Raw genomic sequence first — 122,512 nt, forward strand, 5'->3', positions numbered from 1 at the left:
TAATAGAAAAAAATGAATTTGGTAGATTTGATTTCCTGTATTCTGGTGCATTTTGGAGATGGCCACTACCTATTACCTACTATTCATTCAGATTCATAGCCTACATCCTGACTTGCAGGGCCTAAGCTTACAAGCTTACCCATTGTTGTTATTATGATATTTAAGCAAATCATGATCACTGTCCTATAGTGTCCATTTTTGTGTCTCAATGGCTATTTCAAATGCAGTTAGAAATATGGGACAGTTGCTTTATATTGTTTATATGCTACAGGCCGAAAAACTAAATTAATATGGAACTTACTTGCTCCTTTTAAGTATAACATTGCTTGGGGAGTCCAATTCCTCCACTGAAATGGGTGGAAAGTGCTTTTACAACTCTCTCCTAGTTAGCGATCCATCTCTGCTGTAGTTGTGTTGCGCGAGTGTTGCTGAGGGAGGTAGCCTATTTGATTGATTTGCTGAATTGTCCAATCGTGTGGTGATAAAAAAAACAGAAAAGCCATACCATTGGCCAGGGGCGCACACTGGTTGGTGCGCCCCGATGACGATTTTTTTTGCGGCAATGAAAAGCCGTCTCTGCTTGATAGACAGCAAAAAGTTTGCGAGCTTACGTTGACTTCAACTTGGCCGGCGCCCCTGACCTGAAGGAGGGCTTTATTTCGAATGACCAATAACTAGCATAGCCCAAGACGTTCAGACGCATTTAAATCGTTGCTGGCAGTTGCAACTACGGTCTATCACATAATTAAACGAGGATAAACGCTATGTATTTTTGTTGATTTATTTTGTATGTATAATAGTTTATTCAAAGTTGGCAGATATATTCAAGTGAATATTTCACGGAGGGGCGGCGCCCTAGCGCCCTCTATTGACCAGCTGCCACTGTGGATAACCGTTCTGCTGTTGGTGTTATGGCGCATAACACGCAACACAATAAGGCAAGCTTGCGTAAAGCTTGCATTTGGTGAAAAGACTGCGTCTGACGTTTCTGGTATTTCCACAACGAGACTCGTAGTGAGGGTTATCTCGGCCATGGTTATGAAGGAATTGGGGGGAAAGGAACTTTGGCTTTGACTCCCTGAAGTACATGAACCACGACATGGAAAGGGATTGTTCCCCGCGATTCTCTCCCGCCAGTCCCGCTGCCCACTGCCGCGAGGCACCACTGGCGCTGCCCACTGCCGCAAGGCACCACCGGCTCTGCCCGCTGCCACGAGGCACCACCGACGCTGCCCGCTGCTGAGGCACCACCTCGGCACTGCCCGCTGCCGAGGCGGTGGTGCCTGGGCAGCGGGGCTCCGGCCAGAGACAATCGTGGTCAACAATTGCGGGCAACAATCCCTTTCTCCTCCATGTCGCGGTTCAGTCTACTTAGATTGATGTGGAAGTGGAAGAACCAGAGACGACAGTCTCCGACGCAGTCGTTTGAGATTCATAATATCGTCTGGAGGCGCTTGTAAAACTTACGTAACTTACAACTTGTAACTTACAATTGTAACTTACAACTTGTAAAACTTACGTAACTTACAACTTGTAAAACTTATGTAACTTACATAACTTACAACGTGTAGCTTACGTAACTTACATAACTTACAATTGTAACTTACAACTTGTAAAACGTACGTAACTTACAACTTGTAACTTACGTAACTTACAACATGTAACTTATGTAACTTACGTGTAGCTTACGTAACTTACAATTGTAACTTACAACTTGTAACTTACAACTTGTAAAACGTACGTAACTTACAACTTGTAACTTACGTAACTTACAACATGTAACTTACGTAACTTACAACTTGTAACTTGCAACTTACGTAACATATGTAACTTGCGTAACATACGTAATTTACGCAACTTACTACTTGTAGCTTACGTAACTTACAACTTGTAGGTAACTTACGTAAGTTACGTAAATGATGTAAGTTACATAAATGATGTAAGTTACGTAAGTTACAAGTTGTAATTTACGTAAGTTACGTAAGTTACAAGTTGTAAGTAAGTGACTTACGTAAATTATTAAGTTACATTTGTAACCTACGTAAGTTACAATGTGTAACTAATATAACTTACGTGTAACTTACAACTTGTAACTTACAACTTATGTTACTTACAACTTGTAACTTACGTGTAACTTATATAACTTACGTAACTTACGTGTAACTTACAAAACATGTAACTTACATAACTTACTTGTAGCTTACATAACTTACGTGTAGCTTACGTAACCTACAACATGTAACTTACGTAACTTACAACTTGTAAAACTTACGTAACTTACAACATGTAACTTACGTAACTTACAACTTGTAACTTACGTAACATAAAGTATATAACGTAATAACGTAAGTTGCAAGTTAGCTTACTTAAGTTACTTTGTAAGTTACGTAAGTTGTAAGTTACAAGTTGTATGTTACGTAAGTTACAAGTTGTAAGTTACGTAAGTTACATAAGTTGTAAGTTACAACTTGTAACTTATATAAATAAATTACGTAACTTTTGTAACTTACAACTTGTTACAAGTTACGTCAATTAATAAATCAGTTAGTTTAGTTATGTAAATTGTTACGTAAATTGCGTAAGTTAAAGTTACGTAAATTGCGTAAGTAAAAGTTACGTAAATTGCGTAAATGTAACCGAGCGTTTTATTGTTGTTTATACTGAGGTAATATATAAAGAAAGAAACGACTGACTCCATTCACTGAACGGGGGGGCGATCCACTTTATTTTCAGCGCTCTTCACACCCGTCAAAACCGCGACCCCCACGCAGACACCACCGTTCTGCCCTTCAGAATAAGAGTCCCTAACAGGAACTGGGTTACATAACTCCCCTCCTTCAAAATAAAACGTCCCAGTTTTCACACAGCAATAAGCGCACTCAAGAAAAAAAAGAAAAGAAAACGGAGCTACCTGCAATAACATGTCGCAGTACCAAGGGAATTTCACTTTTTCTTCTTCAAATAACAATCAAACACTATACCTTAATACCAAAATATTTGTTATTTTGCAAAAAAATAATAATAATAATAACAAACTAAAATAATCACCACAATTAAACCAATTAAAACAGTTGCGGTACAACCTTTAAGTTCAGCTCCTCAGAAATAATAATAAACCAACATTCAAACAGCATGTCAACACGCATTTGCAGCTCAGATATAATACCACACATTGCTAGACACCCTGCTTGCATTGAAATGAACTGGCTAACCATAACTAATAAAGTCCTTGAAATGAACCGGCTGTCTCACAGCCCTCCCCGAACGGGATACAGTCTGTTGTGGCACCCCTGTGCCCACAGCAACGAGGGGCTCCTTAGCCGTCCAGCCCCCATAGGAGGGTCCCTCGTCCTGCTGTGGTCGGGCATGAAGAGGGGAAGTAGGAGGGCAACTCGACAAACCAGAGAGCAGTGGCAGTGTATAACGCTTCAGCCGGTCGTAATGGACTACCTGCGTCCGTCCATCAGAGTCCAAAGGACAGGCAATCCGATAGGTGAGCCCAAGCTCTCCTTGAGAGCCCAACACAGCCAGGACCCGGTATGGTCCCTTCCAGTGGGGAGCAAGTTTCATCCGGTCCTCTGTTGGATTATGAAGCCACACCAAATCTCCCACTGTATATGGTGTGTGACGGACGGCTCCATCGTAGTACAGCTTCTGTTTCTCATGTGCTTGGACACCGCTCTGTCTGGCACCACCAAACGCCGTCTCCAGCTTCCCCGCCATAGAGGCCACAAAGTCTGTATGAGAAGAAGGTAAGTCCAATGATACCTGTGATGGCACCAGCACGTCCACCGGGACCCGAGCTTCCCGTCCATGAACCAAATAGTAGGGAGAGTAGCTGGTGCTGGAATGAACAGACGTGTTATAGGCGAAAGCCACATGTTTCAGATAATCGTCCCGTTCACCACCACAAGCAAGCAGCGATTTGGCAAGCTGGTCAATGAGGGTCAGATTAAAGCGTTCAACCATGCCATCCGATTTGGGATTATACAGGGTGGTGCGTGTCTTGTTAATCCCTAAGAATTTACAGAGTCTTTGCACAATCTCGGCTTCAAACTGCCGACCTTGATCACTGTGAATAGCTTCTGGAATACCATGCACTAAAACATAATCCTCGAACAAACACTGTGTTACCGACTGGGCTGTTAGGAAGGTTAGGAAGAGCATACAGATTTACAAATTTGGTAAAGTAGTCTTCTACCACCAATACATATCTGTTAACCTTAGAAGTCATAGGCAGTTCAAGAATGTCAGTCGCCACTCTGAAATGGTAGGGTAGCTTGAGAACCCCCCATCGGCGCCCTATGCTTAGGCGCTGGGGCTCTGCGGGTTTGGCATGGGATGCACTGCTTGCACCACTGTTGAATATCAACAGTGAATATCAACAGTCCGATAGGTGAGCTTGGGCTCACCTATCGGATTGCCTGTCCTTTGGACTCTGATGGACGGACGCAGGTAGTCCATTACGACCGGCTGAAGCGTTATACACTGTGTGACATTTTTTAATTGTAATATTCCCTAGCGATACATTTTTACTGTAATACTCTCACTTAGCCATATCCAGTAGCACCAAGCTTAGTTTAGAGGTAATTTCCCCTCCTAATCGCCTGAGGGCAGCACTGAACACAATTGATAAAGTTATAAAACATTTACACTAGGGGCAGCAACGGACACACACAGGAAGTGAGAAAACCCAAAGAAGAACACCTGGGATACATAAACTCAGACTCCGCCTTTGGAAGACAGAATCTCTCAGCAGCGTATCCTGGATGCTAAGCTCTGAGACGCTCCGCGCGTGTTATTTACCATTCCTCTCCTTTTGTTTCATAGACGATAGACAATAGACCAATAACCTCAACCAAATAAAGTGAGTTAAAAGCGATCCTGTCTCGGCGGCCTTTCCTGGACCAAAATCCACAACAACTGCCACTGCTCTCTGGTTTGTCGAGTTGCCCTCCTACTTCCCCTCTTCATGCCCGACCACAGCAGGACGAGGGACCCTCCTATGGGGGCTGGACGGCTAAGGAGCCCCTCGTTGCTGTGGGCACAGGGGTGCCACAACAGACTGTATCCCGTTCGGGGAGGGCTGTGAGACAGCCGGTTCATTTCAAGGACTTTATTAGTTATGGTTAGCCAGTTCATTTCAATGCAAGCAGGGTATCTTTAAACATAGAGGGCCAATAACAAGTTTGCCTTGCCCTTTCCCATACTTGCTCCGCAGAAAAGTGTGCCGAGGCAGGACCCCCGTGCAGGTGCTGCAGCACATCAGGGACCAGCGAGGAGGGCACGACCACCAGACACATGTCACCTCCCATGCGGGAAGCTTTCACTGTCCGGCAGAGCAGTCCATTTTTTACAGCAAGGCGGGGATATTCAGTCCATAATTTCCAACATCGCCGAGAGCTACCTGTCATGTGCCCCCGCGGCGGTCGAGAACCACTCCCCTCAATCCATTGTAACACTGCACTTGTGTCAGGATTGGTCTTTTGCAGCTCTCTTATTCCAGTCCCGTCATGTGAAAGTGCATGCATGAAAGACATGTCAGACTCACTGTCTGTGTCCACTTGCTGGCCTGTGGTGAGGTCAGAGGTGCAGGGGTCCACAGCAGATGGCGGAGATGGCAAAATGTCTGACCGGGGAACCAATGGCTCTGTGTCTGAGCCCACAGAATTCACCTGAGCAGCTGCCTCCGGATGGGTGTTATTCACCACACCAGCCCCTGGGTTTTGAGGCCACCTTGAGAGAGCATCAGCATTGACATGCTGCTGACCCTCTTTGTGCTGCATGACCCAGTTAAAAGGGTCGAGTTCTAACACCCATCTTGCTCTCCTTCCTGTGGGGTCCTTGTCAATCGATATGCTGCGAAGACCCAGCAGAGGCTTATGGTCAGTTATAATGGTGAAGGCGGCAGATCCAATGTAGTGTCTGAACTGGCGTACAGCCCACACCACAGCCCACAACTCTCTGTCGAATGTGGACCAGCGTTTTTCGGTGGGAGCTAGCGACTGACTAGCATACACCACCACTCTCTCCAGCCCTTCCCTGTCCTGAGCCAACACAGCCCCCACAGCATCCATGGAGGCATCTGTATACACTTTAAAGGGAACCTGAAAGTCTGGCATTGTGACAATTGGGGCAGATGAAAGTACTCCCTTCAAATATTCAAAGGCTTCCTCACATTCCGGTGTCCACTGGAATGGTATGTGTAGCAGCCCTTAGATCCAATGTATAGAGAGTCTCGACTGATGCATAAAGTGTCTTTTATTGTTGTCCAAACTTTAATCCTTGCGTCGTCACCATGCACCGTGAAAACTGCGTTGAAACGAATACAATACAATACTAGTTCACACGGTACTAATTTACATACATACATATCATTTATACGAATCAAACGAATTACATAGCCATAAAATCTTGATACAAATCTTCATCAACAAAGGAAAGGAAACAACAATCATACCTCGCTGCGCTCTCCAAGGAATGCAAGATTACAATCCGATTCCGACAGTGATTTCTTCATTAACTAACAAAGTGCAAATGTGCAATACTGGTCACATAGATCGCATATTAAAACCCCATCATAATGCAAGCACCCGCCATCTATGTTCAAACTCCTTTCCCTTGTACAGAAACAAACTACGGGGCTACCGCTAGAACAAATATCATACAGGTGAAGGCATTTCCGGTCATATCGCGCACCCACACGTACGCACGTCATATCAAATAAGAAGTCAGAACATTAATGAATATATGATGAATATGAAGACAATAAAATCACAGAAATTATTGCATAAATAATTGCACTTTGCCCAATCCGTATTATTGTTTAACAGTGGTCATTTACAGTATGTCTTTGCATGTTAAGCGGTGCAGAGGAGCTGCACGCCGGGAAAAGCCCTCGATAAAACGTCTATAGTATGAGCAAAGGCCCACAAATGCTCTCACCTTGGTCGGAGTCGTTGGTGTGGGCCATGTCCTGACTTTGTCTGTGTTTCGAGGGTCTGGCTGCAGGCCATGGCGGGACACAACATGCCCGAGGAACACCACATGATCTTGGGCAAGATGACATTTCTTTGGGTTTAACCTGAGGCCTGCTGATTGAATCCTGGAAAACACTTCACGCAGAGAGGAAAGATGTCCCTCAAAGGTGGGGCTATAGATCAGCACATCATCGAGATAGACCATACACACCTGCCAGGGAAGCCCTCTTAGCACCAGCTCCATCATACGTTGAAATGTTGCAGGTGAGTTAGTGAGGCCCATTGGCATCGACTGCCACTGATAGAGACCCCTGCCGATGGTGAAGGCAGTTTTCTCCCTGTCGTCCTCAGCAATCTCCACCTGCCAGTAACCGTTTGTGAAATCCAGGGTGGTGAACCACCGAGAGCCAGCTAGCGCATCCAATGTGTCATCCACCCTGGGAAGAGGATGAGAGTCTTTGACGGTTATACCATTCAAGCGACGATAATCAATGCAAAACCTCCATTGACCATTCTTTTTCTTCACCAGGACGACAGGCGAGGCCCAGGGGCTACAGCTTTCCTCAATCACCCCATCAGCTAGCAGGGCCGCCACCTGCCTGTCTAGCTCTTCTCGCTTGTCTGGTGAGGTCCGATAGGCACGCTGTCGCATGGGACTATGGAGGCCGGTTTCGATGTGGTGTTTTATAAGTGTACATTTGCCTGTCAACCTTTTTGATGTGCTGAATATCTCCCTGTGTTCTACTAGCAGAGCACCCAATCGCACTTTCTGTTGTTGACTGGCGGGCGAATCCTCTAATGACACAGGGAGCGGCTCATCTGGTGAAACATCAGAGACTGTCTCGACAGCAACCTGCGGGAGTGATACAAGCTCGGACTCATCCACTGAGAAAAACTCCCCTAGGTGCATACCCTCTCTGAGTACAATGTCCTGATCTGTAGGGTTTAACACACGGGCTGTAGTAACCCCATCTCTCACTGACATCACTGTGTGAGCCACAACACACCCACATTTGTTTTGGATGTTGGGTGCCAAGTAGCCCACAAAGTCCGGGAGCTGGTCAACGAGGCCAGCTGGGGACACATTTACTGGAACCAGCATCTCACTGAGGGGGGGTATCGTTGTGTCAGTGGTAATGGAAACATTGCAACACTCTGGAATCAAGTCTTTGGCACTCAAAAGGGGAATTACAGTGTCCCATAACTGTAGTTTACCACGAGCATAGTCCAGTAGTGCATGGTTGACATTAAGAAAGTCAAGTCCCAACAGTGCTGCTTGTGTGGACCCCCTAAGCACATGGAAAACATGCTGCCAGGAGTCTTCCCCTAGACGTAGAGTCGCAGTAACGGTGCCCAATGTATCTAGCATCTGGCCATTCACAGCACGTGCGACAATGAAGTCTGCGTTTAAGGGACGTTTACGTAGCGCCGGAATTGACATGCGGAAATCAGCACTGATAAATCACTCTGTGGCTCCTGAGTCCACTAATATATTGACTTCTGTCCCTTCAATGCTGCCCCTTACATATGAGGTATGCTGCTGGTCTGTTGTGTCATGTGATTGGATGTTACCTGCTGAGGAGAGAAGCATTTCTCGCTCTAAAGGGCCCCAAAGTTCAGTAGCTGACGTTTGGGCTGCAACATCAGCTACATCTCTTTTCCCGAACGGTTCGCTGGATCCTCCCGCTTGGGTGAGAGAAAACGCACCCCTCTTCTTCTCTGTGAATCATCCTGGAAGGAGCCTCTGGTAGGTCTAGGGTCCCGCCAAGTTGGAGAGGGGGTTCGGTTACCAAAGGACTCCTTGTAATCCTGTTTTCTGCCGGGACCTCCTTCCGCTTCTCGTTCACGCCAGCCACGGTCGGGTGAGTGCCACCTGTGGTCACTCTGCGGGCGACGCGACTGGCAGCCCTGCTCACCACACATCCACTGGCACTGGCCTCCACGCACTGGGTGAGCGATTCTTCCTTCATCTCCCCAGCCGCTGAATTTCAGTTTCTTGTTTTCCTCTGCCATTCGTCTCATTTCCACTCTCATTTCTCTCATATATTCAATCAGTCTGTCCATGTTTCTGTACAAGCCACCTCCATCAGATATGGAGTGCACCATTGCTGCTGCGCCGCCGCCTCCAGTCGGAGTCTGGCGCATCGGAGTGTTGCCATAGTCAATCTGTAAAGCCTCTCGAGCCATCTTACAATGGCCGGCGATGATAAGGGCCTCATCCAGATCAGTAGCCCCCTGCTCGTGACATTTAGCTCTCAGGGCCGGGTCGAGCCCCGCCAGAAACCTGCGAAACTTCTCTTCTTTCTGAGCTATGTCGCCATAGCCTGGGAATGCTTCCAGGACTAGTTTACTTATTTCCGCTGCATACACATCCAAGCTCTCGCCCGGAGCACAGAGGCGGGCAGTGATGTTCGCTCTGAAACAGTCCAGAAAATGTTTTTGTCCAAATGCCTCCTGCAATCTCTCCTTTACTGCATTATAGTCGGCCTGAACGGCTGCGGGTAGGCTATCCCATAACAGAAAAGCAGCTTTGGTCAGACGCGTTGGTAAAATCCTGACCACTTCAAAGTCATAGTCACGTTCGGCTCCCACTAGTGCCTTCACAGCAACCTCATACTGCCTGGCCCAGCATGGGAAACTTTGCTTTTCCTCTCCCGCAAAGGGCGGTGGAAGTTCAATCTTTACGTTGCTGGAGAACTGTCTTTCCCTGCAGCGCTGCCTGTAGTCCAACAGGTCCTCGTTAAACTTCCACATTTTGCTTCTTTTATTTCATTTATGTAGTTCTCTCGTGTACTAGCTAAACTGTGTACAGCTAAACTAAACGCGCTAGAAGTGATTTATTACTTAACTCAACTTTTCACCACTTTTTCCCAACAGTTTCATCCATTTGTTATTTTCGATGGGCGTCCGAACAGAACTAATCACACCGCTGCCACCAATGTAACTGAGCGTTTTATTGTTATTTATACTGAGGTAATATATAAAGAAAGAAACGACTAACTCCATTTACTGAACGGGGGGGCGATCCACTTTATTTTCAGCGCTCTTCACACCCGTCAAAACCGCGATTATTCTGCCCTTCAGAATAAGAGTCCCTAACAGGAACTGGGTTACACTTATGTAAATTGCGTAAGTTACAAGTTATGTAAATTGCGTAAGTTACGTAAGTTAAATTTACGTAAATTACGTTTACGTAATTTATTTAAATTTAACTTACATAAATTGCGCAAGTTACGTAAATTACGCAAGTTACAAGTTACGTAAATTGCATAAGTTACATAAATTCCGTAAGTTAAAATTCCGTAAGTTACGTAAGTTAAATTTACGTAAATTACGTAAGTTACGCAATTTACGTAACTTGTATCTTACGTAAATTGTGTAAGTTACGTAAATTACGTAAGTTAAATTTACGTAAATTGCATAAGTTACACAATTTACGTAGGTTAAATTTACGTAAATTGCGTAAGTTACGTAAATTACGTAAGTTAAATTTACGTAAATTGCGTAAGTGGGCCTCACAGGGCCGAGGAGAGACAGCACAGGAGGCTGCAGCACCAGCAGTCTACTGCTTCTATGGTATGGCTTGTTGAGACAATGGTCACCGACATGGAGGAAGCCAGTAATCCCAATTAGGAACCTGTAGTTACTTTAATTTGCATGTGGGCTGACATTTGGACGTTTATTTATTTTTGTTTGTCAAGTTTGTTATCTTGACCTTTCTTTGTTTAAATTGTTGTATATACTTTATAGTTGCTTCACAAGGACTATGTAAACATAGTGTGAAAGCAAAGCAAACTATATTTTTCCCACAGACATCGGTCTATTTTTATTTCCGTTTGTGACAAGCATACCGTAGCAATGTTGGTGGCCACACTCCACCTAGGTGACTTTTACCAGGCTCCTCCATAACCAGGACACAGGATGATGAGGTTGAAAAACTGGTTTATTGTATTTTGAAGGACAATGGTACATGAAGCAGGTCAGGTAACCTGAGCTGATTATAGGTAAACAGAAATGTACAACGGCCGAGAGATACAATGTTTATATATGTTTATTCAAAGCATGTGAGGCAATAAAACAATACATGTGTTTGGATAAACATTGCAAGAGAAACCTGATACAATTGCTGGTGATAAACGAGAAACGGGTTTATCATTTACAAATAAGTTATTTCATTCCCCGACATAAATTGTTTTATCTTGTAAAATCAAAGTGAACACATTATTTGGACATTTCAAATATAATTTGAAATAAAATAATTTCAAAGTTTCAAATATGGTGAAGTTAAGGTCTTTTCGATAATGATTTGCAAGTCAGGACTACTGCCTTCCATGAGTGCTGATACAAGAATAACAGCGCTAGGACTTCTACTGAGTTGTATCACTCCGCTTTACAGGTGTTTCTAACAACCATTAATAACATGAAAAATCATACCGTCTGATCAAGCTGTTCACTCATCAAGATCACAACAGATTACCATTTCACAGGTTTCACCATAAATGGAACCATACAGACAAATGTAGATGATACAAAAAAGCTGGTATGCGGGTATGACCTACACAAAGTAGCAAGCTAGTGTGCAGGAAAACATTAACAATAGCCTATTCCCAGTCCAGGTTCTGAAGATTTTGAGTTGGCAGATATATCTTTAAATATCCCATTTGTGCTGTTATACTGAATATCAGCACTCCCTCTCCTGTGACATTGCTTAAAAGTAAAATACACGGCTTATAAAAGACAGAGATTGCAAGAGCATTAAAGCAGCATGCTGGTCTTTTTTTTTTTTAGATTACAAAAATCTATGGTATCTAGAAGTCGTATCTTTAAATGGCGTTCAGGATTTCATAAATGTCATCGATTTTCTGAACTGCCATTAGACCAATGATGGAAAGGTGTAGTACTGCGATCCTTTACTGATCACAACGAGAGCTGCGCCATCTTTGGTTTCATCCAACAGCAGCTGTAGGAAGCCTTCGCTCACCTGAGACACACTGGAACATCAAAACATATTTGTAAATGTAATGACATTCAAAAGCTATTTACAATTGAAGAGGATTAGACTTTAGACTCATAATAGGCAATAACTCACTCCAAAACTCCATGCTGTTCCATTAATTTTTTGGTCGGATCTACTAGGTGGGAGAATTGTCCAAGTGTTTCCGGGGAAGTGAGGGAATTGATGATGTCCGTTTGGACGAAGGTAGGGCAAATCATGTTAAAACGTACACCATAGCCTGACATCTTGGAGGTTTCCTGGAACATCGAAGAGAACAACACAAACATGGCCAGGTTGTTCAGTAATTAAATCTGTTAAATTCAACAAACCAAAGTTTGAGAGGCAGGAGAGAGGACATATAAGTAAAGTAATAAGTTAGGTCAATAAACCAGCCAGGGGATTAACGCTTAGCTTGCAATATCACCAATGTTGGAAAAGCTCTTGTTCAAACCCCAGCTCCCTATCCATTAGACATTGCTTACCGCCATGGCTCTTGTGAAACCGACCACCCCATGTTTGGTTGCTGTATACACGGGTGCACCTGGAAATGGACCAAGTCCTGTAACACACACAGACACACACACACACACACACACACACACACACACACACACACACACACACACACACACACACACACACACACACACACACACACACACACACACACACACGTAGGGATTCAATAGAGCAATTGTCATGGCAGAGTGAATACAATTTAAGGGACATGTGCATGGTACACAAAAAAAACACATATTAGGATTGAATATCTCTCCTTCTCTGACGAACCATGCATCTAGATATGCATCTAGTTCAGCTCACGGCACCCCTAAACATATTTCTCTCCATCCACTGCACCCCTATTTTTTTATTTTTACTCTCAACCTCCTTTGTGCCATATTTGTACTTCATGCCATTTAATTTAACCTTTGTGATATGATGGACAGTTCATAACTGCTTTTATTATAGCCACTACTATGAGAAGGTGAGGTTTATCTCATTTTCGTTTTATTCTAATGAACCGCTCTCTTTAATTCAACTTCTTTTTAACTCAATTCAACAAATTTAATAGAACTTTTGAGAAAATAGTGAACAGAATATGAACAGAAATATCAGGAATAGGCCTTCAACTAAAGTGCATAAAACATCTGGTCCCTCTCACAACTGTATCACAGCCAAAATACGTATTTAGGCCTCCCACAATGGTAATAATTGAGAAATTGGCTGGCAGTAACAAAAAATATCATAAACAAACCTTCAACATAAAGTTCACAAAAATATAGTTATACTTGTTGTCTCCACAGACAATTTATCAATTTAATGGGACACATGTGCCTGTCTCTGACTGCAGAGTTTGTTAATGCGAGGAGGGATTGTGGACAGTGCAACACGGAGGTCCTGCTCAACTGACAGCCTTTGCCTCAGTTTATTCCTAGGTTGAAAAATCGTTAATGCAAGTGAATGAGCGAAAATAATTATTTTCTGGTCCCGTTTGTATTGTGCCATGAATGTCAACATATGTTGTCTGTGAATTTTTTATATAATTTTTCATGTTAAGAGTTTGACAGTATATTGTATGATTCTTCGGCTAGCAGTTGTGGAAAAGACATAATGAGAAAGACATACATGTCGCCGTGTTATGGGGTGACGTCGACATGTATGTCTTTCTCATTGTCTTTTCCACAACTGCTAGCCGAAGAATTATACAATATACAGTTTTCACTTCAAAGCAATTTAATATTATTGAAATTAATTTTTTTATTTATATTATGATATATATATATTTTTTATGTCATTCAATTATCAAGCCTTGTACCATTCCACGGCACCCCTGAGCATGCGTCACGGCACCCTAGTTGCATCAGACGTGTTCACACATGTTGGAGATACTTTAGGTGACTGCTGGCTCCTGGTTGGAGCGTGTAGGAGGAGGACGGGATGCAGAAAGTATGCAGCGGTAGTCACAGTGTTTGGATAACAACACATTGTAGATCGCAGGTGAGGTTTCCAACTCTGCTGACTCTTTTTGTGGGGATATCAACACTGCATTTATTTAGACGTATCCGCGATATCAACAGAAAAGCAGACAGAATGTGGAAATTAAAATAGAGGAGAGGAGAGAAAAGTAGGAAGTGGGAAGCATGATACAAACGTCAACAACACTCGCTCGCCATTTTCCTGACTTTACACTAGGGTCCTGGAGCGGTGAACTCCTGAGGGGCGGATTCTGATATTTGTGTTGGCACATACAGCAGCCCCTCCGGGTATAATCCGGAAAATGTCTGTCTTACAGTGCATGTGTGATAGGTTGGTTCAAATGGTCAAACCAACCCAATGTTGATGGTTAAATATCATATGAATAGCCAATCAATTATGAAACTAACTTTAGCTCGATAGCAAGGGGTGGGTCACATTATCTCACTAACACATGCCGGAGCCAGCTAAGAGGTCAATTTTGTTTAGAGCAAAAAATAGAATCGGAAACCAAATACAACATAGTCCTATAAAAAAATCAGCAGTTGAGAACATCTCCAACATGAGTGCATCAAGATGTTAATGCGCTCTTGGTGCATGAAGACTTTGTGAGCAGAGCTACGGCCCTGCACACACAGGCCATTGGGGGAACACTTTAATTCAAGGGATTTTACCATAGTGTGAGTGCCTATACATGCGTAGTCAGAAACATTCAACTAGTTTAAATAGATTTGTGATTTGGTTCTCTCTTGAGAACCAATGGAAAAGCCATTGGAAGTTATCAGATGGGTGGGTGGGCTGTCCTGTAATGTCCCTGAACTCGAACTCACACTAGGCAAAGTTGCCCTGTAGCGTACTCCAGTACGATTGTCTATGCTCACACTAGGCAATCTCAACTGAGCCTGAGTACGGTTGCCTCACTAGGTTGCGTATCCGTGCGTGTGCGCGTGTCGGCTCATTAGCATCTGTACCATGGTGTACAAAGTGTACTGAGGCCACGGAATTTAACTGTACTTGAGAACGGATGGCGTGCTCACACTAGCCAAACGATCCAGACTTTAGGGGGCAAACGTATTCGGGCACGGTACAGATGGCCTAGTGTGAGTGTGCCCTAAGAGCAGTGTTCAGACAATCAGGGTGGGGTGTGGCCGACATGGGAATGATTGGTAATGTTTACATTCAGAATGAATAAATATATGAATGTTTACAGAGTAAACCCTTAACCTAAACGCCACACACACACACACACACCTGGGGGAAAAAAACAGTCTTGTTTCTACTGGTATTAGTGATCACTTTACAGTGGCGTTTGTGGGCCTATACCTGCTAGGGACGCGATGTTGATGATTACTCCTCCCTGGCCTCCGCTCAGTTTGTTCATGTGTTCCAGAGCCAGGTAAGATCCTCTCACAACGCCCATCTAGGGATAGGGGTAGGCCTACATGAAACGTACCACAGGAAGACACGCATCTCTTTCAAATGTATAGATACGTATTTAAAATTAGATATCAGGTTCCTTGGGTTTACCAGATTAATGGAGACTGCCTTCTCCCAGTCATTTTCATTGGCGATGCCCGCGTTGTTGCAGAGAATATCTAGATGTCCAAATGTATCTACAGCTTTCTGTAGGGCAGCTGTTTGAAACCAAACAAAATAAAATTACCATATCCAGTCATGACCTTTGATGTTTTACTTTGAATCACACACGTAGCCGAAATATATGTAGGTTTCTATAATCTGACCTTTAAACTGCTGCTGTGATTGAACGTCACAGGGGATGAACAGTGTGCGCTCCGGTCCATATTGCCCATCCAGGGACTTCTTCAAGGTGTTCCCAGTAGCTTCAGCAACATCCAACAGTGCAACCTGAGATAATAAATCAATAATCTCCTTTTATCACTTTTTTGGTAAAAAGCCTTCTCGAATTTACCTGACCAACATGCAGAATGTCACATTCGCAATTAAATTCGCCTGGCAAGTAGAACAAGTAGAACTTTACCTTGGCACCGTTTTTGAGAAGTATCTCAGAAATACTTCTTCCTATCCCCTGCGCTGCACCAGTCACCACCGCCGTTTTGCCCTCTAACGCCATTGGATGACAAACTGGGTCTTCACTTCACTACAGACAGTTGGAGAAGAAATGCAACGCAGAAAGGTTTGGCTAAAAAACGAATTCCAAAGCATTGCTCAACATACCTACACGACTCCGCCCACAGTCACACACACGCACACGCGCGCGCACACACACACACACACACACACACACACACACACACACACACACTATGCGATTGGGGTTTATTGAATATTGAGAAGTAGGCCTACCAAAGAAACCGAACTCGCAAAATACTCAGAACCAAACCGAAACCAACCAGGTATTATTGGCGAGCCTGATCTACCCCCTGGCGTCAAATATTAACCTTAACATGTGTTAAAAACACAGAGAGCTCTGTAGTAGATTAGGATCTCCACCAGTGGCAGCGTAACTTCAAGCTCAACTCAAGTTCTTTATTTTGTCTAATGCGCAACAAACATGTAGCAGCTCTCATTGCTTGTAATGAAAATCCAGTAGAAAATATAAATAAATACAAAAAAATAAAGAGAGAGATAATCTAACATTGGAAATAGTTACAAATACTGTATGTATTTACCTCAGTATGAGTTAAGTTGTTATTAGTTATGCTGTGTGTTAATATATTGTTGATATATGTATGATTGTATGTAACTGTAGTTACCTGTTCAGAACCAAGAGGAGGCGCTGTTGCGCCATGTCTGTGACTCTGTATAAGAGAATACTCCCACCAACTTTCTCTCTCTGCACTCGGCTCTTGAAGAGCGTGTGTCTGTTCTATAATAAACTACGCCAGTTGACGGCTAAAGAGAAGCCATGTATTAGAATAATTATTCCGCTGTGAGAGTGTAATACTGCTAACACTGCTTAAAGCGGACATCTGACATCTCCTCAACAGGCGTGTATGAAGATGGGAGCAAATCGCTTCCGATATGTTGTAAACGGGGCGGGGTGCTCCCTCACCCCCGGAGTGGGGGTGTGAAATGTCATTGCAACAGACAGCGTAGATAGAAGAAACAATGCTCATGTAAGGCAATGTGCATAACTAACGCCTATCAAACTAGCGTGTGGAATCGTGACATCTCTAGATCATGATGTCACGATTCCACCAGCTAGTTTAATAGGCGTTAGTTATGCACAGGGTTAGGGAATTCACGTAAGGTATTCACATTTCTCCTTACATTACATTACATGCAAGGAGAAACTTGAATTCCTCTTTAAAAACACAGTTTATAGGATTTGTATATTACATTATAATGATATAAAATAAAATGTAATACAGTATGTAGACCGTTTTAATTAGCGAGCGGTATCGTGACAGCAGACACAGAGGTCTGCTGAGAATAGATAGGCCTATTTCATAGCTGTTGTGGTAGACCTGATTCAGGAGTACAGCACAGTACTGCTATCTTAGTGAAAAGATGGTAAACTGTTGAACTCCAGACAGGAGAGGGGGAGAGCCAGAGATGAAGTAGGGAGGGCGGGGGATGGACAGAGGGAGTGGGGAAGATAGGGAGAGATGGGAGAGAGAGGTGAGAGAGTGAAAGAAAGGGGGGAGGAGTGAGAGGGAGAGAGTGGGAGGAAGGGGATGGGAGAGGGTAGACGGGATGGAGGGAGGGGAGAGTTAACTCCATTTTGGGGTATTTTGGCTCTGGATGCACTGTATTGACGTTATATTAAACAGGCCTAGTTATAGTCTGCTGGTTACGGTGTTTTGCCACCTTATGCTAATTTCGTTTGGAAGAACATTTTGCCTTGTAACCCTAAACACATTGTCCTGCATGAGACCAATACAATGAAAAGAAAGAGAATAACATTGCCTGTTAACTTCATGTAGTAATACGTTGTGCTACTTTAGGAGGGTTGTCTGAAGTACCCTGTTGTTTAAAGTGTTTTGCTTGGCCCACATACTCAAATTGATGTTCCAATCTGACCCTTTTGCAGGTGAAGTTGAATAGCCTTGGCTTAGTTGAAGCTTCACCAATAGGAGCACCTTGGTGTTCCCTTTATCACCAATGAGAACACACTAGCCATTGATAGAGCCAACCCTCAAAAGGGGAGGGGCTGGTTGCAGATGTCCTCACTCAGGGACATCTGCAAGTAAAATTTAAGTACCAGGGTTCAAACAGAGTTCAGATGGGCTCCGGATGAAATGAGGACATGTATAACAGTTACTCTTAGAGAGACACAGTGTGGACTCCCATCTGAGGCCTGATTATTGTGAGGCCTCAGATTATTGTATGTTTGTGATATGTTTGTTATATGTTTGTTGTATGTTATTGTATATTTATTGCTCAAATAATTGAGCCTAATTGTTATAAGTTCGGATGACTCTTTAGTCTTAAACAGTGTATACAGAAACTATCGTCGTGGTCCAAATTCCCACCACAGTGTGCTTCAAAGTTGATCAAAAATTGGCATATGGTATTTACATGACTTGATGCATATGTTATAGATCTAATGCACATTGGCCATCCAGTGTGAGTTATTTGGATTTACGTCCAAAGACTGCAATTACATGCAACTTTGGAGCATATTTAAAAATGTCTGCTATTGAAAAGACCACATATAGAGGTACAACAGTCGAGAGATACAAGTGTGTTTATTCAAAGCATGTGAGGCAATATAACAGAAAACATGTTTGGATAACTTTTCGGTTCGATCCCCGACCCAGTAGGAAAAATGTGGGCAAGGGAAGTGGTTGAGCACTGCTTTCCCATGCCCACATCCACGGCTGAAGTGCCCTTGAGCAAGGCGCCTAACCCTTAGCAGCTCACTGCTCCGGGTTAGTGTGTGCTTCACCTCACTGTGTGTTTTACTAATTCACGGATTGGATAAATGCAGACCAAATTCCTTGTATGTGTGAGCATACTTGGCCAAAGAAAAGTTGTCCTGTCTGTTTCTAACAAGCTTGGCAACAGTCCATTCCCAGTCCAGTTTCTGAACTAATAAAATGCTCTTGTAAGACTGTAATAAAGCAATATCACACAGTCTCACTCACAATCTAACTGTTATACTGAATATCAGCACTCCCTCTCGTGTGACATTGCTCAAAAGTAAAATATACGGCTTATAAAAGATTGCAAGACAAGGATTGCAAGAACATTAATGCAGCATACTTTAATGTTGATTTGGCAGTGGCTTCAGTACAGTACAGATTTGGCTTCAGTACAGTTTAAAATTGTTTAGCACAAGCTAACACAAATCAATGGTATCTATTAGTCATATCTTTCAATGGCGTTCTGCATTTAGTAAATGTCTTCTATTTTCTTACATATCAGACCACTCGCGGAAGCTAGACGTGTAGTACTGTGATCCTTTGAGGAGCACCATGAGAGCTGCTCCATCTTTGGTTTCATCCAAGACCAGCTTTAGGAAGGCTTCGCTCACCTGAGACACACTGGAACATCAAAACATATTTGTAAATGTAATAGCATTCAAAAGCATATATTCACAATTGAAGAGGATTTAACATTGACTTATAATAGGCAATAACTCACTCCAAAATTCCATGCTGTTCCACATATTTTCTGGTCCGATCTCCTAGGTGGGCGAATTTTCCAAGTGTTGCAGGTTTATCCAGGCAATTGAGGATGTCCGTGTTGGCGAAGTCAGGGCAAACTGTGTTAAAACGTACACCATAGCCTGAACTCTTAGAGGTTTCCTGGAACATCGAAGAGAACAACTCAAACATGGGCCAGTTGTTCAGTAATTAAATCTGTTCAACAAGCCAAAGGTGGAGAGGCAGGGGAGAGGACAATCTCTATTTGATATAAGTAAAGTAGTAAGTTAGTGATGAATTTAGCCTCGGGTCTCAGTTCAACAGCTTATGCAATGTGTTCTTTGGCACCTGCATAGCATATATTTCTGCCCTTCAGACTGATGTTGCAATTGTGCTAGTTTCCACAGAAAGGTGATACAGGGTAAACCCAGGTGCTCATCATTTTGATCATGGCTCTGAAGGGATAACATTGGTTCTTTGGTTTAGGTCGAACCAGCCAGATGATTAAGGCTTAGCTTGTAATATCACAAATGTCTGAAAAGCTCTGGTTCAAACATCAGCGCCTCATCCTTTAGGACAAAGACATGGCTTACCGCCATGGCTCTCGTGAAACCGACCACCCCATGTTTGGTTGCTGTATACACGGGTGCACCTGGAAGTGGACCAAGTCCTGTAACACACACACACACACACACACACACACACACACACACACACACACACACACACACACACACACACACACACACACACACACACACACACACACACACACACACACACACACACATTCAACAAATCAGGGACATATGCATGGTAAACAACCAATCCCTCTCAGACGATCCAATATGCATCTAGATTCATGGTCTATCAATACGATACAAAAACAGGGACAATTCCACTTTTATTGACACTTTGACAGTTTTCAATCCATCAACATCATGTACTTGCACAGTTATTAAGGGGGATTTCCTTGATTTGCATACACACATTCAAGGCCCTGGGAGCTTCTGAAGAGGACTCGTAATTGATAGATGGTAATCATGTTATAAAATAATAAAGAATTCATAATGTTGAGGCTGAGAAACACTTTTTTTTGGAAATTAAGAAGGTTCCCTAAAGAGCCGTATGCTTGCTAAATTTCATTATCAAAAGAATAGCCCATGGAATATGAAACTAACTTAACCTCTGGAGCAAGGGATGAACACACACACACACGCACTGTGTGTGTGTGTGTGTGTACCATAGCACACAGCACACACCACCATAGCACACACACATTGTGTGCTATGGTGGTTTTTGGTAGCTGTATTGATCTTTTACGAATGTCGGTTCCGATGTTTTGTTTTGAATTGACTGAGCCGTATCTGACAATTGTATAGATTGTCCGATATGTATCAGTTATTCTTTACACCACTTTCTCAACCACATTTTGAGCTTAAAGCAGTCTTTTAAAAGTTATATTTACTGGTATTACTGATCACTTTACAGTGGCGTTTGTGGGCCTATACCCAGTGCGTGGCGGTAAATGTTTTTATATGCATACATTAACAACAGTGTTCGAATTACGTGGGAGCCAGAGGGAGCTTCCCATAAAGTGAGGACTGGCTCCCATAAAGGCAACAAAGTCTGAGGGGGTCTCTTATATCTGAAGGTGTCTGCCATATGTGGCATTGTAATTTAATTTTAAACAACGCTCATTATCCATCCCCGTGTGGTCTCTTACCATTAAAGACGTTCAATTAAAATATAGGCTACTATACGGGACGTAGACCGACTCATTTTATAGATTCCTGTGAGACCAGGTTGGCTTAATTACATCTGTTGCATATGTCAGGTAAAAACTAAACATCAAGGGAAAGAGGTGGTGGTTGAAAAAAGTATTTAGATCGCTTATTAAGTTCACTCGTTACTTATAATGGTTTATTCGTTTCCCAGTATCATTTCCTTAATTTAGAAGAAAGTTTGGTTCATTTTTGAATTGTAAAATAAATTTTAAAAGAAATTGGAAGTTGCAAGTTTTTCAAATTATTGGAAGCGAGTCTAGGTGACCTTGCCTGCTGTACCCACGGTTCAAAATAAAGAAAAGCCGAGACAATATCCTTAATTCAAACATGCCCTTTCATTTGACCTCAATTGGCTACGGATGCAAACTTGGTATGAACATGCGCAACAGGGATTTCTAAAGGTTACTGTACAGTGGCGGAGACTGCAGGAGCTGAAACATCACTACGGTAGAGCTAAGAAGGTTCTACAAACACTTCAGACCAACCTTACCAACAAACGACGTACAAAAGATATTAGTAGCAAAGACTTTCAGGAAACACGCGAAATGTTAAGGTAGAACTTAAAGAAGAGATTACGAATACCGGCGCTTTTGCGTGTCACGGTCTCTCCTACCAGGTCCTAGCTGCCGCTAGTTTCGCTCCTTGTCCGTCTTGTCTGTTCCTGTTTGTTGTGTCAGTGTTTCATGTGCGGGGGCGTGGTCTGCACAGTTCCCCGAACCAGCCTCGTTGATCACCCGCACCTGACAGTCATCTCCAATCAGGATCACCTGTATATCTACCCCAGCCTTCCAACCACTCGTCGCCAGATCGTCAGTTGTACTACCATGTTGAGTAGCTTCTTGAGTCTTCACCCGGTATTCCTAGTTTACTCGTGTTCTAGTCTGCGCATTCCTGATACTGTCTTTCTACCAGCCATCACCATCACGACCACCCTTCAAGCCTGCTCTACTGCCGGAGTTACCATCACCACCGGATCGTCGGGTGTGGCTGTCGGTTCGGCTGCCAGCCGACTCATTCCACCCCGGTTCGGACCACCCGGTCCGTGGAGCCAGGATTACCATCAACGGATGCAACCACCAGCACCAACCGTTACCATCCGTGGATTAATAAACTGTTCAACTGATACCTCTCTCGTCTGTTGTTACTCGTGCTGTGCGCTTGGGTCCTTCCTGTCTTGATACCATTGCGCATGGTAAGGCTATGTGCGTGGTGCGCCAACTTCTTTTATGAGATAGAGACCCCCTTAAAGATGAAAAGATCATTCGAACCTTGCTTAACAATAATAAGTACTAGGTACTGCACACCATGCTATGCCTGAATTAATCACTAACACTGTATAACTGCTGGTCGTTGCAATAGCCTACTATAACAGAACAGACATGGGCCTATTATAAAGAGAAAATTTGTTGCACATGGCTGATGCCATTTATCTATATGTACGATATTTACATAAAGCACCCCGATGGATCAGGTTAATTTCATTTCCAAAGATTTCCCGAGCATTTATGGGCTACGTAAACTTCCATCCACATGATAATAAATAATCCACGGACCACCAAAGTTTGGTGACCAACGTTTGACTGTTTACAATTAAATCAACACAGAGCAGAACACACGCGATACGAGCAGCCAGCCTATAGCGGCAGCCTAACCATGAACAATTATAATGCCATTATTATTAATAATACAGCTATAAAACAACACACAAACATCTCAATGCCTGGAGAGACGCAACATCACATACACAACACAACGATGCACATAGCCCTTCTCATTATAAGTATCACAGCAATCCATAGGCCCACAACACAGCAAAATCCAAGTCTATAAAAGAGGGTCTTACCTAACACAGAGGCCTAGGTTCAGCTGCCTCAGCTCGACTACGTCCAGTAGCCCATGATGTGGACAGGCGAATCTCTCCAATGGAGGTCCATTAAGGTCCACAAAAAGTAGTGATGAGAGGCTGGCTTCATGCAGTCTATTGCGAGTCTTACTGTCAGTGTAATTTACAGCTGAAAAGCCCCTCTCGCACTCCAATGACGTGGGCAGGTATGTTCTGCTTGCTATGGACAGCTTCTGCAGCGTTTCGCCTGGTGCATCATCTTGTAACTTCCAGTCGCTCCTTCACTGGCAGATTCGTCAAGTGTTTTCGCAAGGGCCCGTATTTCTTTTTCTCCATAAAGGATAAGTGCGTTGTGGTCCTGTGGCCAAAAGCGCTTGTCGAGGGGTTTGAGCATATGAACGAGATCTGACTCTGGCATTCGCTTCTTAAGATTGTCGATGACAGCCTGATAGAACTGAACTCTTTTAATCTTACCGCTGCTCTCAACTAGCTCCACACCACAACAGTCCTTGCATGCGTTCCTCTGCCTTCTCTGCTGATTTACCTCCACACTCTTTCGTAGCACAAAGTACATCAATGCACTGCTGAATCTGACGACTAGCACTCACTATATCTATGTCCCTTTGCTGCAACATTAGTGACAGGGCCTGCAGCTCACGAAGCATGTCTTTCATGCAAGCCAGATCGGATACAAATTCAGCGTTTGAGAGTTGTTTGTGGAGCCCAAGGTACCTCACTTGCGGTTTTAAAGTGGCTTGCTAAAGCAGGGTAGTTGTTCCAGACGGCTTTGACAGTTCTAAAACTACTTGCCACCCACTTGATGGTAAAAATCTGCCTGATTTTCAAAACCTGCATGTTCAACTCTTCTGCTGCCTCGAGTAGTCTGGCATTCTTCACGGACTGGTGGTACAAAGCGTACAGTTTTGAAATGAAAAACTCAAAGTGGTTACATCCAGCAACATCTTTTAGAGCGTCATGGACTGCTAATTCTGCGCGATGGCAAAGGCAATGTACTGACTGGATATTTGGGAAATCCTTTTTCAGGCGAACAATGACTCGTGCCCGTGAGGACAGACGTGCCATCAGTGGCTATGCTGATGAGATTATTAGACAAAAACTCATCATCAAAACCTGCTTAACGTAGAGCCTCTCTCAGGCTGTTGTAGATGGATGTCTGTGCCCTCCATTAACTCTTTGATGTCTAGAAAGACATTATCCACAGCCCCTTTTCCTGTCACGTCACATCTCACATATAAACTCATATATGCATGTCCGTGCACTGTGCTCTCATCAATAGTGATGCTTATTTTTGACATATTTAACATTAGAAACAAACTTGTCATTCCGTGTTAAATGTGGCCAATAATCTCAGCACAGGATTTATCGGATCTGTGTACAGGGCCTACCTTTGCCCCATTGATCACTTGGAGCTGCATGTGCAGGTGGGAGTTTTTCAAAAGCCATCCTTTCCTTTGCTACCATATAGGCAGATCTGAATGCGATGGACGTTTCCTCCAACAACTTTGCGTTGATTGCGAAAATCTTGTATTGAAAATCAGTATTCTTTTTTGTCTTGTTTCTGCCAGTTCAACTGCCATGCGCCACACTATCCCGGTGCTTATATATTTTCTTACGAAAGTTGTTTTGTCTTTTACTGGTTACATCCCCGTTAATCCACTCTTCTGACAAGTGCGTTCCAACTTCATTAGTGAGGACAAGGCATTTTGCATCCCTGCAAAGAGAACATCCTACGCATCCATCCTTGGAGAATAGCCATGGTAGGCGTTTGGTCTACTCATCCCACTGTTGGCTGGTCCAGCCGACCGGGACCACCCCAGCAAATTTGCACCCCCTATCTCCAGCAGCAGGCAGGAAAGAAGAGGAAGAGCCATTGGGGTGGTCAGTCTAACCCTATCAGCATCATCATCCTCTTCCTCATCTCCTTCGACCTCTACTATGGTTATCTTCTTGGCTCTTGGCTCGTCTTGTTGTGTCTATTTAGCCCCCACAATAACGTTAACGTTAGTGGTCAAGTTAATATTAGAACTAACGTTAGCTGCCTCTTCTCTCGGTTTTTGTTCTAGCAGCATAAGTCCCAATGTCCAATGTGCTACTGTAACGGATGCCAACTAGCCTGGGCTAGCTGGCGGTAGTACGTTGTAAATCCTCACACCCCTAGTCTTAAGAACGCTTCTAGCCACTGAGTTAGAAGCCTGGGCTTTTAGCTCAGTGGTTAGAGCGTTCGACTCCCATGCCAGTAGTGTCGTAGTTCGAGAGGTGGTAGGTTCGAGAACCGCGAGCGGTCGAACTGGCCTCTGCTACACTACCACCAGCTACAGACGGCTGGTCCTCTTTTTCAGCTTGTTTGGACGTCTTTTTATAGAAATCGCCCAAGGTGAGTTGTTGTTTTTTTTTGACATGTCAGCAACAATGGCACGCAGGTGACAGTCTTTTAAGCAAGTTAACTAAACAAGCTTGTGTGGTTGGGTAGTGGGGCTGCATGCAGTGCCCCCACGCTTCGAGAGGCTCTAGAGCGAAATATAATTTTATTTCACTTATTTTACACCTTTGAGAAAAACATGCCCAATTAGCATTTATTTGGATATCATATAAATATTTTAGAGCTCCCCCAAAATTTCACAAACCATGTTTCCAGGGGAGCTCATGTCACCACTAGGGGAGCTATAGCTCCCCATTCTCCCCCTTAATTCGCACACTGCCTGTACCTGCTAGGGATGCGATGTTGATGATCACTCCTCCCTGGCCTCCGCTCAGTTTGTTCATGTGTTCCAGAGCCAAGTAAGATCCTCTCACAACGCCCATCTAGGGATAGGGGTACATTGTTAATTATTACCTGGATACACTGGATTCATGTGATTCAATGTAGGAATGAGCGGTCTGATTGGTCCTCTCTGCGTTTGGTCAATCCAAATTCAGCAGCCCAAGGCTACAACTTTCTAGCCTGATGCATCAGCCGCTTACTTCATTACATTTCATATAGCGTCTGAACACGAGCCGTAGAGATTCGTTTGCTTCCGGGAGGCGGTTGCTTCCGTTTGCTTCGACTAATCGCTGCTGCTTGGCGGTGACGTATGCTATGCGTTTATTTATTTCCGTTTATTATGTCCTGGTCATCACTAACGCCAAGCTGGCCTGCTGTTACACCCAGTATCCCTGCCTCCTTAATCTGGTCTTCTATCAGGGCAAGCAGGGGGGACACAACGATGACAATAGGGTTAGCATTAGCGTTTGGCTTGCATAATGTCTTCGCCACTAACGGGGCCAGCTGGTAAATTAAACTTTTCCCAAACCCGGTAGGAAGAAGTCCAAAAACGTCTTTGCCCTCCAAAAAATTCGTCAAACATGCTTCTTGTTCTGGCTTTAAGTCTTCAATATCCGGAATAGTTTCAAGCACAGAGCGTATAGCTTCGCCGACATCCATCTCGTCAACTGTTATCGCCCGTCATCGCCACATCTGCTCGCTGATTGGTAATCAACTAGCAATGCGTTTCGGTTTGCTCCGTCCGCCAGAGCGGACGGAGCAAACCGAAACGCATTGCTAGTTCCCTGACTATATGGTTGAGGCAAATTAAATTTGCCGGAACCAGTAGGCGGCGCTAGCCTGGCTAACAACTTTCTCCTTCTGATTTAGCATGGCAGAGAGAGAGAGCACACTACCATGTGCTCTTCTTTGGTAACACAACTTCATCAATCATTCAATTTGAGTGCATCATTTTGTCAGGAATGTTTTATTAGCACTAATGTTTCCTCCTAATATTGAGCCTCACTGTCACCCCATCCTCCTTGCTGACTCGATGCTGTGGATGACTTGATAGCATGCATGCTGGCCTAGCATACTTGCTGGTCTAATGAGTGTTTGGTTGTATTTTACAGTATTATTTTAACTGTACATTTGTTAAGTGAAAATGAATGTACAATATTTTACAGTATTATTTAAAGTGTACATTACTTGAGTGAAAATTATGCTACTGAGTTGCATTACTATTACAGCAAATTTGTAATAAAAAAAAATACTATAGCAAGATACTATAATTCCACAGCTACATACTACATGCTATATCACAGTAAATCAATGGGCATGGCAGCTGTGTATGTATGTACAGTATGTAAATTACTGTGAAAATAATACAACTAGTAGCCAGTAATTTTAAAGGTCCCATGGCATGAAAATTTCACTTTATGAAGTTTTCTAACATTAAGTTGAGTTCCCCTAGCCTCCCTATGGTCCCCCAGTAGCTAAAAATTGCATTAGGTCTAAACCGAGAAGTAGCTATCTTACTCCGTCTTTGAAAAAAGGATCGCTGAAACGCTTCGATTTGGCTTCCGGTCAAGTATGACGTCATATGGGACCAGGTTACCTCCCCTTTCTCTGCTTGGCTCGCCCAGAGAATTTGGCCCGCCAATGAGACAATGAGCTAGGACCGTGCGAGCGCCACATGTGTTCTTTGTTATTTGGATAACCGTTCTGCTGTTGGTGTTATGGCGCATAACACGCAACACAATAACGCAAGCTTGCATAAAGCTCCCATTTGGTGAAAAGACTAGACTGCGTCGGGTTGGTTGAGAAGGAATTGGGAACCGCGAAATGGAGGAGAAGGGGATTGTTGCCCGCGATTGTTGACCGGGGTTGTCTGCGTCGGGTTGATCGAGAAGGAATTGGGAACCGCGACATGGAGGAGAAAAGGATTGTTGCCCAGGATTGTCCGTCGGAGCCGGGCAGCCCCGGGGGTGGCCAGCGGGGCTCTGACGGACCGCTGCAGCGGCAGCGGGGCTGGGCGGGTAGCCCCGGGGGCGGCCAGCGTTCAGCAGGCAGCCAGCGGGGCTCCAACGGACCGCGGCAGTGGGGCTGGGCGGGTAGCCCCGGGGGCGGCCAGCATTCAGCAGGCAGCCCCGGGGGCAGCCAGCGGCCGGCGTGGTTCCAACGAACCGCTGCCGCGGCAGCGGGGCTGGGCGGGTAGCCCCGGGGGTGGCCTGGGCAACAATCCTTTTCTCCTCCATGTCGCGGTTCCCAATTCCTTCTCAACCAACCCGACGCAGACAACCCCGGGCAACAATCCCCTTCTCCTCCATTTCGCGGTTCAGTCTGTAGCCTAGCCTACTTAATATTGACGTGGAAGTGGAAAAACCAGAGGCGTCTGAGAACCCAACGCAGTCGTTTGAGATTCATAATATCATCCGGAGGCGCAAACAGCTTTTGACCATGATAATATATATTATATTATATAGATATCTAAATATAATATGATATTATTTAGATATAGAGCTCCAGGACTCCCGCCGGAGCACCCGGAGTGTTCAGTGTTCCACTGTAAACACTAGCGCATGCAACCGTGGCCGCAAGCTTCTCAGGGCCACACCCCCACCCTCCGCCTTGACGAGTATCTGAAAAACGGCGCATTTGTGGAGCGCTCATTGTGGGACTGGCTCGTAGTGGCTGTAACTCTGCACCAAGGCTGAATTTCTTGAACGTCTTCAAGTACTGTATTAGGGGCCCACTAATACCTATATTAAAGTATCCATAAAATAGCATGCCATGGGACCTTTAATGTAAATTTACAGTCAAACATTTACAGTGTAAGCCTGCATGAAGCATACCTCAATACCACATGCATCTTTCTAATTATATATAAGCCTATTCATATATATATATATATATATATATATATATATATTCATACAAAACAAGTTTTCTTGGGTTTACCAGATTAATGGAGACTGCCTTCTCCCAGTCATTTTCATTGGCGATACCCGCGTTGTTGCAGAGAATATCTAGATGTCCAAATGTCTCTACAGCTTTCTGTAGGGCAGCTGTTTAAAGCCAAACAAAATACAATGAACAAATCTACTTATGACGTTTCATTTTTCAATGAAGGTTCCTATAATCGGACCTTTAAACTGCTGCTGTGATTGAACGTCACAGGGGATGAACAGTGTGCGCTCCGGTCCATATTGCCCATCCAGGGACTTCTTCAAGGTGTTCCCAGTAGCTTCAGCCACATCTAACAGTGCAACCTGAGAAAATAAATCAATAGTCTCGTAATAGTCGTTTATCACTTTACGGTGTAAAAAAAATAAATAAATAAAAATAAAACTTTCCTGACCAACATGCAGAATGTCACATTCAATGCAATTAAATTCGCCTGGCAAGTGGAACTTTACCTTGGCACCGTTTTTGAGAAGTATCTCAGAAATACTTCTTCCTATCCCCTGCGCTGCACCAGTCACCACCGCCGTTCTGCCCTCTAACGCCATTGGATGGCAAACTGGGTCTTCACTTCCCTACAGACAGTTAGAGAAGAAATGCAACGCGGAAAGGCTTAAAAACTAATTCCAAAGCATTGCTCAACGTTACACGACTCCACCCATAAGCACACTATAGACCGAGTCGGCAAGCAAGGAAACGTCACTTCCGGTCAGGGCCGTGGGGGAAAACAAACCGTTTTCCCCATACACACTCATGCAAAAAGGCGGTATTTTAAACCTTTGTCAAACGCTTGTCCGCTGTCATTTCTTGGTTTGAATCACTTGTATATGCTGTCAAAGGGCTATATATTAAAAAAATTATCATGATCGGGTCGATTGTTGTCCGTATATTTTTTAAAAAGTGGATCTTTCACAGTTGGTCTTCCCCCACAGCGTTGAGTCTAGGTGGGTGTTCCCTTGGTCGCCGGCCGGATCTATATCGTAAAAACGCGGCAAGTGTTTGTCTCTTGCTGTCATGTCTTACTTTCAGTCACACATTTCAAGTTTTTTAAGATAAAGCTCTTTGTCAGCACATACAAGTGACTGAAAGTAAGACATGACAGCAAGAGACTCAACGCTGTGGGGGAAGACCAACTGTGAAAGATCCACTTTTAAAAAAATATACGGACAACAATCGACCCGATCATGATAATTTTTTTAATATATAGCCCTTTGACAGCATATACAAGTGATTCAAACCAAGAAATGACAGCGGACAAGCGTTTGACAAAGGTTTAAAATACCGCCTTTTTGCATGAGTGTGTATGGGGAAAACGGTTTGTTTTCACCCACGGCCCTGACCGGAAGTGACGTTTCCTTGCTTGCCGACTCGGTCTATAGTCAGACAGTACACACACACACGCACACACACGCACGCGCACGCCCACACACGCACATAGACACGTACACACTTTGCGTTTGGGGTTCAATCAGAATTTTGAGAAATAGGCCTATTAAAAAAAACCGAACTTGCAATTCATACTTTGCGGTCACGTGACTACCTTGGATACCTGGAGGGCAACAAACGCTGGCAAAATGGCGACGAACAACGGCCAACCAGGGGAATTGCAGCCTTGCAGATTTCCGATACTTAAATAAATCACCTATTTAGACCATTTGTCACAAAATGTTAAAATTAGATACGAAGAGAAGATAAACATACTCGGAACTTGTGATCCATACACAGCACCCGCTGATGTAGGATATTCATTGCTTTGAAGCTGGCAAAGACGCTACCAGACTTGGAGTTTGGAGATATTTACATTTATCTCATAGAGAATCCGTCACCTTATACCGCACAACAATTGAAAGCCTATGGATGGGTTAACAACGCTGTCGTATGGGAGGTGAAAAACAGGAATATCTTCATAATCAAAGCAAAGGTGAATGTTACTATTCCACCATCCTATGAAATGTCCCCTTTTGTCCGCGATTACATAGCCAATGTGGTCTTATTATAGCCCGATCATTCACAAAAATACACATAGAAAGATTAAAGCATCCAGCATTATGATTTCAACAATGTGTGAGGGCAGGGATGATCGCACAGTTGCTGTTACAGAATGCTGCGCGATTTAATTTGCACAGTGGAATGAGCGCTGGGCGGAGATGTTCGCGCATTTCAGAAGCAGGGAGATTCCGTACAAAAATATATGTCTAATTTGTCAGTTTGCCATGTGTATGCCCGGCACAAATGCTCCCGTTTAACTAATCTTTCCATCATGGGGGTATTTGGACTGAGAGGAACCTAAGGACCGTTCGTGTGGTAAAACTGGCGGCGTCCTGATTAGGTTACGCCGCTTTTCCACCGACAGTATCAGCTCGACTCGACTGTTGCTGGAGTTCTTGCCCGCCAGCCAGTGGTTGTGACGTCACGTGCAAAGTATGAATAGCGTTTCCCCCGAGATGAGCCTTACATGCTCGCCGATAGATCTACCCACTGGCGTCAAATATCAACCTGAACATTATGTTAAAACAAAGAGCAACAGCAGGTAGCAGCGTAACTGAGGTTGTATACACTGTGTGTGCATACTGCATAGGGACAGAAAAGTCTGGATGAAAAAGCTCCTTCAAAGATCGTGTTGGTCAGCTAGTAAACACTACCATTATGTTTAATGTATTTTGTGTATGGAAATGTAAACCCCTTGCATTCAAACAAAATCATCTAAATGTATTAATTTTGATTTCACTTCTTTGAAATTCAAATATGGCGTTGAACCACTTAAAAACACAATTTTAATATGTTTACTGTCTGGGCATCATCATCGGTTCAAAGTCATAAAGGGAAGAAACTCTTTTTTTAATCTTTTTTTATTTTTGGCAGTTATTTTTATCATTGTACCCTCTGTTTTGGTAACACATGAATAACAAATTATCCATAGCACCTGGACCAATATTATTCCCCATCAAGGTCCAGTCTACCATTGCTCCTTTAGAATCAATTGTATCATTCTAGTGTTTGATTTAAAAGCCTTGAACGGTTTTGCACCTGCTTATTATTCAGAGATTATGTTTTCTATCAAGGTCAAGGAAAAGAGGTTGGGAAAGGACATATGGAATGTCATTTTTTTTTAACTTTTTGACAGCAGACCAATAGAGGCCACTACCTAAAATGGTCACCATACCTTCAACATGGTGGAATGTCAACCTCACATTCCCTATAGACCAATTTTACTCAGGGGACAATTAAACTAAGGGGACAGTGCTGTTAGTTAGTATATTGTTAGTTAGTATATTGTGAGGGAGTTACAAAAGCATTGACTATAGTGGCACCATCTGGAAAGATGAAGTAGGCCTAACATATTTGTTTATTAAAGTTGGTTTGCAGGTAGGCCTACTTCTCATGCTCCAAAAGCAGCACCAAAGAAGAAAACTGGAAATAGAATTTTATTTTTCTAGAATATTATTTTTTCTCAGTCTTTTATGGTAGTAGGCGTTTGTGTGCTATAGTGGTGCTATGCTCAAGAAATGTCATTGATCCAAGAAAAAACAAAATAAAAAAAATTAAGATAATCTCTTGCTAAAAATTATGTCCATCCAACGACTTCTTTTTTTTTAACAAATTCCAGCAGGCATCCCGCATTTGTCGCAATGGAAAATCTAGCCCCTAGATGGTGGTATAGAGCCAATAATGAATGGACCCGATCCCTCTGCCCTTTACTATAATTTTGTAACCGGAAAAGAGCTAATCACCAACGTTCAGCAAAAGTTTGCGTAAGCGGTGAATGGCCTAAACTCAGTGTTTACTCGTGTTGATAAGATGGAATAAGGGTTAATCTTACATTAACGTTTACGTTTTAACTTCTTGTCATAATAGTAATTGTATAATGTTATAACAATATAATACTATCAAATCAACATGTAACTCATATGTTTAGGACAACCTATCTAACTTCCACAGAAATGCTTTATGCAGGTGCTTTGGCAGTACATTTAATAAGTGATACAATATACCATAAAACAAGCTTATTCATAATATAGTTGCACACACACACACACACACACACACACACACACACACACACACACACACACACACTCACACTCACAGAGTGTGTGGGTTAAGGACACCCTAGCAGCAAATTCAGAACATATTGTTCTTGTTTCCAGATCTGCTACCATGTTTTGCACTGTGGCTTCGGACGACAATGACATCATCAGTGACACTGGGATGTCAAGCATTAGTGTCATTTTACTAAAGCAATTAATAAGATGACAAACATGGTTCTATGATTGAGGTGATGTTTCATTCTGTGTGGATGGTGAGCATTTGTGTGTGTGTGTGTGTGTGTGTGTGTGTGTGTGTGTGTGTGGGGGGGGGGGGGGGGGGGGGGGTCTGTAAACATTCTTATACTTTCTGAGAAGGCAGGCAAGGACAACCCTTTGAGTGCTATCAGTCATTCCCATGTAGGGTACACCCCATCCTGATAGGCTGAACACTGCACTTACAGTGGCTGATTACGGGACAGCCCACCCATGCATCTGATAACTTCCCATGACTTTTCCATTGGCTCTCAAGAGTTCATCACACATCTATTTAAACTAGTTCAGTGTGTCTGCACTGCATTGATCTTTTGGTAAAGTATTAAACCCTGACAGAGTTCAAGGTTGGGTTCCCTTTGGGGCTACGCGTGTACAGTATATGCACTCTATGCACTATTGTAAGATCCAATAGCATACATATATTGATACATCTTCACTTTTGCAACCCTAATCTTCTTCCTTTTGTGTGTTTGGTGTCCCTTCTCTGATGAAGTAGTTGCTGTTTCATTGTAGATGTCAGGCATGCAGGGTAGGAGAGAAAGAACCAGTGTAGAGTGCATGAATGTTGCTACCCCAATAGGTTACAGGCCTTAGGGCTATACAACAGGGAAACCACCCATGTGACATTTACAATGCTTTTTAACCCTATTTTTTAATGCTATTTCAACTATGTCTGAATAACTTGCAAAACAGCTTGTTTGAGGTCAGGGTGAGCCTTTGTGCTAGGATTATTTGTCTTTTGACGTTTTCGCGAAACATATGGGATTTGAACTGTTAAATATAGAGTAATGTGTGCCTATATTTTTTATGATTTTAGGAAAACATGACTCAACCAAAAGTGTATCAAGTGTGGCATCATAATATATTACTAATCTACTTCACAACCATAGGTTAGCACAACTGGACTCACATATTACCAGGTGAGCTTCACTCTTACGCAATTGTGAGGCAATCTGACATCTTGACACCTCCCCCATTTACTTGGTGAATTAGAGCTGCAGGCCATTAGCGAAGAGAATTTGAAGGAGTACAGCTTTTGCGCACAGGGTTTTTAATGGCAGCCTGACAAGTCAGCGCATGCTGTGGTTTTGTGTGTGTGTCAAGGCACTGTTCTGGCCCAGTAAGCATGTCTATATACTATACTATAATATAAATATATACAAATATATATTTAAATGTATATATTTATATGTATATAAATATATCCACAGCCATCATCCTTTCCCAGGTCAACAAGGATTGCTTGTCTTGCTTACTCTGCCATTTCCCAGCTTTCTATTGTGAATTGCTGACCAGTTGCTGACTGGAGTTTTTATTCCTGGGGCCCACTGGCGTTTGGCTGGCGATTGGCTGGCGATTGCGGTGCTAAAGAGCTCCAGAGGACTGGACAATGCCAGAGAGATTTACATGTCACTGATGTCATCATCTGCAAAGAATGGGATTCTGCCGTCCGTACCAAATATCAGTGTTTACAATGAGGGGCCCTGGTAGGGGACAGGGGTGAAAGTATGGTGTCGCTGTGTGGATTGGTGTATGTGTGTGTGTATGTGTGTGTTAATGCGTGGCTTGCTGTGTTTTGTTTGTGCAATGGTACGTGTGTGTGTGTGTGTGTGTGTGTATGTTTGTGTGTGCACTTTGTCTTGGGCCTGGGTTGTGTTTCTATGTACATGGTACCGTTGCCTTCGAGTTTGGAGTGGGAGAGTGTGTAGGACATTGTGGCTTTAGGTTCACTATTGACTTCTAGTTCAGATCACATTGATGAGGGCATATTTCAACCGGCACGCAAACAGGCTAACAATATTTCCGTGGCTATGCTCCTGTCTCACATTTTGAAACTTCTTCAGATTCCTGAGATGGGGAGAAGAAGGTTGGCACTATTAGACTATTAGAGTTTAGTCTCCTGTCGTTTCATGAAGTCTCCTGTCGTTTCATTAAAGATCTTTCCTGATCCTTTTTTCTGACAGTTAAGTACATTGATACATTGATTATATTCCACTAGGGTTGAGTGAACTCTCTATAGGTGTCCCAGTCCCAAAGACAGTACATATTTACATTATGAATGACAACTCTCAATAAGAGTGAGCATTGGAGCTGCCTATGTGTGTAAATGTGCGTGTGTGTGTGTGTGTGTGTGTGTGTGTGTGTGTGTGTGTGTGTGTGTGTGTGTGTGTGTGTGTGCGTGTGCGTGTGTGTGTGTTTTACTTGAGTTTTAGGATTCAACGTGCCACACTCACCAATGACAGCATCTATTGTTAATGATTTGTGAATCAAACATGGACTTAAATTAAACTTAAAATACAGGACTTAAATATATAATATATAATAAATACTTGGTTTACCATGGTTTGAAAGAACATTCACATTGTTCCAGAAATGGGCCAAACCTCTTGGTAAAGGCATGTTTTGTTGGAAGCATGATGAAATGTCTATTTGCTGTTTGTTTGCCTCACTTTTGTCTAGAAGGCCTTGCTGTCACAACTAAACCAAAGGTGGTATTTCAAAATCACAGGGCTGGAGGAGGGGACCTTTGAATTGGACTGCAAAGTGAAGAGGATACTGCCACATTCATGCTGGTTGTAGAATCGTAGATGTAGGACAGTACCCCAATGTGCTACTCATAATATATGTCTGCAAGCCCAAACAAGCCCTGCCAGCCACTATTTCCAAAATCCACATTGGCTTTTGTTGGTGCATGAGCATTAACTTGACATCCATCCTTCTAATCCTATATGTCCCACCCCCAGTAAAGCACTTCTCTGCATAATGAAAGAGTTTAACTTTCAACAATAAAGTGTTTAATGAGAATTTTAACCCATTCAACCATGTAAATTACACCTTGTTGTTACATTGTGTCAAGATACGCCTTTGTCTTTGCAGATTAATACTGCTGTGTCTTCTCTTAAGGCTAACACACACCTAATAAATAAGGCAGGCCTGGCTGTTTATATCTCTTTTATACAGTCTGGAGTCTTCACACATTCAATAACAATTTAAAAAATATGCAGGCCTCTATATATATTTGTCTTGCATTTCCTTTGACAATAAAATATTGTTATTAAAAGATTATATTAAGCAATATGCCAGATGATGACCTTAATCCTGACTGAGTGGATGCAAGGAACATCTTTTCCATATTTCATCTTATTTCCATTATCAAAACCAATACACATGATTTGGTGATGTAATTTTCTAAGTGACAAAATTATATTCTTCTACCAACATACTTAAAATTGTGATTAAAGTGTAAACTGTTGTAATTAGCTTTTAACTGTGTCTTGAATGTGTCCATAGCTGCATTTAAACACATGTGAACATAACATAACATGTTTCCGTTTGCTTAAGTACTGGTTACATGAGCCCAACACATGGGCTATACTGTCACCACAGCTCAGTCACAGTATGCAGCAGGCACACACACACACACACACACACACACACACACACACACACACACACACACACACACACACACACACACACACACACACACACACACACACACACACACACACACACACACACAGTAATAGCTCCTCATAAATCAGATTCCCAAACAAAAAGTCATAAGTTTTAATTAGTTCTGTAACATATTGACGAACACAACTCTCAACGCGCACTCAACACAGATGGCAAAAATGGAAAATAAAGCGTGTAATTGGAGCGATCGAGCACACGTGCTCTTCCAGTGGCAAACACGTGCTTGTGTGTTGAGTTGTTGTGTGTGTGGGAATGTGTGTTGGGGTTTTCGGTGGATTCTGGTTGGATTTACAAACTCAATTCTCCAGGAGGGCGAGACCAGCGTCACCGTGGCTTCAGCCCTGCTGCGCGTGCTCGTGGTACGTGGCTACTCCCCTTACGTCGTGCGTGCGCGCACCCTTCTATCGCGTGGTGGGGATCATCCATATTGCTACTAGTGGTAGAGATAAGGTTGTAATTTTGAGAGAATATCGGGCGTTTTATATGTTTTAATTTAGCACTGACCACTCTGCGTCTTAGACTGAAGGTTACTTGGTCTAGGGGTGGAGTGGAGAAGCAGCTGATACCAGGCGATTCCACCGAATACTTAATTTTCCTTCCCGAATTGAAGGCGAATTTGGGGGTGTCGTGAGGAAAGGGGGAAATGGCCACTCAGGTGGAGGCTCTATTGCCCAACAACCCTCTTGTCAAGCAAGAGGAGCATGGACATGCGGGCAACATGCTCCACGATGAGGTGTGTTCGGAGACAGGGGCGAAGCGGAGGAGTACTGACGCTGCGGGGAGCCGCTCCAGGACGGACGACCCGGAGCAGGACACCGCGGACAACGAGGAGACCCCGAAACAGGGGACAGAGGAGAGCCACAGCCAGGGAAAAGACAGCCTGACGTCGGATCAGATGGTTTGTAACAACCTGACTGAGGACTCTGCTAAAGGCAACCCAAAGGAATTTACTGAAGCCCCCCCACCCAAGGTGAACCCATGGACTAAGAAGATGAATGCGGTAACCGTGGTCAACGTGAACGGACAAGCTCATGGTGTGTATCCTCGTTCTGTGTTTGTGTCTCTCTGTGCGGATTATGAGGGTTACTAACGTGTACGTTTTCGTTGCCTAATGACAAACCAGCTGTCCACGGTCCGTTTTGGGCAAGCGGAACTCCAGTTGGGAGTTAATGGCTGCACTGGTATGCTGGGTCTCTTGTCTGACGACCGCTGCTTGGTTACCTCGCTATATATAGAACAAATGTGCTGTTCCCAGTTCTGTCTATGGTGATAACACGAGTAACTGGTGCAAAAGACACGTTGACTAGCGTGCTGTGAGGAACATAACCGGTCGAGGTGGCTGCAGTGTGGGACCACTGGGTTGAGCCCAGCACACGGTGGTTAAGACTCAACTAATCCAGTTAAACATCTCTCCCACCAGCTTCGTGCGTTGGATCGACAAGTTGTCTTCTGTATCAGTGGATCTATTCATGGAGTTTGTTGAAGGTGTCATCGTCATAAACGATGGTTTTTATGTTGTGATTGATGTAGGTAAAACATGGAGCATGGCTGTTTCTACACCCATGCTCCAGTGTTGAGAGCCTCACGTTGGTCTCTATGTCCGCCCAGTGTGAGTCCTGTAAACAGCCCTGCCCGCCCCCTCATCCTCGTCTAAACGGGGACAACACTTAGTTTCTCATGTGCGTGTTTTAACTTCGGGTTCTGCATGTTGGGCTGCAACGTGCTGGTCTGCTGCGGGGTCATCTGATGTCCAGCATTGGACCCGAGGCTGGTCTGGGTGTCTGCCTAGCTATCAGGCTAGCTAACAATAGCTCAAAGTCCTCCTGGGCCTAGTCCTACCGCAAGGCCTCCCTCTGAGTGGGCTAGCTTAGCCCTGGGTAACGGAAGCCAAACGGTGTTCTTTCTCTCATTGCACGACGCGTTTGCCTTCAGATCGGCTTTATTACATGGCAATGCTCCTGAAGTCTGAACGATGGTCCTAAAACGAATGTGGTGTTAGCATTAACAAGACCAGCTTATCGGGAGCATCACGTGTTCCTCCACGTGTTCCAGGCAGCATGGGGACAATGGCGCTGGCCTTCAGGCTGCGGGAATTGATGCGTAACGTTGGGAGTTGAACCCTTTTCTAACGAAAACGACTGGTGCGATGCGCATGTCCACTAGTGACTGTTTGGTTCATCTATTCTGAACGCAACATCGATGTGTTGAGATATCGTATTGCATAACAAGCTAGGCTAACTAGCCAACACAACACTGCGTTCAGAACTACTTAAGGCGTGAGTCGACAATGCTCGCACGGCCAGGTTTGCCATACATGTGGTAAAGGATAATATGACACATGTTGGTCTATTGACAGTGATTGGAAACGTGTAGAAGCGTTGCTGTGGACGTGATCATGATGCTCCAACTGTCCCATGATCCCACTTGGCAACGTGGTGCGCTGTAGAGGCGACGTGGTGTTGACTCTCCACGCGTGTTTCCCCCATGCTGTCCGTGTAGCGACCCGCCATCCCCCCATTGACATGCAGCTGTCTGTTGTGTATTGTTGGTTAGATAGGCCACAATGTGTTGCATGTCGGCCAAACTAAAAGTTTGCCCCTGCCTCGTTGAAGGACAATTTTTTACAACTTTCATCACTATGCTGGTTAAGAAGGCTGGCAGATACGGTTTATTGTGCTTTGGGTCACATACAAGTGGAGTATGTTTACCAGGTTTTAGTCGATATAAATGTATTAAAAGGTTGTACCATGGCAAACATGTCTGCTAGAATGACCAAGTAAGGGAAACTGAATCTTCTTGCAGAAAAATCGTCATAGCCTCGTACTGTATTAGTGTTTGTAAATTAGTTAATGCAAAGCTAGGGTTTTCATAAGCACGCATCTGTTGAGATATATTTCTTAGATCTAGCGTCAGCTAAATTAGTGTAATGTAAGTAGCCACTATTGTTGATATTCTTGGCCTTTTAGGTTAAGCATGTGCGGTTTCCATTGTTGTTAATAGTCACATTAAACATGTCACAGATCACCAACCCAACATATGATATTTCAAGTATATCTTAAGCAGCAGTAGAGTAGATCTGCACATTTCCCGTTCCATATTCGGTGCAAAACCTCAGAGCAAGGGCACGTGTGTGTCCTTGCTCTGAGGTTGAGGTTGTGAAGTCAATAACATTACCTCCTTTTTGTAAACATGTGTTGAGTCCTTGAGAAATGCAATAAATCCAGAAAATGTTTTCATGTAATGCACTCCACTGAAGACCAACACACAAAAAAAAGTTTACACATGAACTGCCAAATTTATATTAAGTTAAATTTGTCTGTAATCTGAAGGTTCAGCACAAAACTGGTATTTCATTCATTTAGAGTTCATAGCTCATTTAAGTTGGTGGTTTGGAAGAGTGTGAGGTTGTCCTGTAGGGTAACGTTGGTGTTTAAGTCCTGGTCGAATAGAACTGGTCTGGAGAGACCAATGAGTTCATTTTGATACATTAGCATTCCTTTAATGGCTTCAGAAACTTCCACAAAGTGCAAATGAGCCCAACTTTGTTCTAAGAAAGTCAGTTTCCCCAGTACTAGGAATTATAGAAGGGAGTTTCGACAATGGTATTCTTTGAATTTGAATAAACAATAATAGTTTATTTCTTGGAGCCTTATTGTTATAATTTGGTAAGACGTGAGTTTAAAATAAAGAGTAAGCTGGGATTGGGGGAACACTGCTTGATTTGAATGTGATGCAGGGACACCTCTACTCTCCCTTTGTTACGGCCAGGCAAAAATAGACCACCCTGCCCTCTTTGCGATTTGACACACATTTCTTTTTGTATTGTGGTTTACGAGGTGTTGGTCGAAGCAACAGGGTCTCAGACTCCTTTGCAATGGAGCGTGCCGCCATGTCTGCCCTGCGAGAATGTATTCTCATGTTGGTGTTAGTTGAACATCTGAGACGCTGGTTCATTCCCCTTCAAAACGATATTTGATCGCCATTGACATGGGTATGTAAATGCAAATGTTGACCAATTGTTGGCAATCTTTTTTTGCATTAATAAGGGCAAATGTGTAATTTCGGTAAACCATAGTTAGAGATTGTCAAGATATTGAAAATGCAATATAAGGTTTTAGCCAGACTATGACCCTAGACATGGAAAGCAGAGTAAGCCCTCTTTCTTGCTAAGCTTGCTGCTACTAGCAGTAGTGGTAACGTTTTCAGCCACCAGTGACACCAGTGAGCTTCTTGCCAGACATTATTTTGTGAAAATCCCGCAAAAGGATTCAATTTGAATATGATTGCGGGTAATTATTTTGGTCAGTAAATAAGAAGTTGTATTTAAATAATTAATGGGACATTTCAAACTTTTTTGGGGGGGAAAACAATTTAAAATGGAGATGACAAGGCTTCCGTTTCATTCCTTCATCCGGTTTGTTTACCGTCATTCAATCCATTTATCACTGTTCAGTTTAGTGTTTCCTTTTAATAAATGGACCTGAAGCCATCTTTAAAGAAGTCCAATCACTGCAGGGTTTGCCACAGCTGTCTGTAGACGAGGCCCAGGGCCTCTGCTGAATGAACGATTCAGCGAATTCCCCTTTCACAAGATGACAACAATGTACGCATTTGTCTGCAATCATTAAATTATATATGCCTATGAATAAATATACCTATATAATTCAAATAAAGGTTACTTTTAGCCTAATATAATGAACAGTGGGCTAATTAATATAATACATCTATGAAATGATCAGTGGCCGGTCTCTGTGGGGGCCGCAAGCTCCAGTATCTGATTATGCTCAGTAGTCACACCCGACCACATCCCTGCCTGTTGGGATTTGTGTTCTTAGAATGTGCTGTAGGCGATCGAAGAGCTTTGAGTATATCATTTGAGTATCATTCAGTCATCAGGTATGTGTGTGTCAAATGTAAGAAATATATATTTTCTACTGCATCAACTCAAAAAGTGTGAGACATTTTCACTTTGAGACCACTCCACCTAGTTTTTGTCCGATCAGGGCGTCTTTTCTCTGATAGTTTCAGGGAAGCCATCTTGCCTGTCGGGTACAGTCAAGCTCTCTCCACAGACCTGTGTGACTGAAACACTTCTAAATGGCAGAGAAACTTGGCGAGGGAGTATTGTTTTGGGGTGTTTTAATTCTCTCAAGCTCTCTTAACAATTCTCAAATCTTGCCTACAGCAGCCTCTATAACCTGTTAGATTTGGTTATTATAATGCATATATTTTTATTTTATTGATGAGAATCTGAGTCAACTCATAACAAGTAGTCCATTCCCATTTTAAGGTGCAGCCCTACGGTACGTCTTGGCTCTTCATCGTAAGCGCCCCACCCCCCCCCCCCCCCCCTTCCCCTGCTTAACTGTTTTGTAGAAACCCTGAGGGCTGAACGCTTACTTTAAAGGGTGCTGCATTTACTTATTGTTGGTGAATTTGAGCAGGTTCCTAACCAAATGTTTAAACCTGAGAATTGAAATGTGGCCACTCATAGTTTGGCCACCTTCAATGTTTTGATGAGGAAAGCCAGTGCATAATATTAATATCTGGGTCTGACAATAATAAAAGGCTACTAAAAAACGACTGTGACATAATGGTCAATGGAGACCGTTAAAATCACAAAGTATAATCCAGTAACAAATATATACAGGATAAAAGGGATTATCAGCAATGTTCGGGTAACAATCTATGTTCATAAATTCAGGTGCTATAAATTAGGCGTTACATCATTATTTTGTCTAAATATTTAATTTAATTGCTCCAAAAATATGTATATACAATACATATAGCATTATGATAGTTTAATTGACTAAACAATGAGTGTGAGGAAGTTATTGCTGTCTGAAGTTTTTTTCAACGGTTTCCGGTCTCAATAAGCTGACGTATCCAGTTGAATTGCGGCTTAGTTGGCTATTGTTTAGAGCAGCCTACAATGTAATGTACAATGAAAAAAATGTACAATGAAAAAAGACATTCTAACTGTGTGAGTTGCAATTCAGATGCAGGATTTTATGCTATGCTGCTATACATTTCACTTTCAGTTTTGAGGCTGGGATGTTCGTACAGGCGGTCACTATTGTAAACATGGCGACCCCGCGGGGAATGCTACCTACCCTGGTAAATGTTATGCTGTGGCAATGGTTAACTCCTTAACCTCCAAGTCATGTCTTCTTTCTCTGCTTGATTCTGGGATATTATCAACTACCTGAAAGTACCTTTTCATTTTGGTGGATGTCTGAATAGTAGGAATTGTAGGTTATAAGTAATTCTTTATAGAATGTAATCAAAATGGTTGGACTGTAACAGCGCTGCTGGTACACACACATCCTCCGCAGTATTGGGAGAGTCTGGTCTGCACAGGAGATTTTAGAGCTGTAGTGTCTTTTATCAGTGTCTTGGCAGTGTTTCTGCAGACCCTGATAGGAACACGGGTCTTGTGAAGCTCTTTCTACAGGGAGGAGTGGTTGTTGGCATTGGTAGATATTGGTCTATTCAAATTGAGACAACACAATTTCAATGGGCAATCAAGGAGTCGCTTTAAACCGTATCGATTGCCTCTACTTAATTTGATATGAGAATCCTGTGATTGGTGACCACTCCATGCACCCTTTTTTACTTTAACACTATTTGAGGTTTGACTCGATAAGGTAAAAAATATAGCACTCTTCTATTTAACTTTTTTTGAAAATGTTATAATTGCATTTTTAAAAGTTAAGAAAACTCTCAACTCAAGACTAGGTTTTCCATTTGGTGGCACCACAACACATTTAGTTGCACCCATTTTTTTGCACTATTTTCATGGGGTTTTTCACACATCATCCACCTACTCGCATTCATTTGAAAATATAAACGTAATAAACTGTAAAATGTTTTTATTACATAGGTGTTTTTATTTGAATTATTTTTTCCACCACCAGTTTCTTGACATCTCTCCCCTCACAAACAACCTCTTTGGCTTTGACATAAAAAATCCTAACCTAAAAATAATAGGCTGGTAATTAGGTTATTACTTTACTCCTGTTCGATATTCACCTTTCCTGGTGAAATATCAACAATATGTGCATATCTTTGTTCACATTTATGCACATGGTGCACTAGAACATGGTGGCCCAGTACCACTATTACATTCTCTGGAAAGGAAACCTGGAGTGGATTGTGCGGACGATGTCTGATGACGTCGTTCTTTCAATTGGTGTACTCTACCGCTTGTTTTTTCCAACTTGATACTAGTGTAATTGATATACCATTCACGCCATCTACCCCTACCTAATATCGGCTCAGTATCGGTTATGATTTTTTTTTTTAATGAACTAATTTCTTCCCAAAATTGAATGTATGTAAAAAAAACCAATACTAATAGTAATGATGGTGCACAGGTTAAAAATCCGCTCCAAACATCTCACCCTGTCCAACCGTTGATCTTCATCGTCTTTGTTCCAGAGGTTCTTGCTCTGCAGCCAGGTGATGTCATTGGTCACGTGACACCAGTGAGGGGTCCTTTAAGCTGCGTGTGTGTGTCAGCTGTCTTGGCTAGCAGGCAAGGCTGTCTGCTAGCACGCACTTGTCTGGCTGTCACTTGCTCCATATTTGGTTCTAGTGGATGGGCCTCTCTTCCTTTGCTTTCGCCACTCCTGCTTGGAGGATTTTATGTCAGTCTGCCTGCCTGGAGAACACTCTACAAGGTTGTGCAACAGCACTACTCATTATACATTCAATTAAGTTGGTGCTGCAATAATCCAGCTCTGAATCACTGCCTTTTCACTCTTCAAACTTTTGTGTTTAACTCATTTATAGGAATGGCTTTTAAAGGAATGTCTATAAGAATGCCAAACCACTTTGAAAAACAAATGAAAACCACCAACTACCATGTACTTTGAACCTGTTATCAAGCCACTTTAAAGGGCTAACTGCTGATTGTTTATCTGTAGGGGAGAGAGCGGTGGCAAGTAACATTTGTGCGCCCAAGGATACATGGCTTGTTGTTTTTTTTAGTTTTCACTCAAACTGCAATACAACGCTCTCGTTGGGCCCCCTTCCCGGTGTGTTAAAACACGATTCTCACTGTCCGTCTTTCAATGTTATTAAAGAAAGGAAGAAGTGGACAAAACGTCCTCTCCTTCTTCTACCTCTGTGGTGGATGGTGTGCCAGGGACTGCTGTGATGAGGGCCCCATCTGACTTCAGAGACTTGGAGTGTATATTCGTCCAGTGTCTGCTCTAGGGGTGTGATGATACACTAAAGTCACGGTTCGGTACGTACCTCGGTTTTTAAGTCACGGTTCGGTATGTTTTTCGGTACAGCAGTTTTTATTATTTTATTAAACAATTCGATTTTGATTTATTAAATTGTATCAAACAAATGCCTTACACAAATGATAAGACAATTGAGGATAAAAACACAATAAAGTCCAGGACTTATTTCCATTGTGGTCCTCAACACAAAACATCAGGATAAGACAAGACACTAACAGTGTGTGATAATCAATAAAAACTACGTACCAAAATGAAATGTACATCGAACCGTTAGACCCGTACCGAAATATTTTGGTTCGAATACGCGTATCATTACACCCCTAGTCTGCTCAGTCAAGAATTAAGGCAAGTATTTAAATAAGTGAGGTATTTAAGTGTTTGCACAATAAAAAAGAAAGCGAATTAAATTACTAATTGATTGCTTGATGGAAAATTGAAAGATAATGGTTATTGAAGATGTCAATAAAAGGTCACATTGACTCTGGTCATGTCCTTTCAACATTGGACCCTCTGAAAGTGGGCTAATGGGTGGTAAGGGCACACCAACCGGCTGCAGCTGGGGGTGGTGCTCTAAGCTAATGCTAATAGAATTCCCTGCCCATGAATGTCCACTGCAAGCCGCGACTGCTGACTGTCACGGCTGGCCAACACAGAGGGGATGTGGGAAACGCAGAGAATACTCCAGCAGTGGCAGGGTGAAGTTTGTTTGTTTGTTTCAATGTAAAATAAGAGATCTGTATAGTAAATGAAACTATGTACAGTTAATCCAAGGGCTTGACTATATTTTAATTGTACATAATGTCTGTTGACCCTACAACAGAAGTATTCACGTGTAGACTGATCCATTTGTCTGTGTTGGCAACCACTGAATGAAAAGTACATGTGGCTTTTCCTCTTTGCTGGTCTATTGTGTGATTATAGTTTGTCTGGCCTTTGCTGATGGCCACGACCAGTCAATGCTTACTGTGGCCCGTTTCCATTGGCCCATTTAGACTGGGCAGAGTCAAACCATGCCACGCTGGTTTGTATTTCCATCACTGGTTTAAACGCCCACGTTTTGCAGTCGTTCCCAAGATGGCCCATCTTAATGCTCATTTTAATTTAAAAAGGTTAAGGAAGGCAGATAGTCTTTCAAATTTGTCTTGGTCTAAAGACTGGACTTTGGATAATATTACACACTAGATCGCTGATATTGATATTCAACATGTTTTCTCCTATCAAGGAGATACTTTGACCCTCTGGGAAACATGTGTGAAACATTGTCCTATGTGTAAAGAAGACTAATCTGAGTTAAATCATCGTGGATTTCAATGCTGTTCAGTCCGTCAAACAACACAAACATATAAAATGTCTCTCAAACAAATCAATCAAATGTCACGGCAGGCTATAACAAAACTCAATGGGCAACAATAAGTGTGTGTTTATGTTGATGTGTCATGGACTCATAACAATCGTGTTATCAATGAAAGACACATCTTCAGGCCTTGTTGTAATGGAGATGTATATTCCAGCTGCACTGGGCTGACCAGTCAAACCCTTACTGGTGTACAGTCCTATCTGACCTGGTAGTACTGTGTGGTGGGCGGTTGCAGCAGGGCACAGTCTGGAGAGAATGCTCCTGTTCCCAGCAGCTGTCCCGGCTACTCTGAGGCCCCCCACTGACAAGCTGCTCACAGCTGGACATATGCATGGCTCTTCCCTAGCTGGGACACGTTGCTGTACTTATCTCTATCAGAGTTTTTGTGCGGTGAACGTTTTCAAGATTTCCTGTTGGCCTCAATTGTATCTCGTTACACCTCATTACATTTTAGATGACAACATTCTTTATCATTGACTAGAATCTTTGCAGCATTCCGCTGTAGAAGTATTTCTCATACACTGGAGCTAACCTTACTGTCCTGTAGAGATGGGCGGTTTGAGTAACTGGCCCCATTTGACCCTGTTTAACCGCAGGTGTGGGAAGATGAGGATCAGCCTTTTGTATTTCAGCCGGTCTGTTATCTGTTCAGAAAGAATTTGCCTAAATAAATGCCTATTATGCTATAATGCATGTTTTTATAAGTAAAACATTGCTGTGCATTAAGTTTGGCATCGTAAGTCCAAATACATAAGCAATTATGGACTGCACCCCTGTGCATGCTGAATAGGTTGTCAGCGACCTTCCTCCTTGTGCAGTACTTATACTAGTGGGAGCATGTAAAAGATTTATAGAGATGCCATCTTACTGTTACTTTGGCAAGCATGAGGGGAGCATAGCCGGCCTGTACTAGACCTAAACAACTATCACTAACTAACTCCCTACAGCCTCAGCCAACATTTTTGGAAAGATATACAATAGTATAAATATAGTACTAAATATAGTCCTTCATGTTAGGGCAGATTTTGATGTTGGAGCCCGGACAGGGAACAGAAAAGTGTAAAGAACGTGTCCAACGTGTCCCATCATCCCATGCACACCCATGACCCTAATTTGGCCTAAAAATCTAATATATATATATATATATATGAGATCAAAAGAGCGTAGTTTACAACATCTTAGGCCCCGTCCACACGGGCGAAACGATCCGTTTTCCTTTTGATGCGGTTCAGGAATATCTCTGTAAAGACGGATTCATTGCGAAACCGCATCGAGATGTAAAAAAGCTGTAGTACACATTCCAGGCCCATAAGGGGAGCTGCTTCTGCTACAAAACTCCAGCAAAAAAAAGAAGAGGCGAGCATTCGCATAAAGCCTGCGCTGTTTACAAACATTCAGTCAGAGAAGATCAAGTATCAAGAACAGCTCTTCAACAATGGCGAATGGGTCTGTCCGTACTCCTTTTTAGCTTCTTTTGGTAGCGGAGCAACATTAAATATTGCCCTAGCAACCCAAGGGACATTATCTGCTGCAGAATCATCACAAGCATGTAGTCCACCATCATTGTTGTTGTCGTTCTGAGACGCCGCAGGCTTAAAGGGATAGTTCAAGATTTTGGCCATCGGGTCTCATTTCCAAGTGAGCCAGTGTGTTATTTATCATTGGAGACCGTTTTCAACACTTTTCATTCAGTCCTTCTAGTTGCAGAAATTGCTGGTGCTAGGCTAGCGCAACTTGAGGGGAACTGCTAACCTGCCAATAAAAACAGTTTTACCGACTCCCGAGGCAAACCAATGCCAGACTATCGATGTAAATGTCTGTGTTGCTAGAATAGTGTTAGAAATAAACTTACCCTTGCATCGCATTGCATTTAGTTTATAATCCCTGTAGTTGGAAGCAAGCTATGGCAGCGGCGGCCTGATATTACCTGGAGTGTGCTTCTGTTTACCTTCTGCTGTAGTGAATTGATTGCTACACCGGAGCAAAGTGAAATTCCGCCGCTGCTGAGAAAGTAGTCCCCCAAAATGTAATGTGGTCAATGCAATACAAGGATAGTTTTATTAGGGACCGAGCCAAACTTGGCAAGGACCCTATTGAAACCCTCGTGTTTATTCTTCTTCTTCTTATTTTTCCTCATCTTCGACTGCATTTTTCCCCCCCTGCACATATTCGAAAACTCATTTTTATTTGGCACATTTTGTGGGACTGGTGAAAAATTTGATATTCTAGCCCTCAAATTCACATTCGCCCCTAGGTGGCGCTATACCAACTATGCCAAAATTTCAACGTTTGCACAAGCATAACTCGTCACCGGTTGGACCTAAACTCATGAAACTTTGCACACATATGCAAATCCTCATAATGAAGAAATTTGCAGATACTAACTTAGCACTTCCGGTAGCCAGATTTCCCGCCATTTTGAATTTAGTTAAAAACAGTAAATTCCCCAAGGATCCCAGGTTTTTCGACTTTGACAGAATTCCTTTGGCACATATCATCTATGGCCCGTTATCTTCAATCTGACATAAGGATTAGTCTGTAGGATAAATTTCAAAGTACCCATGAGCCATTGAGTTCAAAAAGGGGTGTGTTTTTCACCCCAAAAATAGTAAATTGCACATATCTACATTAATTGGACTCCTATGGTGTTGGACCTCTCTACTAAAGTTGTTCATAATCAAATTCTGAACAAGAATAAGTCAACAATTTTTCAAATGGGGCGTGGCATCGAAGTGGGCGTGGCCCGTTACTAAAATAGCCACAGTTCATAGACGCAATGTTTGATTTGAGCGGGACCAACTCAATGGCCGTTAGGTACCAAAGTTCTAACTGCTCACCAAAAATTAAGTCGATTTAAAAAACATGGCCGCCAGAGGAGGGTCGATCACTCTGCAGACACCGTAATAGTTATGAATATGAAATTCACTGGACACGTGTAGACTGGTGCCGATAGCTCACATACCAAAATTTGTGTTTCTCATGTGTGTAGCGCCCCCTACAGGAACTTTAAAAAGCAGCCCCTGCGCCACGTTTCACCAATATGTATGAAAATCGGTAGGCACGTATAACGTGCCAATACCTACAGAAAAGCCTCTTGGACCCATGCTCCAAACCCCACGGGAAGTCGGAAATCTTAATTTCTTCATTTTCACTCTTGGCGGCCATTTTGAAAAAATTTCACATTTTTGCCTTGTATTTGAATGAACTCCTCCTAGGGAATTTATCGGATCTGCTTCAAAATTGGTCAGTACAGTCAATAAATGGTGCCGAACCAACGCCGTGCTATTTGTGACTGTACGTTGAAGGGCGTGTCCGTGGCGTGCCGTCAAAGTTGGCCATTTTTTAATTCCGTCGCCTTGTATTTGAACTAACTCCTCCTAGGGAATTTATCGAATCTGCTTCCAAATTGGTCAGTACAGTCATGAAGTGGTGCTGAATAAACGCCGTGCTATTTCGGACTGTACGTTGAAGGGCGTGTCCGTGGCGTGATGTCAAAGTTGGCCATTTTGAATGGAATTTCACTTTTTCGCATTGTATTTGAACGAACTCCTCCTAGGGAATTTATCGCATCTGCTTCACAATTAGTCAGTACAGTCAAAAAATGGTGCTCAACCAACGCTGTGTTATTTGTGACTGTACGTTGAATGGCGTGGCCGTGGCGTGCCGTCAAAGTTGGCCATGTTGAATTCCGTGGTCTTATTTTAGCTTTTTTCCCCTTGTATTTGAACGAACTCCTCCTAGGGTATTTATCGGATCTGCTTCACAATTAGTCAGTACAGTCAAAAAATGGTGCTCAACCAACGCTGTGTTATTTGTGACTGTACGTTGAATGGCGTGGCCGTGGCGTGCCGTCAAAGTTGGCCATTTTGAATGGAATTCTTTCACTTTTTCGCGTTGTATTTCAACTAACTCCTCCTAGGGAATTTATCGGATCATTGATGTAGGGTTAATGAACATGTAATTCAGTTAAATGTGGTCTTACATGTTAATGTCAAAACAATCAGTAGGACACCACAGGGCACCTCTGCTTCTACAGATTACATAAATTCGCGAATTTTTTTTAAAACTGCGCTTTTTTAAAACTGCGCGCAGTGATGAACGGGACCTCGTGCCGGCTTGCGGCTGCGTCACGTGCGGTCCTAACATGTGCACATCTTGCCAGCACACATGTTACGACGGCACGTGACGCGGCCGCAAGCCGGCGCAAATTTTTTTTTAAACTGCGCGCAGTGATGAACGGGACCTCGTACCGGCTTGCGGCCGCGTCACGTGCGGTCCTAACATGTGCACATCTCGCCAGCCCACATGTTAGGACGGCACGTGACGCGGCCGCAAGCCGGCGCGAGGTCCCGTTCATCACTGCGCGCAGTTTTAATTTCTAATATTCTTCTATCAACACAGACATTTACATCGATAGTCGGGCATTATAATTGGTTTGCATCGGGTGTACTTTGGAGTGGGTAAAACTGTTTTTATTGGCAGGCTAGCAGTTCAAATAGAATAACTGAATGAAAAGTGTTAAACGGTCTCCAATGATAAATAACACACTGGCTCACTTGGAAATGAGACCCGATGTCCAAAATCCTGAACTATCCCTTTAAGAGCGCATAGGCTGCAGGGTCGAGGGGCGGGGCGATGACGTCATCGTTTGCGTTTCAGGTGTCCACACGAATCCTAACACGAAACCGCATAGGTCCGTTTTTATTTGAATCCACCCTCAGAGGTGGTTTCAGAAAAGTGCGTTTTCGGGCACCGGATCCGCCGGATCCATCTGGACTGTCGGCCCCAATGTACAAGACATGCGGTTTCACCAAAAAATAGGCTCCATGTGGACGATGCCTAAATGAACCCACTTTTTTCCTACTGTATAAATGGGCTAAGCTTCTCGGACACTTGTAGTATAACGCCACGCTGTGTGTGTGATGTGCAGATATGTGGAGCTGGCGGTGGACAGCTATTGATTTTGATGATAGGGTCCGGGAGAGAGTTACGCTTCCTGGACAACTATAGTATAACACGGTGTGTGGCGCAGTACACCACAACATTACTAAAAAGGTATCGCAAAGTTGCTGTGGGTCGCAACACTGTTTCCGAGAACTCGCAGTGCAAACATTTAAGTGTTCGAATCCAAGCTGAAATATCGGGCTCAGTCACCTGCTCTTTAAAGCAAAACGAGTCTAGAACTTTTATAAATCGTCTTTTTTTTGGTTCAGCCATTTCATAAACCATAGGAGAGTAAATATGAAATTGATTGAAAATATTGCCCAGCCCTACACCCAACATGTCCTTGAGCTTGAGGAATGAAGGGACAAGCTTTATCAGAGCCAGAGCCTGGTACACATTGCCATGATAACACACACCTGTCCATTCGTAGTGTTCACAAGGTGCTTTCTCACCTAAGAACAGACTAAAGCATGCATTACAGCTCTTTACTTAGAAGAATGGCTGGTGTACATAATGCTAGCTTTATTTGATATTCACATTGTCCTTCATTGCCATCTTATTACAAGCATGGAGAAAATGCATCGTCTTGAGGTATGCTGATGCTAAATGCTCTATGGCCGACACATTTTGACAAATTGGTATCAGAGGTTTGAGTGAAGCCCAGAGTTACGATGGTTTAATCACCCAGACTGGCGTTGTCCTTAAGGTCTTCTGAAGAGAGGGACACATTGTTTTAGGGGCCAGCTAGACCAAGGTCGGGCACAAATGACTTCCTCTCCATTTCTGAGCATCGTATTCCATTACATGAAAAACCACTTTCTTGTATGTTGGATTAAAAGATGCTGTTCAAACATAAGTATGAAGAATGATATGGTGAGGAACTATTACCGTGTTGCGCATGGCTATCACATGGCCAGCACAGCTGCAGGTCTCGTGTTACGATTTTAAGTCAATTAAGTAAACGATATGTTACGGTGAGTTTCTTTTTAGAAATATAACAAATTCAAATGATGAGAAAGAAGTTGAAACCCCTGCTGCGACAGAGATATACTTCCTATACTCGACCACATCCTTATTTTTTTATGTCCAAAAAAGCTCATAAAGGTACTATTTATTCATTATTGATGAATAAGTTTTGCACACATATGTGAGTTTTGCACACATATGATTAATGTATCATTGCAGCAAACTAAAATCTGCCAAAACATAAAGAAAAGATTAAACATTAATAACTAGTATGCAAAGGAAGCACATACCATTTCAAGTGGATTAATATAATACGCTATGGCAGAACATTAGAAACAAAATTATAACAGAACTGTTTTCAGGAAACACACAAAGCTTGGTTATGAGTCCATGAAAGGAGTTCTGTCCATTGATTCACTTAGTCTCCACCCATGGTTTAGCTGACAGTTTTAAAGTTTAGGTCTTTTAAGTCTTTTAACTCTCTTAAGTCTTTTCTTCACATTTTAGATTTATGTTGACATATCAGTAACGCCTAGATCATGCAAGACTTGATTAATTAGGAAATCACCCTCGCCCATCTTCTCCTAAAGTTTTCTTAAAGTTCAAATGAGTGGGGAGCAGCCTTGTCCTATGAGGTTATAGATGCATTTTCAACAAACATGGGGATGTGTGTATTATGACAAGAACAGGACTACTCTTTTTGTTGCGTCATCCAAAAAGTGTGTGAAGCCAGTGAGATGCAGGATGGTTATTATCCCATGACGAGATCAATGAAACGGGCTGTATGTTTATAGTGAAGTGTAGCCTACCTTTTTTATTGAGATAATTGGCTCATTGACGGAACATAATGAGGGCACAGGTTGACCCAGATTCGTATAGTGCGCAATCTTTTTCCAGTCACATGATCTGCTCCTGTAATCGGCACATAAAAAAAAGCGATAGTTCTTGTTCATAAGCCTATACATCCATGGCATCTGTGGCAAAGTAAAGTAAATAAAAGATAGCTTTAGTATTTGGAAGAAGGAACATTTACGTTTTAGCCTTCATTAGCCAATGGCAACCTTATTCACAGCCTTAAGGACCATCGGCAAGTGAAAGCAAAATAATTTAGGACTGCAATAACTTTACTTAATGAAATGGCGGTTAATCAATGACCAAATAATAACAAATAAACAAACTAACTATTCAAACACTAGTTAGTAGGCAGTTTTTCTGGTAGCTGTCACGATTCCAAAATTATGACTTCGGTACGATTCCTGCCCTAATATCTCGATACAGATACTGAAACGATACTATGGCAAACTCCTAAAATGTCAGCAGAGCAGAGATCTGCTCACAAGGTGCATTGAGTAGTTTGTGTTCAGTCGGCTGTAGCCTGCAGGCTAATAATACTGTGGTTGAGCTTTATCACAATGAAGTGCCAGACTGACAATTCATGGAATTAGGTATTCACTGAGTATCTGTGGATGCTTATTGTATTTGTACTGGATATTATTATTATTATTATTATTATTTTTTTTATTATTATTATTATTATTCTCCTTTGTTAACCCTTAAATTGTACAAACATTTCTGAAACCTGGTATTCCATTCCTAATTTTGCATGTTGAACAGTCTGGACTTTTCTTCTGTGCAGTGCAGGGCAGGAATTTCAGACGGCCATGGCCGTCATTGTCCCTCTGTCTGGCCGTGATGCCCTTCTGAAAATTGTATGCCCATCGGCCACTGTGGCCTTGGTGCCCCGCGCTCTGCCCCTTTTGTTTTTTTCTTTCCCCCCTGCCTCTCTGCCCACTCCTGTCAAGTCCGCCCCGGCCACAGAAAGTTAGTAAATGCACTTGATAACATTACTGTTTTGTTGACCAATCAACAAGTATGACCAATAAAAATGCAAGCATTAAAGAGCTCGTCAACTACCATCATTTACCAAACATGTTTGCACAAACTCCCTTTATTAACTGGATTTTTCATCTTGGGTGTTTGTTCATTCATTTACAATACGATGGGAAAGTAGAAAATTGCCAAAGTGGCAAAAAAATTTCTTTTTAATTTGGAAATCCACTGCGAATTGGGTTTGAATGTTTGCTTGTTAAACTGCAGTGTACAGAAAACAAATGTAGCATCTGAAAAGCTTGCACTCTACACTTCAGCTCCTTGGCTCCACAGCAATATACCGTCTGAATTAGATCTCATGACCGGTTGTAGAGAAATCAAAGGACGGACATGCACACTGATACACCTGCCTTTATAGTTGAATTGTTGGATGTCTATTTACATGCATATATCTCTGCCTTTCCCTTACAGTGTCTCCATATCACACCAAGTTCAAACACTGCTTACGTGTAGCGCAGAGCACTGTTTAATCATTCAGCCCCACACTGCTAACGTGTAGCGCCTAGCACTGTTTAATCATTCAGCCCCACACTGCTAAGTAGAGATGCTCCAATTGATCAGCCGCCGATCATGATCGGCCGCCAATCATGACTGGCCAATATTGGCTAAAAATAGTGTGATTGGAGAATCCCAAAAGCGCAGATCAAAAAAGCTGATCACTTGACATAAATTACTTGTGTAACTTTTTTTTCTTTTTTTTTTCAAAGCGAGACTTGCCAGTGGCAGCATGAGTTCTACCGTCTAAAACATTGTGCTACACTGCCATGATTTCACGGGGTCAGTGTAATGATGGCAAAGGAGGCAGTTTAACGTTAAGTTTCGTTTACGGAGCACTTGCATAGCTCAGTAAGCTCGCAGGCACATTTCAGTACCGTTGAAAACAGCAGTATGCGCACAGGCACATTTCAGTATCACACGTCACATTCTGCAGAGGCTTTGATGAATGCATTGAGCAACATGTTTCAGTCACAGGGGAGCCAAAGACAAGTAAAGAGTCTATTGGAACAGAAACTGGTGCTTGTCTGCTATCCAGATTATATATAAAAGACATGGAATCTTCCATATATTTTATTTATTATAGATAGATAGATAGATTCCCATTCCCCTGCCATTCTGTGATCGGCAATCTCTACTGCTAACGTGTAGCGCCTAGCACTGTTTTATCATTCAGCCCCACACTGCTTACCTTTTAGCCCCTAGCACGGTTTAATCATTCAGCCCCACACTGCTTACCTTTTAGCCCCTAGCACTGTTGAATCATTCAGCCCCACACTGCTTACCTTTTAGCCCCTAGCACTGTTTAATCATTCAGCCCCACACTGCTTACCTTTTAGCCCCTAGCACGGTTTAATCATTCAGCCCCACACTGCTTACCTTTTAGCCCCTAGCACGGTTTTATCATTCAGCCCCTGAGCTCCACTGCAGTAACCCTCATACATCCTTTTTTAAATTTACATTTGATCTTTATTTATTTTTCTCTCAGTACTGTTGTCGCATCAACATTTTCCAATTGGTGGTGATTAAAGTGTTAACTTATTTATAGGGTTGAACCAAAACATATAAACATCCATGCAACATAATACAAACAAACTTTACGCACTGCGACGCTGCTTTAAACATAAGTTACATTAACCACAGAATAGTTTGGCCTGTGTATGCTCTGGGGATGAGACTATTCATATGCACAGGGACAGAAAGGGGACGCCACACGCTTCGTGTGTGTGTGTGTGTGTGTGTGTGTGTGTGTGTGTGTGTGTGTGTGTGTGTGTGTGTGTGTGTGTGTGTGTGTGTGTGTGTGTGTGTGTGTGTGTGTGTGTGTGTGATATAAATGGTTAAACTGGTATTTGGTTTTTTCTTAATTAGTCACAGAAATGATCCGATCACCAATGTACGGGTGTGCACCCGACAATTTATTTTACAGAATATAAATACTAGGGATGCACAATATTGGAAAAGAACGACGCTGCAATATTTTTGTTTTTTCTGATATATTTAACAATTACTCACCGAAAGCGAAGTGAATAGCGGGGAATAGTCCCCGAGACCGAAGTTCACTATTCACGGAGCCTGAGGTGAATAATTGTTCTAGTATATACTACACGTGAACACTCCAAAAATAAACAAGATAACACTTCATGCCAGGATTTATTTGTTTTATATTAGCGGTTTATTTGTTTGTTTGTTTTTATTAGCGTGACGAGACAACCGTCACGCATGCCATTTTGCGATGAAAACAATATCCTAAGTTTGAGATCTCAATCATGGGATATTGCCCAATATCCCGAGATAGCAAACTAATCAAATTGCGCCATCTTAGAAGGTTCACTTGTAGCATATACTAAATGGTGATGAGAAAACACAACAACCGCAAAGCCTACAAGTAACCTGTGTGGTTATTCTGGAAAAAAATTGTCAAATTGATACGTATATCGATAACTTGTACAACATTGGACTATTAAGGTCAAGTTTAGTGGATGTTACACTGCCCTGTGTTTTAACGTTTAACCTGAATAAACCCAGCAGTGGTCGTGAATCTATAGTAGGTCTGTTGAATTTTTGACACAATTGTGTTGCAGTCAAACATCTGAACAGGAAGAACAGCCTTCATGCTGCTGCACTGTGCCTTGCAACCAAACTTCAGGCTAGGTCATCTTGTAGCATATTTATGTTGTTGTTGTATGTTGTTGTGTTCAGGGTGCACAGATTGATAAATAGTAAAATGGTTTACATGAACTAATTTTAAACAAAAAATGGCTTCTTATTAATTGGCTAAGCAGGGAAATCTGTAACTTGGCGATCTTACCCAGATTCAGAAGAAAAGTTGTTTGATTCCAAAATCCTTATTGTGCGTCCAGAAAGGGATTGGGTTGGGTGAGCTAAAAGCTACTTTCAATAACATTTTTTTTGTAATGGTTTGTACTGTCTCTAGCACATGTTAGCACACTTAGTTCAGAGTCCATACACCACTGTCAAATCCTGCTTTACATGGGGTTTTGGTCCAATACCATATCAATGTTTTCCAGTACCTTACTTAATGTGCAAGTGTGCAAGTGTATTTTTCTAGAAATTACAAATCTATCTACAGAATCTGCTACATTTTACGCAAACTGGTTTGTTTTGGCTGATTAACTGGTGCATCACACCTAATTATTTTCCTAATTAAGGCATACAGCCTAGGGCTGGGCAATAATTCAATTATGATTATTAATGGCGATAAAACTCACATCGATTACGACGATAAGCTTGACATAAATGCTCGATATGGAAATTAAATAAAACACACAAAAGTGCCAATATGGATTTACCCAACAGCCAATTACACAGCAGAAATAAACGCAATAGCCAGTCAGATTGCACTTTTTGCGGTTCATGTCTAAGTACAGGCCCATTTCCTGGTGTGACGAGCATGTTTGAGCTTCCAGCAGTAAGGAAAGAGAATGAGACTTTGACGACTGAAAAAGATAAATGAGTGGAACAACGGAGGGCGAAAAAACGAGCATGGATGTTGCAAGTGAACCTGCATTATCCTCCGTAGATGAAGTTGTAGATAAAAAAGGTTACACAAAGTCCATTATATGGAAGTGGTTTGGATATCTAAAAAGTGATGAAGCAAAATATAAGACCGTCTGTAAACTATGCCGTTGGTATATATGAAAACTCATTTTTATTTGCCGCATTTGGTGGGACTGCTGTAAATTAGAGATTGCTCATATCAACATCAAGTTGGACTCCTATGATGTTGACCCAGACACAAAAGTTGATCAGAATCTATTTCTAAACAAGATAGAGTCAACATTTTTTCAAATGGGGCGTGGCATCGAAATGGGCATGGCCTGTCAGTAAAATCGCCACAGTTCATAGACGCAATGTTTGATTTTAGCGGGACCGACTTAGTGGCTGTTAGGGACCAAAGTTCCAACTGCTCAAGTAAAATGAAGTCGATTGTGTAAAAAAAAAAAAAAAGGCCGCCAGAGGAGGGTAAATCACTCTGCAGAGACCGTAATAGTTGTGAATATGAAATTCACAGGGCACGTGTAGACTGGTGCCTGTAGCTCACATACCAAAATTGTAGCGCCCCCTACAGGAACTTTAAAAAGCAGCCCCTGCGCCACGTTTCACCAATACGTATGAAACTCGGTATGCACGTACAACGTCACCATACCTACAGAAAAGCCTCTTGGACACATGCCCCAAAACCCACCGGAAGTTGGCTATTTGCATTTATATTTTTCACTTTCGGCAGCAAATTTCACTTTTTCGTCTTGTATTTCAACAAACTCCTCCTAGGGATTTTATCGGATCTGCTTCAAATTTGGTCAGTACAGTCATAAAATGGAGCTGAACCAACGCTGTGTTATTTGTGACTGTACGTTGAAGGGCATGTCCGTGGCGTGCTGTCAAATTTGGCCATTTTGAATGGAATTTTTTCACTTTTTCGCCTTGTACTTCAACTAACTCCTCCTAGGGAATTTATCAGATCTGCTTCTACAGATTACATAAATTTGCGAAAAATTTCAATTAAAACTGTGCGCAGTGATGAACGGGACCGAGCACCGGCTTGCGGCCGCGTCACGTGCCGTCGTAACATGTGCGCTGACAAGTGTGCACGTGTTACGACGGCACGTGATGCGGCCGCAAGCCGGTACGAGGTCCCGTTCATCACTGCGCGCAGTTTTAATTTACATTATTTTCAATAGGTTACAAGGCAAGCTATCTTATATTTTGTCAGGGGCAGATAAAACATGTTTGAAGTTAAATGTTTATATTTAAATGTGATTTGATTTTCTCTTTATCACAAATATGCAAATAAACAACATTGTATAGTTTAACTAATGAACACTCTTTCTTTTTTCAGGTTTCAACAGTATCAAATTATATATTGTGATTAATATCGATCAATACAGAAATAATCATGATAATATTTTTTTCCATATCGCCCAGCCCTAATACAGCATGTGCCACACACTCCCTGCAAAGCAATGTACACTTAATTGCGTTTTTTATTTAATTTGGTTAATTCAGAGCAACCTAATGTGGGCAGAAGTAGTTTTATTTGAATAACAATAGCTACCAGCCAGTTGTTATATCCAATTATAAAACAGGTGGCTTAAATCAAGAGATCTGATTGGTTCCCAACTGTTGTATATTGAGCGTATACACACAGCTATGACGCTCGTTCAGTTTACAGAGTTCAGTATCACTCCGCGCCTAACTCTAACTGTTGTTTGTTTATATATAAAAGCGATAGCATAGTTCACTGAAGCCTAAAAAACATGTTGATTGCTGGAGAGGGTGGAAATGTTGTAAAGCAATAGGCACACGGTCGGCAATTTAGCCTACTATCGAGTTCGAGTGAACTCGATAGAAGGCTAAATTGCCGGCGAACCGAGCTACTGTCTCTAGCATTCTCTCTGAAGGACGCTACCGTGTGTTGCATAGTAACCGCCGTACACTTTGCCGGCAGCCAGAAGGGACTACTTTTTTGTATTCGTTAAAAAAAATGCTTTTCCGACTTTCTAGCCTTTTGAGAGAAAAAAAAATTGAGGGTGTCTATGACTTTCATTTCGCCATACGTGCGTAACTGTTTTATAAAAGCAATAGATCACTTCAGTCAGTGGTATACGGTCATTATACCACAGTTAAGGGGGTCGCTGTCCCTCCGCTGCGCGTCGGGACGGACAACACCCCTTAACTGTGGTATAATGAGCGTATACCACAGCCTGTCGTGATCTATTGCTTAAGTGTATTGTGTCACAAAAGGCCCCCAGCCAAATTTTAAATAACCAGTTGTTAATAATATTAATAAATTAGATTTGTATAGCGCTTTTCTCACACTCAAAGCGCATGTTGACAGTTTACGATCCAATCCACCCTGTTCAGTTAAGGTGTATAATATACTTTAGTATACAATATAAAGCAAATGACTGTCACATGGCCCAGTTACGGTGAGATGAACCCAACCCCCATTCCGCAAGCAATAATGGATATTGCAATGCGTTTATCAAATTGTACTCTGAAAATTGAGCAGAACTGGGGTTCATATGTGATGTCTGCTAGTTCCATGATGGGCAATGACCTGAACAAATCATTGAATATAAAAACTGTTTTGAGACTTGTACTGCATAAGGCATGCCGCATACTGGAACTAATCGACTATATTTAGGCAAATCTGTTGGAGGAAGATCCAAGCAAGCCAAATTTTGTATTGTTATAGTGCATCAGTCATTAGATTGAATGGGCGGGTCATCATGGCTAGTTAAGGAACCGGAAATACTGACAATGCGACACTTCTTAATATTTAAATGAAGGGTTCTCAAGTCCAGTTCATTTCATTAGTGTAAACTAGTGATTGACTGATATTTTGGCCGGCCGATATTTGCGTTTTTTACGTTTATCGTCATCGGCCGATTTGTTTCGCCATTTTTTTTATTGATTTTTTTTTTTTTCCCCGGCATGATTTACAGTCAGTTCAATAAATGTTCCTTTTTAAAATTGAGACTTGTAACATTTGTTATCATCATTGTCATTTTTATGATGTAATTCGAGGGTGCAAAAGCAGTATCGGCTCCAAATATCGGCTCAAGAAAATCTGTATCGGCGTATCGGTCATCGGCTAAGGCTGATGCAAAAATATCGGTATCGGCCCTAAAAAATCCATATCAGTCGATCCCCAGTGTAAACGCTAAAAGTGTGTGGCTGTACCCAGGCTTGTATCTGCAAACGGGGCAGAGTCCCGTTGAGTATAGGTCGATTGACTTGGGTACGATTCACATCAGGTGGGAAAACTACTGTACCCAACCACTGAAGTGGACTGCTATTTAATTAGTGGAGGCTTGTTCTTGACAGTGTCCAAGTTAGCATATAAATAGAAGAAGGTATTGTTGTGCAAGGTTTGAATCCAGTGTATGGGCCTGGAATCTTGCGAGTGGCGTGCTTTTATACACGTAAACACATTGCTTCTAACATGAGTTTGGCAGATGAGACACCAACTAGGTGCATACCGCTAACAACTGTATCAGAATGTGTTGATACGCAAGTATACTCAATAAGGAACCACATTAATAATGTGAAAAGAGAGCGGTGGGCAATCGTAGCCAACGCGTAAATGCCCTCCATCTCTAGCTTTAATGGTTGAAGCCCCACTCGCTAAGCAAGCAATTTAGTTTTCACTACATATGCGAGCAGGAGTAGAATTTTGTCCTGGAGATATTCTCACAGTAATCTGAGCATTCTTTCTTTGCTAATCATTACTAATTTATTTTAGATGGGGAAGTGAATAAGAACCTTATTAACGCTTATTTTCTATTTTAAATGCGGTACAATATAATTAAGGCTGGTGTACAGCTACAATCCTCTGCATTATTAGGCCTAGGCCTAATCCCATTCCATCAAGAGCTGTGAAGCATTCCAACCAAAATACTACTTGGAACTCATGTACCTGACAGGACAATTCTGAATGATCAAACCATCATTACGTTCTCTCCTGGCTTCACTCAAGTTGAGTCATATTCCAGTGCAATAAACGTAACTTTGCAAGACATAGCCTGAATACTACAGGAATTGTTATGGGACATTTGTTTCTTATAATGTATTATTAATTAGATAACCTCTGAACCGTGTCATGTCATGTTTTCCTATTCTCATAGAACCGTTTTTATTAAGGCTTGTAGAGGAGCCCTTAAAACAGTTGTATTTTGACGGGGCAGTTAGGCCATCAAAATTTACTTTTAATGTTAAATCAAGGTGTTTATACTGGTTAAATGGTTTGACTGGTTTCAGGCAGCAAAATGTTCAAACATTGTTCAACTGGTTTATGTGCAAACTAAGGCCTTGTCCACACTAACCCGGGTAAATATAAAAACGCACATTCGCAATGAAAACAATCTCCGTCCACACTATCGTTTTCATATAGTTTACGGAATGTTTTGCATCCACGTTCCACACTGAAATGATTTTGTTAAACAGTTGTTGTTGTGGTAACGCGACTCCCACCACGCCTCTCTGTTTAGATACAGGCACGCGATCAGCTGATAGTTGCAGTTGATCAGCTGGCTTATCATTTGCACTCACAAGCAAAAATATGTCTCAAGCCAAAAGCACAAAGGCGAAAGTTTTTTTCTTTTAGAAACGCCACTCCAAGTATGGTTTGAACCGGCGTCGTTTTTTTTCCCATCGCTTAAGCACAGAAAGTACAGCGCTCGCCTTCGGTGTTGGAGTAACGAATATGTATGAGACAGTATGCCCAGTTGTAACTGAAGATATAAGTACATTGCACAGAGAAATCATAATTTCCATTTCACCTGCCATTTTTGTTTAGATGAGGGTCTCTGTCTCGAGCGCAAGCGTGTGGCAGTGTCATGGCAACCGAACGTCATCGTCTCCGAAAGCCTTCCTCTACCCTGACCACACTACAATGCAAACCCAGAGTTTTCACATTTATCCACCTCAGCGATCGTTTTTGAAAAGCATTGTTTTCAGTGTCAGAATTCACCGTTCTAATGTGGACAGAAAGGCTAAACGGATAAATATTCATGCGTTTGTAGATTTACCCGGGTTAGTGTTGACAGGGCCTCAGACTTGGAATTGTGTGTGTTTCAGATGTTTGCACACTGATCTTAACTGAAGCTCTTTTTGTGCCCTCTTTGAAGCTACATCGTACGCTAGTCAGACTAAAGGGCTGCTTATGGTCCCACGTTCACACAACGGTTACGGACCCCTTACATCCTTGCATCCACCACAAGGGCCTGACGTGCGCCTCCCAAAAATCGTAACCTTCCGTCGAGGCGACGCAGCCGCAAGGGCTGTGATTGGTCCGCTCACTAAAACCCGACGCAGAACCAAAACAGGTTCACGACTGCGTCAAAGCGTCTGTGGGGTCATTGCATTGTGTGAACGTGGGACCATAATCAGCCCTTAAGAGCCAGAGTGTCAGAGAGCCAGAGATGTTAGTTATGAAGCATGATTCAAACATAACGATTGATCCCTTCTGAAATTAAAATGCAAAGAAATTAAGACGTCAATGCCCGCATCACGATGGCCCAGAATTTAACATTGTGGAGCTGTAAAGGAGCATGGCGTCACAACGCCACTGTTATGTAGAATCCTTTGGGAAGAACACTATGTTGTCAGATGTCTGGTGGTATTAAGCTGCCAAATTGCATTGTTTTTTATGTGCTACTTAAGGAGACTAAAAGCTCTATATTGGTAGAATTTCCACCAATACTTACGATACGACTTGCGATAGGTCCATGCTGATAAATAACTGGCTCTAGTTTATATAAGGCAACAATGATGTAGTTTGACTATACCCAAATATTATGAATTCAGAGCACCGTCACAGTGGATTAGTGTCCTACTGGTTTAGTGTCTTCAGCCACCAGTGCAATGGCCCCCGCCATAATGGGATTACCACGATCAGCAAGCTTTGTGTCAACAACCTTGTGAGGCCACAGTGTCTGTGAAATCCCCCAAACCTGCCGGTGCTACAGGTGCCCATGGGCCAAGGTTTCTGTCCTCTACCCCTTTGGGTCTAGCATGTTGTCTAGCAGGGAGATTAAGTAAATGGTGAATATCATCATCTTTTGGTTTCATCACCATCCACTGCACATATGATGATATGAACATGAAACATGCAATTCTTTTTAGTTGACTCCCCTGAACTAGAAGTCCAAATGCACTTGGATGGAATTCATTCAGATCCTGAAGAGAAGGGCCCAAATCCGGGAGGATATTAAACTCCTCGCATGGTGTGAATAGTGTCGGGTTTCATCTCGGACATGAAGCCACTCCTGCAGCTCTGCTTTCAGCTCCAGTCAGTGCTGAATCATCTGTGGTGATCACATGTGTGTTCATTGTGTGTGAGCTGCCAATCTTGTCTAGAATTCCATTAGAATTTCAATCCCTATTATTTGTTATTCGAAAGTCTATTATTAATACAATATACCTATATACACTTACACAGGGTTATGCATTGCCAATGCCACTATCAGCAAGTGGTTGTTGACTGTTCTGTGTACTAAAGGGAATTCTACCAATTCTTTTAAGTAAATAATATTAGGCACAAAATGTATATTATATACATTAACGTTGCCTCTCGACGGTGTTAATGTATCTAGACACGTTGCCCGTGGTGATGGTGAGCACTGACTCACGACTTGCGTTGTACGGTTCTATTGAACATGATTTGTAAGTTGGGTTTTCACACATATAAAATGTAAAATATCCTATTTTAGGATGAGTTCAATGGTGCTGTACACATACAATGCATTTTCCGTTTTGAGAAAAACAATACAAATTTTATTTGCACCAAGGTCAGTTTCTTTTTTCAGGGCTCTAGCCAGGGAATGAAGTGTGTGTGTGTGTGTGTGTGTGTGTGTGTGTGTGTGTGTGTGTGTGTGTGTGTGTGTGTGTGTGTGTGTGTGTGTGTGTGTGTGTGTGTGTGTGTGTGTGTGTGTGTGTGTGTGTGTGTGTGTGTGTCCTAGAGACCCATCTTTATGCTCAACATGCAGACTTGGCTCCCCACTTGCTGCCCTGCCATTCAGTACTAGGGACTCTAGCATTTGCTTCATCGACTCAGTGTAATCAGTCAGGTTGCGATTCATTTTCTTAAGCCAATTCATGGTGGCTCTAATTCACCCTACTTCAATTCACCCTACTTGACACCCCGTCACATGGTAGACAAGGCAAGCTGATAACGATGGACTTTGTCAAATTGTTTTCTGCAGGCTAGGTTTTGTGATACTGCAGCAGATTTAGTTTTCTTAGTCCAATGTTTGGGGATTTGAAGTCAGAACTTTAAACATATGTCAGCTTATTATCACCACTTTTGAGATATGGCTGTAATGTGATTCTCTTAATTTCTGGTTAGGAAAATACAGTATTTGTCAGGAACATTGAAACTGATGTATGAAGCACCGAGCGGTGCATGTGACCAAGTGTACACCCAATTCCCTTGGTGTTAGAGTGTGCTCTAACGCCACATGTTTGTTTCCACAGAGCCCACAGGCCCGGCCAAGGTGGTGAGGGCAGGGAACCCACCCAGGCCCCGGCGAGGGGGAAAGGTAATGGCTACAGTGGGGTTGGAGGGTGTGCGGTACATACACATGCATACCATTATGGATTATTCTGCCTTACATAAGGTACCAATCTCTGACACAGCTCTAGGGCTGTTTTACTGCACTTTGGTACTCTCATCCTACGGTGAATGGATCTTCTAATCCGCTACGATGTATTAGAATGTACCACCTTGCATTACTGGTATCCAGACTATATTTAAGCAATCTTACATGAGATGGCGTTCTTGAAAGTCATTATTGGTACGCAAAGCACAGCCGTAGGAACGAGGCGCTTGCGCCAAGTTCCAAAGTCCTGTGCTTCAAGTACCAATAATGACATTCAAGAACGCCATCGAGTGTAAGATTGCAATTCAATAACACAAACCATCTTCATTATCAACAATATTGTAAAATATTTTCATATGGTGGGTTAATTTGCCCTCAAATTCAAGCTTTCTGCCCAAGTTCATATCCATCAGAAAATAGTTCCTATAGTAACGATAGCCGACTCTTGGTCAGTTGAACGTTGTTATGGAAACTAGGCTCATGAAAGTAGTTTTGGCTAGTTAGCGTAGCGATACTTTCTGTAATTAGGCACAATCTTTTTGTCCGTTCTTTCACCAGGCATTTAAACACACTCGAGAATGGGAATTGACCAATCGGAGTGCTTGCTTAAACTTGTGTGTTATTGAATTAAGTTTGACAACCTAGACATAACATTCATTATTCATCAATTTTTCTCATGAGATCTTAGACTTTATGTACTTGGCCACAATTGCTAAAATGCTTAATATTGAATTTAAACTATCAATGACATAAACACAATGTGTAAAACAAGTCATTTCCATTTTTTCTTTTTCCTGTGTATGATTTGGACAATCAGGTTGGAGATTTTGGAGACGCTAACAACTGGCCAACTCCAGGGGAGATCGCCACGAAAGACACACAGGTGGGTTCCTCTCGGTCTGAACACTGGCTGGCAGATCAAGCATCACCAGCCAACAACGCGGCAGGTCCAATTATCCCCCATTCATAAATAAGTGCATAAAAGCTTGGTTTGTATAGTATTTCAACATGTTAACCTGAAGGTATTATCCCACTCCCGCTGCGCAAGTAGTGGGGGCATTGTGTTTAGAGAGATTTAAGAGGTTTAGGGCTGTTTGTTACGCAGCCACACAGGAAGGTCTTGCAGGCCCAGACAGACCGGACTGTTAGTTGCTACTGGTTAGGCGTTGTCTGCCCTGCTGGCTCCTGTTTTCAGTTTTATAGTTGTGGTAAGCCACTAACTTGGCACGATCTGAGCGTCTATGTTGAGACACAAGCAAGATAGCCTTCCTGCTCAAAAGGCCAGAGTTGCACTACAGATATCCATTTAGACTGTACCGTGTAAACTGTACGTGCATGGACTATTGGAAACATTTGGTCATTCAGTTGAACTAAAAAAAGATTTGCCATTTCCCCCCCAATTGTTGACCTTAATTTATATATTGGTCTTGTATCTGAAAAACTATTTCTCAAACTCAGATTTTTGTTGTTTTAGTATTCGAGTAATTTGACACTACAAACCACACATGTGCCATCGTATGTTCTGTAACAGAGTAGCCTGCCTTCGGCAGCTGTTCAGAAACCCACCAGTAAGCCACTGTGTTACCGTCGTGTTCAGGGCACAGTCAGCCCACACTTGATTAGCTGCAATCTACATTCAAACCTGCTGGGAATTTCTCAATGCTGGATTCCTGCGGTGACGTTTTGAATCAGCATGACATTCTGTCAGCATGAGGAGACCTGGCAGCATGAATATCATTTTCTGCAAATATTTGATTTGTACTGCCGGTAAAGGATGGCTGTTATGTTAACTGGAGTCTATACAATAGAGACGAGGCACTGAGATGGAACCAAGTGTCTCTCTAGTGAGGTTCTCTCTTCCAAGAGCTAGTCCAGTAAGGTCCTGATGATGGTGTCAAGTGGCCCAGGCGGCCAGCGGCCCTCTTATCTTACAGTAGTAGCAGCAGGACTAGGCCACGGGGCAGGGTTCTATTTCAGACCTGTTACTAGCAGAACGGCCCCACGGCGAACACCCCTCCACCAGCTGGGGCTAGCTGTCATAAGGATTGAATAATTACATACATTTATGTATATATGTGTATATAAATATAAATCTACTGTAGAAGTAGTTGCACACAGTTTTACCAATTTGAAATGGCAGAACGCTATCATGGTAAATATTGACATCACAATATACAAATGTTGTTACTGTCTTATAGTAATGAATTAGCAGAATGAATTGTTCTTATTTTAGAATTGTTCTTATTGTAGACGGGTCGAGTCATTACGGTTCACGTAATGACTCGACCAGAGTGTTCCTGCATGTGTGAGAAATGCCAGTGTAACAAAATGTAGGTCATGGCATCAGAGCCAGGAATAACCTGTGTGTTGGCTGTGTGTTTGGGGGGGGGGGGGTCTGGATCTCAGGTAGCTGGGCGCGGGGATGAAGGCCCGGGCCAAACCCCGGAGGGATGTCCTTTTAGGGGTCCCCCTCCCATAAAAGCTCCCCCCCCCCCACCCCCCCCCGGGATGGGGCTGTTGCTGCTATTCTTAGGAGTGTTGGAAGTATGAGGCTCCCCACGTAACATCTAGAAATGTAAATCACTTGCATAATCTCACCGTGTGAACCGGCCCCCGGAACAGGTCCCTCCAGGGCTTTGGTGGCAGGGCTTGGATGTATGTTCTTACAGTAGGAGTGAGGGCCGGGGACCCTGGCCTTTCGCCATTGGTTCACTCACGGCTACAGCACAGTAGAGTCAACTACTTTCTAGGAAGATTAAACCTGCAACTGTATCATTCTGTTATTCTCTTCAGCCATCCCTTTGTTTCATTTAATGACAAATCAGTAGGGGTTATAATAACACAACACCAATCTAACTCCTCAAATCACCTTTTTTTTCAAAAGGTAAAGGGGCGTCAACAATCACTCTAACTGGTTTGGACAAAAGAGCCCTTTCTTGATGGTTTTTAATTATTATTTCATTCATGTACCAACATAGGGCAACATCTCACATTATTGTGTGCTTGGATTAACGAAATGGACGAATACATGTAAAGCATGTCAAACGTGTGATTCACAATGACCCAAAGCTGTGGGCTGAAGCCAGGGCTCGTCCCTTGTGATGGTCATGAACCAACGCTGGCTGCAGTGAAGCCAGCGGTAGTGGAGGTTATTTTGGCAAGGGGCTGGTCCTCTCGTGACGCTCCTTTTTCTTTTCACCCTGGCCGCGTTCTCTTTGTGCAATGTGGGGCCACACACACTGTGGATGTGATGAGTTTGTCATGTCTCTTCTCTGACTGCTTCAATGGAGAGAATTGAAACACCTCTGATCCCAGCCCTGTAACTAGACACGTCAGCCTTCTCTCTTCTTGCCTCCTCTCTTTGTCTGGCTCACTCTGGGTGTGTTCCCTAATGCCTCGACTTCCCTGCCCAGAAGAATGTCAACAAAGCAGCTGTTTGTCTGTCTCCAGGCTGAGTTCCGTAACGCTATCCCCAAAAGGACGGTACCATCTCCATGTGCCTGTAGCCATGTTATTAGTCTCCACAAACAGCAGCAGCTTTAAGGAGCGCTCAGCACGTTGGTTACATCACAGCAGATCCCAGATGTAACAGTCTTTTATCCGGGGGAGAGGAGCCAACTGGAGCACACTGGGTCTGCTGTCACAGGTCCGCACACCCGGTCTGCACAATGCTATTGGCTCCTGCGGATCCTTCTGAAGTGCTGGTGTCACAATGAGGCTGCATTTTCTTGTAAGCAAGCCTCTTGTAATCTCTCAAGTTATCCTCCCATTGTTGAGAGACCAAATGCATACTCACTGTTGACACACACACACACAACCCTCTGTTGTTTATACCCTATTCCCCAATCGTTCATAATTCATGTATGGAGTATGAATGTGTTATTTATTCATATGAGGAGGCTAGTCTGGAGGTGGCCATCTTTTGAGCTACAGTGTGTACCTGGGAGAATGTCCTGTAGGTTTGAAAGCGTGAGGGTGGCGTTGGTCCCAGTGCAACCCAGGACGGTCACACCCCACCCTGAGCCATCAACACAGACATGAGCCTGTCCCACTCGCGCCAACGCCGTTCACTGTCATCATCACCCCCCTCCCCCACATCCCATCAACTCCCATCATGGATGGCTGCAGCCCGTTCCTGCACATAGACATTTTGCAAATGAGGTTTACTTATGTGTGTGTGTGGATGTTTGCATGTGTATGTGTGTCTCCCATCATCCTGTCTAAACTGGCCTTCCCTCCCTCTGCTTAGGTGGAGGTAGTGGCACGGACGGTGCCCTGCCCACCCATCGTCAAGCAGGTCCGAGACTCTCAGAGACTCCCCGTAAGTTCACCCTGACGGCTGCCTGGGGCGGGGGGGCGTACATACACACACGCGTACATGTCCACCCTTCTGGGGACCGGACCCTAGGGTCTGTTTTTCAAGCACACAGTAAAAGCTTTGTGACCGTTACTGTGGCTGCTTTTGAAGACCACAACAAAACAACAAAGGAGATCTTCACCCGGTTAGAGCCCACTCATCGGTCAGCCTTCCCTTCAGAGTCTTCTGTGGTACCGGTGCACACAGTGCTTGGCCGGGGTTCTAGTGGGGCCGTGGTTGTGCAGGTCTGGGTCTGAATGAGCTCCGCTGGGCCGTGCTGATGATGATGTTCTGCCAACTGGGAGAACGGTGGGGGAACGGTGTGTACCTGAGGGTGTGTCAACTGCTGCGTGTTCATTAACTCTGCATGGTGTGATTTGAGTGGTTCAGTTCCCGGGGAATGCGGTCTTATTAATGTGTAGTGCTTTGCTTTAACATTACACTCCAATCTTTCCTACTTGACTGTTAATGTTGCCTCCACAGCTTGGATTTACCAATAGAAGGGCTATCCTCAGGACATTTTTCTCCAGATTATATTTTGAAATAATGTATAAAAACTGAATGTTCAACCGAAACCATCACTTCATCATTGCCCATATAAGGATCCTGAACTTGTATGAATGAAAGTCATGGAGCAATACACTGCCCAACCGCCTGCATGCCATTCTAAGGGGGACTGTAGGTATGTCACAATACCTGGAGCTGGTCAGCACCACATGTAAATGTAGTCATTCTGTTACATGATTTCTTTGATCAGGTGACAGAATGACAGGTGCACAAACAGATTCTAAATTAAGGGAACCAGAGCTTTTTATAACCTTTTGGTTTCATCACAGTACACTCAAAGTGTTTTTATTTGAGCGATGACTTGGTCTCCAGGAATCTGGATATTGTGGCATCACTACTTTCCCCAAACACCCCATAGCTCTATAGGTTTTCCTACATTTTCAAGCCATCCAAAATCCCACCCTCCCCAACATCTTTTTCCTGTGTAGGGTCATAAGAAGCTCAGTCTAGGTAGTGGGCAGTTTAATTTGACAGAATTGAACTGTCCTCAGCAGAGCCCTTCTATGGAGACTGTGCGTGTCGTTGTCCCTTTTCTGGAGCACGGCGTCTGTAACTTGTGCAGGGTCCAGTTGAAGGCTTTTGTTTTTTACTAAACTCAAAAAGAAACATGATGATTAAAACTGTCTGAAGTGTCCACATGATGAACTCTGTTAGCCAAAGGGCCCTGAAGGCGTTGAGAAACCCAATACTGTTCTTCCAAATCAGTTATCAGAAGATCAGTTGGAGTGGATTAGGAAGAGCTTACTTTCTATTTAACTAAATTAATTGGCTTCGGCTTAAAGTTGTCGTTGGTCCTAATGATAATCATGAGGCATTCTGATGAGACCTGATATCCCTAAAATGTTTGGTTTGAAGTAGCGTGCGTGCGTGCGTACTGAGCACTTGGCTGGACCCCGCCACCCTTGACCCTGGTCTGACGAGGAGCCACATCAGGAGATGCTAACTCGGGAGGGTACTCTGCGTTCTGCTCTGCTGCTGCAGGGAACCGAGCCCCGTCTGCTTCATTGTTGTGAACGTATAGCGTGGCCACACTAGTCCCGGTCCGGGTCCCGGGTCCCCTCCTGGGTGCAGGTCCAGTCTGCCCCTGTTGACCCCCATGCTCTCTCTGCAGCCCCCCAAGAGGACGGCGGTGAAGAAGGAGACCAAGGAGAAGAAGGAGAGCAACGAGGAGAGCAAGGAGAACCTGAAGGCCAAGTCGGATGACTCCGGGGAGGAGAAAAACGGAGAGGAGGACTCCCAGAAGAATGGGCAGAAGAAGAAAGGTATGTGTGAAGGTTGTTTCTAAATGAGTTTTGATATGTGTCTCTGAAGTCTTTTCCCTGCATACACACATGGAAGAACAGGCTCACTTATCAAGCAAATTAAACCATTTGCTAATCCAAGTTTTACGTCCTGATGTAAATATATTTTTCATAAACTCTGCAGTTAGTATTAATACTTAGTATTAGTACTATTTAGGGATGCACCGAAATGAAAATTCTTGGCCGAAACCGAAAACCGAAACACCGAAATAAATTATTATGCCAATTATTAGTAGGCCTACTAATGCATTTATAGCTATGACTGTGTACTAACCTCACTTAAATCAAGGCATTGCAATTCAAAGAATAAATCAATTACAATTATTAAAAGTATAAAAATATTTATTTAGCACTGAAAAAACACAGTTTTGCACTTTGCAGACGGTCCCTAAACTCGCGGCTGATAGCCGACAGCTCATAGAAGCTGTCTCATAGCGAGCCGTCGCTAAAGACAGCTTGTTTGGATGAAAACAAGGTTGTAGCTGGATGTTGGCGCAGAGGCGCTTATCCAGACAAGCGTGTGCTGGCCGCGGTTTTTGTTTGCGTCGTCACAATTTCCTGTTTCGGCCGTGTTGTTTTGGTGATAAAAGTGTTTCAGCCGAAAGCCGAAAATTTTCGGTGGCCGAAATTTCGGTGCATCCCTAGTACTATTAGTACTTTAATCTTACTCCAAGCCAGGACCTTGTGTTAATCTTAACACCAAGGACATGTGGTACTTGACCTCCAGCTCACCTCTCTAATGGAAGGGGGCAGGACATGCTGGTAGCTACTGAAACTGTTTTCACGTGAAACACATGTTGTGGGTCCGAGAGTTTTCTAGATATCTCGAACATCACCCAAAACCTTCCATATTGCGTAGAAAATGTGAAGAAAACGGATGAATCGACCGAGGAGATGTTGTAAGAAAACATAACACACCAATAAAGTTAGGTAGAAAGCCAGTCAACAAAGTTGTAAAGTTGTTAACAGCACCAACTGGGTTAAGTCAGCGCAGCGCAGTCTACTGTTAAAGATCCTGTAACATTTCCTTCCTCTTCAATCTCCTGCCTCAATGAGTCAATGTAAAGAGTATTAATCCGTGCTTGGGGTTTTTTGTGACATATGAAGCGTTCCTCTTTGCCCTCCTGCTCAGGCCTGAGAGCATGACACAGCAGTGCACGTGTGAAATGTGGCGCGCCCTACAGGCGTCTTAAAGCTGCACTGGGCGTCGCTTTCCTTTTTTCTGACCCAAGCCCAGAGCGAGTGGGAGGCTTAAGTAAGAGTTGGGCTGGAGTTAGTGGAAGCAGCAAGGAAAGGCTCAAATTACAGCCCAGTGAGTAAGTGGGTGTTTCTGACCTCCAGAACAGGATCACCTTCGCTAGAAAGAAACACTTTTTCATTCTTGGGACAGTCTCTTGTTTTCATCATATGTTTTGCTATGTATCGCTCCCTTTCTCTCCCCGTAACTCTCGCTGTGTATCGCTCCCTTTCTCTCTCTCGCTGAAACTACACAGTCAGCAGATAAGCACATGGCCACGTCATTTTAATTTTTCTGCTCTTGTTCATGGCTGGTTCACTCTGCTCACTCCCCACCAGAGCCTCTCTTGGTCAGCGGAGTGCTGGCTCCCCCTGCTGGCCAGCACATGAACCGCAGTAGGCGAGGTTAATGTAGTTGATGCAACTTTACATCAGTGCTGTCAAGCATGCTTCATTGCCATGATGCCACACATGCAAACATTGTACAACACTATTGTAATCGGATTGATAGAAGTAGTTTTAGGGTCCATGCTTTGCAAGTGATGAGTACTCATGTCTCTTCTCTGACTAAACACCAATGGAGAGAACATAAAACACCTCTGATCCCAGCATTTAATGGAAACCCGTCACTCGGGTTGTAGATTAGTCTTTTTTTGCATCGAGAAACCAGAAATAGATTGAACAATTTCCAAGTGACCACGGTACTTGGGTGGCCTTTTGAGTCCATATGTACAATGTTGCAAACTGCTCCGCTCCAAAAGTTCACTTCTCTAAATGAATGTTCTGCTCTGACGTAACACAACGTCTGACGTAACAACGGTCTCCCTCCCTGTGTGTCTCCTGACCCACCAGGCCCCAAACACAAGTGGGTCCCGCTGATGATCGAGGTGAAGTCGGAGGGCCCCCGGGAGCGCTCTGCCTCCAGGAACAACAGCCGGCAGAACGAGAACCCCCGCATGCCCCCCAACGCCAGGAACGACCTCAGAGGTCAGTACCGAGGTCACGTGACACGAAGGTCACATGACACCAAGAGAGTTAAATGAATGGAACATACTCAAGCATGCATGTACATTGTTGGTTCTGATGGATTCAAACCAATATTACAGTACTTATACATAATGACTTATATATATATACATAATATTTCACTATAAGTACACTCCTTGAGTAAATAGCCTATAGTGTGTGCGTGCATCTGTGTGTAGCAGATTTAGTTAAATGTTTCTCTGTAATAAGAAGGTAATAAAAGTGAGTGTTAGGCTTGTAAGGAGAAAGAAACACGAAAGGTATGATTCAATTCCTTAAAAATACCTTTTTTATATGAAACTTTTTGTTTTATATTATGTATTTGGGCCAAGTTATGCAGAGTAATATATAATGAAATGGTCCAAAATATAATGTTGTCCACTGCATGGCGGTTGAGATTGGCTATATATAATACAGGTTAAACTGACTTAACATAGACTATATATAATGGAGGCTAAACTGATTGCACAAAGACTATATATAATACAGGTTAAACTGACTTAACATAGACTATGTATAATGGTGGTTAAACTGACTTAACAGACTGTATATAATACAGGTTAAACTTTCCATGTGTGTACATATACCTGTAAGTATTCAACATGTCATTTCACACATGCTCCAACGACGTTTACCAGCAGCAGCTCAGCTTTCAAATACTTTGATTTACACAAATTGCATCATATACCATAAACCCCAATGAAATGTTAGGAAGGTTTTGAAAAAACGGATACCGCTGAAGTGTGTGTGTGTGTGTGTGTGTGTGTCCATGCTGTGTATGTGATGAGTTTCCATGTCTCTTCTCTGACTAAACTGCAATGGAGAGAACATAAAAAAAATCCTCTGATCTCAGCGCTGTAACCACACGTGCACAGGCACGCCAGCGGAGTGCGGCTGCGTTGTGGGAGGGCCTGACACGCCTTAACACTTACCACCTCCCTCAGATTGGCACAGTCAGAAGTACGAACGGGAGTGGCGCGACGACCACGACGAGGTGTCGAGCGTGAAGAGCGAGGGCACGCCGTTCCGCGGCGGGTTCAGAGGCCGTGGCCGTGGCAGAGGAAGGGGCCGGGGGCGCGGCCGAGGAGGGCGAGGTAGGTGTCTGACGAGGAGCGTGTCTGCACACACACACACACACACACACACACACACACACACACACACACACACACACACACACACACACACACACACACACACACACACACACACACACACACACACACACACACAGCTAGAGTACGATCATGGAGGCGGGTGTGGTGTGAGGGCTGCTGTTGCTCTCTGGGAATCCTCCGCTGGTCTCCTGAAGAACTGCTCTTGGTTTGGGTGTTAGAAACTGAATTTCTTCCACGTGTAGATTGTGAAATGCACAACCGATTCAGATTAAGTTACAGGCAGAGGTCAAAGCTGTGACAAACGCAACAGCGTCATTTTTTAATGACGCCCTACAGCCATAGCGCCTACTAGCTTGACAAGTCGAGAAACCACATAAACAGTGCAGTGATGACAGCACTGGCATATCAAGACAGACAAGCTGTGAAGTGATGAGTACTCATGTCTCTTCTCTGACTAAACACCAATGGAGAGAGCATGAACACCTGATCTCGGCATTTAACGGCAACACGTCACTCAGCTTCATTTACCTACACTCAAATCAACCTTAATTGTTGTTTCTCCCAATGAGCAACTGACGAGAAGAATGAGAAGAATCGCTGTCACTCTCAGTGTTTAAAGAAAGGGGAAGGGTGAAAGGAGAGCATGAGAAAGAGAAAAGGAACTCATACCTGTGTCTTTCGCCTTGGTATAATGTTAACTCTGCTTTCCTCTTCAGCTCATCTGTTTTAGTTTCAGCACGTGCACACGTGCTCAGACACGCCGTGTTTATTTTGGGCTCTTGTGAATGGATCACATGGGAACGGCTTACATTTAAAAACTCCTCTTCAAGCACCGTTTCTACGTTGTGACTGTTTCTGGAATAATCTCTTTGACATTTGTTTTGCCTTTCATCCTGAAAGTGGCTCCATACCACAGAGGGTTTATTCGTGAACCCCTTCTCAACTCACTGGTCTGTCCCCTGTCCATCCCTCCCTCAGGTCACTATGACCACCACTACGGCTACAAGGCCTACGAGGGGAAGGACGGCGCCTACGGCCAGAAGTTCAACAGCACCGTCACCTACTACTACGACAACATGAGCAGCACGGAGCTCTACGCCGTGGACCACGACCTGCTCAAGGACTACATCAAGCGGCAGATGTGAGTGTCTGCCAGCCTCCGGAGGGCGGTCTGCGTAGCAACAAAGCCAGCTTGAGTTCTGTCCGTCATGGTTGGCCCTGCCATCTTTATCTAGTGGTAAACTAACTAGGATCATGATGGACGTTGTTTGTGTAGGAAAGTTATGTAGACTTATTTTCCCCCTTTTTTTTTTAATGGGTAAACGTTAGTTTGCCGAGCAACGAGTAAACCAGATTATTATAAGTTATGTGTCATAAGAGCAGAGGGCATTCACAGGCCTCGCTATTTGGAGGTCCAAGTTTTGGTTCCTAGAGTTTTAAGCGTGAACTTATAGCTGGTGAGGAGAAGGTCTGCCCTGTAGCTGGAGACCAGGGGATGCAATCATACAGAGACGTGCATCTTTTCCAGCACATATCTTGGCATTTAGTCTGCTAGTCAGTCTTGAGTTTCTTTTAGTGTTGCCTCCTCCCTGACTTGATCCATTTATCTTTTGTCTTTTAATTCTATACAGGAATGTCAAAAATGCTGCAATGACTTACCACCAGCAGCTCAGCTTTTAAATGCCTTTTTCTTTTGCACAAATAACTGTAGCGTAAACCACAATGAAATGTTCGGAAGGTGTGAAATAATGGTTACCGCTGAAGTGTGTGTGTGTGTGTGTGTGTCCATGCTGTGCATGTGATGAGTTTCCATGTCTCTTCTCTGACTAAACTACAATGGAGAGAACATAAAAAAACCTCTGATCTCAGCACTGTGACCACACAGGCACAGGAATGTTTAGAAATGACGGTGTGGCAAAATCATGGTATCAAACAAATTCCAAATATATGCTACAAATATACAGTATTTGTATATTTGTATGTCATATGCATCATGACGAGCACTATCTAGACAGTGTTCAACCATTTGTACTTTTTCTGTCCGTCAAAGCTGGTTCTCCAATGTAAAGTATTTGTTTTCGCATTTGAAAAACCAATACACAGCCAGTTAAAGCTCTGCAGTTATAACAGTATCAACACTCTTGCTTTTAGTGCTATTCCAATATTATCCCCAACCCCTGGTGCCTTTCCTCCTTGTTGCAGCGAGTACTACTTCAGCCTGGACAACCTGGAGCGGGACTTCTTCCTGCGGAGGAAGATGGACCAGGAAGGCTTCCTGCCCATCGGACTGATTGCCAGCTTCCACCGTGTGCAGGCTCTCACCACCGACCTCAGCCTCATCCTGGAGGTGAGTAGGGGGAACTCTTTTTGAAGAGTAATATATCATCAAATAGTCCAAACAAAGTGGAGGCTCTGAAAAAATGGATACCACTAAAGTGTGCGTGTGTGTGTCCATGCTGTGTATGTGATGAGTTTCCATGTCTCTTCTCTGACTAAACTGTAATGGAGAGAACATAAAAAAACCTCTGATCTCAGCGCTGTAAACACTTGCGGAAGGATGAGCTGTAGGATGAGCTGAAGCAACGCAGATGGCCAGAACTTGGCTTAGCGGAGGATGCACAAGTTTTTGTCTGATAGCTACTAGATACTGCTTTTAACAGGCTAGATACTGCTTTAAACATGCTAGACACTGCTTTTAACAGGCTCACAGCTAACATAGTTTAAGTACATTTTTCTTTTTTATAACTTTGTTGGGTTTATGTTTACTTGCTTTTGCCTGCTATAAGCCGTAGGTTTGGGTTTTAATTTTAATGGGGAATAAGGATTCTATTTTATCCAAAAACTGGCCATCCTATGGCTGATTTAACCCCTTTTTGCTGTGTTAAAATGTGAAGTCATGTTTATATCCCGATAAGTTGAACAGTAAATAACAGCATTTAAAAACCTGAAGAATTCTCTGGTGCTGCTGTAAGACTGGACATGAACTTGAGCAAAGCTCAGTGACTCATGGCTCCTCTGGTCACAGGCCTTGAAGGACAGCAAGGAGGTGGAGATCATTGACCTGAAGATCCGCCGGAAGGAGGACCCCGATAAATGGCCGCTGCCGGCGCTGGCCATGGGCGACCCCGCCCAGACAGACTTCTCCCAGCTCATCAACTGTCCAGAGTTTGTTCCACGCCAGCCCACCGAGCCCGCCAAAGGTAAGGGGTCCCACCACCTCAGGCAGACCCATCGCAGACCCATCACATCACCGAGGACGTGAACCCACTAGGTGCCACTACAGCTTTGGCCCCCCCACTTCCTCCAGGACTCTAAATAAATGGGGAACTCACAAACTCTGCATATATCTCTCTATCTCGCTCTCTCGCTTCCTCTCTGTCGCTCCCTCTCTCTCGTGCTTCCGCTCTGTCGCTCTCGCTCGCTCTCATGTCCAGTTGAATGTGTTCACATGTACATTCTTTATTTGGGTCATTCAGGTTCTTCCAGGGCATCAGGGGGGACCCGAAAGCAGCTGAAGATGGAGCCAGACATTTCCAACCTGAAGACCATGCCCAAGGGCCTCTCCGCCAGCCTGCCAGACCTGGACTCGGAGTCCTGGATCGAGGTGAAGAAGAGGCCCCGGCCCTCCCCAGCGAGACCCAAGGTCAGTGGTATGCCGTGTTCATCCTCCCCACCCTGGTCAGGTGGATCCCTCTGTCCATGTGATTGGTCTAATGTTGTCCAGCCACCAGCAGGGTCCATTGATGAGAATATGTTGTATACCATCTCCATAAGCTTTAGCCAATGTTGTTTTTTTAAGAAGGATCATGGCTGTATATCGTGTGATTGAATGGCATGTTTTCACCATGCTTGATGATCATTCACTATGCATGTCACCCTATTTAAAGGGGTAGTGAACCCAACTTTTTTAGTATTTTGTTACTGTTATAAGGCACTTGCAGTACTCAATGTATGGCACAATTCATACACAACATGGCTCATTTTAGCGCTCCTAAAGAACGACGGTACTAGATTACAAATTGACCAACTTGTATGGATAACACCTCCCCTAGAACACTCTTTCTTGAGTTGAATTCAAGCTTAAACTTCACTTACACTTTAAGTTAAACCCTAGTCGGCAACTGTAAACATTTTCACAAACCAGCTTTCATGTAGCCTGTTTTCTGTTGTACTTTGCTGTATTTTTGACCATCCATGACACCTGGGGATAGCGTTTGTAAAAGTAGGCTCCTGATCCCTCCACCTCTTCAGTTGCCCTCTCCTGTTAACGCATGTGCCTTTTTTGTTTATATTCCCCAACCCCCCCTCCATGTTTCTCCTCACCCCCCCCATCCTCCTTCTCCCCTTCCTCCCTCCACCCGCCTGCTCCTCTGACCGTTTGTGGGTTGACTGACGTAGTCCCCCTCGTTGCAGAAAGAGAAGGATGAGGTGACTCGCTCCCCCCTGCCCCTGTGTATGAGCTCTCCCTCCCCCAGCGCTGCAGGGCCCAAGGTACGCCCCCTTGACTCGTATCTCTTCTATTGGTCCGTTTGGGTATTTCTTCACTGTGGTAGGCCTGCAGCGCGGCGTGTAGAGGAAGCCTGTGTGACACTGAAGATCTCGCAATAAACACACGACTTCATGAAATATATAGCTTCAATTGGTTCGGCCCACACAACCCCATGTCAACCCCATGCGCTCCGTCCCCACCCATTTTACAACAATAAGTACATTTGTCAGAAGAAAGAGAAACAATAATATGCTGTCGGTACAGTAAGGATGTTCATAGTACCAAGCACAAATTATTGTTAGGTTAACGCATTGCCCGTAAACAACAAGGACAGCTATGATAAGATGCTCCACAAGACTTCAGTACTATTTTCAAGCTTAAGGGCGTACAACATACAAGAAGTATGTCATTAATAACAGGAGGGTGGCGTGGAGCCCGACGAGCCCGAGGAGCTGGACTTCATGTTCGACGAGGAGATGGAGCAGATGGACGGCCGGCGGAACACCTTCACCGACTGGTCGGACGACGAGGACTCGGACTGCGAGATCGACGACCACGACGTCAACAAGATCCTGATCGTGACGCAGACGCCGCCCTACCTGCGCAAGCACCCGGGCGGCGACCGCACCGGCAAGCACACGGCGCGCTCCAAGCTGACCACGGAGCTGGTGAAGGTGATCAACGACGGCCTCTTCTACTACGAGCGGGACCTGTGGGATGACACCTGCGACCCTGAGTACGCCACCATCAAGGTGAGATCCCAACCCCAAACCCAGCCTCCAGGCCGTGTTTGTATTAACAGACAAATGACGCTGATTGGGCCAAAAGGTGGTGCTATAGCAATCGTCCAAAAACGCAAACTTTGAACAAGCGTATCTCGTGACACCTGTGACTTAGTGACTTTATGACTTTATCTAGTTTGTTGACATTTGTCTCATGTTAAACAATTGGTCCTGGGGAACCCATAATCTGTAACAAAGTGGTGGCTGACCAGCCAAATTTGCACAATCAACGTTGGGTGCCTAAAGAAAGGGCCTTTATTATACTTTATATAATATAGACGTCCAGTGAAAACGAAGACTCTCGATAACTTCAGTGATTGTGGCAAGGAATTGTGGCTTGTCACTAGAGAACGTTAAGGTAGGTGATGGCTCGCGGAGAGTGAACAGGTAGGGCCCGCCGTGTCACTTGATTCTGGGACCGCTAGGATTCAGTTTGGACTGATGCCATGGCAACAACAGTTATCCATAAATCGGCAAAACAAACCAAACAGTGATCACCTGAACCGCTACATCCCTGGTATCCTGAACGTCCCGTTTGTGTGACGGTACTAGCAAGGAAAGAAACTTTTGCTAAGGATGTATCAGAATACAATAAAAAAGCTTGTCCAAATCAGGGACCACGTTGTTAATGTGTTAGTGTTGTTAATATCCACTTGTCACCCAACATGTTTTTGAACATTTGTTCTAGTGCTTAAAGGTCTCTTTGAAAGACTGTCCACCGTCTCTCTCTGCCTAGAAAGCGCTCTGCTATGAGACCTCCTGGATCAGGGCGTTCTCTGAGGGCTTCCACACTGTGTTCTTTAAGAGTAGGTGTTTCTGCCCCGGGCTAGATGCCTCTGACATGTGTTTTTTATTATTATTATTATTCTGGATATGACAAAAGCAGCCGAAAGCTCCTGTCCTCGAAAGAGGTTTTGTTACTCTGAGGTCTTTTGTTGCGGCTGCTGGAGCCCTGCCGGCCCCATTGTTGGCCCCTTCTGGTGGTGCCCGGGCTCCCATGTGACCCGGCCCCCCCACGTGACCCGCGGCTCCAGCGCCGCGTGGAAGCGGGCCGTTGTTGATAAATAAACCTGGGGGGGCCGCTGGGCTGCCGCCTACTTCCTGGGGTCCGGCAGTGGGGGCTTCTAGGGACAGAGAGACGCAGACGAGATGGACTCTTACGCATATCAGGACCGCCCCGTCGCCATGGAGGACTCAGTGAGTGGCATTCTGAGACCAGGAGCTTTAGGACGCAGCACAGACCGGACATCTTTAAGGCCTTTCTAACAGTTTGTTGTGGTCGTTGGTTTGAGACTATAGAGCCCTTGAGGAGGTGGTGTATGTGAGGGTGTCGTTGTGAAGGAACCGGTTGGAGTCATTCATGGTGGTAGCGGAGTGGTCTGAAATAAGGCAGTTAGGCTAAAGCTGAGCACGCGTTGAGCTTCATCTGGTCAGGTCTTACGGGTAGGAGGACCTCATGAAGCGGTGCATCATGAAACTGAAAAGGGTTTTTCTCACAGCCATGTTTTGCTGTTGTATCTCCATATCCAAACTCCTCCAGGCAAGGTCGGTCAGAGCTCTTTGTGCCTACCCTTTGGGTTGTTGAGGATGTTTTGTTGCCCGTTCATCCATCAAGCTTATGTACTTTAAGAGGATATTTCCTGGTGCTGCAATCACTTTTTTTCAAGTTTTGTTTTAGTTTTTTCTATGTTTGATCGCAATTGTTTTATTTGTTTTGACAGTGAATCTCACCATACGGATACGGAAACAATGAGTTTCAATGAGTTCATACTGGATGTTGTGTGTTCCACAGCAAGAGGTGGAGAACTTCAAGAAGGTCCACCTGATCACCCGGGAAGAGTTTGACTGCTTGACCCCTGAACCGCCTATTGACCCCAACCAAGAAGTCCCCCCAGGCCCGCCAAAGGGCCAGCTAAGTAAGTGATTGTGTGAGATCCCCCCCAGTGATCAAACAATGACCAGGAAAACAGGAATTAAACGATGCGTCTATGAAGCCCAGAGCTATTTCTGTCCATGCTGAGGAAGAGGAGCATGTTGTGAGTGACGTCTCTCTGCCCCCAGTCCCCACAGACGCCCTGGCCAACAAGCTGTTTGGCGCGCCGGAGCCCTCCGCCATGGCCCGCTCGCTCCCCACCACCGTGCCCGACTCGCCCAACTACCGCGGTGCCCGCACGCCGCGCACACCGCGCACGCCCCACCGTAAGGACTCCACCATGACGCCGCGCTTCTACCCTGTGGTCAAGGAGGGCCGGCCGGTCGACGCCAAGGTGAGGCCTTCCCCCGCTTCTCACCGGGTTCTGACCCCTTCCGGGTCACAGTCCCAACCCCCTTCTGAAGGGGGTTCTGACCCCCTGCACGGTCACAGGGTCCAACCCACTTCAGGAGGGGGTTCTGACTTTATGTAGCGGGGGAAATGTCCAGGAGGAAGTGATTGTGCTGTAGGGTGAAGTGTGTCTGAGTGCACCGCGGTTAAAGAGTAGAGTGATCAAGAGTGTTATTACCTTTTCTACCGACAGTACCAGCTCAACTCGCGCGGCACAACTTGGTTTGGTTCCAGGCACGTTGTGTTTCCATCTAAAAACTAACCTCTCAACGTGGGCGGGTCGTAGAAAAGAACCTCTTCAACGTAGGCAGGTCGTCATTAGGTTTTAATCCCGGAAGATGGGATTCCCGGGAAATCTGATCAAGACTATTTCCTGATTCCCGGGAAAGGTTATGACGGGAAATGGGAAATTAAATTAAATAAAAAATGCAATGACTGCGCGTCTATTGTTGTCATACGATAACATTGATGGAGGCGAACTTGAGCCCTGGGAAAGGAACGACACAAAAACGAAACAGCGAAACGCTGATCCGTGTCCCCCTCAGGAGCGGGTCCGTGGACTCCAGCCACGCCGAAAACACACAACCACGCCGGATACACACAACCACGGTGGCCTAGCCCCAGGAAAGGAGTGACACACAAGGCGAAACGCTGATCCGTGTCCCCCTCGGGAGCGGGTCCGTGGACTCCAGCCACGCCAAACACAACTTTACTTTGAGTGATTATTCCTGTTTGCAGCCGCTGGCCAAGCAGTTGCCAGCAGCCTGTTAACGTCGCACAAAAGTACCAGCTCAGCTCGCTTGGAACCCTCGACGGAGGTGCTACTAAAAAAAGTACCAGGTACAAGGTACTTTTTTTGGCGCTGGAAACGAAAAAAAAAGGCGAGGCGAATTGAGCTGGTACTGTCGGTGGAAAAGGGGCATTAGAGAGAGTATTATCACTAGTGTGAGTCACCGTTCTTGGCTTGCTGATGGCTGGATGGCTTACCCGTGTCTAACCCCCCCCCCACCACCCCTCTCTTTCGTCCAGACCCCAAGGAAGAGGAAGACCCGACACAGCTCCAACCCCCCCATGGAGTGCCACGTCGGCTGGGTGATGGATTCTCGAGAGCACCGCTCCCGCACCGCCTCCGTCAGGTAAGAGGCGTCCCTGTGGTGTTCTACCCACAATGCACTGCACCATAGCAGTGTTTCCCACATGCCTGTCATGCAAATTTTTTTTCTTTTAGTAAGGCCTACGTTATTATTAAAAGACAAATGTCAAAGTAGGGACACTGAGTAAAAGATGCCTTTTAAAGTTAGACTAGGTATTAGATACATTGGATATCAATTTAAATCAGGACATCCGATATATGTACAGATTACGAACTTGCACTGATGGGGGCCCTATGTTTAGAAGCAAGACCTTAACGCTTCTACAGCGAACTTGGCTCTGACATGATGTGGTCCTAACCTCCACCTCTCTCCCCCCCCCCGCTCAGCTCCAACGCCAGCCCCTCCGAGGGCACCCCTGCCCTGGGCAACATCGGCTGCACTCCCCAGTCGCTGCCCAAGTTCCAGCACCCATCCCACGAGCTGCTCAAGGAGAACGGCTTCACGCAACACGTTTACCACAAGTACCGCCGACGCTGCCTCAACGGTATGATGACACGGACACACACACACATGGACGCACACACACAGGCTCACCGAGTCACGTTACTGATGGAGGTCTGTGAGTTCACAGACTTTGCTGTGACGGTTGGTCGCCTCCAGTCACTACTTCTCATTATTAATTATTATTATTCATTATTATTCCCTTCCCAAAGCCATCAGATAGATTCATCTTAGACAGGGGGAGGTTGAGCAACACACAAGATGATGTTAATAGTTTATTATTAACGAGCCTGCTGTCTCTCACCGCCATCAGAGCGCAAGCGCCTGGGGATCGGCCAATCGCAGGAGATGAACACACTGTTCCGCTTCTGGTCCTTCTTCCTGAGGGACCACTTCAACAGGAAGATGTACGAGGAGTTCAAGCAGCTGGTGGTTGAAGACGGCAAGGAGGGCTACAGGTAGGCTGCACCTCGGGCCCCCAGCTTCCGCCCCTTGGTGGACGCTTAGAGACCCACTGACTTTATTCACCCGCTGGTTGTGGCTGCAGCACGCAGTCACAGACTATACCAATATCTATAGAAATATGACATTTGTAATGTGAATAAAAGATGGCAATAAAATCATAGAGAATAAAATAATTGTATAAATAGGAATAAATTATTTTTATTTGCATTTCAATGCAATAGTATTCATTCTGTTTGTCCTGCTCCGAGAGCTGACCCGCCGCTGTGTGTGCGTTGCAGGTACGGTCTGGAGTGCTTGTTCAGGTACTTCAGCTACGGCCTGGAGAGAAAGTTCCGGCCTGACATCTTCAAGGACTTCCAGGAGGAGACCATGAAGGACTATGAAGCTGGTGAGACGGCGCTGCACACCATGGGCAGCACGAGGGCTTACAGTGAACACGGTAGTGAGTGTGGTAGGCTGAACTCTGACCCTTCCTGTCTGTTGTTCCTCTGTCCCAGGCCAGCTCTACGGTCTGGAGAAATTCTGGGCTTTCCTGAAGTACTCCAAGAACAAGAGCATGGAGATCGACCCCAAGCTGCAGGAGTTCCTCAGCAAGTTCAAGCGCCTGGAAGACTTCAGGATTGATGTGAGTGGTGGAGTGTTCTGTCTCGGGTCTGCCTCCCGCTGGTTCCCTTAGCGGGGCGTTCTTATTTCTGCACGTATTCACGTCTACAGTTGCTCTGTTTGGATCTGATGGATGATAGATGAACATGAAATAAACCAGCGCTCCCACTCTCAACACAGTCTCCCCCCCCCCCCCTCCTCCCTCTGCCCCCAGCCCCCCATGGAGGATGGAGGCCGCCGGAGACACTCCTCCAGCGGCGGGGACGGACGGCGCCGCCACCCCTCCCTGCCCTCCAGCCGACCCCACAGCCAAGCCAGCTCAGGCCCCTCCACGGCCCCGGGCCCCGTCAACCCCACCAAGGACGATGCCAAAAATGCGAAAGCTTCCGCCGCCGAGGATGTCGACAAGGCCGTGAAGTAAACCCTGCCGCGCCCGCAGGCCGTGATCCAGTCCGGCGGGCCCCGGACCCCGGGGGCCACCAGGGGTCCTCAGCTGCGGGGTGGGCCGGGGGGGGAGGTGGGGTGTTGTGGGGGGGGGGGGGGGGGGGGGGGGGAGAGGAGGCGGGTCCAACCGTACATGCAAGCCAAACGTTTTTGTTTTTTTATTTAGTTTTAATTTGTTTTTAAAATCCCGGTCATCGCTTTTTGTACCCGAGTAAGAGGGAAGAAGCGGCCATTTTGAGTTTGGAGAAGAGTTGGTGTTCATGAGCTGACGGGGGAGAGGAAGCGCACTCATGCACTCATGGCTTCTTTTTATTTGGGGATGGGGGGAAGGAATATAACTAAAATGGCAGATTTATCAATACTTTTTTTTTTGCTCCTGGGGATAAGATTTAGTTTTCCTTTTCTTTAAGGACTGACTATGGACCCACCCCTCCCTCCTCCCCCCCCCACCCCCACCCCCCACCCCCCCTCCGGTTCAGTTCCCACCCCACCCCCCCCCCCTTCCCCCCTGACCTCATTAGTTCTGAACCGGACTCCCCCAGGCTGGTAAACCATGATCCTCACCCACCATCCCTTATATGGTCGGTGCTTCCTTCAAATATGGGATTGGATGGGAAACTTGGAAATATTATTAAAAAATATTTTATTTAGCATTTAGGGCTGGACATTAAGATTGGAAAAAAATTACAAATTCCAATCATCAAGAAGAGGAAGGAAGAAAAAAAGACTATGAATCCCTCAGTTTGAACGTGATCGTTAAAAAGTTGCCTTATTTAAATGGTTTTACTGCTTCTAACTTGTGCCCGCCACCTTAACGTCAGTTGTACAGCATCAAAATGGCAGATCACGCAATATCAGTCACCACTCCTAACAGTGGCCACTAGGTGACACCCTTTTTACCTAGGAAAAAAAAAACCCTAACAAAACTCTCATGCTCCTGCTGTGACCTTTCTGTTTGAAAACCGTCTTCCAAGTATCACGTGGTCTGTTACAACGCCGCACCCCCCACCCCCACACACACCCCCCGTGGTGCCCCAGTCTTCAAATCGTACCGCTTCTCGTGCTACAAGGTCCCACAGGGTTGGGAAACGGGCCTACCGACCACGGCACACCCCCTCAACACAGCCCCGCCGCCCCCACCTCCCCTCTTCCACGGACCGTATGTAGCCAAGCATCCATCCGTCTGACATCCATCCACGCATCCATCCGTCACCGCCAGAGGCTGAGGGACTGGACACCAAACTGGGTTCACTTGAAATAATCACCGGCTTGGAAGAGTGGGTGCTGTCTCCTGGCAGGGGGAGGAGGTGGTGGCAGTTTGACGGGCCGGTACCGGTGCTCGGTGCTTTGAGAAGAGTTCCTTGGTGCCTTGCTCGGCGGCGCTGGCGTGTGGCCTCTAGTGTGGCCTCTACAGCGACACACGCTTGCTTGGTAGTGGGGGGGGGGGGTGGGGTGGCATCACCCATTGCAACTGCTCTTTCCCGCCGGAAACGCCTCGCCAGACACTCACGGGCACACGGAAATGCATCCTGGGAAGAAGCAGAGATACAGACGCTCGCCAACACGTACACATCGTCGGAACGCCCCCGGGCGTCTTTTTTGTTTGCGTTGCCTCAGCGGGACGAAGCATTTGTTCTGTTTGTGTACTGAGGACACCCTGCGACCGGCGGACCTTGGCCGGTGTCGCTGGTTTTGACACGTTTGTGTTTCGGATCAGAGGGAGCCGGTGTTTCTCCGCTCCGGTGCAGATGATATCAGCTAGAGTGGTTTATCATTATTTGACTTTTTTTCTTTTCCGTTCCACTAATGTAAATGTGAATTAGCCAGAGGAGGAGAAGCGGGTGCGGCCCCCGCCGGCTCTGTGTTGTTTATAGAACAGATGACTATATCGCCTTACATGTTTATCGGCTCTTCTTTTTAATGGTCTTTTTATCATTATTGTTTAACGCTTTTTAATTTACCATTTGCTGTGTTACTAAGCGATGTTACGGAAGTCTTTGGGTTTGTCTTGTCTGCGTCTGAGGACCGTAGTCGGGCTGTCTGCGGGGGGGGGGGGCGGGCAATGTTGCACGCTAGAAAAGGGAATGAAAAGCTCATCAAGGTGTCCCTGTTATTTTAAAATGAGTTGCAGAATTTCACATTGAAATGATAGTTTGCTTGTTTTTCCTTCCTTCTCCATGGATCATGTTACGATTGACCTGTTGCTGATCCGTGGGGAGGAAGGATATAACTGAAGTTAGTTTGGTAATACCCTCTCTAATGGCCATTTAAAGATTTGGAACACTGATTACGACAAATGAAAATCAATTGAACCAAATAATCTAGAGGAGTTACTATTTTAAACTCATTCTTTTGAAGACACGCCAAAAATTTGACCTACAAGTTGATGTCCAAATCTGCCAAAGACGTATGTCATTTAGGGCAGCCTTTTTGAATGGTGACCAATGTTTATCTTCAACCAAACCTCATTCTAAAGTCTTAAATGTTTAAGATTAAATTTGGGTCCCCTCAAAAATTGCCCTTGCTCTGAAGTGAGCAGTGTTCCCGGACGTACAGACGACCTCTTATGTTTCTTTTAGTTTTAAATGTGTTTTTATTTGAAGCCGCTTTGGTTTTTCTCAGAAGAAGCAAAACAAAAAAGGAGCCAACATTTATTTTATTTGATCTTGTTTTGTTGGTTTTACATACCGAGGATGGGCTGATTCTAGAGACTGCAAATAGAGATGAAAATCACTCATTTGATTACCGTGTTACTCAGCAATTAGCGTGGGGTGAAGAAAAGAGAAAAAGCTCCATGCATTACCTTATTGAAGCCTGACCCGGGATCAGTGAGACCTGGGATCAAGGGGACCAGGCCACCAGGGGGCGCCCCTTTTCAACACGACTCCACCAACCTGGACCGGCCCCCAGCTCAGCGGTGACCCCCCCCCCCCCCCCCCCCCCCCTCTTACCTCTGCACCCAACACAAGAGAGTTGTTCACGGAGGACGGCGTTGCTCCACTGACCTCTGACCCCCGTTCCACAGGAACGCGTGGCGACTCTCTGAACAAACTCTAGGTGGTGCTGTGACCACCGCTCTAGGTGTGGGCCGGGCTGGAGGGCACTGAAGAGATCAGAGGACGGGAGAGCCAGAGGGGAGGGGGGATCCATCTGACGGGAGTTTGCGGACCTCAGGAGGCGTAAGGCTGGCTATGATGACTGGAGACTGAAAAAAAAGAACAGGACAAAATTCCATAAAGCCATATAAAATAAGAAATAGCTGTATATGAACCATTAAAACCTGTTAATAGACCATTACCATTACAATATCTTAGGCTTGTCATGAGGAACAAAAAAAGACAAAAATGAGGAAAAAAGGAACAAAAAAAACAATGGAAAAATGTAAAATACTTGAATGAGATCTTGTATTATAACATTTAATATTCATAATATCTGCTTTGTAGGCTGATGTGATTCGCTATTAGTGTTATTTGTAATTTGTAGTAATTATGCTTTTCCTTAATAAAGAAAAAAAAAACACAAAATGGACAAAAAAACCCTACCTTCTGTTGTCACCGTGTGGTTATTCAGTGTGTTTGCACCCCATATTCCAAGTTGGTGTCTTTAGTCAGTCACCAACAAGAGATTGGCATTTAGTAAAAAGAAAAACATGCAATGTCTTGCGTTGATGTGTCTGATGACCTGCAGGCATGCAAACTAGTCACCTTTCAGCGAAATTCACCGTTTTTTTTAAACAAAATTGGCCACTTGTGTGATTCGTGGAGATCCATTGAAAAAACGTTGGGGGTGGGGGGCAGTGGCGTAAATATCGACGGTGCAGCTGTCCGGGGCCCAGACGCCGTCAGGGGCCCATGGAGGAAGAATATCTCCGTCATGATGAGTCTCGATGACGTTGTTTCAACTTTCAGCAGGAAAGAAAAGCAAGTTGACCGTAGCGTAGCATCACCATGTTTAGCAAGCATTAACAAAAAAGCGGCGCGCAAAAGAGGAAGGAAAAACAGAAGCAGGGTAAAACTAAAATGGCCAAGTTGGATAAGTTTTTCACTCAGACCCAGGCAACCACCCAGGCAAAAGCTAGCGTCCCGCCGGAGGCTAGCGGTAGCTTGCCAGCTAGCTCAAATGAAGCGGCTGCGGCATTGACCCTACCGCCGCGTCCCGCCTCTCCGGTCGGCCCGAAGGAGACTTGCCCGTCACCGAAGCTTCAGAGGTCGGAGTCGACGGACTCGGCTGTGCCCACCAGTGGACCTGTTGCAGGGATTATTCTGCCCACAGATCGAGGACTCTACATTACTCTGCCTCCCGACCCAAGACAAAAAGCTATATAATAGTGTAGCAGTATGGGCCTTTAATTAGTGCTGCAGTACCGGCCTATCACTGTTGGGTGCGCTGCCTATAAAGGTGAGTGGTTGCGCACTGGGAGCCCTCTTGCCTGGGAGCTCCTGGCTGCCCCGCCTCCTGTTATCACCGCACCTGGCCGCCTCACCTGATCGCCTTTTACCGGGATCGTGCAGCTCGCTGTTGTTTGGTATGTAGTTGTGTGCATCTGTGTACCTTCCAAACGTTGCACAAGTCCTCAACATTGGCTTTCATCCCTCAGGCAGTTCATTGGCCGGGTCTTCCCTCTCCCGTATCGGCCCCAGTTGTAGGGCGTGCGAGTGTTTTCCTCCTCTACCTGTTGCAGCGGGGAGCGATCAGCTGATTGATCAAGTTGCACTTGTAATTGTGCTGCTCGGTGCAAGTGATCCCCTTCCTCCCCGTTGATGTTCATTCAACTCCTGACGGTATGTGGATAAGTTGACGCTAACTCTTAAGTTACTACAGTTGTTGTTCAGCCTCTACAACAAATGTATGTATGTTTCTATGGCAGGGTTGACGTGTGTGTGGGCGGTCTCTGCCAGCACGTTCCCCCCCCCCTCTTCACGCTGCTGTTGGCCGGCTGCTGTTTTGTCCACTGGTTTACATAGCCAACACATCCATCCTACTCTGCATCTCCTACTGTGCTGTACCTACCACCGAGTATGGTGATTGTTGCCTCATCCGCATTCTTATTATCTTAATCTATTCATTTAACCGACTCCTAACTGATCTTATTGATGATATTATTTGTGTTTTGTGGGTTGCTTTGCATGTTTGTTTTGGTTTAATTCGTTTTCTTAGTTATTTTGGTTTGGCTTAATTGCTTTACTTATTTAGTTGGATTTATCAGTTTGGATAAATCTCCATTACTTTTGATTTCATTTCTTTGTTAGTTTTCTTTTGTTTGCATTTATTGGGTTTGTTTATTAAGTGATTTAACCCTGATTTAAACCCCATTTAGTTATTTGCCCTCTCCTTTTTGTGTATTGTGTTTGTTGTGTGTGTGTGTTCGCTTTAGTGTGGTTGTGTGAACATATTTTATTGAGGAGTCATGTTTAAAGCTTATATATATTGTTAATTAAACGAAATTGAATTTGTATGCTGACCCAGTCTCAAGCTTTCACTAGTAAACAAACTTGTGTGCTTTAACTTTTAATCTTAAAAGTTAATCTAACTCTCCAGGTGAAATTCCTGGGGTGGCGTTGTTGGCAACTTGTCACTAGTTCCTTAACTAAACATCATCTTATATTGGTCCCTCGACCGTCGAATGCCACAATAGCAACTGGTTCATGTAGGCCTACCGGACCATTCCCCAGAGACAAAAAGCAAGGAAACAGGTGTTTCTCTGAGAAATACTACACCACCACTACCAAAGTAGGTATCAAACTCCCGCGACCATGGCTGTGCTATTCGCCAACACTGGACTGTGCCTATTGTGAGCCGTGCTGGCTGTTTGCAGACCGAAGGGCACCTTTCTACAGTGATGCGTGGGTCAAAGGAGTACGAGACTGGCAACATTTATCTGCGAGGATTGAATCACATGCAGAATCTCAGATTCATACCGGAGCGTGTGCTATATATGAACAGTGGAAGAGCGCAAAGCCAGTAAGATGAGCTTCGAATGAGTGAGTACAGCTTCTCTTCTCTTTTGTGAAGTGGAATGTGTGTAGTTTTGTTAGTGTCAGCTATATTTGAATGTTTGATCGTTTGGAGACATCATCAGGCTGTGGTAGTTTGAGCCCAGGTCAGGGCAGGCTGTTAGATAAGTGTTGATTTGAAGCTTCGGCCGCAGTCTGTGGTGCTGAAAGGATGGCTTGCAGGATGAGTGTGTGTGGTGGTGCCTTTATCATTTGTTTACCCATGTGCGATTGCTACCCCTACTCTCATTGGCTGAATCGTTGAGAACGTTTTAGACTCAATCAATATAAGGTCGCGGGGAGACAAAGCTCTGTTGGTTTGTATATTTTATTTTCGTAATGGTAGGAAAAAACAATACTTTATTAAAGCATGCAATTATGATGTAGAACAAAATAAAAAGAAAACAAAGTGCTTGCATGATATTGAAGCCTACAGCGATCGAGTTAACTTGTGTGGTGTCATGTCATTTGTTCACCCATGTGCCATGGCAACGCGATTGCTACCTGCTGTAGTAGTACTCTCATTGGCTGAAAAAAATATTTGCACCGGGGCCATCACCATGATGTTACGCCACTGGGGGGGGGGGGGTCTACAGTCTGACGAAAACGAGACGATAACTAAATGAAAAAATACGACGAAATCTTTTGACACTTTCGTTAACGAATAAAAACGAGACGAAAATGTAAGCGGGACGATTTGGGAAGCGATCCAATCAGAACTAAGCTCTTTATGTGGGGAAGCCCGGCAGGTCAACTAGCAGGCGCTTGCTGCGTCGCAAGCAAGTGTCCCTTTGTAAACAGTTTGGCGCAACAATCACCGGTTAAAACACAACCAACTTGAAGTCATTGGTAGACGAGTCATCCCAAAATTCACGCAAAGATAAGCATCCTTAAACAGTTTTTTCTTTCAAGCTAATGTTATGTGTGTTTTTCGCTAAAATTGGAATACAATAGGCCTACAAGCTGAAAGAAACCACCGCTGTCCTGTAACGGTACCGGAGCTCTGTGCTGTCGACACCACAGCGGGGCACAGAAACACAGGATTCACTGTGGTTTCTGTGACATGATAAACACTAAAAATGAATAGGCCTACTAATGTTTTATAAAGAAAGCTATCTTAGTGGGAAAGCCACGCAACAGATAGCCACGGTTACATACAGTAATGTTCTTATGACGGGAGAAAGGAGCAGAAATATAGTATAGAGACAACTTGGAGCTGTGTGTGCGCGTATGTTTGAGTGAGAGACGGGAGTAAATGAGAGACAGAAAAATCGGACCCCCTCCATTCTACCTCACAGGTACAGAAGGCCTCCGACAAGGATGGGCCACTGAGTGCAAAGCTAGTGCATCCCAGAACAACAGACCAAGGAGGACGCGGAAAAAAAATAAATAATAAATAAAAATAATTAACTCCGGGGAGTTAAAAAGTAGGTAGGGAGATATATATATATATATATATATAAAAAATTTGACCTGCGCAAGCATCTTTTTTTTTATATATATATATATAAAAAAATTTGACCTGCGCAAGCATCTTTTTTTTTTGGACCTGCGCGCAAAAAAAATGCGTGCAGGTCAAATTTTTTTTAATTATTTTTTTATATAATTATTTTTAGATATAACTTTTTTAATATAATTTCTTTTATATATAGATATTTTTTTAATATATATTTTTTAATATAAGCTCATTTACGTGAATGTGTAGATCCAAAGAGTTTTATTTTTTAATGGGGGGGGAGAAACGACGGCTGACCGACCAACCAATCAAACAACCATAGACTGTATAATAACCAGGGGTGCGCATAACTGGTACGCAAGTACGCATGCGCGCCCATAATCAGCGATGCGTAACGTCACTTGTGCCACTACAGCGCCCTTGCGTAACTCACCGTCAGGTCATCAAAACAAAACTACACGTGTATCTTGTACTACTTCTGCGTCTCCCCACCTGCAAAAAAAAAAAAAGGCAAAACGAGCCGGAGCGCTGTGTGCACCGCTGTGTGCACCGCGCGCACACTGGAGAACTGCGCAAAATCAGCTGATCGCAATATCCGTCACTGTGAGACACCCTATCGCTCCGTGGCAGTGACGGACTGGACCCCCCTGTCAACAATCCTGCCCGACCGAAACCAAACACTCTCCCCCCCTTATCATTAATTAATTAATTAATCGCCTTTATTATTATCAAAACGACGCTACGTGTGTGTGTGTGTACCGAACACCATCTCCTGGTACTCAAATGAGTAACTCACTAAAAAAGTTATGTGCACCCCTGATAATAACCGACTGTATAATGAGCGAGAAACAAGTTTGCTATCTTCACAATAAAAAAATCTTTGGCCAAATGACTCCACGTTCCACGACCACCAATCGCTATCAAGATATACACAGCGCGCGTTTCTTTCCCCATCGTTCCAGTCCTGGAGTGGACTGCTCAGTCGTAACTGACCAGTTTATGGGTTAATAAATGTGCCATTTTTACTATAAGAAAATGTTGTCTTTTCCATTTATTTTCTTCTGGGAGTACACCAGAATGCTTAATTGACATGTTAAAATAGCAAAATTTGGCTGGGGGGGATGCCCCCAGACCCCCCTACAACGGTTTAGTTTGTCACCTTTTTCAACCCTTATGAGTTTGCAGGTATGGACCTGGGTGTTGTGCAGTTGTGGTGCCTTAAAGGCATGGCTACTCGACAACTCTTGACTGCTTTTCCATAACAAGTCTGTTTATTTTTCTTTATTTTCTTTTATTCAAAAGCAGCTGAGAACAATGAAGTGTAAAAACCATTGGTGGCCCATTCATCCTGGGCTGCTCCATCAATACTGTCTTAAATTGGATTGATGAAGTCACTGAGGGATACATTCCCTGATCGATAAAACCATTATTCAATTTAGGACCCGGATCAGAAAGGGTTCATCATAGTGCATAATATCAACCTTCAAAACATTAAGTGTCTCCACGATTAAGTGCAAATTTATGCAACGCCCATCAATTGACTAAGTAGAAGTTGTTAAGGGTAAAGAACCCAGCCCCTTTTCACTTCTAACTCAGCAGCAGGTTTCAAAGTCCTAAGACCTGGGTCGAGTCCAGCACGATGGAAGATCAGCGTGGACAGGGCCTGAGAAAGTTCTATTAACAAACATCTGAAATAATAATTATAATAGAAATGACATCACTTAATAATGGAAAGTAAAAGGATTAAGAAAGGCAGTTTAGAATATGAATTAAATGAGTGATTCCATTGCCCATGAACTACAAACAAAACATAAAAACGGAGAGAACAACATTAAGTGTTCCTCATTAGTCATGTAATTCTTGTTAAAATCTACAAGATATCCTCCCAGAGGTTGAAGAATGAGACATGTCCCGCATATTTAGATATATAGTGACAATATACTCCAGCATTCCTCAATCATCTTGTTTCTAATTCAGAATATTTGGAACTGAAATGTCCCATCTTATTTAAAGGAATTACCTACTGGCCAGCCATCGGCTTCCCAACACCTTACATCGTGGGGTCCTTGTAAGAGGTATATATCCAACACTACACCATGCCAGGACCAGCAGTCTGCCTGGTTGGGATCTTTTTCCCTTACTTCTTTTCCAAGTTCCTTAAACAAAACAACATTCCATGGCTTCTCCTAACTTATTTCTTCCTGATCAAAAAAAAAAAATCATTTAACAGGATAATTTCTTTTTTCAGCAGTTTGTTTTCAATATCCAGGGGCCTGTTTACAACCCCTGGATATTGGGACAACCTGCTCCCCTGAGGTCAAAGGTCATGGGTCACTGGATCACTGGAGCTTCTTAGGTTCGTCTGGGATGCTCTCGGTCAGCGGGGTGAGGCTGGTGAGCAGGGCGTGGCGCTCGTACTGCTTGGTCTGCCGGAACTTGCTGTCGGTGCCGTGGAGTCGGTCCAGCACGCCCAGAACCCCGAAGTTCTGGTTGAACCTGAGGAGGAGCACCAGGGAATGAGGCCCAGTTGATTCTACCGTAATACCTTGACGAGGAGCACCAGGGAATGAGCTCCAGTTGATTCTACCTTAATACCCTGGGAATGAGGGAATGAGGCCCAGTTGCTTCTACCTTTATACCCTGAAGAGGAACACCAGGGAATGAGGCCCTCTTCCATTCTACTTCAATGCAGCTGTTGATAAATGACTCATATACACTTTGGGAATGAAAAGGACCTTTAGAAGAAGAAAGAATTGATAACGTTTTGCCCTCTTGAAAACCAGTGGATGTTGGTACATTTCTCCACAATTATGAAATGTTGCATTCATACACCTGGGATTGACAGATGAGATTGATTCCCTGAACCAATCAGGGAAGAGATGCCCCGATTGGTCAGCATTGAGCTGGGAGTAGTCATAATTCTAAATTGGCTTTTTCAGAGGCAGGCGCAGTCAGGGTTACATTAAAGATACTTTAAAAACAATAGAGAGGTTGATTATGTTTGAAGTGCTAGCAAGAATTTCCCAGGACAAGCAGGAGAAAAGTCTTCATTTACACCCACTTGGGAATGTCGATGTTCGTATGGGTTAGCTTTTTCTTGCACCAAGAGAGATACAGTGCTGGCCGAGTTCAGGTTAGCTGTCAGTCAACTAACAGATCCCCGCCTCCAGCACTCTGATTGGTCGAAACCCATATGAAGCCTCTCTGTTGGCGAGTTTCACACAGAAGTGAAACGTCTCCTCAACCCAGATTAGAGCCAGTCAGCCTCAGACTAGATGAGCTAAAGTTTGATTTGTGAGCCCAACCGTTCGCTGACCCCCCCTGGTGCGATGGGAGACTCACTTGAGGTGGTGGAAGTCGTGGAACTCTGGGGAGGGCAGGAAGGGCAGGTGGTAGCCACAGTGGGAGATGGAGGTGCTGATGAAAGCCAGGCAGTACCACAGGCTGGTGGTGCTCAGGTGGGAACCCAGGAGCACCGGGCCGGTCACGGCTGGCAACATGTTGGAGAGCTGGATGAAAGAGACATGGATTTGGACTGGGTTTCAATTATAATACTATTCCTAAATATAACGAACTAATGTAACTAAATATAACTATTCCTAATGACATTGTTCCACAAAGATTGCTACATACATTTGACATCTTTGCATCGTCCATTTATCCATCGTACCACAAAACGGATTGAAACATTCATTTAAAAGATTGAAAAGGTGAAAAGTATCTAGAAATAGTGCGATGCTTTGTTGCATAACATAGTGTTACTTATCTAATGACTCAATCAGGGCTCGAATGTGGTCTCCGACAGTCAGAGTGTTTCTAGTGGAGGAGCAAGGGCGGGGGGGGGGGGGGGCTCACCATGTGCTCCAGAGGGTGGGCGTAGATGGACACCACCCCGATGGGGGCGGTCCATTCGTGGTGCTGCTTATGAATGTGCTTGTAGAGGGTCGGGTGGTGGAAGAGCCTGGTATGGGAGGAGCATGTTCTGTCATAACTGCAGACCACAACTCTGGGTGTAGACCTTTAATGGCTGATTATGGTCCCACGTTCACGCAACGCAAGGGGGTTACGGGCCCCTTACGTCCTTAATGCGGACCCTCCTTGCGTCCACTGCAAGGGCTTGACGTGTGCCTCCCAAAAATTGTAACCTTCCGTCGAGGCGACGCAAGGGCTGTGATCGGTCCGCTCACTAAAACCTGACACAGAACCAAAACAGGTTCACGACTGCGTTGAAGCGTCTGCGGGGTCATTGCGTGAACGTGGGACCATAATCAGCCCTTTAGAAGTTACTGCACAACCATCATGACCTCATGTTCTTTCCATAATGTGCGTAAAACAACGACTGCTCTAGTTCACAGTGTTGAGCAGGTCATCTCTGAATCCTCAGGTTTTCTGTTTTAATGAACGGCAATATTAAACTGCAAATGTATCCCGTTAAGAAACAAAGCAAAGTGCATGCACAAGAGTACTTTGTACAACACAAAGTACTATTGATAAGATAAATGTAGTTATACCTGCACTACGTTACTTCTCCACTGCGGCCATTTCCTCAAAAGATATCTGAACTAGAATGGTTTTGAAGAATAAATACGCCCATCCACGTATCAAACCATAAGGGTTTCCATTCTGCTCCGCTTTTGCCAGAATACCTCAATCTAACCTAAAGAACCGCTTGGGAAGCAAAGTAAAGCCGATCCCATCTTTATATCTCCATGGCCTCCATCAGCTCCACCAGCGGCCCCACCTGTGGGAGTAGTAGAACATGAGCTCCTCCACGAGGCTGCACACAGCCAGCTCCATCAGGCCGCGGTGGAAGGTGGGCAGCTCGGCGTTGAGGGGGTCCCCCCTCCAGCTCGTCAGGTAGTAGATCCCGATCACCATGGGGGCCGACACCATCACCTGGTTGAAGACCACCTGCCGGATGGCGTGCCACAGCTTGCCCTGGTCCACCTGCCAGGGGAGAGCCCATCACCAGGGAGTTTATCACTGCAATCTTTTTCACAGATCAACATCACGTCTAGTGCTGCACCATCTGGTGCTGTTTAAAACCCAGCGTAGCGTGCTGATAACAGAACAAGTGCCAGACTAGCAATTAAATGTTGGCAGAGACCGTCAACATCTTGTGGTTCATTACATTGATTGGACTGCAAAGGTGGTTTAATTCAACCTTTAATCTCAGAACAGATTAAATCTTTCCCTGCACAATGTTAACAAGACATGTGTTTGCGTGTGTGTGTATGTGTGTGTGTGTGTAGACGTGTACTTTATTGTCTTTAAATGTGTGTACCTGTAGTAAGAAATAAAATATGAATCAAAGATTAGATATGTTAGGTAATAGGAGGAATTACAGATAGTCTATCCGACAGTGTTACCCAAGATTCTGCATGGATCCTATGACCAGTGGCTGTAAATGAGTGATAAGACCTGCTCTTTAGTAACCCTCTCTGACTTGGTGACACCGTAGCAAACATGTAAAACACTGTTTAGCTGTAAGGCTTTTTGAAAATATTTTGTAAATGACAGTACTGTTTGTATTTCAACGACATGAGTTTGATACCTTGTTTCTAAATCTAATATTGTATTATAACTTACGTATTATATGGCTTATTACACAATTAAAATTATTTAAAAATCATGTGTGTGATTCATGTGTGATTCATTAATATAAAAATGTTAATGCGTGTGTGTGTTACGTGTGTTAAGTGTGATGTTAGATAAAGTTATTGCCTGATTGGCTGGATCTTTGAGCTGGTAAACACGTTCAGCCCGTCGCTGATCAACTCCCTGCTATCAGCAGCAGCTGTCATTAAGGTTATCTTCATCAAACACACACAGACCTTTGGACAGGTGGACGGACAGGTGGACATAACCTGTCATTGTGTCATTGTGTGTCAGCAGCATGATACACAATGACACATACACACCTATTGACTAGCTCATTTAATCATCTCATTCCCTGGGCTTTGATGTGTCCCGGTCATGACAAGGAGGATGAAGTAGGCAGGAATAAAACAGGGTTTGCACTTACAGGGCTATTCTTGTCAGCCTGCACACGGTAGCGAGTGATGAAGGAGGGCCAGCCCGTCACGTCCACCAATAGCAGCAGCCCGTTGGTGCTCCAGAAAGCCAGCAGGGGGGCCAACATTGTCCCTGTAGGGGCGAGGCGATGAGCGACAAACAGCTAACACACCCCGTATTTAATGTGAGGAATGAGGGGATATTCTAACATTTGCTGGATTAAAAAGAACTTGAACAAATCTTGTTAGCCATCACAATTGCACAATACATTGTCTCTTTAAAGTATAAACAGAGAAGGTAAACATGTAAGCTATCCCATAACCCAATCCCCAAAACCTCAAGCAGATATCAACGTGATTCCCAACGTGATATCTTGTGATAATATCAATAATGTTGTGATAACTCACAGTCTCATGACCGGAGTGTTATTTTTAAAGGTGAAACGCAGGTGAGCTTGTTTATAGTACTATAATGCATTATGTTCCCATCATGTAATTCAGTCAAATTGAGTTCTGAAGAATTAGTAGAAAACTATACATAGCTATATGGAATTATTCATGTTAATCAGTAGATGTTATTGTAGCTTTAGTTTTAGATAATTGGCTACTTGTAGCTTAAGACTCAAATAATAGTTCTAATCTTTACCGTACAGCGTACTTAGCGAATTGGAGTGAATAATTTAAAATCCTTGCCATTAACATGTGTCTTGTGACATTAAGATGCCTGAAACAATGCTTTACTCATAATGGTTGAACTTATGCTCATAATCTCCTTTGAAACCACAAGTTAACAGCCCCCGCTGAATCAGATTGATAAATCTAGCTAGAGAGGGAGTGAGTTTGAGAGTGTGTAGACAGAGAGCGAGAGCAGAGAACAAGGTGCAGAGAGTGAGCAGAGAACAGGGTGCAGAGAGTGAGCAGAGAACAGGGTGCAGAGAGAGTCAAGATAGTGCAGAGAGAGTGAGCAGAGAACAGGGTGCAGAGAGAGAGAGCAGAGAGTGAGCAGAGAACAGGGTGCAGAGAGAGAGTGAAAAGCGTGCATAGAGAGAGTGAGCAGAGAAAAGGGTGCAGAGAGAGTGAAGAGAGTTCAGAGAGAGTGAGCAGAGAACAGGGTGCAAAGAGAGTCAAAAGAGTGCATAGAGAGACTGAGCAGAGTCAGGGTGCAGCAAGAGAGAGTGAAGAGAGTGCAGAGAGAGAGAGTGAGCAGAAAACAGGGTGCAGAGAGAGAGTGAAAAGAGTGCGGACAGAGCGAATGAGTAACTGCTTCATGCCATGTCGTAGTCCGCTGTGCGCGCTTGTGACAACAACCTGAAGATGATCTTGTTTGTCTGGATCGTCTCCCACCATCACGGTCCCCATGGTTCCCACTTCCTGCACTTTTCCTGACCTATCCTGATCAAACCAGGAGGCGGGGCAGGTCCCGCTCCTCTCTACCACGTACCAAACCCACCAGAAAAGCCCTTTTCTGCGGGCCCTTGCGGCTCAAAGCGGGATGAGGGTGGCGGGGCTCACCCAGGTAGAACAGGGTGGCAGGCTGGCCTTCGTACTGCAGGTACAGCCTGGTCCACAGGTCCTGCCAGAAGTCCCCCGACGCGCCCCAGAACCGCTGCAGGTGCCTGGGACAGGAGGAGACCTTTTGCTGGGCTGACCACTGGGTGTTACATCTGGTTATACTTGTACGGGTGCAGGAAGAGACCCTGCCCAGGGTGGTATTCTCTAGAACTGTATTTACTTGAATAATGAATAGGAGGGCCAGACTTATGTGCATGTTCCGACTAGTAGCCTCTAGCGGATTGAGTTGCAGCTGTATCATCTTCAGACTGTCTGAGGTTTTCCCAGGAGGGGAGGAGGACAAGAGGGTTGACTCTTGCCCTGGTTGGGTTTCATATTTGAGAAACAACCTAGTTCTGATATTGTTTCTAAGTTCTAAGTTGGATAGTGCAGGTTTAGGTACGTTAAGTATAAGTCAAAGTTGTTAGCATGGTTGGATGGTAAATTAACAAATGTACCTGTTACACTGAGGGGGGGGGGCTACTCTTCACATGGGGACCTCCATCCCCTCCTGCCCCCCCTTCAGCAGAGCTCCCCTCAGCCCCCCCCCCCCCTCCCCCAGAGAACATCAGCAGCAGTATTATGGATGTAGGCCCAAAGCATACCAAGTCAGCGAGTTTCCGAACGCGGCCAACAGCAAGATCCCGGATCCCATGATGAACACGGCTTTGGTGATGGAGTCCCACAGACCTCCGTGGCCCTTCTGGAGACCAGAGACACAAGGGCCCTGTGTGAGAGGCTCCCCCACACACAAGGCAGAGCAACCACAACAACAATAAATACGCCAGGAAAAGTGATGGACCCTCTTCAATAAGAATCTCTGGTAATCCCACAATTTAAAAAAAACATTGACACATCTTTTAAATGGAAGCAAGTAAACACATTCTTAAGTGCTTTGAGTGGCCACTGGTTAAAAAAAAATGCTACACAAATGCAGTCCATTTACCATTCACCATCACATCGTACTGGACACACAAGCCAACGTGATATTTCAGAACACACCCTTGACCACAAACAAAACAGCACCAACAGTATTCATAGTGGGGTGACACACCTGAACCACTGCCTGCTTCATTAACAAAGAGAACCACATTGCACAATCCTCTTTTATTTCCTTCAGAATTCAGCCCTTTATTTTAGCAGACACACATTAACGTGTGTAGGAAGCACATTAGGCTTACACAACACAAAGATCAGAAGATCAAAGAAAGAAGGTATGTACATTATGCAGCGCTCGTGGAATTAGTGACTCAAACGACACTGGGCCAGGCCTGCACATATCCCTGCAGTGAGTCTGCAGGCCTTCCCTCCTCTTGTCGTCACGCTACCACAGTCCTCTGGGTGATCAGAGAACAGGCAACATTCTAACCCACTGAGGCAATGCTGCGGGTCAGGTTATGCTGCTTCTATGGCATTCTCTCTGAGTCAAGCAGGGAGGTAAGAAACCCATCCTGGGACTTGACACATAAACAAGCAACAGAACAGATATGCTTTGTGAGAGAACAACCACGTGGTAGTGGTTAACCCAAAAACCGATTTGCATAAACAGGATACAGTCAAACTGTTTTATGTTTTAAATATTGTCAAAATATGCCATTTTATCACTGTTGATATAATAAAAGTGTTGTTTGAAAGGGAAACAGGAGTGAAATCCTATTTTAGCCAGTCTAAAGCAGTTTGTGAGCATTCCCCTCTGCTCCGAACAGAGGGGTTGCTCTTTGGTGAGGTTAAAGGGCCTTTTAGTGTACACTTCACGGTCACGTCCAGGGGACACGGCTGGCGAGCTGTGAGTAGAGGTGCGGAGCGCTGGGCAGCGACGGGTGAAGACGGAACCGAGAAAGGGTTAAGCTTTTCAGAGTTCTAGGAAGGAGGAAGATGGTTATCCCCATGGAAACGACTCACCACAGGTCCATGGTGCTTCTTTAGTAGCCTAACGTCAAAGTATATGAGCGTTATGGTCATCAGACCAGATCTGTAGATCTCCTTCCCAGTCAATTTTACAGAACAAATCTTGGCCAGTTTTCAATTAGGCATAGAGGCCCAGTCATTTGGAACAGTTTTCCTGTCACACTCCGAAAACACTCATCCTTAGTTACTTTCAAAAAACATCTTAAAAACAATCTAATTTTAAAAGCTTACGATAATTTATTAACACATGACTGTGTGTTATATTGTCTTTTTGCTTGTCAGTTATTTCTTTAATCTGCTCTTTGAACATAATAACTTAAATGTGCTTGTATTTTGCATTTGTAACATGCTTTTGTAGTTGTTTTTGTTTTGTCTTTTTTTTATTTTATTCGTTCACTTTATTTCTTTACCTTACCTTATTGTAATTTAATGTTAGGTGGGCATCCTTTATAAGCCCTCTGGGGTTTCTTTTGTCCCACCCCTGCATTTATGTATGTCTATGTGCATCTTTTTTTGTTATTTTAATCTTGTTTATCTTGCACACAGAAATAAAACTAAGAAATACAACTAAAGTAGCCTTTAGCCCACAACCTGCATCTTAAAACAGGCTAATTCCAGAAGGTAAATAGCAGTATAACCTGAATACATTGAGTTTAATCCCATAACTCGCTGAGTTGAACCATATTCAGATTCTTCTGTCATTTTGAATTAACAATAATGATTGCGTTATAATAGGTAGTTGGTGGTTGGTACCGTTGTCTTCTTACCTGTTTAACACGGCCGTTCATGACACCTGCCTCCCTGTCTGTTGAGGAAAAAAAAGAGCATTAAGTCTTCACATTAGATCCTATGGTAAAGAGTCACGGACACGGACACGGAAAGCTTTCAATAAGAATAGCATAGGTCCACCAGAGGACATCGTGTTGTTTATTTCGTCCATCGTTTGGTTTGATTATGCATTATGATCAGGGCTGTAGTGGTGGCTAAACGCACGTAAACGCCGTTTACCCACCTCTGGAATTTTGGAAATAGCGTTTACGCACCTCTGAGTGGCGTTTACGCAAAAAAACGTGGCAACATTTCATGTGTTGTACCTACACAAGCACAAGCACAAGCAAGCCGGCTATCAGGAAGCGGCAGGTTGTCTCTATTGATCATTGGCTCGAGAAACGTTTATGCGGTTTGCGATATATATATATAATGGATATTCGGCGATTTCTGAAGCGTCTCCGCAGCGTCTCCCCTCCCAAAGATGCCAACACAAGGCCAAAACTTACAAAGTAAGTTCAAAGAGCAATATTACGTTTATTTTAAGGTTGTTTTGGTTCGCATAAGATGATGCATTCAGTCAGTGACGATAACGTTACCACTAATTGTACACAGCTCTGTGCTAGCGAGTTATGTTTATTGCGTTGCTTTACAGTGTGGGACAAAGCTTATTTTTCTCTTACAATGCAATCTCGGGTTTAAAGTCACAACGAACAGGTGTGGATGATGTTGGTGCATGTCATCACTTTGTAGGAAAATAAAGAACACGCCTACTCTGGCAGAAAGTTCTCAGAAAGCTCCCCTTCTTAAGATGCTTCTCTAATAACAGAAACGTGTGTGAACGTGGACCTGGGCTGTGGACCTGGGCTGTAGCACTTGATTAAACATTCAGACATGCTTTTGTAGGTATTTTAGCAAGGGGTAGATTAGCCAGTAGGCTAAATAAAGTGACTGCCTACCAGGTGTAGGGAGTAGGCACCTACCAGGTGCCTACTTCCGCATAATTCTCCAATACAATTAATTTTACAGTCAGTGGTGAGACAGGCAGTGATGAGAGAGGAGGAACAGGGGGTCAAAGAGAGGGAGGAGAAAGAGAGAGGAGGATAGAATTGGATATAGTGACTGTGAAGGCATGAGAGAGCACTCAGTGATGTAATTGGTACAGTCTAATGGCCAGACATGTGAATTGGATAAAAACATTGGGTAATAGACTGCAGGTAGTATCCCATTTCTTTTCACAAAATGAACATTAAACAATAACCACAATATCATCATAACCATAACCAACAATTTTGACACTGATGTCACAGGTCCGGTATGGTACAAAATATATACGCCGCGCGGTCTGCCTTACTGCATCGTGGGTTTACTCACCTCTGATTTTACCACTACAGCCCTGATTATGATGTTGTTATAAGATATGTTTATACGAAAAGTAAGGTCTAAGGTGCGCGTTGAAAACAATTGCGCAACAAAACGATATGCTCATTGATATATAGGTGCGCTGTTTTATATTCTTGACTTCTTTCAAGTTGTGTTGCAGGTTGCCTACCTACCTAGCGCTGCGTCAAGTGATTCAGCACCAAGTGAACCCAACCACCAGGCTGCGCTTAGAGATGCAATTGGATGCAACCTAATAGGTGTTTATGGTCGTACAAATTAATCTTTTTCTTCACAGTATCAAAGCGAAATGAAGGCACTCACTGTTAGTATCCTTGTCGAAAGTCATCTTTGAAGTAAACAGCAGACGCCGGGTCGCTCTTCGATCTCGCCTACCTTGACCCGAGCCTCTATATACGGTCCTATACGTCCATGTGATTGGTTCAGCGATGGTCAGCTGACCCCTCAAGACTAAGACACGGCAGCGCCACCTGCTGGCGGTCTTCAGTTTGGTCGCGCTGCGGGGGAAATTGCTTTTGAACCGAAGGATCAAAACCTTTAACATTCAGGTTAAAGTTGAAAAAGCAGCATGGCAGCAAGGGAAAGGGCAAAGGTTGTACTCCACACTACAAGCCTACGTTTCCTATGATGGTTATGTTCAAGTAAATAGAAAGAAAAATCGAATAGGATTGAAATGTGTTGAATATAAACGTTGTGTTTGGGTACATTGGAATAACTTAACCCAAGTGGACGAAACTAACTATTTAAGATGCTATTTGTTTCAGATATGTATTCGTAGGGATAGATATATAGGCACTGCATTAATGTAGGACTATGTGAGAGAGGCCTATGTGAGAGAGTAACATTAATGTAGGTGAGAGGGTAACATAATTTAGGCCTGTGTGAGACGTAACCTGACCTCTGACACACTGTCCAACATCATGTCCTTCCTTATCCGAAGTTATCTGCTCCACGTAACAACTAGGGGAGACCGGGGATTGTCAAATATGGTCATTGTCATACCAGGATGACTTTTCATCCAGGAGTCGCAGGCTGAATTGACTGCGTTTTTTAATTGATTTTTGATTGCCTTTTTTAAAGGCCCGTAGACAGTCCTGTCTAGAGGTTGCATTTTATGCGAACAATGGGGAGGCAATGACAGCAGCACAATGCCATTGCTGCGGCAGAAGTTCACACTCTCAATTGAAAGATGTGAGGGGTGATTGTCCAGAATAAGCAAAACTTGCGACTCTGGGGAGCTATGAGTGTGCTGTTGGAAATGTTTCAAATACACAATGAAGTCAGCCTCCTGCATCCATCTAGTGCGATTGGCTGTGCCTATACAGCCAGTCGGTCCATCTCGGACAAAGTGGGGCTTGAAATGGACGCGTGGAAAAATTAACATTGGGGGGATGGTATTTCCAATTGCATTTCCTGCTCCTGCCATTGTGACCAGTGTGCCCCGCTCAGCTGAGGTAAGAGCCCCTACCTGCTTCTCCCCACGTCTGGCTACAATCCTGTCGGGTGTCTGGACTGTCGTAATTCCCGTTTTCCGTAATTGTGCACAAAAAAAGAAAAACAGGTGAACTAGGCGAATTGACCCTTCACAGACTATCTGGATCAGGGCTCTACCTGTATACCCCCGGTGGAAGGCCAGGGTACTGCAGGTCGTGCGCGGGATTTTATTTTCTTGAAATATAAACATTTACATTTTTATCAATTATCAATTACTTTACAGTAAATACGTAATAATGGATTTTTGATATTTCTAAAATTGAGTCGCGTTGTGCATTCAATGTATGTTTGATGTTTGGAGTTAATTCCGTTTTGCTGAACCACTGATCAGAGCGTCCTGGATCACGTGGTCCTACAGGTGGTCTCAGCCAGACTGCTGGACAAAGCTTCTTCACAGACATACTAGCTTTGTCTATCTATTGGTTTCCAAGGAAAGATTTGTTCATATGTGTTGGTTGAATTAGATATAGCGCTGAATTGAATTTCTCTTGAATGAAAAGTTTTTTTCTCAAGGGTTAACTAACCATTATATTATTATATTATCCTATTTGCATAGTGTTCATTTGCAATGCAAGTCACAGTGCTTCACCAGTTCTGTCTTCAAACAGTCAACTGTGTGCAGATCTTTCGGACCATTGCTCGGAAAGGCAGCAGATATAGGCCCTATAGGGCCTGGATCTGTACAAATTTAACTTTAAGGCCATGGTTACTGAAATTACTGAGATAACACTCAGGAAAGGTTCTATTTGTACAGATTATGTTTGCCCTCCGGCGGCATATATTGGTATTGCACAAGTATAATCGTGGTGTTGACACGCACTTTCCAATCTTGGGAGGGGGACTTGATTGAATTTTGAATAGCAATATAGTAAACACTGTGCGTTCGTGTGCACGTACCTCAATGTGTTTTTGTCCCTTTGGCCTTTTATTATAATTATTGCCAACATGGGTTGGTATCTGGGAATGACATTGTGGTTGCAAATTCAGATTGTACAGCTTTGAGTGAGATATGGTAATTTGCTGATTAAACATCATTGATCTAACCTATAATACCACAGGATTGCTAAAGGCCTCCTTCTGAGACTAATCTTATTCAATCAGCACTATCGATGATTCATGCCATTGAAACGTTATGCAATGAAGCACTGAAGCAAACAAATCTAACGTCATGTGATCAGGCAATATAATGCAACCCTGCGTGTCAATAAACGTTTGCCTGGCGCCGCGTTCTGTCCGGAGACACGAGAGCAGGCGGATACGTAGTCAGGTTTCCTCAGTGCTTCCAGTCTGTGGTGCGAACCACTTCCAGTAAAGCGCGCCATCGCACGCATGGCCACAGCGGCGCTCTCCCGCTCCAGACCTCAAGGAGCGCGCTGAGGATTGTGGGAGTCGAGGACGCTGCCCGGGCTTGTTGTCACCGACCGACCGTAGACCTTCTGCCGGGGCCTGTTCTGTAAGTATGTATCTGGGTCTTCTCAACATCCCGTGTTTTCGTCCACCGATGCGCCGTGAGCGCTGAACGCACCGCCTGCGCCCGGAACTCTTCCCACATACTGCTATGTTGTGTTTCTCTCCAATGGAGGCCAGTATGCCGACCAGTGCTGCCCACCACAGCGCTCCGTACCGGTCGGGGAGCTGTCAGGCGCGGCTGTTGTTGGGTTTTACTCGGAGATCAGCTGGGCTTTTTAGGCCGATGTCTTTCGTTGAATGCGAATTCTGCTTTTCATTTTGAACAAGCTGAAATAACGCACATCCGCAACTATTGCGCAGGTTGGTTTGCATGCCATCTGGTTGCGAGTTCACATGCGGAAACAGTGCGACTGTCAGCGTCTCGCTGCTAAATAAACGCCGCTGTTTACGTTAACCTTTTCGGCAACCTGGACCACAGATGTTGCAGAAAACAACAAGGATGTTATCGATTAGCATCAGGCCAGTAATCATTGGTATAGCTCTTGTGTTTTCCAGGAAGAAAAAAAATGCACGAACACCAAAAACGTTAATGGTTATTTTGTTTGTCATTAATACGAGGCGGTGGAGCTTGGTTAATCGATGAGCTCAATTTATTATCAATACCATATGTCTTATCTAACTTTGCACGGTAACAAGAAGACCCACTTATATCTCCGTTAGTTTTAGATGGTAATAAAGGGCGAATTAAATAGTAATGATTACATGAATCAAAAAGCAATGTAATGGATTCTATTTAAATAGTATTAAACAGTGCCGAACGATGTATAATTTAAAAGGTGTGTGTGTGTGTGTGTGTGTGTGTGTGTGTGTGTGTGTGTGTGTGTGTGTGTGTGTGTGTGTGTGTGTGTGTGTGTGTGTGTGTGTGTGTGTGTGTGAAGGAGGACCCTAAGCAGGCCTATATTCATAGCCATTGAGACGCAGAAGAAGAGTCATTGGCTCAGTGAGTATCTCTGGTTGTCCTCTCCAGTGCCAGCAGCAGAATCCTGAGTTCCAGAGCTGAGCGCTGCAGACACCATGTCGAGCCGAGGGGGAAAGAAGAAGGCGACCAAGACGTCCCGGTCCAGCAAGGCGGGGGTCATCTTCCCCGTGGGTCGCATGCTGCGCTACATCAAGAGGGGCCTTCCCAAGTACCGCATCGGCGTTGGGGCCCCCGTCTACATGGCCGCCGTGCTGGAGTACCTCACCGGTGAGATGCCCGGGTCCAGTCTAGTCTCCGGAACGCAGCGCAGGCTACAGCCTCATGAATAAGAGTTTAAGCCAGAATCTGGGCCAACGTTAAACTTTGGTTGGACCAATCGTGTATCAGGAGGCAGGGATTTGTAAGCTTTCCATTGGCCAACAGCAAACTCAAACTCAGTCAGTTGTAGTCCACTTTTCCCGGTGGGAGGACGAGCTAAACCATCCTGTCCGGACACCAATGTTATTTTGAAAAAGTGTGTGTAAAGATCAAATCAACACCCTGTAATCTGGCCATTGTAGAAATACAAAAGACTTGACATGTTTTATTTCACACCAAGAAGAACCATATAAGGTTGCAATGGGACCCTATTTTACTAGGTGGTGTTATGTCAGGTGGTTAGCCATTCCAAACCATTTGAAAACCCGCCTTTTAATAATTCAAATGGGAGTGTCCACCCAGTTGACTCTCATTGTCCCTTTAGGTGCTTGTACAAACCAACAAACACAGACACCTAACACGAGACGGTTGGCCCATTACAGATTTAACATGCCTGTCAATAAAAACAAATGGATATGGCTCACAGCCTGACGTCTGTGTAGTGCAGAGTGCAAGCAGCCTAAAGGGTCGATTTTGATTTTTATATTCAGCTATGTAGTCATTTTAAACTCTGTACGTTTTGTTCTGTTTTTCCATGGTTTGGTTCAGCTGAGATCCTGGAGTTGGCGGGAAATGCCGCCAGGGACAACAAGAAGGGCCGCGTCACTCCACGACACATCCTGTTAGCCATCGCCAACGACGAGGAGCTCAACCAGGTGATGCCCTGTTTAGTGCCCCAGGGCAGCCCTGGGTTTACTGTCTTCACTGCACACAGAATGGAAAAGTGTGTCACACACAACTCATCCTATTGAAAAGAGACGATGAACAGGATTATGACAAAGGTCGCAAAAGGCTTTTGAAGGTGTGCTAAGGATCTGCATCCGTTTCCTTTCTTGCCCGGCGGGTAAGGGTGTATCCGAGCTAATCTAAAATAAAATATAGGTACAAATCCCGTTCACCGTCTTTCCATGGGATGACATTGATGAGTCTGATGTTAATTACGAGTGTTGAGTCCAACGTGGGGATAAGTACAATGCAGCTGACTAAGCTGAGACCTATTAGGTAACAAGCATGTAACTGGCAAAACACATATTTGAAGCATACTTTTTAATATTTTTGAAGTCACAAGCACACCATTTTAAAATCAAGATGTATTGGCAGCAGTCGGCCCGCTTAGTACGCATGCATACCACCTACTGGGATAGACTAAATCCCCTGTCAAACCAGATCCGTCTGTTTGTGTCCCAGCTGCTGAAGGGTGTGACCATTGCAGCGGGCGGAGTCCTGCCCAACATCCACCCAGAGCTGCTGGCCAAGAAGAGAGGAGCCAAGGGCAAACTGGAGACCCCGGTCTCCCCTGCCCCAGAGAAGAAACCCAAGCCCACCAAGAGACCCATGGCTAAGAAATCCAGTGCGAAAAAGACTGGCGGCAGAATCAAGGTAGGCAGGGTAATGCACCTGGGATTAGGGCTTTGACTCTGAACTTTGTTATTTGTTATTCGAATATAATTCGAATATTTAAAAAAATAATAATATTCAAACAAATATTAGGCATCCCTTAATATTCAAACCTTTTATGGGCATTATTTTTTTGTAAACGGGACGTAGACCGACTCATTTCACGGATTCCTGTGAGACCAGGTTGCCTTAATTACATCTGTTGCACATTTAAGGTGAAAACGAAATGTCAACGGAAAGAGGCGGTGGTTGCAAAAAGTATTGTGATCGCTTATTAAGTTCACTCGTTGCTTATAATGGTTTATTCGTTTCCCAGTATCATTTCCTTAATTTAGAAGACAGTTTTGTTAATTTTTGAATTGTAAAATAAATAAAATTATTTTTTGAAGTTGCAGGTTTTTGAAATTATTGGAAGCGAGTCGAGCTGACCTTGCCAGCTGTACCCACGGCCCAAAATAAAGAACAGCCAAGACAATATCCTTAATTCAAACATGCCGTTTCATTTGGCCTCAATTGGCCACGGATGCGAACTTGGAATGAACATGCGCAACAGGGATTTCCAAAGGTTACTGTACAGTGGCAGAGACTGCAGGAGCTGAAACATCACTACGGTAGAGCTAAGAAGGTTCTACGAGCGCTTGTTCAGACCAACCTTACCAATGAACGACACGCAAAATGTTAAGGTAGAACTTAAAGAAGAGGTTACGAATACCGGCGCTTTTGCGCATGGTAAGGCTATGTGCGCGGTGCGCCAACTTTTTTATGAGATAGAGAGACCCCCTTAAAGATGAAAAGATAATTTGAACCTTTCGCCGGCAATTTTGCCTACTATCGAGTTCGCTCACCGTGTGCCTAATGCTTTACAACATTTCCACCCTCTCCATCAATCAACATATTTTTAGGCTTCTGTGAACTATGCTATTGCTTTTATATATAAATAAACAGTTAAAGTTAGGTGCGGCGTGATACAGAACTCTCCAAACTGATTGGACGCCATAGCAGTTATGTATATGCCCATTATACAACAGTTAGGAACCAATCAGATTGCTTGATTTAAACAATAAAAAATAAACAAACAAACTTCGAATATGATTTTTGGGAAAAAGTCAAAGCCCTACCTGGGATGTGGGTGAATGGATACTAGTTCATTCATGAATACGAGATAAGTTGTCAATCCCCACTCTGTGTTTTTGTTGTGATGTGTAGAAACCGGGGGAGGTGAGCAAGGCGGTGTCCGCGGACAGCACTACGGAGGGGTCCCCGTCGGACAGCTTCACCGTTCTCTCCACCAAGAGCCTCTTCCTGGGCCAGAAGGTAGGTGCTCCCTGCTGCTCTCCGTCGGAGACATGGTGGGCCGTATGTCAACGCCACCGCCACCGGTAGCTCACCTCACTTCATCATCTCAATTAATAATAGTACATTTTATTTGATGTATAATATGATTGAAAATGTATGTAACGGCTGTATGTATGTAACGGCTCATTTGGTAGGTAAACGTTCTAGTGTTTCTTATCCAGGAAACCGTCAGCTCTCCCGTTGACTGGTATTAGTTCACAGGCCGGTGTCTGCCCCTCCACAATGCGTAGACGTGTATGTAGCTCAGCAGTGGGGGCAAGCTGTCTGCGGCATCGGTGTGTTTCTCTGCAGACTGCTGCAGGGAAAGGAAAGTGTAGCTGTGCTTCCTTCCTGTGGTCACAAAAGGTTTATTTAATGAGTTTTAGTTTCCGTCCCCGCATACACATCCTTTTGTTCTTGAATTATTAGTAAGATCAAACAGTATTGGATATTTAGGATAGACAGACTACTGCTAAAAGAGTTGTGTCACAAAATAAGTTTATTCTCTTGCAAAGGCAAAATACACAAAATACTAATGTGTGAAAAGGGTTCATATTTAAGGTGAACATGGTTCTGTTCAAATTATTGCAATAATGCAATCCAAAATAGATTTGTATACTTATTTTTAAATCAGGGATGAGGTGAAATTAAAAAGTTAAGTTCTAACCCAACAAGTGCTGGCACAGCATCATTGTGTGTTGCACTTGGGTTGCTTTCCCTGCATTGCTTTGGCCGTGCTGTCAACCCATTCTGCTGCTTTCTGTATTTTCTTCAGTTATTAATCACAAATGTCTTTCTTAAAATCATACTGATTACTAAAGAAGACTTTTAAGAAGAGTGGATTCCTGTGGTTTCCAGATTCCAGCTATATCCTAGTACATTACTTCTGTCAACTTGTTTCAAAAGGGACCTCAAACTAAAGGGCAAGCTAATGATGGTTACAACCGCTAAACTTAATGAAATATATTTTATTAAGGAAGTTAGGTGCACCCAAACACGGGTCAGGGAGTTTTGACCACTGACATACTTTCAAGAAAGAATAGATTTATTGACCGTGTGAGACACAAATACCAGGGATAGAAAATGCTTAATATATCATGGGTTTTAATAAAAACAGAAGATAGTGAATCCAAGTCATTAAAATGGCGGATTGCAGTCAAGTTATTTGTATGTACATAGATTTCCTTTAGTAGATATGCCTTTATATCAGATCTGTGTAGGCTATAATATCCTATATTTGGCCATAATAGTTGGCCAATAGTTGGCCATAGTTGGACAATAGTTGGCCATTTGGACAAAGGCTATCTAATATCCATTCCTCTTCAGAAATAACATAGTGTCCGGTTTCTCCATCAGTGAGGACTATCGCGTCTCTGTGATCGGTGTAGAAGCTAAATGTTACAGAGATGTGATTCTCTTTAGTCTTTATACACCTCTTCAGCAGCACTATGCACCATTATTGTTCAAGTTGTGGACTCTGGAAGTCGGGGGAACTACTTCTACCTCAGCCATGAATCCTGGGGGGGCTGGAGTAAAAATGAAAGAAGGCGCCTACTACCACAGTCCTTCAGTCGACCAGGAACCTAACCCTAACCCTAGTGGTCAGCCCTAGAACCTTTAGAACTCTTCACGTGTTCCAAGGTTATTATCCTTATTTATCATGTAATTAGTGATTTACTTCAATGAAGTAGAAGAATGGATGAGAATATGTGCTATCAGTAAAATTAGACATGTTGTCGCCATAAACAGTTTAGAGTGGGACATTAATAACATAATTCTCATTTACATAAATTGCATACTTGAAAATATGAAAAAATAAGCGTTTCCTATAACACTGGTATGATGTTAAAAAAGTTCCAATGTATTCATAGTAAAGCTGTAACCATATAGAAGGATACCTTGACTTTCCGAATGTAATGATCCTAAAATACATGCTCTGAACCAGCTGATCTCACAGACATGTTGATTTGGGCCTACTGCAGAGACAGACAGACAGACAGACAGACAGACTAGTGACAAGTACTTGAACTACTAAAGCAAGATTGATCTAATAGATAATACTGATTATACGTGTACTGAAGAGGGTTTTTAAAACTTATTAAGAGTCATAAACATATATTCAGATAATTCAATTAAGTTTTAATTCAGCAGGTTGGTACGACTCTTTTTAAATATGATATTATTTACACCCAGCTATTTAAATTTTTTTTTTTTAGTACAAGCCCACAAATGCCACTGAGACCAATTGATGAGCCTCTAATAACAAGCTATTGAGCCCAAGTCCTGCAGAGCTTCGTATTCTGACATGAACACCCAACTCAAAGTCAAGGTATCCTTTTTAATGCGTTATTGTTTTCACTGTAATGGCTTTGCTTCCTTCCTCCTTTCCTTCCTTGCTCCCTTCCCACGTGTCCCCTTTGACTTTGGTTGCTCCTCCCCACTCTGGCATGCCCCCCCCCCCCCCCCGGCCCCCCAGCTCAACCTCATCCACAGTGAGGTCAGCAACTTGGCTGGCTTTGACGTGGAAGGGGTCATCAACCCCACCAATGCTGACCTTGAGCTTAAGGATGACCTAGGTGAGCCAGCCCCCACGCTGCCTTCTGCTTCCTCGCTCCTTTTTCTGTTTCTCTCTGTGTGACCGGGCGAGTTGGGAGGAAAGGTCAGATCTTCTATGAAAAGCATCACATCTTAAATAAACTGTGCCTCAACCGATCAATGCAGGAAGGGAGATCAGGTCACCAATACAACAGTGAAGAGGTGAATATTACGTACATGCGAAAGCGGGTGTGGTCTGATTTAACAGCCAATCAGAACCCAACCCCGGGGTCTGAGTGCTCTGCAGACCTGGTATGCATCATTCCTTGAGGTCTCTACGGACTATACCGGGCTGAAGTTGGTTAGTTAGTTAGTTAGTTAGTTAGTTAGTTAGTTAGTTAGTAAGTATGAATGTTATGTCAGTATGTCAAACCTCGAGGCTCGAAACACGATCGTACTGTAGCAACAAGCGTGCCTAACCTATAAATACCTGCTCCTAACGCATGTGGTCACCCTGCTCTCTGATCGTTAATCAAATAATCAGCGTTTTTATAGACTCCTCCCTAAGCTTCCTGTCCTCCTGCTCGCCCCCCCTATCATAAGGATGTGTTATAGTTTGATTTCAGGTGGCTTTCATACGGTCGGTTTCCTCACATTACCAATACAGGATAGGCAGTGGTCATTTCTGTCTGCCCTGTTGCAGGAAGGCCATTGATTCAACGATGTGAAGCAACCCTGTGCTCAGTTTTTCTCCTGTGGCTTAATCAGCCACTTATCAGTCACTTAATCTCCAGATCTGTGTGTGTGTGTGTGGAGAGCATATTTTTCATCCTCATCATTTTGAATGTCTTCATGGATCTTGAACACTTCTCAGAATCCTGCTTCCTGATTCGACAATGTCATATTGAACCTCCCCCATGTCCTAGTAACACTTGGTACTTCCTATGTGATACAGCCAATAAGGAGCTCTTTCTGTCTGTGTGTGTGTGTGTGTGTGTGTGTGTGTGTGTCCCCCTCCCTCCCTCCCCCCCCCCCCACCACCACCTCACTATGTTTTACCATCATTCATGTTGTTTGCCTGTTGTCATTGTTGTTGCTGTTGTCGTCATTGTCCCGTAGTTACAAGTTGTTCGTGCCGATCTTTCCAACGTTGAGAGCGAGGCGGTCGTTCACCCCACCAGCTCGTCCTTCTATACAGGTGGTGAAGTAGGTAAAGAAGCCCCCCCCCTCCCCCCCTTTGCCGACCCGGACTAGAGGGAGCCCGGTCTCGCGCTCCGTCCGCCATCCTCCCCCCCTCATAGGCTGGCTGTCAGCGCTTTAGCCCCGCTGTCCACTGGGTGGAACGTAACCAAAGTGCTGGCACTCAGGCTGCCCTCTGTCTCTGTCTCGCTGCCGCTGTCCAGCACAATGCTTCAACACTGCTTCACTGTCGGGCAGGTTTAGCCTAACTTATTTATTTCCTGACTTACCTTTTTAAAATAATCACCGAAACGTCTGAACCAAATGTTACTTATTGCTCAGTATTAATTGATTGGGGTTTTTAAGAACCTTTCCCTCAAACTTCTGAGGTACTTGCATGCCCACGTTTCTTCAAATATGTGCTTGAATATTTATCCTTGATCCATTTATCCTTAGTACTCTTAACTCATAAGTTCCTTATGCTAACCAATCTCCTTAGTTAATTTGTTTTCCTAAACACCCTTCCTTCAAATATCGGTGGCTTGTTTTTTGGAATTGATTTGAACATTAATTGGATGTTTTTCTTAGCCCCGCCTCCCTAATCAAAAGGGATTTGTTTTGGTCATCCAGCCCCCTAGCTCGGCTGGGTTGGCTATGGCTATCGATTCATTTTTTTAAATAATTATTGCTTCCAAGTAGTGGGATCGGTCTTATGCCGTTTTCCCTTTGCCAAAAATCTACAATACTTTGCACCCAATAACCGGGTGTGAATTGGCAGGTTACCATGTAAGACAAGATCACTTTTGTTCAAAATGTAATTGAAACATGGGTGAATATGTTTTTTTTCTGTGAACATTATTGCAACCTTAACGTGCCCAACGCCACGCAAACTCTGTCTCCGAGGGCCACTTCCTGTGTGCAACTTTGAACAAAAGTGATGACACCAGTGAGGTGACCTGCACCAGTGAGATTACCTGCAGCAGATTTAAATGATATATATTAGAAAAGTTAAAAAAATACTTAAAAGAAACCAAACTCAACAAAACCGTGTCTAACTATCTATCAAAGTATAAGAGAGATCAAGCTTTCTTTTGAAGTCCTCGTGTCCGTCTTGTTTCTTCTAGTCGACCACGCTGTGGAACTGCTTTGCACACATTCCATTTCAAACCACATCTCCTTTATTTTGTCTGCCTGTTTTGCTCTCAGCTCTGCCTGTACGTTGCCGTCTGTCTGTGTCTGTATCCACCGATCGGCCTATATCTCTGCTGTATCTGTGCTGAACTAAACTAAAGAGGTGGATGGTAGTGTAATGGCCCTGGGGCGCTCTCTCTCTTTCTTTCTTTCTTTCTTTCTTTCTCTCTCTCTCTCTCTCTCTCTCTCTCTCTCTCTCTCTCTCTCTCTCTCTCTCTCCTCTCAGGTAACGCTCTGGAGAAGAAGGGTGGGAAGGAGTTTGCTGAAGCGGTCCTGGAGCTGAAGAAGAAGCACGGCCCTCTAGAGGTGGCTGGAGGTAAGTACACTCAGTGGAATATTTACATGTCAGCCATCTGGGATCAAGCAGTCCTGCTTTGTTTGAGCAGAACTTCATGTGGGAGACGTCCCAGAGCCTGAAACCAGGACGGCTCTTTTCTTCTGAATTATACTGATTCGCTTGATTGAAAGAAGCCTTCAGAATGGGATTTTATAAGGAGCTTTTATACTGTGTCAGGCTCAACAGTGTTGAAAACGACAGTTTAGTTCTGCTGGCCGAGTTTGTTTATTATGCACTGACAGATAACCGCCTCCAGCCACATGATTGATCAAAACATATATGAAGCCAAAGAAAGTGAAACACTGCTCTGCACAGATTTGAGCTCATCTGGTCAGACCAGATATTCATCAAATGTCTTGATTTGTGAGACTTCATGACGTCATGAGGAAATACTTATTAAAAATAATCTAGTGGCTCAATGCTATATTGATGGCTTCCATGGTGAAGTTAGCATAATGGTTCGGGCAAGGGCAGGAATATACCATCAGCTTTCAATCACATGGCACCCTTTGAAAGCAAGTTCCTCGTATGTTATGAGTATGAGGTTTGGATGAATGTGCTTATAAACTCAAACATGTTTGAGTGTTGACACCCTCATTCTGGAACATTGATTCAGTTCCTCCAACGATTTTGGCCAGATGACTGATATCTGATATGACACACACACACACACACACACACACACACACACACACACACACACACACACACACACACACACACACACACACACTCTAAGACGTTTCTTATCCTTTGGTTCTTGACTTATCTGATAATTTCACTCGCTCCGCAACTCTTTTTTTTATGATCAGTCATTACTGAAGGTTTCGTCCATCCGTCGCTCAGCCTCATTTTAATCGCCTATTACACCCACTGGCTGGGCCAGGTCTGCACAGCTTCTTAATCCAGCCCTCTGTGAGGGTCTCACGGGGGGATTACCGTGAGTGTCGAGATGCGAGCCAGACTGGGCTGCTCCGTCACCCCGGGGCCTCAGACCGGCTGTCCTGTAAATAGCAGGGGGGCGGTTCCTGGGTTCCGAGGAAAAGAAAGGGTCCAAGTCAGTATTTGGAAGCAACCATCTGGAGTTTGTAATGAACGGGGGGGGGGGGGATACACACTAATGAGTGCTGTGGATTGGTTCGGTTGAAAGCACGGTGTGAAAACACAGACTGACTTTTATTGTGTTTTTTTTGCGTTAAGGCACGCACACTAATGAGTGCTGTGGATTGGTTCGGTTGAAAGCACGGTGTGAAAACACAGACTGACTTTTATTGTGTTTTTTTTGCGTTAAGGCCAAGTTGTGTTGCTGGAAGGCAACGGTTCCCTGCTGGAGGAAGTTGACCAGAGCTGTGGTTGTTTGAGTTAATTCACACCCAAAGAAAATCTTTGTTTATTTAAAGTGGTCACTTCTAAAGCGCCTCCCCCTCGTCGGACAGCCATCTTACGAAGGAATGGCCCCTGGCCGACTGTCCGTCCAGACGGACTCGGATCACGCGGCGGTGACAGACACGTCTCTTTGGAACCATCTGGAAACGTGCTGGTGTTGAGTCCTCCCCAGTCCCTCAGCCCGTCTGATCCCAGTCACACGCTAGCTGGTGGCTAATAAACGGCCACTCTGGCTGGGGCCGATTTACGCTGACTTACATGAGGAGCGTTTGATGGTGGAATCTAAACCCCTCTGTACTTTCCATCGCCCGGCTGGTGTCATGCTCTAGCCTTCAACTCCACTCTCTCTCCTCGTCTGCTATCTCCTCCTACGGACTGGTTTTATTGTCTCTTGCGAGGCCCATCTTTGTTCCGGCACTGGTTGGTTCTATGCACGAGCAAAATGTTTCTAAAGTTTCTCTCTACGTCTCTTTCTTGCTCTGTCCCTTTCTCTCTCTCGGTGTCTCTGTCTGTCTGTGTCTTGGTGGCCCTCCTGTCTCTGTCTGTCTGTGTTGTGGTGGCCCCCCTGTCTCTGTCTCCAGCGGCTCTGAGCGGGGGCTTTGGGCTTCCTGCTAAGTACGTGATCCACTGCCACAGTCCGAGCTGGGGGTCGGACAAGTGTGAGGAGCTGCTGGAGAAGACGGTGAAGAACTGCCTGGCCCTGGCCGACGACAAGAAGCTCAAGTCCGTGGCCTTCCCCTCCATCGGCAGCGGAAGGTGAGGATGCATGCACATACGCACACACACCTACCCACTCACTTACTCACTCGCTCACTCACTCACTCTTTATCTCAACATTAGTTTGCAGGCTGGTTCCAAGGTCCGTAGTGCTGGTGTGGGGCCGAGGTGGTTGTTTCAGATCGTTGAGGTTCTAAGACAAGTCTTTCTTATGGACGCTCCTCCACTATCGACCACAGAGTATCTGTATATGATCTGCGTCCTCCACTGTACAAAATATATCCCATATAATATAGATGTATCCCTGCTGCTCATGGTTTCTCTGTATTGATCATTTTCTGATCCATACGAGGGCTGGAGTTACTTTACAGCATCATGAATCATGAACTATCTTTGGTCCTGATTTAGATTAAAAAACGGCCTCTGAGGACATGCACTCACTCACTGTGTGAAGAGTTGAATAATGTAAGGCTTTGTTAGTCGACCATCAGCTGTTCTGTACTAAAATGTATTCATGAAACTGCGGGAGGTCAAGTAAAGCTCTTCAACAGGCAACAGGTTGAACACTCACTGTTTACTTTGAGACAACCAGGAGTGTTCCACACTCCTGGTTGTGACCCTGATGTGTGTCTATGAGGCATCATCTCACTGGTTGACTCCAGTTGTCTCTCTCTCTTTGCAGTGTTTACTGGGGGATGTGCTAATAGGCTCAGAAGACAAGGGTGGGCACTAGTGAACAGACACAGCTTTGGCTATGTTTTCTTAGGATCTGGGTGCCATCCATGTTCCCATCCATATTTGTGCCATCCCTTCTCCAGTTTGGTAACCAAAGGTTTGCTGTATAATCACAACAACCTGCAGGTGCCTACCCAAGAACAGCAGTGTTGGACATTACTTGCTGTTTATTGATTCAATTTTTACTATATCACCATGGATTTATCTTAAATCCTCATTTATGAGGGCCTCATGGGATGTTTTAATGGCTTGCTCAAAGCATGCATCTTGAACCAGCAAGAGCGGTCGATTCCAAAGGTTTTCAAATCATTAATGGATCGACAATTGACCTGATTGATGAGCAGACTTATTGTGTCCCAGGATAACCACATGTTAACCCCCCTCACCAGGAACGGCTTCCCCAAGCAGACGGCGGCCCAGCTCATCCTGAAGGCCATCTCCAGCTACTTCGTGGCCACCATGTCGTCCACCATCAAGACGGTGTACTTCGTGCTGTTTGACTCAGAGAGCATAGGCATCTACGTGCAGGAAATGGCCAAGCTGGAAACCAGCTAAACCCCTTTTATGTTCCTTTATGTTTCTTTTAGTTCCACGCCAACCCCACTAAATATCAAACATGTTTTACGCGTGAATTTATGTTTTCTCCTGTATATCTGTGTTGGCTTGTTTGTTTTTTGGGTTTATTTTGTTTAACCTTTGGTTTATAAATGCATCTACTGCACTATTATGACGACAGAGGAGAAAAGGAGAGAAATGTAAATTAGAGAAATTAAAGAAATGTAAAGATGATTTATTATGAGGGTTATTGGGATAGCCTTTATGGGTTGGAGCATGTGTCGTTCTCAATACACATTTGATCTCCGGGGTCGGTTGTTTTCATCTTGATTGAGCTGCTTCTGAGTTTTCTCAGTTGGCTGCTGGTGGAACATGTGTCAGCCTCTTTGTGGTTTTTGATTCCTTGTAAGCGTTGAAACATCCGATTGATTTATTGCACTAATGGTCTGTGTTGTGTGTGCCCATCAATGTTTATGTCCAATATGCGTGTAAGTTAAAAGTAACTGAACAGTGACAAATCTTTATTTTTTTTTATCTGTTTGGCATTCTTGAAGGCATATGAAATTTGAAATGGGAAATGACATGTCATTGACATTTGATTGCTATGAAAAGGAAAGAAATATATTTGTATCATTTTGTTTTGTTGCGGGATGAGGACACCACCGGCCACTAGATGGCGCGCTGTACTCACAAATTGGATTTTCATCACAGCCATTTTTCTGTGCTGGCAAAAACTAACTTTGACGTGGATGTCCACACATAGATATGAGTTGATTTGAGTTGGCTTGAATTAGGAATACGATGTGGATACACACCAGAGAAAATAAAGTTATGCTGCATTTGGACTTTTCGATAACTTTCTTATCAATGTAAATTGCTTTCTATAAATTGCTATACATAACTATTACACACAAGGTCTGTACAAAGTCCAGAAATAAAAATGCCTTTCAAAACGTGTGTTTGTGTTTGGTCTGTAAAGGTGAAAAAAAAAAAAATCAAATATAAACACTTTACTAAACTCTCTGAAACTTTGTTTAAGTCCCATTTTGTTTGTGTGTGTGTGTGTGTGTGTTTGTGTGTGATGCTATGTTTGCAAGTGTTTATTTCTTCAACACTATTTTCTGAATTGTATTCATGTTTAATCCAATAGTCCCGTTTCTTATAAACCTCTAGACCAGTACTGGTGGCTTGCAGAGCATATGGCATAACTGAATCTTTACAAAGAATCAAGGATCTGATGTTTAAATGTTAATTCATGTTTTAATGAATAACCAGTTAATTTAGTTCAGCTCCAATTGTTGCAGCTTTTCCTGAGCTCTATCTATTTTACATTACATGAAGGCATTGTCGATTTCTGGATATTAGTTAATCCATGTTTTATTTTTAGGTTGTGACTTAATGACTAGTGTCAAGTGGGTTGTGAGGCTAGACCACTGACTCATTAAACAACTTCATACAGCTTCCATATCTGCATGTCCCAAAAAGGAAATGGGCATGAATCTGCATCAGATTTGAAGTCCTCACCAATTCAAAAATATAAAGACTTGTTTCTAAACTCTAGGGTTTTATAGTGTATCGTTAAAATATAACGACCAATAAGTGTAGCAAAATACAGTGTTCTTGTTGTGTTTTGTTTACATGTTTAGTTTACTAAGCGCTGACCTTGAGTTTATGATTAATATATTCATATATACAATTTATAATTTATATATATATACATATATATGTATATATATATATATGTAATATCAATGCGGGCTCTGGAATGTCTTCAACCACGTCATCACAGCATCACACCAACCGATCCTGCATCTTGTGTGTGTGTGTGTGTGTGTGTGTATGTGTGTGTGTGTGTGTGTGTAGTGACATATGTAGGCCTACACATGTCTGCTGCAGTAGTCTTCATGTGGTCATGTAAACATGTCCATTCGCTGAGTCCAGTTCTGTGTAGTCGCCACACACAGCTGTCACCATTCTTTCTTCTTTCCATGTCCATTGCCATGCCACAATCCATGAGATGACCTTAAACCAGAGCATGGATGAGGCCTCCTGCCCCTCCCACCTCCACCAGTCAAGGGTCCCACTAACTGGGGTTGTTCGAGCTTTGCTGGCATCCATGGTGGTGGTGGTGGTCGAGGTGGTGGTGTTGCTGGTGGTGGAGGTGCTGGTGGTGGTGGTGGAGGTGGAGGTGTTGCTGGTGGTGGAGGTGCTGGTGGTGGTGGTGGTGGTGGAGGTGCTGCTGGTGGTGGGAATAGTGGTGGC

General features: G+C 44.0%; 5 protein-coding genes across 8 annotated transcripts; 2 read left to right on the plus strand and 3 right to left on the minus strand.

Moving 5' to 3' along the window:
- Nucleotides 1-11,015: 11,015 nt before the first annotated feature.
- On the minus strand, nt 11,016-16,104 carry LOC311354290 (15-hydroxyprostaglandin dehydrogenase [NAD(+)]-like). The gene is made up of 7 exons (XM_084474105.1): nt 15,950-16,104; nt 15,693-15,816; nt 15,478-15,584; nt 15,274-15,370; nt 12,459-12,535; nt 12,070-12,233; nt 11,016-11,971 (listed from the first exon to the last, which is right to left on the minus strand). The coding sequence occupies exons 1-7, from the start codon at nt 16,040-16,042 to the stop codon at nt 11,854-11,856; spliced, it is 780 nt and encodes a 259-aa protein (XP_084330231.1). The 5' UTR covers nt 16,043-16,104; the 3' UTR covers nt 11,016-11,853.
- A 3,011-nt stretch (nt 16,105-19,115) lies between these two features.
- LOC311354644 (15-hydroxyprostaglandin dehydrogenase [NAD(+)]-like) lies at nt 19,116-29,489 on the minus strand. Of its 2 annotated transcripts, XM_084474462.1 has the most exons (7): nt 29,334-29,489; nt 29,063-29,186; nt 28,876-28,982; nt 25,880-25,976; nt 20,117-20,193; nt 19,522-19,685; nt 19,116-19,421 (listed from the first exon to the last, which is right to left on the minus strand). In XM_084474462.1, exons 1-7 carry the CDS (start codon nt 29,424-29,426, stop codon nt 19,292-19,294), a joined length of 792 nt encoding a protein of 263 aa, XP_084330588.1. In that variant the 5' UTR covers nt 29,427-29,489; the 3' UTR covers nt 19,116-19,291. The 2 variants fall into 2 exon arrangements, with proteins under 2 accessions (XP_084330588.1, XP_084330589.1); XM_084474463.1 differs by lacking the exon at nt 28,876-28,982 and having other exon boundaries at nt 19,522-19,642.
- A 7,582-nt stretch (nt 29,490-37,071) lies between these two features.
- larp1 (La ribonucleoprotein 1, translational regulator) lies at nt 37,072-89,032 on the plus strand. Of its 2 annotated transcripts, none has more exons than XM_084474063.1 (21): nt 37,072-37,690; nt 65,061-65,125; nt 66,003-66,068; nt 69,435-69,506; nt 71,221-71,371; nt 73,499-73,633; nt 74,617-74,766; nt 75,769-75,931; nt 76,993-77,137; nt 77,816-77,990; nt 78,267-78,433; nt 79,189-79,281; nt 79,699-80,031; nt 81,854-81,977; nt 82,123-82,328; nt 83,414-83,520; nt 83,865-84,022; nt 84,293-84,437; nt 84,723-84,832; nt 84,942-85,069; nt 85,262-89,032. In XM_084474063.1, the coding sequence occupies exons 1-21, from the start codon at nt 37,300-37,302 to the stop codon at nt 85,466-85,468; spliced, it is 3,291 nt and encodes a 1,096-aa protein (XP_084330189.1). In that variant the 5' UTR covers nt 37,072-37,299; the 3' UTR covers nt 85,469-89,032. The 2 variants fall into 2 exon arrangements, with proteins under 2 accessions (XP_084330189.1, XP_084330190.1); XM_084474064.1 differs by having other exon boundaries at nt 79,204-79,281.
- A 5,174-nt stretch (nt 89,033-94,206) lies between these two features.
- Nucleotides 94,207-104,987, minus strand: faxdc2 (fatty acid hydroxylase domain containing 2). Its single transcript, XM_084474060.1, has 9 exons — nt 104,886-104,987; nt 103,181-103,218; nt 101,111-101,208; nt 100,467-100,570; nt 98,966-99,087; nt 97,682-97,887; nt 96,796-96,901; nt 96,283-96,449; nt 94,207-95,436 (listed from the first exon to the last, which is right to left on the minus strand). Exons 1-9 carry the CDS (start codon nt 104,908-104,910, stop codon nt 95,280-95,282), a joined length of 1,023 nt encoding a protein of 340 aa, XP_084330186.1. The 5' UTR covers nt 104,911-104,987; the 3' UTR covers nt 94,207-95,279.
- Nucleotides 104,988-105,657: 670 nt separating this feature from the next.
- macroh2a1 (macroH2A.1 histone) lies at nt 105,658-121,278 on the plus strand. Of its 2 annotated transcripts, none has more exons than XM_084474062.1 (9): nt 105,658-107,533; nt 108,514-108,732; nt 109,432-109,538; nt 110,071-110,262; nt 111,487-111,594; nt 115,270-115,360; nt 116,747-116,836; nt 118,825-118,999; nt 120,085-121,278. In XM_084474062.1, exons 2-9 carry the CDS (start codon nt 108,561-108,563, stop codon nt 120,248-120,250), a joined length of 1,101 nt encoding a protein of 366 aa, XP_084330188.1. In that variant the 5' UTR covers nt 105,658-107,533; nt 108,514-108,560; the 3' UTR covers nt 120,251-121,278. The 2 variants fall into 2 exon arrangements, with proteins under 2 accessions (XP_084330188.1, XP_084330187.1); XM_084474061.1 differs by having other exon boundaries at nt 105,662-107,529.
- Nucleotides 121,279-122,512: the final 1,234 nt, after the last annotated feature.

The sequence above is a fragment of the Micromesistius poutassou genome, assembly GCF_964030765.1.
Source record: "Micromesistius poutassou genome assembly, chromosome: 10".
Classification (NCBI taxonomy): domain Eukaryota; kingdom Metazoa; phylum Chordata; class Actinopteri; order Gadiformes; family Gadidae; genus Micromesistius; species Micromesistius poutassou.

Coding starts and splice junctions, on each gene's coding strand:
- LOC311354644 (XM_084474462.1), bottom strand. CDS start 29,426: ATGGCGTTAGAGGGCAGAACGGCGGTGGTGACTGGTGCAGCGCAGGGG. Junction 29,187..29,333: donor TTCTCAAAAACGGTGCCAAG/GTAAAGTTCCAC, acceptor TTATTTTCTCAG/GTTGCACTGTTAGATGTGGC. Junction 19,422..19,521: donor GAACAGCATGGAATTTTGGA/GTGAGTTATTGC, acceptor TTGATGTTCCAG/TGTGTCTCAGGTGAGCGAAG.
- larp1 (XM_084474063.1), top strand. CDS start 37,300: ATGGCCACTCAGGTGGAGGCTCTATTGCCCAACAACCCTCTTGTCAAG. Junction 78,434..79,188: donor CCTCCCCAGCGAGACCCAAG/GTCAGTGGTATG, acceptor TGACTGACGTAG/TCCCCCTCGTTGCAGAAAGA. Junction 82,329..83,413: donor GCCGGCCGGTCGACGCCAAG/GTGAGGCCTTCC, acceptor TCTTTCGTCCAG/ACCCCAAGGAAGAGGAAGAC.
- macroh2a1 (XM_084474062.1), top strand. CDS start 108,561: ATGTCGAGCCGAGGGGGAAAGAAGAAGGCGACCAAGACGTCCCGGTCC. Junction 110,263..111,486: donor AGACTGGCGGCAGAATCAAG/GTAGGCAGGGTA, acceptor TGTGATGTGTAG/AAACCGGGGGAGGTGAGCAA. Junction 111,595..115,269: donor GCCTCTTCCTGGGCCAGAAG/GTAGGTGCTCCC, acceptor ATTGTCCCGTAG/TTACAAGTTGTTCGTGCCGA.
- LOC311354290 (XM_084474105.1), bottom strand. CDS start 16,042: ATGGCGTTAGAGGGCAAAACGGCGGTGGTGACTGGTGCAGCGCAGGGG. Junction 15,585..15,692: donor ATCACAGCAGCAGTTTAAAG/GTCAGATTATAG, acceptor GGTTTCAAACAG/CTGCCCTACAGAAAGCTGTA. Junction 11,972..12,069: donor GAACAGCATGGAGTTTTGGA/GTGAGTTATTGC, acceptor TTGATGTTCCAG/TGTGTCTCAGGTGAGCGAAG.
- faxdc2 (XM_084474060.1), bottom strand. CDS start 104,910: ATGACTTTCGACAAGGATACTAACA. Junction 97,888..98,965: donor AGGCTGACAAGAATAGCCCT/GTAAGTGCAAAC, acceptor CTCCCCTGGCAG/GTGGACCAGGGCAAGCTGTG. Junction 96,450..96,795: donor CCCACCCTCTGGAGCACATG/GTGAGCCCCCCC, acceptor TCTTTCATCCAG/CTCTCCAACATGTTGCCAGC.